Source organism: Balaenoptera musculus, chromosome 1 (assembly GCF_009873245.2).
Source record: "Balaenoptera musculus isolate JJ_BM4_2016_0621 chromosome 1, mBalMus1.pri.v3, whole genome shotgun sequence".
NCBI classification, from domain to species: domain Eukaryota; kingdom Metazoa; phylum Chordata; class Mammalia; order Artiodactyla; family Balaenopteridae; genus Balaenoptera; species Balaenoptera musculus.
Genome location: NC_045785.1, coordinates 117,202,382 through 117,346,560, shown reverse-complemented (window position 1 = coordinate 117,346,560; position 144,179 = coordinate 117,202,382). Strand labels below are relative to the sequence as shown.

The window sequence follows — 144,179 nt, the reverse complement described above, 5'->3', positions numbered from 1 at the left end:
TTCATTGCATCTCTATTTACAATAGCCAGGACATGGAAGCAACCCAAGTGTCCATCAACAGATTAATGGATAAAGAAGATGTGCACATATATACAATGGAATATTACTCAGCCATAAAAGGAAACGAAGTTGAGTTATTTGTAGTGAGGTGGATGGACCTAGAGTCTGTCATACAGAGTGAAGTATGTCAGAAAGAGAAAAACAAATATCGTATGCTAACACACATATATGGAATCTAAAAAAAAAAAAATTGTTCTGAAGAACCTACAGGCAGGACAGGAATAAAGACGCAGACGTAGAGAATGGACTTGAGGGCACGGGGGTGGGAAGGGTAAGCTGGGACCAAGTGAGAGAGTGGCATGGACCTATATACACTACAAAATGTAAAATAGATAGCTAGTGGGAAGCAACCACATAGCACAGGGAGATCAGCTCAGTGTTTTGTGACCACCTAGAAGTTTGGGATAGGGAAGTTGGGAAAGAGATACAAGAAGGAGGACTTATGGGGATATATGTATATGTATAGCTGATTCACTTTGTTATAAAGCAGAAACTAACACACCATTGTAAAGCAATTATACCCCAATAAAGATGTTAAAAAAATTTTTTTTAATAAATAAATAAATTAAATACAACAGAAAATAATCCAAATGACTTCCAGCTTCACGTGACCTGGGAAATCTTCAGTATTAAACTAATATGTGGTATTAAATTTTGATTAAGTTTATTAATTAATACAGACATGTCTTTAGAGTCATCAACATTAAGTATAATAGTTTTTTACTGTACCTAGGTATCCTGAAAGTCAATAAGTTCATATTATATTTATTACAAAATTTGTCAGCAAGAAAATTATCTTGATATGATGATATTGTCATAACTAATGAAAAAGAGATAAATGGTAAAGATGTCTTACGTGAAATGTTTAGAAATAATTATGTTTTAGTTTTTCTAGATTCTTAGTAACTTGAAACTTTAAGGTTTTGCTGAGTTAACTTCAATGATAAAAATTCATTGAAAGTCTAGGTCATTTTAATTAAGATAAAATGCTAGAACATTGTTTGCCAGACAAGTCTTTTTATTAAGAGAAAAAAACTAAAGATATTTGGGTTTATTAGGTACATGTCTTGTACCACATTAAAAGTTATGCTATAGAAATGTGTGCTTTTAGAGGTTATGGTATATGTTGTTAAGTTCTTTGCTATTCAGGAATTACTGGTATGACATACAGTTCACAATTGCTTGTTTCTTGATTTTCATTTGAGATTAAGGTTTTTAAGGGTTAAAAATGGTAATATATGTAATTCAAGCTACTAAAAATGACAAAGGAAGCATTTCAGTGTGTAAAGAATGGAGGATATAGGTTGTCAGTGATAGAAAATATGAAGACTAGAAATACATTTGTTGGAGAAAAAAGGAGAATAATTTTTTCTTAGAGTTGGTTATTTCTGGATGGAAAAATGGGACAATATGGATTCAGAAAACTATGAAAAATTTGTAGAAAAGAACCTTGAAAAAAGAATTTTGTACGTGGTCAGGATTGATTAAGATTTTAGTGAATTTAATTAGTTAAATGAATTTTGTTATTAACAGTAAACTAATTTAAGGCTGGAATCTGGTTCTCTCTCTCTGTTAAGAACAAAGTTTTCTTAGAATGCTGCTTTTGATAACAGGCTAAATCTCTTTCTCTAGCTAACTTTAGGATGCTTTACAGGGCCCCTGAAGCATCTCAGAAAAATATTAAACTAACTAGGATTATTTGGTAGATTGGATTACAGGGGAAGCATTGTCAAATAAAAGGTAACGTTAAGCCTTCTTATGTTATGTCTATATAAGTATATATTATAGGTGTTCCAGAAGTTATATGAAGTTCCTGGAAATCACATATGCCCTAGCATAAAATGTTATCTGTCCTCAAAACTGAGTTTCACTCTAAAGGGACTGAACCCGAGTATTAAGGAAATGCCCTAGCTGACTTTCATGTAAAGGCAACAACAACAGAATCTGTAAAGATTATGGCACCTATAGATAAAGTCCATTCTACTTCTACAAAAAATTAACCCCTCATGTCAGACTTTTGCCATCCTGATATCCTTGTGTCATGGCAACAGTCTGCTCCTAAATCAGAGAAATTAAGATAGGTAAACAATAGTTGTGAATTAAATAATCAGGGCTATGGGAAACCTAATACAGCCAATTGGCTCTTCCTGGCTCCCTGGAAAACCCCATTTTTCTATTTGGTGGGTTAAAGCCTTCCCTTGATGCAATGCTGATGCTCTCACAGTAAAAAAAAGAAATGGTTAAAAATGTATTTTCTACTTGGGGTATACTTTCTACAGTCTCCAGTGATCAAGGCACCCACTTCACTGGACAAAACATACAAGCCTTAAAAAAATCCCACAAACTTGTTGAAATTATCACTGTCACTATCATTCTCAATCATCAGGCAAGGTCAACAAAACTAATGGAAAAGTGGACTCAAACAGAACAAAAATTAATTACATGGGACTGAATGAACTGAAAAATATATTATAATTTTTATGATTTTTTGTCTGACATATTACTGGCTTTCAATCTTTGTTTTTCAGATGTAAGGGAACCTTTCGCCTTAAGCTGATTATGATTTATAACAATTTGGTAAATTATACCTTATAAATTGAAATATTTATCTTTTCTCTCTACCTGATCCCTCCAGAAATTAGAAACTCTCTGGTTCCCAGAAGCCTTATCAGATGAATAAGGAAGGCCACCTCTTAACAAGTTCAAGAATCTCAAGGGAGTTCCCTGGTGACCTAGTGTTTAAGATTCAGTGCTGTCACTGCTATGGCATATGTGTGTGTGTGTGTGTGTGTGTGTGGTGTGTGTGTGCATGTAAAATCTCAAGCTATTTTGGGGACCTTGAGAAGAGAAGAATTCACCCAAGTCTATAGATATTGCAGGCAGAATCTGTGACAACCCTTGGTGTGGCTTTACTGGCCTTGAGATTCTTTTTAAAAGTTCAGTCTGAGTTTCCTTATGAAAGTTTAAGCACAGCCAATTTTTTAAAAGCCTATGTGATCAATTAATCAGACTTATTTTACGAACAAATTAATCTTAATTTGGTTATATTTGGTAAAAATGAGGGTAAATTTAGAGAGAAAAAGATTGTGTTTTGTTATATATTAAATTCTAGTTTTGTTCATTGACATAGTATTTACTGTCTAAAACTCATTTCCCAAATAGCTCTTCGTTGCTATGTTACATTATTGTAAAACTTAATTGAGTTATTAAGAAGATATTCTAAGCTTGTTTCTGATCACTGTAATCTATTTTTGGATGAAGATCAGATGCCCCATGATCTATAACCAGGGAATTATGCATACCGGAAAAAAGCATCATTTAAAGGACTATCTCCAACCTAGATGAAAGACTACTTATCAGGTATTCTTAAGTACGTGATGAACAAAGAAACTGAAGTGGATTAACTCAAATTCATATTTCTTACTTAAGAAAGGCCTCTGCATTGGACTGGTCTATAGAAAGGACTGCTGACCCCAAACAATATTAATACCAGAATGAGAAAAAGACAACAGCAGTGGTAGGCAGTTGAACCAGACTGGACCTGTAAGACCTATCATACAAATCTAATGGAACTATTTACCAAATGTTTGTCTCCCTATCAACATTGAAAGTTACTGTTTTACTTTTAACCACACTGCTGCCCTCAGTGTTTAGGATAGGAACACAATTCTCTAATGGAGCTTTCACAGAGTATAACTACTCATGATGTGTAAAACTGCTGGCTTAAACCTATTGCTGAAAGAACATGTACAATGCTTATGTGACAATTGATTTTTGTGACAATTATTGATAAAATGTATAGCCTATAAAATGTTTCCCCATTAACATACCTCTGAACCTGTTCACAATATCTGATTAGTTTTCCCCAATGTGGATACCTAGGCAAATATAAAGGAGGCCTAGCACCTAGGGACATGATCTAACCCTGGGGCAGGCAGCTGAACCACCCCAGCATCAAGAGACAGATATTCTGATTATCAATACTTTCTATTGAAAGATTTGCAATCAAAAGTTGAAAATAATGAAAGAAATTTTTACATATTGAGGTACGTGGAGGTCATTCTGGCTTTAGGCTAACCAAAACAGCCTGTTTGTGGGCTATTAAACATGCATTGTATATCTGCTTTAGCCATTAAGGAAAAATACATTTAAAAAATCAGAATGGAATAACTGTGGTTCAGACATCCAAAATGGAGATAGGTGGCCTTTGTGGACCTGGGTTCAGACACATTCCTATATTACTGAGAACTTGTTTTCTAAACTTTATTAGACTTAAGGACATCACCAGCTGTTCTCAAAACAATATCTGCTAACAGCTGCCAACTGCAACCTTATGGTTTCAAGGTCTTGTAACTATGAAACATTTTCCCACTTTAGAAATAGTATTGGCAAATTAGACAGCTCAAACTATAGCCTCCCAGCAAAAGGCACTTGTTTCTTCAGTCAGAATAATATTAGCTAATAAAATTGTTTTAAATTATATTTTGGCCAAAAAAAAGGGAGACATGTATAGTGGCCAATAGTTACTGTTACGTATAATTAGTACCCCTGGAAAAGTTAAAACCCAAATATAGAACAATTCAAAAATCTACTTGATTACTGAATGTATGTAAAGAGGAAACGCTCTAAAACTTATTTTCCTGGTTGCCATCTAAAGTAGGAGGACTCTTTTGAAAAATGCTATAAGGGTGTAGTTTGATCATTATCCTCATTGTAATATGTCTACTAATATTCAAATGTTTGTCCAGGTGCTATAACAAAACAATCAAAGATGGAAGTACTGTTTTCATAATACAAAATATTGATGCTGAGCTTGGAACTAGAGACTATTTCCAATTCTGTGTCCATTTCCCAAATTAGGCAGGACTATGCCCCATTTCAGCAGGAAGTAGCCAGAGTGGTCATCACCCCAATTCCCTCAAAGAGTTGGGGAAACTTGAAACAGAAATGGAAACTAAAACTGAGTTCCTCTGCCAAGTTTATGATTAACCTCTCAATCCAAAACTTCATTCCCTTTCTTGTTCTGCATCTGTTCTCTCTCAAGACTGAGGAGTATCCAAGGAAATGGGGGAATTGAAACTGAGCAGGTCTCTATGGGGTCTTTCCTGAACATACCACCCACCATGTCCTCTGCCTGCCTTTTGTCTGTAGAAAAACTTGAGTCAAAGAATAAATTTAATCAGAGAAGTGAGAAAATGAAGAAAGAAAGGAAAACAGTTTGGTTTAGTAACCTAGGATAAAGAGAAAGTCCCAAATATTTCCAGACAGAGAAATTAAAGAACAAGAATAAAAACAGCATACTTTTGTATGCAAGTCTAAATGCTACTCACACATAAAAAAGAATAAAATTTTGCCATTTGCAACAACATGGATGAACCTGGAGGATACTGTGCTAAGTGAAATAAGACAGACAGAGAAAGATAAATACTGGATGTTATCATTTATATGTGGAATCTAAAAAATAAAACAAATGAATGAATATAACAAAACAAAAAAATTAACAGGCATAGAGAACAGACTGGTGTTTACCAGAGGGGAGAGGGAGGTGGGGAGAGGTGGGATGGGGTGCAGATTGAGAAATACAAATGTGTAAAACAGATAGGCTACAGGGATGTATTGTACAGCACGGGGAAATATAGTCATTATTTTATGGTGACTTTCAATGGAGTATAATCTATAAAAATGTTGAGTTGCTATGATATATGCCTGAAACTAGTATGATGTTGTAAATCAACTATACTTCAACTTAAAAATAGATTAAAATAAATATTTCCAAAAAGAGGGGCAAGTTATGGAACTCAAGATATACTGGTGAGCAAAGAAAACAGTAATAGTAAATTCCCAAACTGCTGAGCATAAAATTTCTAACATAAGTATTACTAGGAGAGGATTCATAAAACAGGAAATGATTTTTTAAAGTAATAAAGGAATACAATTTCAGCTTATTTCAATGAAATGAAGAGATTGAGAGAAATAAATGCTAATATTTCATCTTGCTGGGAGTTAAGGATATCAACACTAATTAATTCTCATTACTGATAGAAAAATATAGATTTGTATGTTTCTTAAAATGTTATGTGTAACCACTAATAGAACAGATTAGTTTCAAAAGTTAGCTCAGTCTGTTAAGGCATTATGACACATTGGTGAAAGAACTTGGCAGTAGAAAAACTGACTTCTGGCTAACCAGTTTGTGGATATGAGGCTAGATAGCTCCACCAGATAGAAATTAGAAGAAACCACTGCAGTGAGCAGGACAAGAGACACCGTCATGAGACTGTTAACTGGCCAAGTTAATTAGAATGAAAAGAAACATAACCATCCTTCTGACAAATTTTACTTGTATTCTAAGCAATTTTTTAATATAGGAATGTAAATGCTATGTTGTTAGGTGCCTAATGTTTTATGATCACTATATCTTTTAAGTATATTGCATATACTTTTTATCATCATGCATTTTCTCATTCAAACAACATACTACAATGTGCTTATTGCACAAAGTTCATATTAAAAAGGAAATTTAGAAATTATGTTGGAGGCTTGGTGACACCCAGAGTCTTGACAATTTAATGTAAATTTGAGGACTTGGAACTAGATGGTGCACAAGATGATGCACAATCTACCATTTTCCAAGGAGAGGTGGAACTAATTATTTAAAATGTCTAATAGTAATATTGAGAGTATGACATTTGGGGGTATTCAGTCAAATCTGCACACTTAAGACAAAAATTGAAAATAGTGTAAATTGAGTTTCAGGTACCCAAGTTGCTCTCTACTCAAGGGAACAGATGTAGGAGACTTCAAAAGTTCTTTGCTTAAATGTGTGAATACATTAAATGTGATCATTAATTTCTAAATAATTAATAAATGTGATCATTAATTTCTAAATAATTTCTCCAACATAATTTCTTAATTTCCTTTTTAATATGAGCTTTGTGCAATAAGCACATTGTAGTATGTTGTTTGAATGAGAAAATGCATGATGATAAAAAGTATATGCAATATACTTAAAAGATATAGTGATCATTAAATGTGTGAATACATTAAATGTGTGTATACATTTCATGTATACACAATGAAACATTACTACATTCAAGATAATGAACAGATCCATTACTGCCAAAAGTTTTTTTGTAACCACTAATCTGCTTTCTATCCCTATAGATAAGTCTCATTTTCTAAAAATTTTTTATAACTGGAATTCAGAGTATGTTTTATGTTTGACTTCTTTCACTTGGCATAATTACGCTGATTCATCTATGTAGTCATGTTTCATGTGTATTAATGGTTCATTCCTTTTTACTGCTGAGTAGTATTGTATTCAATGACTATAACACAATTTATTTATTCATTCACCTGTTGAGAAACATTGGGGTTGTTTCCAGTTTTTGGCTATTACAAATAAAGTTGTACTGAACATTCATGTACAAGACTCTGTACAGACAAATGCTTTCATTTTCTTCAATAAATACCTAGAAGTGGAATAGCTGAATTTTATGGTAGGTGTAGTTTAACTTTTTAAGAAATTGTCACTGTTTTCTAAGTGGTTGAATATTGTATTAAGTCCATTCAGGCTGCTATAACAAAATGTCATAAACTAGGCAGCTTATAAACAACAGAAACTTATTTCTCACAGTTTTGGAGGCTGGCAAGTCCAAGATTAAGGAGCCAACAGACTCGGTGTCTGGTGGGGGCAAAATTCCTGATTCATAGATGGCTGTCTTTTTGCTGTGTTCTCACATAGTAGAAGGGTGGAGGAAGCTCTCTGGGACCTCTTTTTTTTTTTTTTTTAGGTTTTTATTTTTTAATTGAGATATAATTGACATATAACATTATATTAGTTTTTTTGTTAATAGGTCCTTATTGGAGTATAATTGCTTCACAATACTGTGTTAGTTTCTGTTGCACAACACAGCAAATCAGCCATATGCATACATATGTCCCCATAACCCCTCCCTCTTGAAACTTCCTTCCATCCTCCCTATCCCACCCCTCTAGGTCATCGCAAAGCACCAAGCTGATTTCCTTGTGCCAGGCTGCTGCTTCCCACCAGCCAACTATTTTACATTCTGTAGTGTATATATGTCGATGCTTTTATCACTTTGCCCCAGCTTCGCCCTCCCACCCCATGTCCTCAAGTCCATTTTCTATGTCTACCTCTTTATTCCCACCCTGCAACTAGGTTCATCAGAACCGTTTTTTTTTTTTAGATTCCATATATATGTGTTAGTATACGGTATTTGTTTTTCTCTTTCTGACTTACTTCACTCTGAATGACAGTCTCTAGGTCCATCCACCTCACTATAAATAACTCAATTTTGCTTCTTCTTATGGCTGAGTAATATCCCATTGTATATATGTGCCACATCTTCTTTAGCCATTCATCTGTCTATGGACATTTAGGTTGATTCCATGTCCTGGCCACTGTAAATACTGCTGCAATGAACATTGTGGTACATGTCTCTTTTTGAATTATGGTTTTCTCAGGTTATATGCCCAGTAGTGGGATTACTGGGTCATATGGTAGTTCTATTTTTAGTTTTTTAAGGAACCTCCATACTGTTCTCCATAGTGGTTGTATCAATTTACACTCCCACCAACAGTGCAAGAGGATTCCCTTTTCATCACACACTTTCCAGCATTTATTGTTTCTAGATTTTTTGATAATGGCCATTCTGACTGGCGTGAGGTGATACCTCATTGTAGTTTTGATTTGCATTTCTCTAATAATTAGTGACGTTGAGCATCTTCTCATGTGCCTCTTGGCCATCTGTATGTCTTACTTGGTGAAATGTCTATTTAGGTCTTCGCACATTTTTAACTGGATTGTTTTGTTTTTTTAATATTGAGCTCCATGAGCTCAATAAATTTTGAGCTTTGTAAACTTTGGAGATTAATCCTTTGTCTGTTGTTTCATTTGCAAATATTTTAATATTAATCCTTTGTCTGTTGTTTCATTTGCAAATATTTTCTCCCATTCTAGGGCTGTCTTTTCGTCTTGTTTATGGTTTCCTTGTGCAAAGGCTTTTAAGTTTAATTAAGTCCCATTTGTTTATTTTTGTTTTTATTCTGTTACTCTAGGAGATGGGTCAAAAAAGGTCTTGCTGTGATTTATGTCAAAGAGTGTTTTCCTCTAAGAGTTTTATAGTGTCTGGTCTTACATCTAAGTCTTTAATCCATTTGGAGTTTATTTTTGTGTATGGTGTTAGGTAGTGTTCTAATTTCATTCTTTTACATGTAGCTGTCCAGTTTTCTAAGCACCACTTATTGAAGAGGCTGTCCTTTCTCCACTGTATGTTCTGGCCTCCTTTGTTGTAAATTATGTGTCCATATGTGCATGGGTTTATCTCTGGGCATTCTATCTTGTACCACTGATCTATATTTCTGTTTTTGTGCCAGTACCATACTGTCTTGATTACTGTAGCTTTGTGGTATAGTTTGAAGTCAGGGAGCCTGATACATCCAACTCCGTTTTTCTTTCTCAAGTCTGCTTTGGCTATTCGGGGTCTTTTGTGTTTCCATATGAATTGTAAAATTATTTGTTCTAATTCTGTGACAAATGCCATTGGTAGTTTGATAGGGATTGCATTGAATCTGTAGATTGCTTTAGGTGGTATAGTCATTTTCACAATATTGATTTTTCCAAACCAAGAACATGGTATATTTCTCCATCTGTTTATGTCATCTTTGGTTTCTTTCACCAGTGTTTTATAGTTTTCTGAGTACAAGTCTTTCTCCTCCTTAGGCAGGTTTATTCCTAGATAGTTTATTCTTTTTGTTGCAGTGGTAAATGGGATTGTTTCCTTAATTTCTCTTTCTGATTTTTCGTTGTTGGTGTATTGGAATGCCAGAGATTTCTGTGCATTAATTTTGTATCCTGCAACCTTACCAAATTCACTGATTAGCTCTAGTAGTTTTCTGGTGGCATCTTTAGGATTTTCTATGTATAGTATCATGTATCAGCAAACAGTGACAGTTTTACTTCTTCTTTTCCAATTTGTATTCCTTTTCTTTTCCTTCTCTGATTGCTGTGGCTAGGACTTCCAAAATTATGTTTAATACGAGTGGTGAGGGTGGACATCCTTGTCTTGTTCCTGATCTTAGTGGAAACGCTTTTAATTTTTCACCATTGAGTACGATGCTTGCTGTGGGTTTGTCACATATGGCCTTTAGTATGTTGATGTAGGTTCCCTCTATGACCATTTTCTGGAGAGTTTTTATGATAAATGGGTGTTGAATTTTGTCAAAAGCTTTTTCTTCATCTGCTGAGATGATCATATGGTCTTTATTCCTTAATTTGTTCATGTGGTGCATCACAGTGATTGATTTTCGTATACTGAAGAATCCTTCCATCCCTGGGATAAATCCCACTTGCTCATGGTGTATGATCCTTTTAATGTGCTGTTGGATTCTGTTTGCTAGTATTTCGTTCAGGATTTTGCATCTATGTTCATCAGTGATATTGGTCTGCAGTTTTGTTTTTCTGTGACATCTTTGTCTGGTTTTGGTATCATGGTGATGGTGGCCTGTAAAATGAGTTTGGGAGTGTTCCTCCCTCTGCTATGTTTTGGAAGACTTTGAGAAGGATAGGTGTTAGTTCTTCTCTAAATGTTGGATACAATTCACCTGTGAAGCCATCTGGTCCTGGATTTTTGTTAGTTGGAAGATTTTTAACTACGGTTTGAATTTCATTACTTATGATAGGTCTTTTTATATTTTCTAATTCTTCCTGGTTCAGTCTTGGAAAGTTGTACCTTTCCAAGCATTTGTCCATTTCTTCGTGGTTGTCCATTTTATTGGCATATAGTTGCTTGTAGAAGTCTCTTACAATCCTTTGTATTTCTCTGGTGTCAGTTGTGATTTCTCCTTTTTCATTTCTAATTTTATTGATTTGCATCCTCTCCTTTTTTCTCCATGAGTCTGGCTAAGGGTTTATCACTTTTGTTTATCTTTTCAAAGAACAAGCTTTTAGTTTTATTGATCTTTGCTATTGTTTTCTTTGTTTCTATTTCATTTATTTCTGCTCTGATTTTTATGATTTCTTTACTTCTACTGACTTTGGGTTTTCTTTGTTACTCTTTCTCTAGTTGTTTTAAGTGTAGGGTTAGATTGTTTATTTGAGATTTTTCTTGTTTCTTGAGTTGAGACTGTATTGCTATAAACTTCCCTCTTAGAACTGCTTTTGCTGTGCCCCATAGGTTTTGGGTCATCGTGTTTTCATTGTCATTTGTTTCTATGTATTTTTTATTTCTTCTTTGATTTCTTCAGTGATCTCTTAGTTATTTAGTAGTGCACTGTTTAGACTCCATGTATTTAGGTTTTTTACAGTTTTTTTCCTCTAATTGATTTCCAATCTCATAGGGTTGTGGTCAGAAAAGATGCTTGATACAATTTCAATTTTCTTAAATTTACTGAGGCTTGATTTGTGAACCAAGATGTGATCTATCCTGGAGAATGTTCCATGTGTACTTGAGAAGAATTGTATTCTGCCACTTTTGAGTGGAATGCTCTATAAATATCAATTACATCTCTCTGGTCTATTGTGTCATTTAAAGCTTGTGTTTCCTTATTTATTTTATGTTTGGATGATCTGTCCATTGGTGTATGTGGGGTTTTAAATTACCATACTATTATTGTGGATTTCTCCTTTCATGGTTGTTAGAATTTGCCTTATGTATTGAGGTGTTCCTATGTTGGGTGCATAAACATTTATAATTGTTATATCTTCTTCTTGGATTGATCCCTTGATCATTATGTAGTGTCCTTCCTTATTTCTTGTAACAGTCTATTTTAAAGTCTATTTTGTCTGATATGAGTATTGCTACTCCAACTTTCTTTTGATTTACATTTGCATGGAATATCTTTTTCCATCCCTTCACTTTTAGTCTGTATGTGTCCCTAGGTTTAAAGTGGATCTCTTGTAGAAAGCATATATATGGGCCTTGTTTTTGTATCTATTCAGCCAGGCTGTGTCTTTTGGTTGGGGCATTTAAACCACTTACATTCAAGGTTATTATTGATATGTATATTACTATTATCATTTTCTTAATTGTTTTGGGTTTGTTTTTGTGGGTCTTTTTCTTTTCTTGTGTTTCCCACTTAGAGAAGTTTCTTTAGCATTTGTTTTAAAGCTGGTTTGGTGGTGCTGAATTCTCTTAGCTTTTGTTTGTCTGAAAAGCTTTTGACTTCTCCATCGAATCTGAATGAGATCCTTGCTGGGTAGAGTCATCTTGGTTGTAAGTTTTTTCTCTTTCATCACTTTAAATATATCCTGCCACTCCCTTCTTGCTTGCAGAGTTTCTGCTGAAAAATCAGCTGATAACCTTATGGGGATTCCTTTGCAGTTATTTTTTGTTTTTCCCTTGCTGCTTTTAATATTTTTTCTTTGAATTTAATTTTTGCTATTTGATTAATATGTGTCTTGGTGTGTTTTTCCTAGGGTTTATCCTGTGTGGGACTCTCTGTGCTTCCTGGGCTTGATTAACTATTTCCTTTCCCAAGTTAGGGAAGTTTTCAACTATAATCTCTGCAAATATTTTCTTAGACCCTTTCTTTTTCTCTTCTTCTTCTGGGACCCCTACAATTAGAATGTTGGTGTGTTTAGTGTTGTCCCAGAGGTCTCTGACATTGTCTTCAATTCTTTTCATTCTTTTTTCTTTATTCTGTCCCTTGGCAGTTATTTCCACCATTTTGTCTTTCAGCTCACTTATTTGTTTTTCTGTGTCAGTTATTCTGTTATTGATTCCTTATAGTGTATTTTTCATTTCAGTTGTTGTGTTGTTCATCTCTGTTTGTTTGTTCTTTTGTTCTTCTAGATCTTTGTTAAACATTTCTTGTATTTTCTCAATCCATGCCTCCATTCTATTTCCGAGATTCTGGATCATCTTTACTATCATTACTCTGAATTCTTTTTCAGGTAGATTGCCTATTTCCTCTTCATTTATTTGGTCTTGTAGGTTTTTACCTTGCTTCTTCATCTGTGATATATTTTTTGCTGTCTCTTTTTTTTTTTTTTTTTTTTTGAGTGGGATTGTTTTCTTGTCTTACTGGTTGTTTGGCCTGAGGCTTCCAAAACTGGGGTTTGTAAGCTATTGGGTAGAGCTGGGTCTTGGTGCTGAGATGAGGAACTCCGTGAGACCTCACTCCAATGAATAGTCCCTGGAGTCTGAGGTTCTCTATTAGTCTAGTGGTTCGGACTCAGAGCTCCCACCGCAGGAGCTTTGGCTGGACCCTGGGCTCGTGAACCAAGATCCTGCAAGCTTCCTGAGGTGGCAAAAAAAAAAAAAAAGTAAAAAATAAAATTAGACTAGGAAACTAACAGACATGTTAGGAAGAATATAAAAATAAAAATATAGATGAATCGACAACTGGATGGTACATCAGTACCACAATAGTTAAAAAGAGGAGGAGGGAAAGAAAGAAAAAAAAAGGGGGGAGGGACGGAAAGGCCTTGGCTGTGTGGGGCGGGGCCAATGCTCAGGACCCACAGGGCTGGAAAAGACCCTGGGGGCTGTGGGGGGGTGGGGCTTAGGCTCAAGGAACAGAAGAGACCCTGGTGTGACCCCACCCCTGGTGTCAGAGGGCAGGGGACCTCACCTGGGAGCTCAGCAGGTTTCCTGTGCTCTAGTGGGTGGGACAAATGCCCTCCTCTCCTCTCCTGCTCCTCTGGTCTGGGAGGGACCCTCCCGCCTGCCTCTCCTGATCTCCCTGGCCTCCCTCCTATGCCCCCAAGGACCCACGCAGTCCAAAGGGTACTTTGGAGGGCAGGGGGCTGGCCTGGGAGCTCAGCAGGCTCCCCAGCCCAAGTGGGCCAGGCAATCACCCTCCACTCCTTTCCCACTCTTCTTGGAGAGTCCCTCCCACCTGCCTCTCCTGATCTCCCTGGCCTCAAGGGCACCAATCCTGTCTGGCCTCCACTTCTCCTCCCCCCTCAGTCACCCTACATCCTACCAGTTCACTTTTGGGTTCCTTCCATCTCTTTGGGCATCAGAGCCTCCCACCAGTGGCTGGCAGGTGCCCTAGTTGTAGGGAGATGCTAACTCCACATCTTCCCACACCATCATCTTGACTCTGCCTCTCTGAGACCTCTTTTATAAGGGCACTAATTCCTTTTATGAGGGCTCCAGCCTCATGATCAAATCATTTTCCATGGCCCCCACCTCCTAATACTGTCACATTGGGGGTTAGGTTTCAACATATGAATTTTAGGGGGCACAAACATTCAGTTTATAGCAACCATTTAACATACATACACACCAGAAGTGTATAAAAGTTCTAGTTCCTCCATATCCTTGCCAACATTTGGTATGGTGAGTGTATTAGTCAAGGTTCTCCAGAGAAACAGAATCAATAGAATATATACATATATAACTAGAATGAGACTTATTATAATGAATTGATTCATATGATTATGGAAGCTGTAAAGTCCCACAGTCTGCTGTCTGCAAGCTGGAGAACCAGGAAAGCTGGTGGTGTAAATCCCAGTCTGAGCCTGAAGGCCTGAGAACCAAGAACACTGATGGTGTAAATCCCAGTCCGAGGGCAAAAGACGAATGTCTTAGCTCAAGCAGTCAAGCAGAGAGAGCCAGTTCAACCTTCCTCTACCTTTTTGTTCTATTCAGACCCTCAACAGATTGGGTCATGCCCACTAACAATGGGGAGAGCAATCTACGTTACTCAGTCCACCAATTCAAATGTTAATATCTTCCAGAAACACCCTCACAATACACTCAGAGATAATGTGTAACCAGATATCTGGGCATCCCATGGTGCAGTCAAGTTGACACATAAAGTTAAACATCACAGTGAGTCTTTTTAATTTTAAAGGATGTTTAAATGTATCTCATTGTAGTTTTAATTCAATTTCCCTAATTAATGAAGTTGATCATCTTTTCATTTGCTTAGTTGCCAGCCTTATACCTTCTTCAATGAAGTGTCTATTTAAACTTTTGTCCATTTATTTTATTGGGTTGTTTGGTTTTTCCTATTATTTCGTTTTGAGATCGCTGTATTTTCTGGATATAAGTCCTTTGAGAGATACATAGTTTGCAAAAAATTTCTCTCTGTTTGTGGCTTTTCTTTTCATTCTCTTAACAGTGTCTTTTGAAAAGCAGAAGTTCTTAATTTTGGTGAGGTTGGATTTGTCAATTTATTCTTCTGTGGATCGTGATTTTGGTGGTGTGTCTAAGAAATCTTCATCTGCCACAAAATTACAAATATTTGACAAATATTTTCTTTTATGTTTTCTTCTAGAAGTTTTATAATTTTAAGTTTTACCTTTAGGTCATGGTCTATTTTGAGTGGATTTTAAAAATATGGTACAATGTATGAATCAAAGTTATTTTTCTATTTTTTCCTTTCCTTTCTCTCTCTCTCTTTTTTTATTTTTGGCTGCGTTGGGTCTTCATTGCTGCACGCAGGCTTTCTCTAATTGCTGCGAGTGGGAGCTACTCTTCATTGCAGTGCACAGGCTTCTCACTGCGGTAGCTTCTCTTGCATCAGAGCATGGGCTCTAGGTGCACGGGCTTCAGTAGTTGCAGCACATGGGCCCTAGAGCATGCAGGCTTCAGTAGTTGTGGTGCATGGGCTCAGAAGTTGTGGCACACGGGCTCAATAGTTGTGGTTTGTGAGCTCTAGAGTGCAGTCTCGGTAGTTGTGGTGCACAGGCTTAGTTGCTCCATAGCATGTGAAATCCCCTTGGACCAGGGATTGAACCCATTTCCCCTGCACTGGCAGGCAGATTCTTAACCACTGCACCACCAGGGAAGTCCCTCTTTTCTTTTCTTTCTTTCTATTTCTTTTTCTTCCTTCCTTTCTTTATCTTCTTTTTCATATGGCTATTCAATTATTCTAAAATCATTTGTGGGAAAGACTGTCCTTTATGCATTTCATTTCTTCTGTGCTTTCATCAAAATCCATTTGTCCATATATGTGTGAGTCTGTTTCTGGACTCTCTATTCTATTCCATTGATCTGTTTGTCTATCTTTAAACCAATACTACACTATTCAACTCTAAATTCATAATTATTATTGGTAGCTCTCCAATTTTGATTTTCTTTTTCATAGTTGTTTTGCCTATTTAGGTTTTTTGCATTTCCATTTTAGAATCAGCTTGTAAATTTCTGTTAAAAATCCTGCTGGTTATAAATAACTATACAACTACAAATTAGACAACTTAGAAGAAATGAATAAATTCCTAGAAACATACAACATACAATGTACATACATACATACACATTCTTTCTTCATCATGAAGAAATAGAAAGTCTGAACAGACAAATAGTGAATAAGGAGATTGAATTAGTAATCAACAATCTCCCAACACATAAAACCCCAGGACCAGATGACTTCACTGGTGAACTCTTCCAAGCATTAAAAGAAGAATTAATATCAATCCTCAATCTCTTCCAAAAAATAGAAGAAGAGAGAATACTTCCAAACTCATTTTACAAAGTCAGTATTACCCTGATACCAAAACCAGACAAGGACACTACAAGAAAAGAAAATTACAGACCAATATCCCTGATGAACATAGATGCAAAATTCCTCAACAAAATTTTAGAAAACGAATTCAACAATACATTAAAAAGATCATACACCATGACCAGGTGGGATTTATCCCTGGAATTCAAGGATGGCTTAACATCTGCAAATCACTCAGTGTGATACATCACATTAATAGAGTGAAAAGTAAAAATAATATGATCATTTCAGTAGATGAAAAAATATTTGGAAAAATTATCATTAATTCATGATAAAAATTCTCTAAATAATGGGTATAGAGGGAATGTACCTTAACATTATAGAGGCCATATATGACAAGCCCACAGCTACTGTCATACTCAACAGTAAAAACATAAGTTCCTCTAAAATCAGGAACAAGACAAGAATGTCCACTCTCACCACTTTTATTCAACATAGTACTAGAAAACTTAATACTAGCCAGAGTATTTAGACAAGAAAAAGAAATAAAGGCATTCCAATTGAAAAGGAAAAAATAAAGTTCTCTCTGTTTGCAGATGACATAATATATGTAGAAAACCCTAAAGGCTTCACCAAAAAACTCTTAGAAGTAATAAGCAAATTCAGTAAAGATGCAGGGTACAAAACTAATATACAAAAATCATTTGCACTTATATACACTAATAAACTATCAGAAAGAGAAATTAAGAAAACAATCTCATTTACAATTGAATCAAAAAGAATAAAATATCTAGGAATAAATTTAATGAAGGAGGTGAAATGTCTATACACAAAAACTATAAGACATTGATGAAAGAAAGTGAAGAAGACACAAATTAATGAAAATGTATTCCATGTCCATGAATTAGGAGAATGAATAGTTAAAATGCCCATACCATCCAAAGCAAACAATAGAGTCAATGCAATCCCTACGAAAATTCCAATGGCATTTTCACAGAAATAGAAAAAGCAATATAAAATTTATATGAAACCAAAAAACACCCAGAATAGCCAAAGCAATTCTGAGAAAGAAAAGCAAATCTGAAGCATTACAAGTCCTGTTTTCAAACTATATTGCAAAGCTATAGTAATCAAAACAGTCTGATATTGGCATAAAAACAGACACATAGATTAATAGAACAGAATAAAGAGCTTAGAAATAAACTTTATGGCCAATTACTTTGTAACAAAGGAGCCAAGAATGTGCAATGAAGGAAGGATAGTCTCTTCAATAAATTGTATTGGGAAAACTCGATACTCACATGCACAAAAATGAAACTGGACCCCTATTTTACACCATACACAAAAATCAACTCAAAATGGATTAAAATGTAAAACCTGAAACCATAAAACTCCTGGAAAGAAGCATAGGCAGTAAGCTCCTTGACAGCAGTCTTGGCAATGATTTCTTGGATTTGACACCAAGAGCAAAGGCAACAAAAGAAAAAAAATTAAAAAGTTGGACTCATCAAACTAAAAAGCTTCTGCACAGTGAAGGAAATCATCAACAAAATGCAAAGATAGCCTAAGGAATTCGAGAAAATATTTGCAAAACACATATATTGTAAGGGATTAGTATCGAAAACATGTAAAGAACTCATATGAGTCAATAGCAAAAAACCCCAAACAATCCAATTTAAAAATAGGCAGAGGTACTAACTAGACATTTATCCAAAAATGGCATACAAAAGGCAAACATGTACATGAAAATGTGCTCAACCATATCTTGTATTTTCACAGTAAGAACCTTTGCTGCAAGCAGTTTCATCACAGCAGTTTTGTTGCCCAACTAGTTAGCCATAAGGTAACTTTGCCATAAAAGAAAATAACAGAAACAAATCAGGGCTTCCCTGGTGGTGCAGTGGTTGAGAATCTGTCTGCTAATGCAGGGGACACGGGTTCGAGCCCTGGTCTGGGAAGACCCCACACGCCACGGAGCAATTGGTCCCGTGAGCCACAACTACTGAGCCTGCGCTTCTGGAGCCTGTGCTCCGCAACAAGAGAGGCCACAATAGTGAGAGGCCTGTGCACCACGATGAAGAGTGGCCCCCGCTTGCCGCAACTGGAGAAAACCCTTGCACAGAAATGAAGACCCAACACAGCCAAAAATAAATAAATAAATAAATAAATTTAAAACAAACAAACAAACAAACAAAAAACCGCAAATGAGTTAAAAAAAAAAATCAAAGACGGACATAAAAAGGACATAATGAAACATGAAAAATTAATAACAAAACATTTAAAAGATTTTATTGTGAAACAAATGAACCTGTCTATGAAACAGAAACAGACTCACAGACATAGAGAACAGACTTGTGGTTGCCAAAGGGGAGGGGGAGTGGGAGAGGGCTGAACTGGGAGTTCAGGGTTAGCAAATGCAAACTATTATATGTAGAATGGATTAAAAAAAAAAGGTCCTGCTGTATAGCACAGGGAGCTATATTCAATATCCTGAGGTAAACCACATGGAAAAGAATACAAAAATGAATTATATATATATATTTATATAAAATCATATATATATATATAAAATTTTTCTGTACAGCAGAAATTAACACAACATTGTAAATCAACTACACTTCAATTAAAAATATTTTATTGTGGAAAATAAAAATACAAAAATATTTGAAAACATTTTAAATATGTGTAGATTCATAATTGTAGCTGTATTCAGGTATATCTTAAAGAGAAGGATGATACTTCCTTTCTCAAGGTCAGTCATTAAGGATTCAGGATCTAATGTTGGATGTTTAAGTTGTTTATAATATAAGAAAGTCTGCTGTAAATCTCTTCAGATTTCCCTAGAAGTAAAATGAACAGATAAGGAATGCTGTTATCTCTTATCAATGCATATAACCTATACAACTGGTAGGACACATCTGGACTACATTTAAATGTTCCATCGCATGCCCAGTCCTCATATTTCACCAAATCATCTAAGCCAGATTCTGTGCCAAATGCAAAATTCTACATCACATTATCCACTATCAAGTAGAAAAAAATTCCACTATTTTCAAGAAACTTATACTCATCAGGAATCTTGTAATTTGGCAGGGGTAGGGAAAGTTTGATTCTTCTGTCGTCTCCAACATCTAATATTGCTTGATACATTTGGTAAAGATGAGATTAGAGAACAAGTGGTTGTATCTAAATCAGGTAAAGAATTGATAATTAATGCTCTTGAAGACTGTTGTGAATTACTAACCATCTCTTTCATATTTGCTATAGCTTGGTAAACTTTTGGTTTTGATGGAGGGAGGGATGACTGTGCTCACCAAAGGATTTTTCAATTTTAGTTTTTTCCACAGGTTTTCTCAGGATAGTATAGTAATCATCACAGTGATTATGAAGAACTAGGCTATAGTAGGGTCTACATGTTTGTAATTATTACTTGTTTAATATAATTACAGCATTTTATTATATGTATTTAGAGAAATTTATATACTAAATAAAACAAGGGTCTTACAATGTTCAAAAACAAAAAAACCTACTGGGATTTTGAGTGGGATTTTGTTGGATCTATAGATCAATCTGGGGAGAACTAACATCTTAACAATATTGAATCTTCCAACACATCAATAGGCATTCCTTCCCACTTACTGCTAGTTTCCAGTGTCTTTTGTCAGATTTATCCTTAAGCTTTCATCAAATTTATCTGTAAATATTTCATATTTTTGATCCCCTCTCTACTTCAGTTTGAATAGTTTTTATTGTCTTGACATTCACTGACCCTTTCTTCTGCAGTGCTTATTCTGATATTAAGTCCATCTAATTAAATTTTGTTTCATATATCATATTTTTACACTTTAGAATTTCCAGTTGGTTCTTCGTTGGGATTTTGATTTCTCTCCGGAAACAGGCCATCTTTTCAAAGTTTCAACACATTTTCCTGTAAATTCTTCAAAATATTTACAGCAGTTGTTTTAAAGTCTTTACCTGCTATTTCTCAAACCTGCTCATCTGTGGTTTATTTCTATTGATTTAGCTTTCTTCTGATTATGAATCACATTTTCTTGCTTCTGAACAATTCTCATAATTTTTATTGTATTCAAATAGTTGTATAAAAGAATAATATATTGTTAAGTATAATGCTTTTTTTTTGGTTTTACTTTATTTATTTCCCTAGGAATGCAATCCCTTCCCCCTGCCTGGCATTTTGAGTGAGAAGGTGATCATTAATATTCTCCTTAGAATTAAATTGAGCTGGGATAGTGTCATAGCTTTAATTAGATTGAGTTCACTTACAATTAGCCTAACCCCCAACCTCCTTCACCACCACTGCCTTTCAGATCTTATTAATATTTGAAGTGGGAAGGGGTTGGGCTGTAGTTTCATTATTTTTGGTTCACTTTTATATTAAAACTCCAACTACATGTGTCATACAATCTGCCTCTGTTTTCCAGATCCTTCTCAGTGCCACTTTCTCAGCAAAATTCTGGAGGGCATGGGAAATGTTGGACAAAAAGAATTTGTTTTTGCACTGGAGGCTTTTCCAGATTCCAGCTTGTCCTGCCAGCCCACAGAATCACCTAAGTTTTATCTAATTTGCCTGTCTTCTCAAAGTTTCTGTCTGTGGCAGACTCTCTCTTCTATTGGTCTGTACCCCAGACCGTCCTCCTGCCCCAGATCTCAAGCTATTTGGCTCTTTGCTCATCTACAAAGGGCACATCAAGAGAAGAAGTCTCAAAAGCTAGTATCTTCTTGATAAAAAAAAAAATACACTATTGTGTGGCAGGTTAAGGCTGAAAGACAGAGATAAGACACTGGTTCAAGCTTAAGAGAATATAAGTCCTTGAATAAGATACCAATATAGGAGTTCTTGTCTATGGCCATACCACCCTGAATGTGCCCTATCTCATCCAATAAAGGAGTTCTAAAGACATACACATGAGACCAAACAAGAGTTTTAAATGCAAGAGAAGAAGAAACATTTTTTCAGAGAATGAAGAAGGGAAAAAGAGGATACAAAGTCAGGTTTCCAGCAGCTCTTGGCAACTTCATAGTCTTTCTTCCTCCTCTGTACAACTAATACAAGATAGATGTGTTTTTGCAAATGTATTAATTATATATTTCAGGAAGATATGCTTGCTAAAACTGTGACAGTAGTATGGTTTTATCTTGTGAAAGGAAATAATAAAGTTAGGAAATTTTATTTTTATTTTAATCCTTCTTTGGTCTCAGCTTCCCAGTTCACTATATCTACATAAAGGCACTCAACTATTCAATATTGAATAAGTATATATGGAGAATTATGAGCAGGATTGTTCTATGAATGACTCCAGTTGCTCAGGACCCCTGGAAATGAGCTAGCTGGCTGAGGGAAAGGTTGCATAAAATCTTACTTCCCCAGGTCTCAGGACCTATCTCCCCAGTTTTCCTAGCACTCCCCAAAACAGCTGGGTCCAAGTTCAAACTGCTTGGCATCTGGTCCCAAATATTTACTCACATTACCACTCTCCAACACACCCCACACAGACAAGGCCCTTGTTATACTTCTAACAGGGATTGGCTAGGAGCATAACTAGAGAAGTATCCTAGAAGTATACTAGAGAACAGTCCTGTGTTACATCTAGCTCAACCATAACATAATTATACAAATTATACATTATATACATTATTTATGTATATACATATATACGTTACAATGTATAATATAATTTATATATTTATATATAACTATATATTATCTGATAATATACATTATATTACTATTACATATAATATAATTATTATACAGTATAAATAATTTTACAGTTATATACAATTATACAATTATATAATAGAATTATACATAATTATTATTACATGCAACTATAATTATGTAATATTAACTGCTACCACTTATTAAGCTCCTATAGTGTTAACACATTCTTCCTATTCATAATCCCTACCACCTTTCTCCTAATAATGTTAACTTACTCTTCAGACCTGACTCAGCTTGGTTGTCGGTTCCTTCAGGAAGCCTTCCCTACACTGTCCTAGTCTGGGTTAGAAGTCCCCACTGCCCTCTCAGTTCCCGTTATTTTCTCTTCAGCAACACTTATTGCACTATATTGCCTGTTAATATTGATCTCCCCAACAAGGATATGAGCTCCATGAAAGGAGGGTGATCAATTGCTTTGTTGCTCTTTATATTGCCAGTGCCCAGAAGAGTGTCTGGCACATAGTAGGCATTCAATAAATATTTGTTGAAGAAATAATTAATTATACAATAGACAAAAAAAAAAAAAAAAACTAGCATGTCCTTCATCAGCTAACTCACTTCCTTTCTTCAATGTGTTCTATAAAAAGGGGCATGAAAACAGAAGTGAGACTGATTCTCTGCAGGAAGAGAGCCATACTTTTGCACAGAAGTTTATACTCTGGAAGAAGATGGCTCTTCACCACCTATGGATCTTGCTCCTTTGCCTACAAACCTGTGAGTTCTGACCCTTGCTGATCCCCTCCTAATTTTCTGTTGTTTTAGAAATTTCCCTTAAGGAAGACATTGAAATGCCCTTTTGATCTGCTTTAACAGAAACACACTGGGTCTCAAAAAGGATCCAACTGACTGGGGAGAGACCTAAGATCCAAACCTAACTGTTTTTCAGCTTTAGAGTTTATATTTCTGAATTTTATTTGTATTCAGTCTCTAAAGATCTGAGACAAACCCTTCTACTCAGAAGAGTCAGCACATGGTATACCTGCCCAGAAAACCAACAGAGGAATAGATAATCCAAAACCTTCAAAAACTTAAAAGCAATTTGTTTTTGGTGTTAGAATGTGTTATATAGATTTTAACAGAGATAGACCCTTCTCAATTATTTCATTGCTCCAGCAGATTAGAGAGATGCATGACTATAATTATCATTGTAAAAACTTCATCTCTATAAGCCCCCTTTATTTTCAAAGCAAATTCAGAGCTATTACTCTGCTTCTGTCCTCCAAAAACCCTAAAATAAATGGAGAAGAGATTATTATCCCTGTTTTACAAATAAGTTAGTCCTCAAAAAAGAAACAGAGACATTGAACTGAAAATTCTGTTTTTCTTACTTATGGCTTAACAGTAAAGTATAAAGGTCAAATGAATATTGGTTGTTGTTAGTACAAAGAAAACTATGTAACATTAACATAGTTCTAGGAGTGTTTTGTCATTGCATATATTATCTCATTGAATCCTAACAATTGCCTTATTTACGTAAAAACTGACTATATTTGGCATTTCTAAATCTACTTATAGTGTCTCTTACCAGCTTTGGAAATGCACTAGCAAATTCCTGGCATGGGTTAGAACACAGAGAATCTAGTGGGTTAGGATTTCTTGAAAAGGTAGAATCCATGCACCTTGGTCTCTCTGGTTCTTTAACCATTTAAAGCTGTGGCTCATTTAATGTGAGCTTCATAGAGATTGTATCCACTGGGCAGGCCAAGTTTTTAGAGCCTATGTTAGTCATCCTGACATACAAGTAAAAAATGCAAGTAGATGGGGAAAAAAGTTGGATAGAACCTAAGTGTAAATCTAGGGATGTCCCCAATCTTCCAAAGAAGGGCTGGACAGGGTGGTACTTGATACCACTTAACTTGGAAAGCATTTTACAATTTTTATGCCCACATTCTTATGTGATACCTACTAAAATCATTTAAATAAGCAAGATAGATATTATTAATTCCATTATGCAAAAAAAGTGTAATCTAAGATTCAAGTCAAACAATTCACCTGAAATTTCACAACCTGAAATTGGCAGAGCTGGAAATGGACGTTTGTTCTGTTAACCCCAGGGCTATAGTTCTTTCTGCTCCACACTTTTCTGACCTCTTCACTCATTCAGTTTCTGCGTCCTTGATACTCTTCAAAGGGCAATACATGCTATGATGAAAGGCAGCTCTAAGATACACTTGCCTCATCTACTGAAACTGAAATCGAAGTTGTCAAATCAGCTAGCAGTGAATCATTCATCCATTAGCGTTAGGACTTTGGGAAAGTTATATAAACTCCACCTGTTGTCGGGAAGGGGAATATTTCCCCTCTTCCCCCTCTTGAGTGCCTGTGGCTGGACTAATAATAAAATTGACACAAGACAGATTATAGGAGAAAAGACACAAATTTTAATTTGTGCACACAGAAGTCTCTTAGAAATTAGACCTAACAAGTGGCCAACACAAACAGCTTTTATACTTTTTAGACAAAGAAAAAATAAACTTGTGAAGAATCAACAGGACAAAGAAACTTAGGCTTTGGGTGCTCAATCAGTGAAGAATGTAAACAGAGTTTGGGCTTGGAGTAGTAAATTAAAGTAACAAGGTTTGTTTATACAAGCTTCTTGCCCCAAATTCCCTGTCTCTGGCGATAAGGATGTCCTTGTACCTCCAGATATAGGGAGTGCACCTTTCACATGGGATATTTATTTTCTGCTTTCAGGGGGACAGAGAAGAGTCAGAGTTTCCCTCTTGCATTGGCTGCTTCTTAAGGAACTTCAATTCAAAATAATCAACATAGGGAGTTCCCTGGTGGCCTAATGGTTAGAATTCCGGGCTTTCACTGCCATGGCCCAGGTTCAGTCCCTGGTAGGGGAACTGAGATCCCTGCAAGTGGCACAGCCAAAAAGGAATAATAATAATCAATATGCCATTGTGGCATATTTGGGAGCAGCCCATCCTGGGCCCCAAAAATGTTATTTAGACTTCAAAATGGGAGAACTATTAGTACAATAGGATTGTTTTGAGAACCAAAATGATAATCCATGTACAACACTTGGCACAGTATCTGAATGTAGTAGGTGCTTAACAAATATTAGCTAATGCTGTTGTTTTTCACACTTGCTTTTCACATGGTTTGAGGAGGAGCCAGTGCTTTCTTGCACTGAGATCCTGGGTGAGACTCCTCTGTTTAGGATGATCCAAGGAACATGAGCAGATGAAAAGATGGTGGGAATTTGAGCTTAGGTGTGGGCTTTTGGGGTTCCATAAGAGAAAACCAGGGATGAAATATTCATTTTGTCAGGGATCCATAAATGAGAGATGGGGACTTGTTTTTATAGCAGTAAAACTAAAAGTACTTTCAGGTACAATTTGCCTTTGCTGAATGGATCTCTTTACCTTTTAAAGTTTATTCCACCAACATTTCCTGAGTCAAAAATATACCTGAAATCCCTCCTGCTGCTATTCCTGACAAAGTTGGTCCCTTATATTTAGCACTGGGCTTAGACATCAACACTGACTTTACTTACTTCCCTGGAATTCAGAGCAGTGGAAGCAGCTGAAATGCAGTGGGAAAAGGGGGTTGGAAATCCCATTTTCCCTTGAAATCACTGAAATAAGAGGAGTCTGAATGTGCAAAGCTCATGACCATTCCATGTTGGAAAAGTTTTCTCTAAGAACCAAGACTCACAGTCTTATGCTCTGTAATCTCAGCTTCCTCATCGTGACCTGTGAACACTGTGACTCTGACTGTCCCTCCAAGTATTCTACTAGCCACCTACCCTTTGGGGTAGAAAACAAGAATCTACCACTTTTGCTTCATGCCCCTCTATGAGTTCTTTCTCATACTCCTTTAATTCTTCCTTTTCTCCACACCTTTCTCACTTCTCTTTCTTCAGCCCCTCCACTTGCTCCCTTCTCCTCTCTCCTGTCAATAATAGTAATAATTAACCATTTATGAAGCAATCATTACATGTCTGGCATTACTCTAAGTAGCGTACGTTTGTTACTTTGTCTAATCCTCACAACACCTTATGAGATGGATACTATTAATATCCCAATTTACAGATGAAGACATTGACACAGAAAATCAGAAGTCATTTAACCAAAAAGTGGGGGATGTATGATTTGAACTCCAGTGTCTTTAGGCTTAATCACTGAGCAGTGCTGCCTTCACCCACTTTGATGCTGAAGTAGAATTGTCCCTGAGATTGATGGTTATCCCACTTTGGGATTTATCATGAATGGTGATTTATTCCCAACAAGAAAGGATTATTCAGCAGAGGCTGGGCCTATCTCTATACCTACCTACAGAGGAGGATGGGGGTTAGAGGCCAGGCCTTTGCCAATAACAGAGGTTTAGGCAGGCCAGCAAGGCAGAATATCCAAGGAAATGACCATATCCAGACATGGTTCAGGTATCATTCACATGAACATGGTTATGTGTTGACTTGAATTTGCTTTTTCACAACAAACAAGGGTCCAGTATCAACAAGGTCTTGATGCCTTATTGAACGTAGAGCACAGTCATGGTGTGTTCCAGCAGGTGATACTTAAAAGTACAAGAGAAGTGAATGGGCCCCTCTGGATATCTGTTCCTGGATAAGTAGGCCCCAAACATCATGCTGGGGGTTAGAGACAGGACTTCATGCCTGGAGAAGGGTCTTGGCAAGAGTCAACTTGCCACTAGTCCCAAGTCCTAATAAAGAGGGGCCTTCAAGATAAAGACAAAGCCTCTGTTCTAGAAAGCGATTTGAGCAGACTACTACCATAGACACTCAGAAAGGGCTTAAAAGCAAAAGCCCAAACTAACACACCATTGTAAAGCAATTATACCCCAATAAAGTTTTTAAAAATAAAAACTACTATGTATACAACAGACAAGCAAAAGGGTGTATTGTATAGCACAGGGAAATATAGCCATTATTTTCTAATAATTTTAAATGGAGTATAATCGATAAAAATATTGAAAAAATAAATAAAGCAAATCATTGTAAAGATTCAATGATACAGAGCTTAGCACAAATGTCTGGCACAGAGTAAGTGCTCAATAAATATTGGCTATTGTTCAAAAAAAAAAAAAAAGCAAAAGCCCAGTTATAGACAAGAAAAAATATATTAAGTATGGGGAAAACTAGGTGTCAGGACATTAGCTTAACAATCCAGTCTCCAAGTAGAGGCTCGAAGCTGCATCCTTGTGACAACACGGGACTCCAGTAGAGGGAGTAGTGACCCACCACACCAACCCAATCCACAAAGCAGCCCTAGAGATCAATACGGTGACCCACAAAGCAGCCAGAGTGCCTTCACAACAGGACCCCAAAAGTCAGTGCTAGGCCACTTGGGCTACTCAAGTATTTCCTAAATCAAACCTTTCTTCTCTTGAACCTAAGAGAAGGATGAATCTGTAAGTTTGGGGGTATCTAAACTCATCTATGTGGAAGTTGGAAAAGAAGGAGTTGTGAACAATCAATTGGGGGGCTGATGTTAGTAGAGGTATGTACCCGCATTTCCTTTGTTATACTCGACTTTTGATTATATGCTTATAGTGCCGAGTAGTGATAAAACAATGGGTGGCCAGGACCCCATCTCTGTTTTGAGAATCTGTGTGTGTGTGTGTGTGTGTGTGTGTGTGTGTGTGTGTGTTTTGCAGAAGTGGATTCAAGTCAACCCAAATGTCAATAAAGATAATATAAAGTAAAAAAAAAAAAATCCAGCAGAAAATAACATACTATTGATGGGGGTGGTAGGTTCCTTTTTTTTAAAACCTCATAACCAAGGACTTTCCATCCTCATGCAGAATGACACAAAACTTCTGGCTGCTAACACTTTGTTTCCTCTTTGCTACTTCCCTTCACTCAGAGTAACTGCTTACAACCACCTCTTTTCTGGGTGCCATTGGGTGGTGCTATGTCTGGCCACCCTTCCAGGCCTGCAATATTCAAGGAGACAGTGAATGGGAGAAGAGGAGGGGAAGGTTAGCTGGAGTCAAAAAAAGGACAAGAAATACTGACTTGAAGAATCCTAAAGAAGTGAGGGGGTTTGGGTCACTATTAAGCAAAAATCTACCCTTTCTTATTTCCACTCCCATGAATAGCTTCATGTTGGCCTTCTCTAACATCTCCCCAATACTGCAGCTCTTCTTTTGGAACACATAAGAGTTGTCTGGGGGTATTATCTTAATCTCTGTAATAGTACTTTCGTTTTACATAACAAACGCACATGGTGCCTAGTATATGCCAGGTACTTTTCCAATAGGTTTACAAATATTAACTTTAACTCTCATAACGCTTCTATGAAGTAAGTGCTGCTATTAGTCTATTGGCTTCATTTAGAAGCTGATAAAACTGAGACACAGAGAGGTGATTAAATTTCTCAAGGTCTCATGGCTAGAACCTGGCAGAAGTAGGATTCAAGCTCAGGCAGTCTGGATCTTCATCACTAAGTCATGGTGCCTGACACGGGGGCAGAAAGAGGGTGCTCCTCATGGCAAGACTCCCTTTGGGGTCTCTAGATTCTTCTCTGTTGATATATACACCTGAGAGCACTCTAGTGTCATTTTTTTTTAATTGTATTTTATTTTTTTATACAGCAGGTTCTTATTAGTCAGCAATTTTTTTTTTTTTTTAATTGTTGAATGGTTGCTGGAACCAATTTTATTGACCTTGATCTTTTTTTTTTTTTTTTTTTTTTTACAAGACATAAATAGACTGACACCAAGCATTGTACATGGATGACCACAACATAAGCAACAATGATTGCAATTACCAAACATGAAACACACTCATACTATGTCATAATATTGACATTCAGTCCAGTAATCCTCCACTGTAACAGCTCCTTTACTTTGCAGTGAAAATTGATTTGTATATTCTTTGCCTCTGAGTCCTTGTGGGATTTTTTTTTTTTTTAATTCAGACAGAAAGTCACAAAAATTATACTCATCCTCATCAGTTCACTCAGTCCCATGTAATTAATTTTTTTTTTCATCTTGATCTTTTGTTAGCACTTTTATGAGTTCATCAGTTTTTCATTAGAGTTCTGAAAATGCTTATTCATTCAGTTCAGCAGTACAGTCAGTTACCAGAAACCTGTACTTGTCAGAGTCTTTTCCATGAATTTCTTGAAGATGAAACCCTTTTATAGGAACATATTTGCAAAATCATCAGAGTACACCCAGAACTGTCTGTAAATGACAAAAGACTTAAAAATGACCACGGTTAATGATTTGATGAAAGTTCATAATAATGCAGTTGACAAGAAAATTAGTTATTTCTGAGATATACATTTTAAAGTAATAACTAGGATTATTACTTATAACATTATACCAGAACATATAAGATTTTTAGAAATTTCATGTAATGTCTGAAACATTTATATTAACATATTTCCATACATATTTCCATACAAATACAAATATAAGATTTTTAGAAATTTCATGTAATGTCTGAAACATTTATATTAACATATTTCCATACATATTTCCATACAAATACAAATATAAGATTTTTAGAAATTTCATGTAATGCCTGAAACATTTATATTAACATATTTCCATACAAATAACCCAATGAAAGTTTAGTATTAGTTGTTTTGTTTGTTTTTTTATACTGCAGGTTCTTATTAGGCATCAGTTTTATACACATCAGTGTATACATGTCAATCCCAATCGCCCAATTCAGCACACCACCATCCCCACACCCCCGCAGCTTTCCCCCCTTGGTGTCCATACGTTTGTTCTCTACATCTGTGTCTCAACTTCTGCCCTGCGAACCGGTTCATCTGCACCATTTTTCTAGGTTCCATATACATGCATTAATATACGATATTTGTTTTTCTCTTTCTGACTTATTTCACTCTGTATGACAGTCTCTAGATCCATCCACGTCTCAACAAATGACTCAATTGCGTTCCTTTTTATGGCTGAGTAATATTCCATTGTATATATGTACCACATCTTCTTTATCCATGCATTTGTCGATGGGCATTTAGGTTGCTTCCATGACCTGGCTATTGTAAATAGTGCTGCAATGAACATTGGGGTGCATGTGTCTTTTTGAATTATGGTTTTCTCAGGGTACATGCTCAGTACTGGGATTGCTGGGTCATATGGTAATTCTATTTTTAGTTCTTTAAGGAAACTCCATACTGTTCTCCATAGTGTCTGTATCAATCTACATTCCCACCAACAGTGCAAGAGAGTTCCCTTTTCTCCACACCCTCTCCAGCATTTGTTGTTTGTAGATTTTCTGATGATGCCCATTCTAACAGGAGTGAGGTGATACCTCATTGTAGTTTTGATTTGCCTTTCTCTAATAATTAGTGATGTTGAGCAGTTTTTCATGTGCTTCTTGGCCATCTGTATCTCTTCTTTGGAGAAATGACTATTTAGGTCTTCTGCCTATTTTTGTTTTTGTTTTGTTTTGTTTTGTTTGTTTGTTAATTTTTATTTATTTATTTATTTGTGGCTGTGTTGGGTCTTCGTTTCTGTGTGAGGGCTTTCCCTAGTTGTGGCAAGTGGGGGCCACTCTTCATCGCGGTGCACGGGCCTCTCATTATCACGGCCTCTCTTGTTGCGGAGGACAGGCTCCAGACGCGCAGGCTGAGTAATTGTGGCTCACGGGCCCAGTTGCTCCGTGGCATGTGGGATCTTCCCAGACCAGGTCTCGAACCCGTGTCCCCTGCATTGGCAGGCAGATTCTCAACGACTGCATCACCAGGGAAGCCCCTTCTGCCCATTTTTGGATTGGGTTGTTTGTTTCTTTAATATTGAGCTGCATGAGCTGTTTATATATTTTGGAGATTAATCCTTTGTCCATTGATTCGTTTGCAAATATTTTCTCCCATTCTGAGGGTTGTCTTTTCTTCTTGTTTATGGTTTCCTTTGCTGTGCAAAAACTTTTAATTTTCATTAGGTCCCATTTGTTTATTTTTGTTTTTATTTCCATTACTCTAGGAGGTGGATCCAAAAAATCTAGCTGTGATTTATGTCAAAGAGTGTTCTTTCTATGTTTTTCTCTAAGAGTTTTATAGTGTCTGGTCTTACATTTAGGTCTCTAATCCATTTTGAGTTTATTTTTGTGTATGGTGTTAGGGAGTATTCTAATTTCATTCTTTTACATGCAGCTGTCCAGTTTTCCCAGCACCACTTATTGAAGTGACTGTCCTTTCTCCATTGTATATCCTTGCCTCCTTTGTCATAGATTAGTTGACCATAGGTGTGTGGGTTTATCTCTGGGCTTTCTATCTTGTTCCATTGATCTATGTTTCTGTTTCTGTGAGAGTACCATATTGCCTTGATTACTGTAACTTTGTACTATAGTCTGAAGTCAGGGAATCTGATTCCCCCTGCTCCGTTTTTTTCCCTCAAGACTGCTTTGGCTATTCGGGGTCTTTTGTGTCTCCATACAAATTTTAAGATTTTTTGTTCTAGTTCTGTAAAAAATGCCATTGGTAATTTGATAGGGATTGCATTGAATCTGTAGGTTGCTTTGGGTAGTATAGTCATTTTCCCAATATTGATTCTTCCAATCCAAGAACATGGTATATCTCTCCATCTGTTGGTATCATCTTTAATTTCTTTCATCAGTGTCTTATAGTTTTCTGCACACAGGTCTTTTGTGTCCCTAGGTAGGTTTATTCCTAGGTATTTTATTCTTTTTGTTACAATGGTAAATGGGAGTGTTTCCGTAATTTCTCTTTCAGAATTTTCATCATTAGCGTATAGGAGTGCAAGAGTTCTAATTTCTCTTGTGGTCAGAAAAGATGCTAGATATGATTTCAATTTTCTTAAATTTACTGAGGCTTGATTTGTGACCCAAGATGTGATCTATCCTGGAGAATGTTCCACGCGCACTTGAGAAGAAAGTGTAATCTGCTGTTTTTGGATGGAATGTCCTATAAATATCAATTAAATCTCTCTGGTCTATTGTGTCATTTAAAACTTCTGTTTCCTTATTTATTTTCATTTTGGATGATCTGTCCATTGGTGCAAGTGAGGTGTTAAAATCCCCCACTATTATTGTGTTACTGTCGATTTCCTCTTTTATAGCTGTTAGCAGTTGCCTTATGTATTGAGGTGCTCCTATGTTGGGTGCATATATATTTATAATTGTTATATCTTCTTCTTGGATTGATCCCTTGATCATTATGTAGTGTCTTTCCTTGTCTCTTGTAACATTCTTTATTTTATAGTCTATTTTATCTGATATGAGTATTGCTACTCCAGCTTTCTTTTGATTTCCATTTGCATGGAATATCTTTTTCCATCCCCTCACTTTCAGTCTGTATGTGTCCCTAGGTCTGAAGTGGGTCTCTTGTAGACAGCATATATATGGGTCTTGTTTTTGTATCCATTCAGCAAACCTGTGTCTTTTGGTTGGAGCATTTAATGCATTCACATTTAAGGTAATTATCGATATGTATGTTCCTATAACCATTTTCTTAATCTTTTACATTTGTTTTTCTAGGTCCTTTTCTTCTCTTGTGTTTCCCACTTAGAGAACTTCCTTTAGCATTTGTTGTAGATGTGGTTTGGTGGTGCTGAATTCTCTTAGCTTTTGCTTGTCTGTAAAGCTTTTGACTTCTCCATCGAATCTGAACGAGATCCTTGCTGGGTAGAGTAATCTTGGTTGTAGGTTCTTCCCTTTCATCACTTTAAGTATATCATGCCACTCCCTTCTGGCTTGTAGAGTTTCTGCTGAGAAATCAGCTGTTAACCTTATGGGAGTTCCCTTGTATGTTATTTGTCATTTTTCCCTTGTTGTTTTCAATAATTTTTCTTTGTCTTTAATTTTTGCCAATTTGATTACTATGTGTCTCAGCGTGTTTCTCCTTGGGTTTACCCTGTATGGGACTCACTACGCTTCCTGGACTTGGGTGGCTATTTCCTTTCCCATGTTAGGGAAGTTTTCGACTATAATGTCTTCAAATATTTTCTCTTGTCCTTTCTCTCTCTCTTCTCCTTCTGGTACCCCTATAATGCAAATGTTGTTGCATTTAATGTTGTCCCAGAGGTCTCTTAGGCTGTCTTCATTTCTTTTCATTCTTTTTTTCTTTATTCTGTTCTGCAGCAGCCAATTCCACCATTCTGTCTTCCAGGTCACTTATCCGTTCTTCTGCCTCAGTTATTCTGCTATTGATTCCTTCTAGTGTAGTTTTCATTTCAGTTATTGTATTGTTCATCTCTGTTTGTTTGTTCTTTAATTTTTCTGGGTCTTTGTTAAACATTTCTTGCATCTTCTCGATCTTTGCCTCCATTCTTTTTCCGAGGTCCTGGATTATCTTCACTATCATTACTCTGAATTCTTTTTCTGGAAGGTTGCCTATCTCTACTTCATTTGGTTATTTTTCTGGGGTTTTATCTTGTTCCTTCATCTGGTACATAGCCTTCTGCCTTTTCATCTTGTCTATCTTCCTGTGAATGTTGTTTTTGTTCCACAGGCTGCAGGATTGTAGTTCTTCTTGTTTCTGCTGCCCGCCCTCTGGTGGATGAGGCTATCTAAGAGGATTGTGTAAGTTTCCTGATGGGAGGGACTGGTGGTGGGTAGAGCTGCCTAGTGTCATTTAATCTTCATAATTCCTCAAAGTGGTAGAGGAATTTTATTTCATTTACCAACTAGAATCCTGAAGTTTAGCAGGTAAGTGACTTAGTCATGGTCATTTAGCTAGTTGGCAACAGAGCCTTGACTAGAACATGTTTCTTGATCCCTAGTTCAGAACACTTTTACTAACCATGCTATGAAGCCTCAGTCTCTGGACCTATGCAATTTTTTTGTTGTTGTTAACAACATGAGAATATTGGAATGGAAAGAAGTTACAGTTAGCCAACTGCCCCTTCTTATTAATCAGTTTACACCATGGACCTTCCACACCAAGACCCAGAGACCAGTAGAGTTATCTCTTGCCCTCACTCTCTCTCTTGCTCTGAGTTTTCTACCTTGCTTTTTATTGCTAGAAAAAGAGTAACTGTGTCAGTAGCCCCAAAAGTATTTATTCTTTAACAAATATTTAATAATCATCCACTAATTGTTAGGGAAATACTAGTGACCAAAACAGACAAGGACTGCATGGCAATTATATTCTCATGAGGGTGCAAAGTGGGGAAGACAATAAGTAAATACGCACATACAATGCTTTAGTAGTCATAACTGCTATGAGGAAAAATAAAGTAAGGCAAGGCAATAGGGAGTGATGGGAAGGAGACTGTTACTTAAACATGATGATTAAGAAAGCTCTCTCTGATGAGATGACATTGGAGCAGAGTTTCACAGTAAGGGAGTGCTGGAAAGAGTGTAGAAAAGGAGGACAGCAAGTACAAAATCTCTAAGGCAACAGCAGTTGGTTTGAAGAATGAGGAAGTCAGTGTGGTTGGAGTGAGTAGGGGAGAGAAGGGTAGGAGATGAGGCAGGAGGGCAGGGGCCAGACCAGACAGGATCTAATAGACGGTGGCAAAGTATATGAAAGGAGACTAGGGAGCCCCTCAAAACCCCAAATGTACACTGTCTTTGTTTTTTTTTTATTTTTTTTAAACATCTTTATTGAAGTATAATTGCTTTACAATGGTGTGTTAGTCTCTGTATATAACAAAGTGAATCAGTTATACATATACATATGTTCCCATATCTCTTCCCTCTTGCATCTCCCTCCCTCCCACCCTCCCCATCCCACCCCTCTAGGTGGTCACAAAGCACCAAGCTGATCTCCCTGTGCTATGTGGCTGCTTCCCACTAGCTATCTATTTTACATTTGGTAGTGTATATATGTCCATGACACTCTCTCACCCTGTCACATCTCACCCCTCCCCCTCCCCATATCCTCAAGTCCATTCTCTAGTAGGTCTGTGTCTTTATTCCCATCTAGCCACTAGGTTCTTCATGGCCTTTTTTTTTTTTTCCTGTCTTTGTTTTTAATAGACTCTACGGAGAACTATGAGGTTTAAGCCTAAACATGCTCTTTGTTGTCATCAATATTTGATATTTCAAAATCTCTTTGGATTCCACCCAACACTTCTTAGTAAGTTTCCCTTGCTCAGCTATGAAGAATTTCCCTCTATTCAGTTAATGTTCTCCTGCCCCATCAATATTTCTAACCCAGGTGAAGTTTCTGATTCTTTATTTTTTCCAAACACATTTCTTATTCTCATATTCTCTATTGCCTTCTTCCAGTCAGTGAGTCAGTGATTTTTGGCAGCTACTTTATCATGAAATGTACATTTGTAAAGTCCACCCATTCACATGGGTTCATCCAGGGGAACAGGAGTTATCACCTAATACACGAAAGATATATTAGGCTGGAAAATGTGCCCAGCTTCCCTTCCAGGAGGGGAAATCCAGCTCCAGTGAATAGCCTGTCCACAGTGCTCTCTGTCTAAGCTGGTGTCATCCTGCCCCTCCGGTCCCCTCTACAACATAGCTACCTAGGGGTCACAGTGAACATATTTTCCCATCCAAGCCCACATCCCAGGGTTCCAGCCTTTTCTTGCCTTTGCTTCTCCTCTAGAAGTAATGCCTTTCTCCTATCCACCCCTGTTGTGGTCTGGCTATGGGAGTCAGGAAATCACAAACAGTGGGAAATGTTATAAATGTGCATCATCTCTTCTTCGTTAGGCTTCCAAGCCTGCTCAGCAGTACCTTCATCCGCTTAATCAATCTCTTGTTAACTCCCTGAGGTGTTCCCTGGAGCAGCATTTCCTCAAAATTTTTACATTCATCAAAATAATAATAGCAACTACCATTTTTATGTGCCAGGCATTGTGCTAAGTGCTCTATCTTTATAATTGCATTGAATAATTATCCACATTTTAAAGGTGAGGAACCTGAGGATCAGAGAATTTCAATAATTTTCTCAAGATAACATATGTAGGTTCAAATATACCTAGTTTCAAAATGTGTGTCCCTAACCTTTATACTTCCTAACTAGTCCCACTCTTGCCTCTTCTTATCTCCTACATTACTGAAGAGATGAAGGCCATCAACCATGACTGTCTACTATTTTATCTTCTCTACTCCAGAATGTCCACTACGTATTAAGCACCTTCTGTGTGCCCTCACAACAATTCCATGAGGCAGGCATTATTATATGCTATCTTGTAGTTATGTAATATAAGGGCCTCAGTAAATGTCAGGGATTGAACTTGAACACAGGTCCATCTGGCTCAAACCTATGTTGCCTCCACCTCACAAAGCAGCCTTTCTTCTATCACTACTCCCAACAAGACCTCAAAATACCCGTATGCTTTCACTCATCCTTTCCTTTTTTTCTTCCACTTCAGATGAAGGCATTACCCTCCTCTGATTGAAAACCTATACCTTTCTCTGCCCACCATTTCCATTCCATCTTTTGTTCCACACAAGCATTAGTGGCCTGTGTATCCTGCACTGTGCTAGGTGCTTGGGATTTGAAGGCAAGGTCCCTGGATTCAAGTGATTCACAGTGTCCAGAAACAAACACATGGATTCATGACTACCAGCCAGTGTGGCAAGTACTATCATAGAGAAACACCGAACTCCATGAGTAAGAGCATGTAACCTAGAGCAGACATGATCAGGGAAATCTCTATCTTCTCTCCCTCCCTACCACACTTCCCCCACCAATACCTTCTATTTTAAAACAAAATCAAATAAATTAATTTTGCTTGACCCTCTAGCTATTATTCTATCTTATAACATTTCTTTCACTATCAAGCTTTTCCACTTCTTTACCGCATATTCTATCCTCAATCCTCTGTACTCTGGCCTCCATATGAATCATCTTAACTTGCACTACATTCTCAAGGGCCATCAATAACCTCCTAATGGACAAATCTAGGGATCATTTTCAGTCTTTATCTTACTTGAAGACTCTGAATCATTACACATCAGTTACAGCTCCCTTCTTGAGATTTTTTGTCCTCCTGGATTTCATGATATTGTCCACTATTGGTGTCTCTCTTGCCACTCCTACCACTTGGTCTATTCAGTTTCTTTTGATAGTGTCTCTTTTAGAACTGTGAGCACTGTTCACAAGGCTCAGCCTTGGACTTCAGCCAACTCTTCCTGAGTGACCCTCTTCTTCAATCATCTCCTCTCCATAGATGATTCCTAAACACTTGAATTTCAGTTTGACGGCAAATGACAGAGACTCAAAAAAAAAAAAAAAAAAAAGAATTCCTTAAAGAAGAAAAAAGTTCATTTCTTGCTCATGTGAAATGTCTGGAGTTGGCAGTTCAGTTGGTAGAATAGTTCACAAGGTCATCACGAATCCACACTTTTTCAGTCTTCCTGCTCCACAGTTCTCAGTACTTGGCTTCCTCTTCTTGATCCAAAATGTCCAAGATCCAGTTGTCATGGAATTCCAGCCTGCAAGAGTCAAGGAAGAGATGAAGAAAACAAAGCATCCTCTTCTTAAAGACATAAAAGTTGATACAATACTTTCACTTTCATCCTATGGACCTGAACTTAGTCACATGACCAAACTGAGCTAGCAGAAGGCTGGGCAATATAGTCTTTTTTTTTTTTTTTTTTAACATCTTTATTGGAGTATAATTGCTTTACATTGATGTGTTAGTTTCTGCTTTATAACAAATTGAATCAGCTATACATATACATATATCACTATATCTCTTCCCTCTTGCATCTCCCACCCCTCTAGGTGGTCACAAAGCACCGAGCTGATCTCCCTGTGCTATGCGGCTGCTTCCCACTAGCTATCAGTTTTACATTTGTTAGTGTATATATGTCCATGCCACTCTCTCACTTTGTCCCAGCTTACCCTTACCCCTCCCCGTGTCCTCAAGTACATTCCCTAGTAGGTCTGCGTCTTTATTCCCTTCCTGCCCCTAGGTTCTTCATGACTTTTTTTTTTTTTAGATTCCATATATATGTGTTACTAAGAATGGAGATGAAAACAAATATTGGAAAACAACTAGCAGATTCTGTCACAGCCCCCCAAACAATACTTTGAATCCATTAACTTTTGTTATCTGCCATCCTTCCAACTCCTTATTTAGATGGTCCACCATCATCTCACATTCAATATTTCTGACACTATACTTGTCTTCTCCTTTTGACTTCTTTCAAGCATAAACTTAATCAATTTCCAGTAGCTATTAGTTTTCCACTGACATGAAGTAGACACTCAAAATATATTGTTGAATTCTGTGACATGCCTCCTTATTCCTTGCCTTTATTTGTGCTCTCTCTCAAATTCCGCCCTTCCTTTCCAGTCTCATTATCATCCCCCAATTCATGCCCAGATGGCTACAATAGCATATGAAATGGTTTCTTAAGCCCAGCTTCTCTTTCCTCTTATTCTTCCTATGTGTTATTACCATATTACTATGACCCTAAAATATCATTTAATCTTTATTCTCAAAAACTTTAATAGCTCTCCTCTGTCTGTGGTGTAGACTTCAAACTCAGGGCTGTCCCAAGTCTAAACAATTTATATCTACAGCCTTATTGCTCTCTACTCTGTTATGCAAATCTATACTTATTCAACCTATATCACACATTCTCCTGTTTCTAAACTTTTATTCAGAACCTGAAGACCCAAGACACCCATCCTTTCCCTTTCTATCCAATAAAATTCTATTCACTCTTCAAGGTCCTCCTCAAATTCTATTTCTTCCAAGAAGTTTTCTCTAACCACTGCAGATCAAAGTGATCTCTCCCTTCCTTGAAATCCTACTGCAATTATTGTCTCTACCATTTGCTTAAATTTACCATTTACCACTTCATATTGTAAAGGAGAGTTATGTGTGTCTGTGTGTGTGTCTTATTTCCCTAAGCATATATGAAATTTCTAAAAAAGACAGAGAACTTGTCTTGGTCATAGACTTGCATACTGCATTTCATAGTAAGTCCTTAAGACATACATTTTTGTGCCACAAATTCTCTCTGAAATTGAGTTTTCTTAAGGTCTCCTCCCACACTAATATAATGTTTGAGTCCCCTCAGCACCTAGAAAAATAAATATTAGGGTTGGTTGATATGGAAATTCTTTTTTTAAAAGACTGAAGTCTTTAAGAGAAGAATAAAGGCCACCAAGTGGAATGGTGCTGAAAACTCTATCCCTCTGTGCTTTACTTGAATTAGCCCTTAATAATGGCTCTTCATACATTCTTCAGTATGGCCCTGGTGTCATGAAGGCCATCATAGAGATGAACTAGGGAAGCCCTAAAGGGCATGTCCTAATTGTTAAGGTGAGGATGAGAATGAGAATCATTACCAACATTTATTTTGGCTTGATGGTTACCAGAGTTTCTACTCTTATGATTTTCTGATCACTAATTAGATAGGCAATTTTTATAGTTATTATTTCCATTCTGTGGATGAAAATACTGAGACTCAGAAAAGTCTTATGACTTTATTAAGTTTGCCCAGCTCATAAGTAGAAGTACTAGCACCTATGTCTTCAGCCTCCTTATCTTTCCGCTGCATGCTATGGTTTTGCAGCCGCCTCAGACCTCAGATGTAATGTCCAAAGGCGCATATTACGCTTGTGCAAGCCCTACACCTTTTCTCAGCAAGCCCAGGAATCTCACCCCCAGCACCACAGCACAAAATAGCAGCAGGGCTTCCGCTAGCTTAGCGTATCTGCCACCCCCACTGCCTTATCCTTTGATGCCCCAGCATCGCTTCCTGAATGACTTGCTGCAGAAGACAAGACATACTTCAAAAACAACACCACACACCAATCATTTTGTGACCACACAACTATGCTCCTATTAAGAAGGCCTCAGCCTTAGCAAACTTCCCACCACTTCCTTTGATGAGAGAATTATGAGTCTATGGAACCCACACCCTTTCCATCTTCTCACACTGAACCTGAATCCAAAGAGCAGAATGGAAATTAGGCACGAGGACCTGACTAAAAAAAAAAAGCCTTATGAGACGTGGGAGATCTGGCACCAGGACCAACCATATATTTTGTGGAACCCAGTAGAACATGAAAATATGGCGTCCCTTGTTCAAATAATATTAAGAAGTTCAAAGTGACATGGCAGCATTAAATCAAGTTCAGGTCTTTCTGAGCTCAAGGCTCTGTACGACTGCACAGGTCACATGTCCATGTCTGGGACATCCAAGAATTCAGGCTGGGACACTCTGAGTGCCCCTCTACCCGACCTTGTCAGCCCAGCAGAAGAGTTTTTCTGGGGAGAATTAATGTTCAAGGAATGGATTTTAATAAACTCTGACTCCTGTCACCGAAGGCAAGCTTAGTCTCTCCTGTTGCCCCAGTGGTTTGTTCCTTTTGCTTTTACCATTTAGTACTCATCATATTGCATTATTGTTCACTTGAATGCTCATGTGTCTTATTCTCTGGGCTGTGAGATCCTCAGGGCTGCCACCATGTTCTATTCATCCCTGAGTCCCTAACACAGCATCTGGCACTTAATTAGCACTTAATAAATGTTTGTAGATAGGGATCATTTGTGTCGCTCTTTCCCTCAGGGCCCTGTTACGTCTCATTCTGTACTTAGCCCACCCCAACTAAGTCACCAGTCCTTGCCTGGGATATTCCTCCTAAGGGAAAATCTTGGATGTTCTGAAAGGAAAGAGGTTTATATTAGCGGTCCCTGGCTCATTAAGGAGTTACTGTGTTGAAGAGTGGGGGTGGCCATAGTGAGACAGCACCATCAGGTTAAGAAATATCTTTGCTTTTCTGACACTTCAAAATGACTTGTATTCTCAATGACCTTTATTCTTGCCCTCTTTTCTTTTTTTAAGTAATTAATTTTATTTTTGGCTGTGTTGGGTCTTCATTGCTGTGCACGGGCTTTCTCTAGTTGTGGCGAGCAGGGGCTACACTTCGTTGTGGTGCGCAGGCTTCTCATTGTGGTGGCTTCTCTTTGTTGTGGAGCACGGGCTCTAGGAATGTGGGCTTCTGTAGTTGTGGTACATGGGCTCAGTAGTTGTGGCACACGGGCTTAGTTGCTCCATGGCATGTGGGATCTTCCCGGACCAGGGCTCGGACCTGTGTCCCCTGCATTGGCAGGCAGATTCCTAACCACTGTGCCACCAGGGAAGCCCTATTCTTGCCCTCTTTATGCCAAACCTGGATAAACTTTAGGGTCCATCTGAACTCACTTACATGGGAAAATTTTGTTCTGCTCTTTGGGGCTTACATGCAGCCAGTACTCATCAGAATGGCCCTGTTACTCTTTATGGCTGAAGCCCTACTTGATTGGTCAGGGACTGTACTTATTGGTTATTAAACATTTTGAATATCACACATTCTGCCTTAACACACTATTTCACACTATATAGCTCAGTGAGAATAACAAAGTGATGAAAGAATAGAAGGAAGAGGAGAAAAAACACCTTATAATTATATTGCCTTTCATTTTACAAACTATGTATTAAATCAATTTATCTTCATAAGGTAATGGAGGAGAAGAGAAAAAAATAAACATTTCATTTTTTTCCATGTTAGATTTTAAAAGCATTCATCCTTCAGCTTTTACCCAAAAGTATTCCTGGATTCCCAGAACAAATCAAGTCCCCTTCTTATTCTCTCTCAAAGTACCATAACACTTAATACCATTTGCACTTAGCCAATCAAACCTGTTCTCTTCCTTTAACTGTTAAGTTCCAGAGAGCAGGAACTATGCCTATTTTTACTCACCATTGAACCCCCATCTCCATACATCATGCTTTAAGGAGTAGATGCTCAACAAACTTTTGTATTATAATTAAATTAATAAATACCTGCCATAGTATCTGGAACAAAGCTGACCTTGAATAAATACATTCATTCATTCATAAAAGTATAAATGAATAAACAAACTTTGCTTACTTCAGAAGTTGCTCCAAAAGATCCTAGGCAACACATAAGTTAATTCCATTTATTATTTCATTCCACAAATATTTACTAAGCACCCACTATGTGTCAAGTACTCGTCTAAAGACGGGGATATAGCAATGAACAAAAAAGACCCCCCAAAATCACCAGCTTGGGGAATATTTACTCCAGAGCCTCTAAAGCACTCTCTGCCTATATCTTCTAGGAATAGAGGCATACATGTAGCTCTTTATTTGCACAGACCACAGTAGCCATCGTAGGCTCTTGTCCCAGCTCTTCGACCACTTGGCAATATGATCTTGGGAAAGAAAGAACATTTAATATCTCAGACCTCATGGAAGTTTATGGCCTTCATCTCTCAAATTCCATCTAGCTCTCAGAGTCTATACGTCTAGATAAATAAATTTTAATGAAATGGATCCCTTAAAATTCACTGGGAAACTTAGTTTTTGAAAGAGAATCTTTTAGAATATTTAGCCATCATATTAAATATATTTAAAGCAGAATGTCCCCCCACCAAAAAGAAGATATCATCAAGAAACTGGATGAGCTGCTCCTTGGGGAGATTCAAGACTGGGGAAACAGGGAATTCTAAAAGGTGCAATAGTCAAATGGTTATGATTTTCTATTTATGTCCTCAGGTCTGGAAGCAGCTGGAAGTGACACAGACATCTTCATGGTGAATGGGATTCTGGGAGAGTCAGTTACTTTCCCCTTATATATCCAGCAATCACAGAAAGTTATCAGCATTTCTTGGAATTCCAAAACATCTGTCGCTTTTGTAACACCAGGAAACTCAGGAGCAGCACCCACAATTTCCATAACCCACCAAAATTACCATGAACGAATAAATGTCTCAGGTCAGAACTATAACCTGGAGCTCAGAAATCTGAGGATGGAAGACTCAGGGATCTACAAAGCCGACATAAATGTAAAGACCTCTGAAATGATCACCACCACCACCAGGTGCTACAATCTTCAAGTCTATCGTAAGTTGTGGGAAGACAGAGGGCTTGTTTTTTTATTTTTACTTTGCAATTTGCTGTCTAAAGAACACTTTTATTTCTGACAGCTGGGTTCCCTAAATCTTTTTATACTTATAAATACTTACATAAATATATCAGTACATAAGAGGATGTGGCTTTGCTTGCTTTTAGCTATGTACTCTTCCTGTGGACCTTGTTTCTCTTTTCTATAAAATGTAAATAATCATACTATTTACTTCCCATAGTTATTGTGAAGATCAAGTAAGATAGTGTATGCAAAGTACTTTTTAAAAACCTTTTTATTTTGAAATAATTATAGATGCATAGAAAGGTGCAAAGAAATGTATAGGGAGGGCCTGTGTGCATTTCACCTCCACCTCTCCCAATGGTAACATCTTACATAACTAGAGGATAATATCAAAACCAGGAAATCGACATTGGTACAATCTGTAGAGCTTATTTATTGAATAGATTTCACCAGTTATATAGGCACTTATTTATGTGTATGTGTGTAGCTCTGTACAATTTATTCACATAAATAGCTTTATGTAAACACTACCATAATCAAGATACTTAACTGTACCGATGTCACAAGATTTCTTCATCCCTTTATAGTCACTCATTGCCACCCCTTTTCCCCTCCCAAACTCCTGGAAGATATTAATCCATTCTTCATATCTAAAATTATGTTACTTCACAAATGTTACATAGATAGAATCATGCAGTATGCAAGCTTTTGAGATTGGCTTTTTTCATTCAGCATAATTTCTTTGAGCCGTCCTAATTATTGCAAGTATCAATAGGTTATATATTTTTATTGTTGGATAGTATTTCATGGTACAGATGTACTACTTTGTTTAACCACTCACCTATTGAGGGATATATTAGTTGTTTCTAGTTTGGGTGTTATTACAAATAAAGCTGCTATGAATATTTGTGTACAAGTTTCTGCATGAAATAAGTTTTTGTTTCTTTAAGATAAATGTCCAAGAATGAAATCATATGGTAAATCCATTTTTCTTTCTTTAAATAGTTTATTGTGATAAAATATACATAACATTTAACATGTTATTCATTTTTAAGTGTAACATTCAGTGGCATTAAGTACGTTTACATTATTGTGCAATCATCACCACTCTTCAACTCCAGAAATTTTTTTCCTCTTTTAGATAGATTCTATTTTTTAGAGCAGTTCAAGGTTCATACAAAAGTTTAGTAAAAAGTACGGGAGTTCCCATATGCACCCTGCCACTTATGACATACATAGCCTCCTACATTATCTACATCCCCCACCAGAGTGATACATTTATTACAATTAATAATGTACATTGATACATCATTAGCAACCAAAGTCCACAGTTTACATTAGGTTTCACTCTTGGTGTTATACATTCTATGGGTAATGACAAATATATAATGACATTTATCCACCATGACAGTATCATTCAGAATAGTTTCACTGCCCTAAAATCCCTCTGTGTTCTGCTTATTCATCCCTCCCCCCAAGCCCTGGCAACCACTGATCTTACTGTCTCCATGGTTTTGTCTTTTTCAGAATGTCATGTAGTTGGAATCACACAGTATGTAACCCTTTCAGGTTGGCTTCTTCCACTTAGTAATATGCATTTAAGTTATCTTTGTATCTTTTCATGGCTTGATAGCTCTCTCCAGAACTTTTAAGAGTCATTTTTAGTGTTAAAAGGATTGCCAAATTATTTTGCATTCCCACCAAAAATGTACGAATGATCAGTATCTCCACATCCTCACAGCATTTAGTGTTGTCACTGTATTTTATTTTGGTCATTCTGATGAGTGAGTAGTATAGTTCATTTTGGTTTTTAATTTTAATTTCTCCAGTAGCTAATGCAAAATGTTTTTAAAAGGTAAAATATTAGTACTGTTATTATCACTAAAATTGCCGCAATTCACTAGGAGATGTGTGTGGTGTGTTACGCAATGTTACTCAAAGCGTGGTCTGTGTGCTGGCAGCGGCAGCATCACCTGGGAACTTATTGGAAATGCAAATTCTCAGGCCACAATCCTTACCATTGGTGGTGAAGCCCAGGAATCTGTGTTTTAACATTCTCTCTGGACTATTCTTGTGTGTGCTGAAGTTTGAGAAGTGCTAATCTAGAACTGCCCTGTCCAATATGGTAGTCAGTAGCTACATGTAGCTATTAAGTATATGAAATGTGGTGAGTACAAATTGAAATGTGCTCTAAGTGTAAAATACACACTAGATTTCAAAGTCTTAGCATCAATAAAGAAACCCATAAAATATCTCATTAATCAATTTATATTGGTTCCAGGTTAAGATAACATTTTGGATCTATTGAGTTAAATAAAATACATTATTACATCATCTGTTTATTTTCACTATTTTTATTATTATTATTATTATTTTAATTTTTAAAATTTATTTATTTATTTATTTTTGGCTGTGTTGGGTCTTCGTTTCTGTGCGAGGGCTTTCTCTAGTTGTGGCAAGCGGGGGCCACTCTTCATCGCGGTGCGCGGGTCTCTCACTATCGCGGCCTCTCTTGTTGCAGAGCACAGGCTCCAGACGCGCAGGCTCAGTAATTGTGGCTCACGGGCCCAGTTGCTCCGTGGCATGTGGGATCTTCCCAGACCAGGGCTCGAACCCGTGTCCCCTGCATTGGCAGGCAGATTCTCAACCACTGCGCCACCAGAGAAGCCCCTATTTTCACTATTTTTAATGTGGCTATTAGAACAATTTAAATTACATAAATGATTAACATTTTATTTCAGCACTAATTTCTAGCATAGAGAAATTTGAGCCATGTCTCAAGGAATTTACTGTCCATCTGCCCCACAGCAGGAAAACACAGAAATGCGACTAATAGATACAATTCAGGTATATAGTTAATCCACTGAAGTTCAAGCTCCATAAAGGCAGAGACTGGTATATGATACACTTCATGTCCCCAGCTCCTACCTTGCCGGGCACATAGTGGGTGCTGCAGAAGTATTTGTTGAATGGAAAAATGAATTAATCATAATAGTCCCAGGTCCTAATACAGTGCCTGGCAATTGTAAGTGCTCAATTAGTATAGCATAATTCAATCGGGTTGCATCTGGATAGGACGCATACTGTAAAGAACATTAATGTTAGAATTAGAACCCTTGCCAACTGTGTGACCTTGGGCAAGTTGTTTACCTTGTCTGGGCCTAAATTTCCTTATCTATAGAATGTAGACTGTAATAGATGGGATTAATTGAGATAGTGTTAGTTGAGCTCCTAGTACAGTGCAAGCCTTAAAGTAGATGCTCAATAACCAGCTGTTGTTATTAATTTTTTAACCCTTGTCCCCTTTTTAGATTCTAGTTAGGAAGAACTTCCTAGATGAAGAAGGCTCTGAACTGGGCATGAGCGACAGAGTCAAAGAACCGTACCCAAGTGTGGACACTTCAGAAAATATCTGACTCATTCAAGAACTAAGGCTGAGAAAATAAAGAGGGCATTCAATTTTATGATGTTTGTTTTCATCCCTTTATATGTTTAGTTTTACCCACTCAGTCTTTCGGGGGTGTTATACCATCTGCAATTAGGGCAGACTACTGTAAAATCTTAGAGAAAGCCCATACAACAAAATCTGCACTTTTTGGGTAGTTAGCTGAGAAGATAAAGAGAAAGAAACTGACATTTAATGAACACTATCTATTTGTATGGCATTCTACCACCTAATTTTTAAAAATACATAAAGATTATATATATTTAGGCAATATATGCACAAACAGAGCAAAAGATAATACAGTGAAATGCAACTCTTCCTTTTCAGAGGCAGTCACTATTGCCAGTTTATTTTGCTTCTTCAGTAGAAAATTAAAGTACATATAAGCATAGATAGATTGATGTTGGATAGATAGATAGATGATAGATCGATAGTAGAGTGGTCTTTATATATAATAGCTCATCTAATCCTCACAACCACCCTAGCTAGAGAAAATTGTTGTCCCCGTGTTATAATTGAGGAAACCAAAGCTCAGTGCAGCTGGATACCTTCTCCACCATTCCATAGTTAGAGAACAGTGGAGCCTGGATTCTGAACCTGGTCTCCAATGGCTTCTCCACACTTTGACTTGGGAGGATGAAGGCCTGTCAGCCACAACCCTGACCTTCTCTGCCCATCAGCTTTGTGTAGGTAACATCTGTGTTCCTGCAGAGAAAAATGAGATGGAATCCTATTCTTCACCACTATCCCCCACCTTGACACCCACAAAAAAAAAGTCTTTCTAAAAATAAGTGAACAACAAGCAGAGACTTAAACACTGTTGTAAATCAAGTTTCTACAGAAACACACACACACCATTTGGTTCCTTTTTCACTATACATATCTGTATCTATCACTGTTATAGCTAATCAAGGTCTTTACTCCAAACTTGTTTAGAAGTTCTTTGGCAAGTTATCACTAATTCTGATCTGGAATGGTTCCCTCTAAGAGACTCTTAGGACCAGAGTATCTGGTTAGGTTAGAATCAAAGACTTTACAGCTCTTAGTTCCCATGTTCTACTCCCTCACAGGTACAGACAAATGGTTCCTATATTTACAGTGCTGAATTTATTGCCTTTACAGACTCCACATTAATTAGAAAGTTATGTGCCAGTTCCTTCCTCTATTTCCTCCCTCACATGGCAATGGTGGGAGGAGCAAACCACATTGCAGCGATTTTGACAAGAATGAACTAAACTTATCAGCTCTGCAAGTGGTCCTTTTCTTATCTCCTGGTAAAAGGTTTTTCCTTTCCTTCTGCCAGCTCCAGATCTAGCTATTGCCTCAACTTATATATAACTGGTTTTTTGGTAACCCTTTACTACCTACAACTTTTATCATTTACTTTTTCATTGCTTTAGTAAAAACATTTTTTAAAATGAACTTTTTCTTTTTTCTTTTTGAACATCTTTATTGGAGTATAATTGCTTCACAATGGTGTGTTAGTTTCTGCTTTATAACAAAGTGAATCAGCTATACATATACATACATCCCCATATCTCCTCCCTCTTGTGGCTCTCTCCCACCTTCCCTATCCCACCCCTCTAGGTGGTCACAAAGCACCGAGCTGATCTCCCTGTGCTATGTGGCTGCTTCCCACTAGCTATCTATTTTACATTTGGTAGTGTATATATGTCCATGACACTCTCTCACTTCATCCCAAGCTTACCCTTCCCCCTCCCTGTATCCTCAAGTCCATTCTCTACGTCTGAGCCTTTATTCCTTAAGAACCATTTATTTATTATTTATTTTTAAAATTCCATATATATGTGTTAGCATACGGTATTTGTTTTTCTCTTTCTGGCTTACTTCACTCTGTATGACAGACTCTAACTCCATCCACCTCACTACAGATAACTCAATTTCGTTTCTTTTTATGGCTGAGTAATAGTCCATTGTATATATGTGTCACATCTTCTTTATCCATTCATCTGTCAGTGGACACTTAGGTTGCTTCCATGTCCTGGCTATTGCAAATAGAGCTGCAATGAACATTGCGGTACCTGACTTTTTGGAATTTTGGTTTTCTCAGGGAATATGCTCAGTAGTGGGATTGCTGGGTTGTATGGTAGTCCTATTTTTAGTTTTTTGAGGAACCTCCATAATGTTCTCCATAGTGGCTGTATGAATTTACATTCCCACCAACAGTGCAAGAGTGTTCCCTTTTCTCCACACCCTCTCCAGCATTTACTGTTTGTAGATTTTTTTGATGATGGCCATTCTGACTGGAGTGAGGTGATACCTCATTGTAGTTTTGATTTGCATTCCTCTAATGATTAGTGATGTTGAGCATTCTTTCATGGGTTTGTTGGTGATCTGTATGTCTTCTTTGGAGAAATGTCTATTTAGGTCTTCTACCCATTTTTGGATTGGGTTGTTTGTTATTTTGATATTGAGTTGCATGAGCTGCTTATAAATTTTGGAGGTTAATCCTTTGTCAGTTGCTTCATTTGCAAATGTTTTCTCCCATTCTGAGTGTTCTCTTTTCGTCTTAATAGTTTCCTTTGCTGTTCAAAATCTTTTAAGTTTCATTAGGTCCCAATAGTTTATTTTTGTTTTTATTTCCATTTCTCTAGGAGGTGGGTCAGAAGGACCTTGCTGTGATTTATGTCATAGAGTGTTCTGCCTATGTTTTCCTCTAAAGTTTTATAATGTCTCTCCTTACATTTAGATCTTTAATCTATTTTGAGTTTATTTTTGTGTACGGTGTTAGGGAGTGTTCTAATTTCATTCTTTTACATGTAGCTGCCCAGTTTTCCCAGCACCACTTATTGAAGAGGCTGTCTTTTCTCTATTGTATATTCTTGCCTCCTTTGTCAAAGATAAGGTGACCATATGTGCGTGGGTTTATCTCTGGGCTTGCTATCCTGTTCCACTCATCTATATTTCTGTTTCTGTGTGAGTACCATACTGTCTTAATTACTGTAGCTTTGTAGTATAGTCTGAAGTCTGGGAGCCTGATTCTTCCAGGTCCGTTTTTCTTTTCTGAAGATTGCTTTGGCTATTTGGGTCTTTTGTGTTTCAGTACAAATTGTGAAATTTTTTTTTCTAGTTCTGTGAAAAATGCCATAGGTAATTTGATAGGGATTGCATTGAATCTGTAGATTGCTTTGGGTAGTATAGTCATTTTCACAATGTTGATTCTTCTAATCCAAGAACATGGTATATCTCTCCATCTGTTTGTATCATCTTTAATTTCTTTCATCAGTGTCTTATAGTTTTCTGCATACAGGTCTTTTGTCTCCTTAGGTAGGTTTATTCCTAGGTATTTTATTGTTATTTTTGCAATGGTAAATGTGAGCGTTTCCTTAATTTCTCTTTCAGATTTTTCATCATTAGTGTATAGGAATGCAAGAGATTTCTGTGCATTAATTTTGTATCCTGCCACTTTACCAAATTCATTGATTAGCTCTAGCAGTTTTCTGGTGGCATCTTTAGGATTCTCTATGTATAGTGTCATGTCATCTGCAAACAGTGACAGCTTTACTCTTCTTTTCCAATTTAGATTTCTTTTATTTCTTTTTCTTCTCTGATTGCTGTGGCTAAAACTTCCAAAACTATGTTAAATAATAGTGGTGAGAGTGGACAACCTTGTCTTGTTCCCACTCTTAGAGGAAACGGTTTCAGTTTTCCACCATTGAGAACTATGTTGGCTGTGGGTTTGTCATATATGGCCTTTATTATGTTGAGGTAAGTTCCCTCCATGCCTACTTTCTGGAGGGTTTTTATCATAAATGGGTGTTGAATTTTGTCAGAAGCTTTTTCTATATCTATTGAAATGATCATATGGTTTTTCTCCTTCTATTTGTTAATATGGTTTATCACATTGATTGATTTGCATATACTGAAGAATTCTTGCATTCCTGGGATAAATCCCACTTGATCATGGTGTATGATCCTTTTAATGTGCTGTTGGATTCTGTTTGCTAGTATTTTGTTGAGGATTTTTGCGTCTGTGTTCATCAGTGATATTGGCCTGTAGTTTTCTTTCTTTGTGACATCATTGTCTGGTTTTGGTATCAGGGTGATGATGGCCTTGTAAAAGGAGTTCAGCAGTGTTCCTTCTTCTGCTATATTTTGGAAGAGTTTGAGAAGGATAGGTGTTAGCTCTTCTCTAAATGTTTGATAGAAGTGGCCTGTGAAGCCATCTGGTCCTGGGCTTTTGTTTGTTGCAAGATTTTTAATCACAGTTTCAATTTCAGTGCTTGTGATTCGTTTGTTTATATTTTCTACTTCTTCTTGGATCAGTCTCGGAAGGTTGTGCTTTTCTAAGAATTTGTCCCTTTCTACCAGGTTGTCCATTTTATTGGCATATAGTTGCTTGTAGTAATCTCTAATGATCCTTTGTATTTCTGCTGTGTCAGTTATTACTTCTTTTTCATTTCTAATTCTATTGATTTGAGTCTTCCCCCTTTTTTTCTTGATGAGTCTGGCTAATGGTTTATCAATTTTGTTTATCTTCTCAAAGGACCAGCTTTTAGTTTTATTGATCTTTGCTATTGTTTCCCTCATTTCTTTTTCATTTATTTCTGATCTGATCTTTATGATTTCTTTCCTTCTGCTAACTTTGAAGTTTTTTTTTGTTCTTCTTTCTCTAATTGCTGTAGGTGTAAGGTTAGGTTGTTTATTTGAGATGTTTCTTGTTTCTTGAGGTAGGATTGTATTGCTATAAACTTCCCTCTTAAAATTGCTTTTGCTGCATCCCATATGTTTTGGGTTATCGTGTTTTCATTGTCATTTGTTTCTAAGTATTTTTTGATTTCCTCTTTGATTTCTTCAGTGATCTCTTGGTTATTAAGTAGTGTATTGTTTAGCCTCCATGTGTTTGTATTTTTTACAGATTGTTTCTTGTAATTGATATCTAGTCTCATAGTGTTGTGGTCAGAAAAGACACTTGATATGATTTCAATTTTCTTAAATTTACCAAGGCTTGATTTGTGACCCAAGATATGGTCTATCCTGGAGGATGTTCCCTGAGCACTTGAGAAGAAAGTGTACTCTGCTGTTTTGGGATGGCGTGTCCTATAAATATCAATTAAGTCCATCTTGTTTAATGTATCATTTAAAACTCGTATTTCCTTTTTTATTTTCATTTTGGATGATCGGTCCATTGATGAAAGTGGGGTGTTAAAGTCCCCTCCTATGACTGTGTTACTGTTGATTTCCCCTTTTATGGCTGTTAGCAGTTGCCTTATATATTGAGGTGTACCTATGTTGGGTGCATAAATATTTACAATTGTTATATCTTCTTCTTGGATTGATCCCTTGATCATTATGTAGTGTCCTTCTTTGTCTCTTGTAATAGTCTTTGTTTTAAAGTCTATTTTGTCTGATATGAGAATTGCTACTCCAGCTTTCTTTTGATATCCATTTGCATGGAATATCTTTCCATCCCCTCACTTTCAATGTGTATGTGTCCCTATGTCTGAAGTGGGTCTCTTGTAGACAGCATATATAAGGGTCTTGTTTTTGTATCCATTCAGCCAGTCTATGTCTTTTGATTGGAGCATTGAATCCATTTACATTTAAGGTAATTATCCATATGTATGTTCCTGTTACCAGTTTCTTAATTGTTTTGGGTTTGTTATGGTAGGTCTTTTCCTTCTCTTGTGTTTCCTGCCTAATGAAGTTCCTTTAGCATTTGTTGTAAAGCTGGTTCAGTGGTGCTGAATTCTCTTAGCTTTTGCCTATCTGTATAGCTTTAAATTTCTCTGTTGAATGTGAATGAGATCCTTGCTGGGTAGAGTAATCTTGGTTGTAGGTCTTTCCCTTTCATTACTTTAAATATGTCCTGCCACTCCCTTCTGGCTCCCAGAGTTTCTGCTGAAAGATCAGCTGTTAACCTTGTGGAGATTCCCTTGTATGTTATTTGTTGTTTTTCCCTTGTTGCTTGCAATATTTTTTTCTTTGTATTTAATTTTTCATAGTTTAATTAATATGTGTCGTGGCATGTTTCTCCTTGGATTTAACATGTATGGGACTCTCTGTGCTTCCTGGACTTGATTGACTATTTCCTTTCCTGTATTAGGGAACTTTTCAACTATAAGCTCTTCAAATATTTTCTCAGTCCCTTTCTTTTTCTATTCTTCTTCTGGGACCCCTATAATTCGCATGTTGGTGCATTTAATGTTGTCCCAGAGGTCTCTGAGACTGTCCTCAAGTCTTTTCTTTCTTTTTTCTTTATTCTGCTTTACAGTAGTTATTTCCACTATTTTACCTTCCAGGTCACTTATCCATTCTTCTGCCTCAGTTATTCTGCTATTGATTCCTTCTAGAGAATTTTAAATTTCATTTATTGTGTTGTTCAACATTGTTTGTTTGCCTCAGTTATTCTGCCTCAGTTATTCTTCTGCCTCAGTTATTCTGCTATTGATTCCTTCCAGAGAATTTTAAATTTCATTTATTGTGTTGTTCAACATTGTTTGTTTGCTCTTTAGTTCTTCTAGGTCCTTGTTAAACGTTTCTTGTATTTTCTCCATTCTTTTTCCAAGATTTTGGATCATCTTTACTATCATAATTCTGAATTCTTTTTCAGGTAGACTTCCTATTTCCTCTTCATTTGTTTGGTCTGGTGGGTTTTTACCTTGCTCTTTCATCTGCTGTGTGTTTCTCTGTCTTCTCATTTTGCTTCACTTACTTTGTTTGGGGTCTCCTTTTCATAGGCTGCAGGTTCATAGTTCCCATTGTTTATAGTGTCTGTTCCCAGTGGCTAAGGTTGGTTCAGTGGGTTGTGTAGGCTTCCTGGTGGAGGGGACTAGTGCCTGTGTTCTGGTTGATGAGGCTGGATCTTGTCTTTCTGGTGAGCACAACCGCACCTGGAGGTGTGTTTTTGGGTGCCTGTGACCTTATTATGATTTTAGGCAGTCTCTCTTCTAATGGGTGGGGTTGTGTTCCTGTCTTGGTAGTTGTTTGGCATAGGGTGTCCAGCACTGTAGCTTGCTCGCTGTTAAGTGGAGCTGGGTCTTAGCATTGAGATGGAGATCTCTGGGAGAGCCTTCGCCGTTTGATACTATGTGGAGCCGGGAGGTCTCTGGTGGACCAATGTCCTGAACTCAGCTCTCCCACCTCAGAGGCACAGACCTGACACCCAGCTGGAGCACCAAGACACTGTCAGCCACACGGCTCAGAAAAAAAGGGAGAAAAAAAAGGAAGAACGAAATAAAATAAAATAAAATAAAGTTATTAAAATAAAAAATAATTATTAACAATAGAAAAAACTTAAAAAGTAATAAAAAAAAGAAAGAAAGAAGAGAGCAACCAAACCAAAAAACAAATCCACCAATGATAACAAGCACTAAAATCTATACTAAAAAAAAAAAGAAAGAAAGAAACCAGACAGACAGAACCCTAGGACAAAGCTCTACAGACAAAATCACACCAAGAAACATACACATACACACTCACAAAAAGAGGAAAAGGAAAAAAATACATATATCTTTTGGGAAGTCTGAGGTCTTCTGCCAACGTTCAGTAGGTAGGTGTTCTGTAGGAGGTTTTCCACATGTAGATGTATTTCTGATGTATTTGTGGGGAGGAAGGTGACCTCCACATCTTAATCCTCCTCCATCTTGAAGGTCTCCCCACTTTCAGTGGTTTTTGTTGAGCATTTATATCCTTAGCCAACATATGGTTGCAACTGATGAAGGAGTCAACATGAGGAGTGGATAAATGCAACCAACATATATATTGGTTGATATTTTCATTTAAGTTCAGTAATAAGAAAAAAGTGATTCAACAAAGACATATATATTGGAACTTCACTTGTTCATCAATGATGTGAGCAACTTCTTTGCTGAACTGGATAGTGGTTTTCAAATACTGGAAGAACATTTCCGATTTTTTGTGTGCTATTCACAATATAATGGCTACAGACAGGATGCATTGTTACTTTAAGCTGCTTCAGTACCCTCTCCTCCACTGTTTTCTTAAGTCTAGTGTGACAATCAAGAAAGCAATAAATCAAGCCCTAGTTTGCAGCTTATGCCAATTTCTTTGGTGTAAATACTCCCACTTTGGCTGATTTTAAGATCTGCAGAGTTGGGAAGATTTGTATTGATACATCATTACAAGGGATAGATACAATAGATGTAAATAACCTCTAGAGCATAGATTATAGTAAATTGTCCAAAAAAATTAGAAAGTAATGTTTTGAATATTATTAGCTTTGTTTTTAATATAATTTATTTCATTGTAAGTTTTTAACGTCCATCATGAAAATTTCTGAAAATTTAACAGTTGGCTCCCACAAGCTGGTATAGACCAGCTCCAGCTTACCACTGGCTCATGTGTTTTCTCCTCATAGGTCGGCTTGGGAAGCCAAAAATTACTCAGAGTTTAATGACATCTGTGAATAGCACCTGCAATGTCACACTGACATGCTCTGTGGAGAAAGAAGAAAAGAATGTGACATACAGTTGGAGTCCACTGGGGGAAGAAGGCAATGTCCTTCGAATCTTCCAGACCCCTGACAACCAAGAGCTGACTTACACGTGTACAGCATGGAACCCTGTCAGCAACAATTCTGACTCCATCTCTGCCCAGCAGCTCTGTGCAGGTAACCATCTCTGTCCATCTCTCTTGGAGTCTCAGAAATGACTCTAGCCTGCTGCAAGGTCTGAATCGGCCCTAGTTCTCCAGGGGAAGGTGCCTCCCTTATGCCAGGGCTGGACCCAGGGGAATTCTCTTTCCAAGAAGCCCTGGAAAAGAATCCAAAGCCTTCTGGGTGATGCCGGGCATTTCAGGGTGTTCTGAGGCAGCCCCCGCTCAGCTCCCCAATTCAGTTTCTGATCTTGACCTTTAATAGCAGGAAGTACAGTTTCCCTCAGCGCTTTGGCACTCCCCTGGAGGACACTCAATATGGATAGTGCCCCTGAATGTGGACAAGCTTGCCCAGCCAATATGGCCTATTTCCTGAGAGTCAAGTCTCACCGCATCTTCTATTTCCAGACATCGCAATGGGCCTTCATACTCGCCACACTGGGCTTCTGAGTGGGCTGGCTGTGCTCTCTCTGATTCTAATCATTCTACCTTCAGTGATTTTGTTCCTTTTGCACAAAAGAGGACAAGGTAGGATTTTCTCAGAAGTTAAAATGTGGAAATGCACCTTCCTTCTTCCTTCTTCCTGGGACTGAAGTCATTTATCCAAGATGGGGTGGAAATGTCCTTTGTTCCAGGGAATTAGCCTTCCTAAAATCCCCAGCTCCCCACTTTACCATCTCCCAGAAAGATGGTCCCAAGGACTATATAACATTACCCTGAATGGTCTTCAAAATATGTTACTGGGATCACCAAGATGTGGTGGGCCCAGAACTTGGGTTCGAGTTTAGCACTGCCATTAACAAGCTGTGCTTCATAAGATACATGTCTTTACCTCTCTGACTCAGTGTTCTCACATGTGAAATGAGGTTTGGACTAGGTATCCAAGGTCACTTCCAATTCCATCAAAACTGTGACCTTTGAAATGTCATTGAGGGACATGTACTAATTTTATATTCCATGGTTGTCACTAGATCCCTTTGGGTCCCTCTGGATCATTCTGTAATTGTAACCATTCTCAATTCAGAAAACCTGATCTTGGGCCCTAGGGGATCATTGTACCCTCCTATTGCTCCTAACTCCGTGTCCACCCAAAATCTTGCTTTCCCACCAATCATAATAACAAGCCTGTATGTAGCGAGGCTCTACATCTGATTCCATGTTCCTGACTCTCCTTTGTGTCTGATTCCTCAGGTTCCTACTTGAAGACCTTCAGTAAGAACCCTGGTAAGTTCTCAGCCACGAGTTTCCCTGGATGATGGAAGAGATGCATTCACAGCAGAGTAGTTAAGCCTAAGCTTGTACTTTGTAGGCAGTCTGGGGTGAAGGTGCCAGCTTGACCATTTATCAACTACCAGTTATTTTATCACTGTCGCAGTTTCCTCAGTTGTAAAATATGCATAAAAATAGGATGTGCTGCAGATACTTATTAAACAGATTTAATGAATTACACATATAAAAGACTTGGCCAGTGCCTGGTACCTCGTAAGTACTCAGTTAGTGTTAGATACTGTACTTACAATCGACCAACCTGGGCTTGGTACAGAAGGAGGCATTCTGGAGGAAAAGAGTTTGTGACACGAACTGTAACTCAAATGGCCTCATGATGGGGAGAAATCACACAACCTGCTCAGGCCATAGGTGATGTTCAGGGCTCCTCAAAGAGGCATCTGCCTCCAATCCCTCACAGCTTCATGGGAAGGAATAAGGGCTATTTTTTCATCTGCAAATGAGATAAGAGAGAGCACTGGGTCCGGCTCACTCACCAGGTCTGAGGCAGGGGCCGGGACAGGCCTAAACTCTGAAACACTGGATCCCTGTAATATTGCTCAGCTCAGACTTGTTGTCTGCGGTTATGTTGGTGCCCTGGAATATGAAGGCCCCGAATTCTGGCTATCTCTTTTCAACTTGACCCTCAAATGTTCCATGTTAGGAGCAAAGAAAAGCAGTACACTGGGAGGAATGCCCATGAATTCTTAAAAGTAGGGACTTATCTCTCTTGTCTGCTGCTCCATGACCTCATACATAGCTTAGCATGTGGAGAGAGCTTAACAAATCTTTGACTCTGTGAATCAGTCAAGTAACAAATATTTGTGGAGCATCTACTACAGGTCTAACATTGAGGTGGTAAAAGAAAGGTATGCACCAGAAGAGGCCAACACAGTGTATAACTAGAGAGAATCATTCTAGTCGAAAAATTAAGACCCTCAAGTGAAAAGAAAACTAGCCATGCAAGACAGTGGATGCTAAGTGCCAGAGACACAAAGTAAGGCCCTGGGTGGAAAAGCTACTTTCAGTGCCCACACAGGGATTGGGGAGAATCTCTTTATCTTAATGTGGACTTTGGAACAGAAAAGAATTCCCACTGAGCTCTGGGTGAAACCTGAGCCAGGTGTCTCCCATACCACATGCCATCCCTAGAAAAGGGAAAGACAGTCAAGGGTCCAAGCATCCATCTCAAGAGGATGGGAGTCATTTAACCTATTGGGGTTTTATTTCTTCATCTGAAAAAGAGAACATTAAAATAGATCACCTCGAAAAATTCATCCACATTTCACATACTGTGGTTCTATGTTTGTTTGTGACACAGATGCTGCCTCAAAAAAAACAATATACACATACATCACAGTTCCAAGAGACACCCAGACAGCAGAGCCCAGGATCTATGATGAAATCCCCCAGTCCAAGGTGAGGTGATGCTACTCGTGGGTCTCCAACACACCACCCCCCCTGGGACAGGGAGTCATGGGCAGCAGCCACAGCCAAGAGCCAGGCAGGGTCCAACCAGGGAATACCAGGTCAGGGAAATGATGCCATGAGTCTTTCTATGAGGACAATAATGTGACCAAGTGTCACCCCATGACAGCCTCCTGGGGTTGAAGCCTCATGCTTCCACATGAGGGCCTGGCTCCAGGTTAGATGAGAGTCATGACTAAGAGCAAAGCACCTTCTATAGGGGACCCACAACAGGGGAGTTCCTGATGTGAGGTGAGAGCTGTTATGTGGCCACTGACAGGTGAACAAGTTGCTAAGGGGGTTTCAAGGGCACAGAACTGAGAGAGGTCCCCTTGAACTTGACTTCTTGGTCTGGCTGCAGCAACAGCTTGCTTTCCTCAGGCTGATTCACTCTGTCCCACAGCCTCCCCTCTCGCCTGCCTTTTATCTGCCTGTCCCTCCCTCACCTCCACCCTGAACCAGACTTCTACATGGTATTGCCTTTCTCTGTGCCCCCACCAGCCTGCTCTCCTAAAGTCTCCAAGGAGTGAAAGGGAAACAGGTCTGCCCGGTCAATCCAGCCTTATGCTTGGACTGATAGGTCAGCTGGGTCCATAGAGCCCATGGAAAGCTAAAATTCTGACTAAGCAAGACTCAGACTGACCCCTCCTCTTGGCTCCTGAAGATTTTGCCCAATGGCTGCCAACTGTCCCATGCTCACCCCCTCCTGAACCTGATCCTCTCCAAAGCCGGATGGAACCAGAGCTGAAGCTGGAGAGGAGGCCACCTAGTGAAAGTGCAACCAGGGAGGGCTGACGGGCAGAAGCAGAAGTAAGAAGGGGGACTCATAAGATTTTGCCTGGGCTCCCTCACTGAGGGAAGATGGGTGTTTTACAGGTGCTCCCCACCAAGGAGGAGCCAGTGAACACGATTTATTCCATAGTGCAGTACTCTGATAAGGTAAAGACTTTCTGATTTTTATCCCTGTTGTCCTGTCTATTCCAACCTTTCTGCTGTACCTTGTCCATCCAACCAGGAGTCAGCTGGTTCCCTTGGGACTCTATGCTTCTCAGGATTAATTTCTGAGGCCCTTGGTCTCATTCCACACATGCACACAGCCCTACTCCCCAGGTCCATGACCATCCACAAGCTGGCCTCCATGATGCTGATCCCACACTTTATATGCAGAGGCCCCTAGGCCTCTGAACTACAGTGTGGAAACTCCAGCCTCTATAACATCCAAGGCCATTGCTAGCTCACAGTGTGGAAATTAGAAAGCAGGTGTCCCCCACTTTCCCCCTACCCTGGGCAGACACAGGCCCACACCAAGTGCACAGTAGAACACAGGTGCAAGTAGAACACAGGCTGAACCCCAGTTCCCATTTGCTCCCTTAGCAGACCCTCACAGTGTGCAACATGCCCAACCATTTGTAGAGCTCTAGTGACACTCACATTCCCTGTGCCTCAATGTCCTTCTCTCAATTATGCAAAGAGAGAAGGTAAGTCCTGATCTTTGACAGGTCTTTCAGTTTGGGGAATCTGGTGAGGGGTTGATACTGTCTGAGGGTCCTCATTTCTGCTACAATAAGGACAGCTCTGGGGTATCTGGGTGAATCAAATATTTTGGAAGTGTTTCTGTTTAATAGCTGAGCTAATAAGTAGGAAGCTTATCGTGAAAGATAAATTTGAACCCGAAAGTCTCGGGGGAAAGGGATAATAATGATAACAAATGAAGAGTGGGAAGAAATATCAGGATACCAAAATGGAATGCAAGTGAATCCATGAATAAGAATTAAGAGCTGATTCTATGAGGCATCTATGAGTTGGCCAAGTAGGAAGGTCGTAAGGGAGCTCAATGCACAGGTCAGTTTGAATGTAAAGATCAGCCAAGTGTCCTGGAGAACAAGATAAAAGGACCTTGACTTCCTCAGTGATCAGGAGATGAAAGGAGGGAGAAGGAAAAGAAGGAGGTGAGTGAGGAAAGAGGAGGAGGAGGGAAAAGGAAGGAGAAGCAGGAAGTGGGAAGCAAGGTGTCCGCATGTTTGAACCAGGATTGGAAGGAGAGAGGGAGGAAACAGAGAAGAAAATACAACTGGAAAAGACTAGATTTGAGGGATTAATCAGGGACTCTTGGATTGAGACATCTCAAAGTAAACCCTCTAGACAAGTTGGATGACAATTATTAATTTGGTTAATATGTAATGTAAAACCTAGGACTCTGTGAGCCAATGGGAGGGTTGTCTGCAGTATTCTAAGTAACTAAAGCATATGACACCAGTGGAGGTGACTCACCAGTACATATAGACCAAGGTGCAGTTACTGGGGTACAGAAGGAATGAAGGCTGAACTAGGAACATGGAATGTGGGTAACTTGAGCCTGGATATCGCCTCAAGCCTATAATCAAAATCAATGCAAATATCCACATTCTCTACTGCTGCTTTTTTCTAAGCTAAGAAGTTGATTACCCAAGGGCTTCCAAATTGGGTGGCTGGAACAGAGGTGAGGGACTCAGCAAAGGTCAAGGCCCTGCTTCCCCAGTTTACCCCAGAACCAGGGAAATCTAAGGCATCTGTCTGTACCATTTGCATGACTCTCGAGGGCTCCTTGTGGGACTGGAATTCCCTACCAGCACCTTTCAGTCAACATGTCCTCCTTCTCCCTTTTGTGCAGATAGGGAAAACCAACACTCAGGACAGCAAACCTCCTGGGACTTCAAGCTATGAAATCGTGATCTAGGCTCCCAGATGGAATTCTCCCCATGGAAACTGAGCTACAACCATACCTACTGGCAGATGCTCCAGACCTAGACTTGCTCTTCCCAGATCTTACCTGGAGATTGCAAATCACCAGATCCCAACACGTAAGCAAAGAAGCAAACACTCTGTTGCTGGGCATAGCTCTTGCCTAGATAAGCAAATGGATGCATGCCCTTCCTGAAATCGCTCCCTTCCTGATGGATGACAAGGCAGGTCCTTTGGCACAGTGCTTCCCACCCTTCTTCACATCGCAGCACATGGAGAAAATATTTTTATGGTCTAATGGGATAAACAGTCAAGATTGCTCATGGCTGGAGGCTGTGTATGACCAGAGGTGATGACTCTTCCCAGCAACCCCATATGTGAAGGATCCACATTTTGCACACCTGTAATCTGCCATGACACACCACTTAGGAGCCTCTGCTCACACTCAATATATGGGAGGAGCCCTGGTGCATGGCTTCCCCAAATCCACACAGCACCTTGGGCAGATTAGCCCCTCACCTGAGTACATGACTTGGCATGTAGAGTGTGGACTGCATGTCAGCCTCTGTTTGTCCCTTTGCCTGGGAAATTTTATTCAGGGTACACCTGGCTGGACCAGCCCAACCCTATATGACTGTGTGGCATGGGAAGCCATCAGAGTTGTGGCTCTCAGCTGTGCAGACACAGTCTCCCAATAGAGTGTTGGAAAATGCTCTTTCTGTAGGAACTAGACTGCTGGGGTATTTTTCTTCAGACTCCACTTCAGAAACCTCATAATATATTTTTTTCTGGCCACGTTTTCCTTCTATATCACTCTGTGATTGTTAATTTTATGTGTCAACTTGATTGGACCATGGGGTGCCCAGATATCTGGTTAAACATTATTCAGGCTGTGAGTGTGAGGGATGAGATAAACATTTGAATTGGTAGACTGAGTAAAGCAGATTAATCTTCCCCTCCAGTGTGGGTGGGCATCACCAAATCCACTGAAAACCTGAATAGAACAAAAAGGCAGAGTAAGGGATAATCCATTCTCTCTCTCTGCCTGTCTTTGAAATGGGACATCAGTCTTCTCCTGCCTTAGGACTTGCACATGGACTGGAACATCCACGATCAGCTGTCCTGGTTCTCAGGCCTTCGGACTCAGACCAGAACTAAACCATCACCTCTCAAGTTTGCTGATTACAGATCTTGAAATTTTTCAATCTCCATAACCACATGAGTCAATTCCTTTATAGCTATTTCCTGTTGGTTCTGTTTCTCTGCAGAACCAGGCTAATACACACTCCAAACAGCCTCATCAAGAAGAAGAAGCCATATCCAGTAACCCCATTCTCTAAAAGGAATTGCTCAGCTATGTTTCTGGCACTTTAGGGGAACCCAACCATCAAAACAATAGACCTTGAAGGAAGCAGTCATTCTCTAGAGGGAACTTGGTAGATGACAGTATAGATGATGAAATTGGGTTCACCTCAGTTCCTAAGGCTCAGCCCAGAAAGCCGTGGAGTTCAAGCTGATGTTAATGGCCCTCCCCCTTCCCCTGACAGCACTGAGGAGGAATCACCTATGGCTGAGCAGAACATTGAAGTAAGCATTTGAAAAATTGTTTCCCTTTTGTGTTAGCAAACATAACCAGCTAAATTCTAATCCCCCATGAACAATCCCAGGCTGGATAGCAGAAATAAACTGCATTTAGGCAGAATGAAGTTGTTAGTCCCCATTAATGGGTCCATAGAACCACCTAGTCCTGACTCTCATTAGCACTGTGTTGGGGGTTGCAAGGTCTCCAAAGTGTAAGATGAGCATGATGTCTGCCCTGGTCTAACTACAGCACAAACACTACAGTTAAATTCTGAACTACATGCTACAGGGAGTGGCATGAGCTAGCACAGTCAGAAAAGATCTTATGGAGGAAGTGCAGCTGAAGCTGGACCTCGAAGGATGGATGGGATTTGGCAGAGAATGAAGAAGACAGAAGACATCCAAGTGAGGAAGGCATGAAAGAAAGAAAAGGACTGGATCTGTGTCATGTATTTGGGGTACCTCCCCAGATATACCACGCATGTTCACAGTCCCTTGCCTGTGTGTGGCACAGTGCTCAGATGGAATGTATGCCCCCATCCCCTGTCCATTTACACATCCTTCAATACCCAGCTCAAATGTCACCTCGTCTATGAAGCTTTCCCTGATATCACTAGTCAAATTAACTATGGTTCTTTTTGCACTCCTTCCCCCACCCCTTTGGTCTTTCTGTCATTAAAACTCATTTCATTCTACCTTACAGTATAGATTATTATTTGTTTCCCTCTATATTGTCCATTACTTAAAGGCAAGGCCCGTGACTTCATGATCATGAAGAGGTGATCATGAGAGGTAATAGCTTTATTCATCTCTGCATCTACCGCCAACCAGCATGATGCCTTGTACCTTGTTTGTGAGCTATAAATGCTGCTGAATAGAATTGAAAGTGACCAGCCAGCTTGCAAAGAAGATACATATTGAAAATACTGATGGATAGGAGCCAATAAGCACAGTGGAATCAAATCGTGGCAAGCATTACATATCAAGAGGCAGATATCAGAGGCTATTCCTAGTATAAGGACACTTTGGAGGGAGAAGATTTTCAGAGTTAGACAGACCAGCTAAGACATCAAGTGATGCAATGAACCAGGTGTGAAGAGGTGAAAGGCAGTCACCCTAGGGAAGGGTATGAAGGAAGAAATAAAAAGATGTGGTCCTAAAGGATGAAGAAATTCCAAAGTCACACTGAACAGGCTGTTTCTTCTAAAATAAAAGTACTCCTTTATGTGAATTGAGGGATTGCTCCTGAATATCTTCATTCTGTAACTGCTGCCCCTGCCTCTCTCTGGTGTGCTTACTCAGTCACATTCTTAGTATCCTAACACCCCAGTGGAAAGGTGGGGTGGGAGAGAAAGAAAAGAAAGAAAGAAAGAAAGAGAGAGAGAAAGGAAGAAAGAAAGAAAGGAAGGAAGGAAGGAAGGAAGGAAGGAAGGAAGGAAGGAAGGAAGGAAGGAAGGAAGGAAGGGGGAAGGAAGGGGAAAGGAAGGGGGAGAAAGGAAGGAAGGAAGGAAGAGGGAGAAAGGAAAGAAGAAAGGAAAGAACCAGAGATAAGTGTTCCTTAAGTCTTCCAGGAGAACGAACCTGGGATGGAACCAGTGCACAGGAATTCTTCAAGTGGGCTTTGGGACTCAGGACCACCGTGTTTGATTCTTTCCTATGAATCTTCCGATTTATGAAGACATAAGCTACTCACCCCATTCCTAAGGGCTCAGTTCTCAGATAATCCTTCTGTAAAATGAATGTGATCTTATTTTCCCCTTCACATATTTCCATACAAGCTAGATTATGAACAACAGGTCTATAAAATCAAAGTATTCTTTCAATGGAAGAGGATCTTGTATCAGACAAAGATGTGCTAGTTTAAAAATGTGCATTGAGGGCTTCCCTGGTGGCGCAGTGGTTGAGAATCTGCCTGCCAATGCAGGGGACACGGGTTCGAGCCCTGGTCTGGGAAAATCCCACATGCCGCAGAGCAACTAGGCCTGTGAGCCACAACTACTGAGCCTGCGCGTCTGGAGCTCGTGCTCCGCAACAAGAGAGGCCGCGACAGTGAGAGGCCCGCGCACCGCGATGAAGAGTGGTCCCCGCTTGCTGCAATTAGAGAAAGCCCTTGCACAGAAACGAAGACCCAACACAGCCAAAAATAAATATAAATAAATAAATAAATAAATAATTTTTTAAAAATGTGCGTTGAAATTGAAATTGAAATCTGAGGGGCAGGGCCCTCTAGTGGAAAGCACCGGTAAGACAGGACACTCCCTCGCAAGTCAGCGTGAGCTTTACCAGGGAACTGAGAGAATAAGAAGTTGCAGTTAATGCCTTTCAGAAAAAGAAAGTGAAGCTGATTTAAAATTAGATTTTTTTTAAAGCTATAGAACATTATGAACTGCACAGCCCACAAGAGAAGAGCTGGATTGGGCCACCTATGGAAAGTGGGCATAGGAAGGAGCCTGGCTGGTCCAGGCTATGTAAACAGAGAGCACTTCTCATGGTTACTCCTGGAGAAAAGAAATGACCGGGCTATATTCTCTTCAAGATCCATTACTTTCCTTCTATTTGAATTTTCCCTGAATTTCCCTTGATTTGTAAAATTTTCTCGCCTGTAATTAGTGACAGCCCCTATTGGCTGTAAAATGAAGCTTAAGGACACAATAGGAAAAAGTGTAATGAGTGGTCACAAATGTGGACTCTGATGCTAGAGTACCTGGGTCTAAATCCTGGTTTCTTAGATATGTGACCTTGGGCAAGTTATTTTAACCTCTCTGTACCTCAGTTTTCCCATCTGTAAAATAGGGATAATACTGGCTCCTACCCTGTAGGGTTGATGTGGGATTAAATGAGGTGTTCCATGCCTGCACACAGTAAAGCCCTGGATCATTATATTAGCTGTTCTTATAGGCCTGAAACCATCATAAGATGCTAAACCAAAATTATGAAATAAGGTTCTTGCAACAGAAATGTATCTGATATTGTGCTAAACTAACATGGTATATCAAACTTTTAACTCTCAATCCTCAACTCAATATCTGCTCCTATTATTTCACTTATTACACTACATCCTAGTTACCTGATAACATACCTGTCTCCTCAACTAGTGAGAGCACAGGGGCTATGTCTGAATAATAGTGACGAAATAAAGAGCTATTTGAGGGCAGGGAGCCTGTAATAGTTAATTGAGGGCTTACTTTGTACACCAACTGCTACACTAGATGCTGTAAAATAGAAATTAACTCTTCTAGTTTACATTAAGGCTGAGGGAGTAAATACCTTAGCAAAGCCAGTAAGCTTGGGAAGACAGGATTTGAACTCAGGACTTCTTGTCATCAAGGGCTAAGTACTTGCACTCTACCATGCTGCCTTCCTTTACCTGCTCTGGATTCCCAACACATGGCACTTTGCTTCAAGTATAGCACACACCTGGCACCTTGCTTGACACATAATAGGTGGCCCACAAGTATTTATTGAATGAATATGTACATATAATAATATTTTAAAGACAATAACTGCAGCTCCACGTCAACATGTTCATATATTAATTCCATTGTTCTCTGGATAACCACCCAACTTTCCTTTTGGAAACAGCCATTAAAGAAACTTGGATAGAAGCCCTCTCTGCATTTTGGACAGAGCTAGTTTCCTAGCAAACAAGGAATCCAGGTCTTAAGCATTTCTGATGAGTTGTTACAAAATGAGAAGAACACAGTGTAAATTTCCACTATTGATACCACAAGAAAAACAGGAACAGAAGAGGTAAGAACTGGGGAGTTGTGCTATACTATTTCATGGTTAAGAAACAGCTACGCACCTTGAGATTTTAACGATCCTCCATCCAAGTGTGAGGAGCCCTTGACGGTTTTTCATATTAAAGTGTTAATACATTTTGACAAAGACCCATTAGTAAAAGTCCTGAAGTTCTGATTTGAGGAAGCAAAGTAATGACTAGTACGTTCTCTAGAGGCTTGTAGACTTTGAGAAATTTATTTAGAGAATGCATAAGAGAACTACCTTCTCTTTGGATGATAATTATTATCGTCGCTCTTGCTGGCTGCTTTTGCCCAGGCAGTTTTGAACAGCCCTCCACAAGCCTCTGGGTTCAGCTGCATCAACTCTGGGACCTGAAAGTGGCCATATCTTTGCAAGTGGGAAATAGAGATTTTTTTCTTATGAGGTCTTATCATAGGCAAATAATTACATAAATTATCTGTCAGGGAATTTTAAAAAACGCACATAATCTCAATCACTAATTTATAATCTATATTTCCAACTGCTTATGGGTCATTTCTGCATGGATGTCAGAAGTCACCTTAAATTCAGTGTGCCCAAAATTGAACTCACAGGTCTTTCCTTGACCTCCCCAACTTGCTTTCTGTCTGTTTCTACTGTGCTAGTTAGTGGCCCACCAAATCACAATAGCTGACACTTACTGAGTGCTTACTATGTACCATTCCCGCCCTGATGTTTTATATGTATTCACCCATTTAAAGCCCATAAAAAACATTAAAACTTATCTACCCCCAAAGTAGATGCAATCATCCTCCATTTTGCAAGTTAAGAAACTGAGTCACAGAAAGGCTAAGTAACTCAGACAAACAAATATTTAAACCAGGAATCAATTCCTAGTCTTCCAACTCCAGGGGCTGTGTCCTGAACTGCTATTCTTCACTGCTTCACCAATCAGCAGCTACCCAAAGCAGAGAAATCTTTTATCCTCGAGTCTTCTTTCTTTCTTCCCATCACCTCACCTCCCCCCTATATCTAATCAGCTATTAGGTCCTGTCAATTCCAACTCCTCTATATGGCTCCTCTCAACCATGTCTCCTCAATCTAATTCTCAAACACACCCTCCCTCTCTATCCCAGTCTCTCAGTTCATTCCTTTATCATTTATTACCTGGGCTGCTATCACATAAAGAGCAATCTTTCTAAAACACGGAAGTTATCACTTCATTTTCCTGTGGGACCAGACTCCTTAGCAATCTGACCCATCAGATTTTCCAGGCCCCTCACCTGCCTCTTCTCTAGGCTCCAGCCACATAGAAATATCGTGAGTCCATGAACACACCAAATCCTTTTCCACTCCCATGCTTTTGCCCATGCTGCATCCCCCACCTGAAATGCCTTTCTCTCCATTCCATCTATGGCTCTTTCATATTTCAAGGATCAGACCAAGTATCCCCTCTTTGTGTAGCCTTCCAAAACCTCCCACTCAAAGCTAAATATATAGCTCCCTATTTACACTCCTACAGCATTTAGTACATAAGTGCATAATAGTAGCATTTATCATATTCTTTTATAATTATATAGCTGTGGCATTTTCTTAACTGTCTCCCCAACTGGTCAATAAGTTGTTTTGGCTCAGAAGAGTTTCTCCTTTTCTTTGTGTCCACAGTACCTAATAAACCTTGGATCCTCAAAAACTTGGATTAATTAATACAAGCATGAAGATTATGCTCACTAGTAGCAAATGCTGCTAAACCTATTTCAGAACTAGGTGCCATGTTTGTAACAGGGTATTTTATCCTTTCTACATGTTATCTTTTATTTCATGCATTTGTAAATTTCCATTACTAAAGTATTGTCCACACCTTGTAAGTAGCTAAGAAATGAGACTACAAGCTCCATTTCAGCAAGTAAACCCAAAAATATTTGATGATGCATCTATTCTGTTTGTGTCTTACTTTGCTTTTTCAAGAAAAGAAGAGATAAAATAAGTAGCTGAAACATCAAAGACTATCAACAATATGATAAAGGCTCTGAGCAGCTGAGAACTCAGACACTGAATAGACACAAAGTTACCATGGATTGAGTAGTCAGACAGAGAATGGGGAAAAGGAAGTCTGTTGTGAGAGAGATGACCAGGATCCTGAGAGAAGATGGAAAACCTAGAGATAGGGAGGACCAGGACCAGAAACAAGAAACCAGAGCACAGCAGAGGCATATGGCTAGAGGTAGAGCAGGGAGTTCTGCCTTGATCATCCTAGAAACAGAGAAATTGGACACTTAAATCATATGTTTTGGGGTCCATTTCCCTCCAGTACAAGAGCTTTGTCTTATTCATCTTTTCATTAAGAGCGCTCATCACAGAAGCCAATGCCTAGGAGAGCTTAATAAATATTTGCTGATTCACTTTGTTATAAAGCAGAAGCTAGCACACCATTGTAGAGCAATTATACTCCAATAAAGATGTTAATAAATAAATAAATAAATAAATAAATAAATAAATAAATAAATAAATAAATAAATAAATATTTGTTGAACTGAACTCGGATTGGGACCCAGACATCAAGAGTAGAATAGAGAAGAGAAATGGGAACACATTGTATATGTATAACTGATTCACTTTGTTATAAAGCAGAAGCTAACACACCATTGTAAGGCAATTATACTTCAATAAAGATGTTTAAAAAAAAGAGTAGAATAGAAGTCCTGGAAACCACTTTGAGTCTGTTTCTAGGGAATTTGAGAGTAAGATTGCATGGATTACCCACAGTGCCACTTGGAGAAAAGGGATAAAAGGACTAGGTTTTTCAATGACGAGACTAGGGTGTGGTTCCCTCAGAACTATGGGTGCAGGGCCTCAGGATGTTTTGTAAAACTTTGAAGAAATGACTTGCTAAGAGGTGGTATGTGAGATAGCAAACAGTACCTTCTAGATCTGAAACCACTTCCTTTACTCTCTACTTATCAAAGAAACTTCAGATCCTCTGCTCTGAGCAACTCTTTGCAAATACGCTTGGGCTCCCAGCTCCCACAGTTACATCTCTTCATCCGTTTCTTGTTGGGCTGAAATGGAACCACTACCCAGAAGAATTTCAGAGCCACCTGTGTAGCAACTTTATAAACAGATACAGATAATCTTGAGAAGATTTTTTAAAATTTTTGGTGGTGTTTTTCTAGTGCCCTCTGAGGTTCTGGCACATTTCATTTAATTTAATCTACACATTAGCCTTAGGACCCTCCCTCTGTCTGAAATCTTTTACCACCCACTCCGTACCTTCACTACCTCTAATACACACTTCACTTAGTTAATGCCCAGTCATCCCTCAGGGCTCAGCTCAAATGTCCCTTCCTGAGGGAAGTCTTCCTGTTCTTCAAACCATGTCTGATGCCCATTTTTACTCTCATTATACTAGATCTCTTTCCACCACAGCAGTTTTCAAATTTTATCTTTAAATATTTCTCCTTGTGATTATCTGATCAATGTCTCTCTTTCCCCACTAGACTGTGAGCTCCATCGGGGCACAGATCACATCTGGTTTTGCTCATCATTTGTATCCACAATGTCTGATCCTGTGCAAGTTGCAGAGGAAGTCCTCAGTGTATAATATTTTGATTAACTAGTGAAGATGCAACAGTTTGTACAGCCTTTAACTGTCTTACCTTACCTGGAATGAGTAATTCTTTGGCACGTGTCTCAATGACAAAGCTATTTATTCCAAAGTATATTCCCTTAATAAGTTTCCAACCTTCAGATGGAAATGCAATAGACAAATGCTGGCTTTACTTCCTGTGTAGAAAACAGAGTTAAGAATTAGAAAACACAGAAAAGAGTTAACATTAACAATGTGGGCCTAAGACTGCTATCCTTTGAAAGGTGTGCTTACAAGGTTGGCCCTTGGCTGGTGTCTGGGAACTTGGATTTGGGGAGAGTTCTACCATTCCCTGATAAGAGGGAGTCACTGAACTTAAACTGTTTATACAAACAATTTGCTTTGTGCTGAACACCTTCTTTCCTTCTGGGATTCTGAAATTTTGTACATGCTAGGTAGACAGCGCCTGCATGACTACTGATAAAAACCCTGGAATCCTAGGCTCAGACAAACTTCTCTAGTAGAAAATATTTCACACTTGTTGTCATCACATGTCACTAGAGGAATTAAGCATATCCTGTGTGACTCCACTGGGAGAAGCCTCTTAGAAGCTTGTACCTTGATTTCTCCTGGACACCACTCTATATACCATCTCCTTTTACTGATTTTGCTTTGTATTTATTCACTGTAATAACTCACAGCCATGCGTATAACTATATGCTGAATCCTATAAGTCCTCGTAGTGAACCATTGAACGTGGAAGTGGTCTTGAAAATCCCTGACATACCTCCTTGAATGTTTTTATAATCCATCCAACTTTTCTTCTTTCATCCGGCAGTAGCTACAGCAGTCAAGCCACTATCATCTCTTACCTGGACAACAGCACTTTACCTCCTGAAGTCACACTTGCCCTGGTCCAATCCATTCTCTACACCACAGCCAGAGTGATCTTTCCAAAACACAAACATAACGCCATCTTGTGGCAGGGAGAACAAATGTATTGCTCTGGTATATAGATTTACATCCATAATAGTTCATAAGTTGAAAGGTTATAACTAGAAGAACTTCTTTAACCAGGGATAAAATGGAAAATATACTCAGTTATCTAATTCCCCAAGCGGCACCAAGCCTAGACCGTCTTATGAGCTAGCTCCACCACCTTCAATGAAAGGATAATTTCTATGTAATTTTAACTGTTCCAAAGTGTAAAAAATACTGGAAAATTTCAAAATTCATTGAGCACTATTAATATAGCACTGATTCCAAACTAGATTAGGATGATTCCCAAAATAGAAAAATATAGACCAGGGATCAGCAAACTACATCCTGTGGACAAATCCAGTCTTCCAAGTGTTTTTATATAGGTCGTGGGTTAAGAATAGTTTTTACAATTTTTAAAAGTTGGAAAAACTCAAAATAAGAATAATATTTGGTGACATGCAAAAATTATATGAAATTCAAATTTCAGTGTTAATAAATAAAATTTTGCTGGAACACTCCCAATACTCATTTATTTACATATTGACTGGGGCTGCTTTCATGCTACAACAGCAAAGTTGAATAGTTGCAGTGGAGACTGTACAGCCCCCAAAGTCTAAAAATATTCACTATCTTGACCTTTACGGAAAAAAATTTGTCAATTCCTGATATTGATCAGTCTCACTTATTAATATAAATGTTAAAAATCTTAATTCAAATTTTAGTAAATTGAACCAAGCAAGGAATTAAAAGGAAAAAATTGCAATCAAGTAGGGGTTCTCTCCAGAAGGCAGAAGTGATTTATCTTTAAGAAATCTTTTTTTTTTAAATTAATTAATTAATCTATTTATATATTTATTTATGGCTGTGTTGGGTCTTCGTTTCTGTGCGAGGGCTTTCTCTAGTTGCGGCGAGCGGGGGCCACTCCTCATCGCGGTGCACGGGCCTCTCACTATCGCGGCCTCTCTTGTTGCGGAGCACAGGCTCCAGACGCGCAGGCTCAGCAGCTGTGGCTCACGGGCCTAGTTGCTCCGCGGCATGTGGGATCCCCCCAGACCAGGGCCCGAACCCGTGTCCCCTGCACTGGCAGGCAGGCTCTCAACCACTGCGCCACCAGGGAAGCCCAAGAAATCTTTTTTAAAAAATTTTTATTGAAGTATAGTTGATTTACAATGTTGTGCCAATCTCATATAGACATTCTTTTTTTATATTCTTTTCCATTATGGTTTATCATAGGATACTGAATATAGTTCCCTGTGCTATATATTAGGACCTTGTTGTTTATCCATCTTAAACGTAACGGTTTTCATCTACCAACCCCAAACTCCCAGTCCATCTCTCTCCCTCCCCACTCCCCCTTGGCAACCACAAGTCTGTTCTCTATGGCTATGAGTCTGTTTCTGTTTTGTAGATAGGTTCATTTGTGCCATATTTTAGATTCCACATATAAGTGATATCATATGGTGTTTGTCTTTCTCTTTCTGACTTACTTCACTTAGGATAATAAGATCTAGATGCATCCATGTTGCTGTAAATGGCATTATTTTGTTCTTTTTTAGGGCTGAGTAGAATTCCATTGTATATATGTACCACATCTTCTTTATCCATTCATCTGTTGATGGACATTTAGGTTGTCTCCATGTTTTGGCTATTGTGAATAGTGCTGCTATGAACATAGGGGTGCATGTATCTTTTTTAATTATAGTTTTTTCCAGGTATATGCCCAGGAGTGGGATTGCTGGATCATTTGATAATTCTATTTTTAGTTTTCTGAGGAACCTCCATAATGTTTTCCATAGTGACTGTACCAACTTACATTCCCACCAACAGTGTAGGTGGGTTCCCTTTTCTCCACACCTTCTCTAGCATTTGTTATTTGTAGACTTTTTAATGACAGCCATTCTGACTGGTGTGAGGTGGTACCTCACTGTAGTTTTGATTTGCATTTCTTTAATAATTAGTGATGTTGAGCATCTTTTAATGTGCCTACTGGCCATCTGTGTGTCTTCTTTGGAGAAATGTCTATTAAGGTCTTCTGTCCATTTTTCGATTGGGTTGTTTGTTTTTTTGTTGTTGAGTTGTATGAGCTGTTTGTATATTTTGGAGATTATGCTCTTGTCCATGGTATCATTTGCAAATATTTTCTCCCATCTATTCCGTAGGTTGACTTTTGTTTTTTGTTTGGTTTTTTGTTTGTTTTTATGGTCTGCTGTGCAAAAGCTTGTAATTTTGGTTGGGTCCTATTTGTTTATTTTTACTTTTATTTCTACCGCCTTGGGAGACTGGCCTAAGAAAACATTGGTACAGGTTGTGTCAGAGAATGTTTTATGCCTATGCTTTTTCTAGGAGTTTTATGGTGTTATGTCTTATGTTTAAGTCTTTAAGCCATTTGAGTTTATTTTTGTGCATGGTGTGAAGGTGTGTTCTAACTTCATTGATTTACATGAAGCTGTCCAACTTTCCCAGCACCACTTGCTGAAGAAACTGTCTTTTCCCCATTTTATATTCTTGCCTCCTTTGTTGAAGATTAATTGACTGTAGGTGTGTGGGTTTATTTCTGGGCTCTCTGCTCTGTTCCATTGATCCATATGCCTGTTTTTGTACCAATATCACACTGTTTTGATTACTGTAGCTTTGCAGTATTGTCTGAAGTCTGGGAGAGTTATGCCTCCTGCTTTGTTTTTTTTTTTCCTCAGGATTGCTCTGTTAATTCTCGGTCTTTTATGGTTCCATATAAATTTTTGGATTATTTGTTCTAGTTCCATGAAAAAATGTCATGGGTAATTTGATAGGGATCACATTAAATCTGTAGATTGCTTTGGGTAGTATTGCCATTTTAACAATATTAATTCTTCCAATCCAAGAGCATGGGATATCTTTCCATTTCTTTGAGTCCTCTTTTATTTCCTTTATTAATGTTTTAGAGTACTCAGCATATAAATATTTCACCTCCTTGGTCAGGTTTACTCCAGGTATTTATCTTTCTTTGGTGCAATTTTAAAAAGTATCTTTTTTGCATTCCCTTTCTAATATTTCATTGTTAGTGTAAAGGAATGCAACTGATTTCTGAATGTTAATCTTCTACCCTCCTACTTTGCTGAATTCATTTATTAGATCTAGTAGTTTTTGCGTGGAGTCCCTAGGTTTTCTATATATAATATCATGTCATTTGTATATAGTGACAATTTTACCTCTTCCCTTCCAATTTGGATAACTTTTCTTTTCCAGTCTGATTGCTGTGACTGGGATTTCCAATACTATGTTGAAGAGAAGTGGTGAGAGTGGGCATCCTTGTCTTGTTCCAGATTTTAGCAGGAAGGCTTTCAACTTCTCACCATTGAGTATTATATTGGCTGTGGGTTTGTCATAAATGGCTTTTATTATCTTGAGATATGTTCCCTATATTCCCACTTTGGTAGGAGTTTTTTTCATGAATTGATGTTGAATTTTGTCAAATGCTTTTTCTGCATCTATTGAGATGATCATGTGGCTTTTGACTTTTATCTTGTTAATGTGGTGTATTACATTGATTGATTGATTTGCATATGTTGAACCATCCTTGTGAACCTGGGATGAATCCCACTTGGTCGTGGTATATGACCATTTTTATGTGTTGCTGGATTCGGTTTGCTAACATTTTGTTGAGAATTTTTACATCTATATTCATCAAAGATATTGACCTGTAATTTTCTTTTTCGGTGGTGTCTTTGTCTGGTTTTGGTATCAGGGTGATGGTGGCTTCATAGGATGTCTTTGGGAGTGTTCCCTCCTCTTCAGTCTTTTGGAAGAATTTGAGAAGAATCAGTGTAAGTTCTTTGTATGTTTGGTAGAATTCACTTGTGAAGCCATCTGATCCTGGACTTTTGTTTGTAGGAAGTTTTTTTATTACAGATTCTATTTCACTTCTAGTGATAGGTCTGTTCAAATTATCTATTTCTTCTTGATTCAGTTTTGCTGGGCTGTATGTTTCTAGGAAGTTGTCCATTTCTTCTAGGTTGTCAAATTTGTTGGCATATAATTGTTCATAGTATTCTCTCTTTTTTTTTAAATTCCTGTGGTATCAGTTGAGCTTTCTCCTTTTTCATTTCTTATTTTGTTTATTTGGGTTCTCTCTCTTTTCTTCTTGGTGAGCCTGGCCAGGGATTTGTTAATTTTGTTTTTGCTTTCAAAGAACCAACTCTTGGTTTTGTTGCTTTTTTCTATTTTTTTTTTTAAATCTCTATTTATTTATTTTCTCCCTGATCTTTATTATTTCCTTCCTTCTGCTGACTTTAGGTTTTGTTCTTCTTTTTCTAATTCTTTTAGGTGGTGAGTTAGGTTGTTTATTTGAGATTTTTCTTCCTTTTGATGAAAGTCTGTATCGCTATGAACATCCCTCTAAGAAACGTTTTTGCTGCATCCCATAGATTTTGTAGGTTATGTTTTCATTGTCATTTGTCTCAAGGTATTTTTTAATTTCCTTTGTGACTTCCTCATTGACCCATTGGTTTTTTAGTATCATGTTATTTAGTCTCCACATAATCATTTTTTTTCTCATTTCTTTTCCTGTGGTTGATTTCTAGTTTCATGCCATTGTGGTCAGAGAAGATGCTTGAAATAATTTCTATACTCTTAAATTTCTTAAAGTTAGTTTTGTGCCCTAGGATGTGGTCAATTCTAGAGAATGTTCCATGTGCACTTGAAAAGAATGTATATTCTGTGGTTTTTTTGGATGTAGTGCCCTGAAAATATCAATTAAGTCTAACTGTTCTATTGTATCATTTAGGACCTCTGTTGCCTCATTGGTTCTCTGTCTGGAAGATCTGTCCATTGATGTGAGTGGGGTGTTAACATCTCTTAGTATTTTTGTATTCCTATCAATTTCTCCATTTATGTCTGTTAGTATTTGTTTTATGTATTTGGGTCTTCCTATATTAGATGCATATATGTTGATGAGTGTAAAAGTCTCTTCTTGTATTGATTCTTTTATCATTATATAGTGTACTTCTTTATCTTTCTTTATAGCCTTTGCTTTAAAGACTATTTTGTCTGATATGAGTATTGCAACTCCCACTTCCTTGTCATGTCCATTTGCATGAAATAACTTTTTTTTTTTGGCTGCATTAGGTCTTCATTGCTGTATGTGGGCTTTCTCTAGTTGTGGCAAATGGAGGTTACTCTTTGTTGTGGTGTGCAGGCTTCTTATTGTGGTGGCTTCTCTTGTTGTGGAGCATGGGCTCTAGGCGTGCAGGCTTCAGTAGTTGTGGCACATGGGCCCTAGAGCACAGGCTCAGTAGTTGCAGTGCACGGGCTTAGTTGATCTGTGGCATGTGGGATCTTCCCAGAGCAGGGATCAAACCCATGTCCCCTTCATTGGTAGGCAGATTCTTAACTACTGCACCACCAGGGAAGTCCCTGCATGAAATATCTTTTTCCATCCCCTCACTTTCAATTTATGTGTGCCCTTTTCCCTAAAGTGGGTCTCTTGTAGGCAGCATAGTGTAAGCTCTTGTCTTTTATATCCAGCCTACCACTCTATCTCTTTTGATTGGAACATTCAGTCCATTGACATTTAAAGTAATTATTGATATATATGTATTTATTGCCATTTCAAACCTTGTTTTCCAGTTGATTCTTTATTTCTTCTTTGTTCCTTTCTTTTTTCTTTTTGTGGTTTGATGATTTCATTTTATTTTATACTTGTGTTCTCTTCTTTTAGGTTTTTGTGACTCTGTTGTAAGTTTTTTATTTGTGGTTACCCTGTTTTTCCAATATGTTAACCCCTTCCTCTATCTGCTTGCTTTAGACTGATAGTGATATAGAGTCAAACACATTCTAAAAAAAAGGGAAAAGAGGGCTTCCCTGGTGGCGCAGTGGTTAAGAATCTGCCTGCCAATGCAGGGGACATGGGTTCGAGCCCTGGTCCGGGAAGATCCCACATGCCACAGAGCAACTACGTCCGTGTGCCACAACTACTGAACCTGTGCTCTAGAGCCCGCAAGCCACAACTACTGAGCCTGCATGCCTAGAGTCCATGCTCCGCAACAAGAGAAGCCACCACAATGAGGAGCCTGCACACTGCAATGAAGAGTAGTCCCTGCTCGCTGCAACTAGAGAAAGCCTGCATGCAGCAACAAAGACCCAACACAGCCGAAAAAAGTAAAAATAAATAAAATAAATAAAATTTTTAAAATAAATTTAAAAAAAGAATCTGGATTTTCTTACTCTCCTTCCCCACACTTTATGATTTTGATGTCTCTTTTTACATCTTCATGTTTATCCTTTGGCTGTTCCTTGTGTTTACCATTGCTTTCACAAATAGGTTTTTTTTCTTTTTTAACTGTATACTGGGTAATTTAAGTGATTTACTTTCCAGTTGGATTTACTCCTTCTTATTTCTTCTTGCTTCTTTTCTATTTAGAGATGACCTTTCAATATTTCTTTTAGGATAGGTTTAGTATTGCTGTATTCTTTTAATTTTTGCTTTTCTGAGAAATTCTTTATTTCTCCACCTATTTTAAATGATAGTCTTGCTGGGTAGAGTATTCTAGGTGGCAGATTTTCCTCTTTCGAGACTTTGAATATATTTTGCAAAAGAAATCTTTTATTGCAAGGTTTTCTTTAAACACATTAAAGGGGAGGAAAAAAATAATCATCTGGAGAGATTCCAAAAAATGTATTTGATTAAATTCAACCCTGAATGACCAAAACAATCCTGAAAAGGAACAAAGTTAGAGGGCTCACACTTTCTGATTTCAAAACTTACTACAAAGCTACAGTAATCAAAACAGTGTGGCAGGGGTTTCCCTGGTGACTCAGTGGTTGAGAATCTGCCTGCCGATGCGGGGGACACGGGTTCAAGCCCTGGTCTGGGAAGATCCCACATGCCGTGGAGCAACTAGGCCTGTGAGCCACAACTACTGAGCCTGCATGTCTGGAGCCTGTGCTCCTCAACAAGAGAGGCCACGATAGTGAGAGGCCCATGCACCGCGATGAAGAGTGGCCCCCACTTGCCACAACTAGAGAAAGCCCTCACACAGAAACGAAGACCCAACACAGCCATAAATTAAAAAAAAAAAAAAATTTAATTAAAAAAAAAAAATAACAGTGTGGCAGGGGCATAAGACAGACACAGGGTGCTGTGGAATAAAACAGAGGAGACCAGATATAAACCCTCAAATATATGGCCAAATGATTTTTGACAAGGATGCCAAGAACATTCAATAGGGAAAGGACAGCCTTTTCAACAAATGGTACTGTGAAAATTAGATATCCTCATGCAAAAGAATGAAGGTGAACCTTGCATTAAATGATATAGAAAAATCAACTCAAATGTATCAAAGAGATAAATACAAAAACTAAGACTATAAAACTCTTAGAGGAAACACAGGGGAAATTCTTCATTACATTGGATTTAGCAACGATTTCTTGAATATGACACCAAAAGTATAGGCAACAGAAGAAAAAACAATTAAACCAGCCTTCATTAAAACGAAAAACTTTTGTGCATCAAACCATACTATCAGGAACTTCCCTGGTGGCACAGTGGTTAAGAATCTGCCTGCCACATATGGTCACCTTATCTTTGATAAAGGAGGCAAGAATATACAATGGAGAAAAGACAGCCTCTTCAATAAGTGGTGCTGGGAAAACCAGACAGTTACATGTAAAAGAATGAAATTAGAACACTCCCTAACACCATACACAAAAATAAACTCAAAATGGATTAAAGACCTAAATGTAAGGCCAGACACTATCAAACTCTTAGAGGAAAACGTAGGCAGAACACTCTATTACATAAACCACAGCAAGATCCTTTTTGACCCACCTCCTAGAGAAATGGAAATAAAAACACAAATAAACAAATGGGACCTAATGAAACTAAAAGCTTTTGCACAGCAAAGGAAACCATAAACAAGACCAAAAGACAACCCTCAGAATGGGAGAAAATATATGCAAATGAAGCAACTGACAAAGAATTAATCTCCAAAATATACAAGCAGCTCATGCAGCTCAATATCAAAAAAACAAACAACCCAATCCAAAAATGGGCAGAAGATCTAAGTAGACATTTCTCCAAAGAAGGTATACAGATTGCCAACAAACACGTGAAAGGATGCTCAACATCACTAATCATTAGAGAAATGCAAATCAAAACTACAATGTGGTATCACCTCACACCGGTCAGGATGGCTATCATCAAAAAATCTAGAAACAATAAATGCTGGAGAGGGTGTGGAGAAAAGGGAACACTCTTGCGCTCTTGGTGGGAATGTAAATTGATACAGCAACTATGGAGAACAGTATGGAGGTTCCTCAAAAAACTAAAAATAGAACTACCATATGACCCAGCAATCCTACTACTGGGCATATACCCTGAGAAAACCATAATTCAAAAAGACACATGCACCCCAATGTTCATTGCAGCTCTATTTACAATAGCCAGGTCATGGAAGCAACCTAAATGTCCATCGACGGATGAATGGATAATGAAGATGTGATACATATATACAATGGACTATTACTCAGCCATAAAAAGGAACAAAATTTGGTCATTTGTAGAGACGTGGATGGATCTAGAGACTGTCATACAGAGTGAAGTAAGTCAGAAAGAGAAGAATAAATATCGTATATTAACGCATATATGTGGAACCTAGAAAAATGGTACAGATGAACTGGTTTGCAGGGCAGAAATAGAGGCACAGATGTAGAGAACAAACATATGGACACCCAGGGGAGAAAGTGACAGGGGGGTGGGGGTGGGGGTGTGATTAATTGGGAGATTGGGATTGACATATATACACTAATATGTGTAAAATGAATAACTAAAAAGAACCTGCTGTATAAAAAAAATAAATTAAATAAAATTCAAAAATTCAGAAAAAAAGAACCCAGTAAATTTTAGGTTGCATAACCACAACACGTAATAGACAGTGAAAATTCCAATTCACAACACACACAAGATTTTTGCACTTCGCTCAGAAAAGAAGTAAATAGAGTAATAAAATAAAACTGGGACTCTTTGTATGTGGGAAGGAGGCCTTGCCACGCCTCTGAGAGGAAGAGAGCAATTTCGGTAAAAGCACTTTCAGTTTATGAGAGAATGCCAAGAACATTGACTGCCTTGAGGTCTCCAGCACCATTCTCCACTGCTAAGAGCATGATCTGGCTGTTCCAGTTTCTCACGCTTGTCTTCTGCCTTGGCCCAGGTAAATGCTGAAGTGGACCCATGTAGTCTTGAGTCACTCCTGGTTTTGTGCAGCTTGCTCAATCTAAATCACCTATTTATAGGTGTCTGTCTCTCTGCCAGGGGATCTGGTGGGGCTCACAGTGGTGCCTGATGAACTGCCATTGCCTCTCAACCTAAAAGCTTATGGCCTGAGATGGTTCAGAGTTAACAGCTTCAACTGTGTTTTCATTTAAGTGAATTATCTGCTGGGGCATGGGAAATGTGCTTTTATGAGACAAGACTGTTTGGGGTTTATGACCAGCATGTTGTGGAATAAAGAGACCTAAAGTTAAGAAAAGAAGCCTTCTTACCAAATTAGCTACTATCTTACTGTGGTATCACAGGTAGGTTACATGTTCTTCCTGAGCCTCACGATCTTCATTGGAAATATTGAAACTCTGTGGTTCAGCTTAGCCGAAATTTCTGAACCCAACTAAAACACGAGAAATAGTCCTCTCAGTTTTTGCTTACTGTGATAAAAAGCGTTCTCCAGCTTTCCTTTCCTTTGATGCAAGTCAGGGGCTATCTAGTCCAGCAGTACCTAATTTGGCAGACAGAAGGGAATTCTCTGATCCTGCCTGCCTCTCATTCCCTGCTGTCCATTCCGTGGAAAGCATGAAGGTTCATGTCAGGTTTGGAGAACCACAAGTGGTCAACTGGGGCCAAAGTATAGGATGGGGCAGAAGACGAAACAAGAAAGCTAGCCCAGAACTAGCCCAGGGTAGCAGATAAAAATAGTTAATATTCACTGAGGGTTCATACTGTTCCAGGAACTGGGTCAAATGCTGTACATACATCATATACAAAAGGCTTATGACAGTTCTATGAGTCTATACTATTATTACACCCTTTTTAAATAACTTGCCCAAATCTCATTAGCCAGTAGGTGGCAAGCTCTTGCAATATTTTTGAGGAACAGTGACAGCTGAATAAACACGGTAGCAGCACAAGAGAAAGAAGGACAGAAGCAAAAATCACCATAGATGTAGAATTAACTAGATTAACTGGCAATGGGAATTAGGGGGGAAGAGACTTCACTGTCATAAAATAAATATTCATTGAGCACCTACTGGATGCCTGGCACTGTTCTAGTTCCTGGGGATACACCATAAACAAAGGAGGCAAAAATTCCTGCTCTCGTGGAGTTAACTTTTTAACAGGGGAGACAAACTATAAACAAGATAAATAAGTGAAATAGTATATTTGATAGTGATAAATGATAAGAATGAAATAAATCAAGCAGGGAAAGGTGATATGAAATATTGGGGGGGGGGAGGTGAAATTTCAGAGTAGCCAAAGAAGGTTACAAAGTTGCGGGCATGAGGGAGCAGGCATGAAGAGAAGGTGATTTCAATTTTGGAGCTACTAATTTTAAGATGTTACTGTGATATCCATGAGAAGATTTCCTGAAAGCAGCTGGAAATTTAGGACTGGAGGTAGAGCTGAGGCTGGAAGCTTAGAAGTCACAGCATAGAAGTAATAAATGAAGTTAAGGAGAAAAGTGTAAGGAGGACAGAAACTTGGGAAATATGTATAAGATGCAGAAAGAGGGAGAATTCACTTACACATTCAAGAGCCACTCCCCAGCGTAGGAGCAGAGACCCATGTCTTTGCCTCCTTGCAAAACTGAACCCATCTCTAGAATTAAATATTCTGAATGTCCTCAGGTTAAAATTTCCCTGCTTCTCCTCATTCCCATCAATACTTCTCATAAGGGCCCTATGAAATATACACTATCCTCACTTTAAGGAAGAGGAAAGAAGGCATACAACACTTAACTAACTTGCTTGATGTCACGCTGTTATGGGGGAAGTGGGGATGGTGCAGAAAAGAAACATACTTGAATGTGTTTTGCAGGTGTTCTGAGGCCCAGGAGGAAAGCAGTGATTGCCAGGGTTAGAAATCAGGGAGCCTGGCTCCAGAGTCTCTGTTCATAACCCCTTTACTCTGCTAGTTAGTTTATACACAGTTATATATTCACATAAATGTATATATAATTATAAACTGTGATGCTAGGAAGAAAATAAGCAGGGTACTGATGCCGAAAACTTGGCTTCTGTACACTGGTGCTGAATTGAATCTCAGAGACAGAGTTTTGGGTGAAATTGAAAAGTATAGCTTTATTGCTTTGCCAGACAAGGGAGACACAGCGGGCTCCTGTCTTCAAAAACTGTGTGTCCCAACCTGGGAGAATTTGGTGAGGAGTTTTATAGCAACGGTTCAAGGTTGGGGTTGCTGATAAGATTAGGGTGTGTGCAGGACCTGCACTCCTTTAATTTGGTCTCAGGTAATCTGATGAGTTTCTATGGTTCCTTTAATCTGGCCTCAGGTGGTCTTCTTGAAGAGCTTCTCTGGTTCCTTTAATCTGGAATGAAGAATGCTGATATTTTCCATTTGTTGGGTTTTAGTTCTGTAGAGCAGCTCAAAGATATTGTTGTGTATCCCTTGAGGCAGAACCAGGACCCTGCCCCAAGGCTGCACTATTGTTTCTTGGCTGCTCCTCTCTCGTCTCTGCATCCCCTCTCTTCCCTGATTAGCAACTGTTCTAATCTGCCCTTCGGAACTCAGGGAAGGTCATGGAGGCTGGAGTCTATTCCCTACAAACAAGAAATGGGGACCATAAAGGCTTCCATGCCCAGGAGTCCCCACAGCGTCCTTCTTGGTTTCAGAACCATTGGAGAGAAAAACAAGAGGATCTGCTTTGGATGAGGTGATGTGGAATGGATTTTCTGGAAAAGTAGCATCTCCTCTGATATTTAAAGAGTATGAGGAGTCAAACGGGGAGGAGTCTAATGAAGAAGCATTCAAAGCAGTGGGAATTACATGTGCAAAGGCCCTGGTGCAGGGAAGAGTTTGGAGTGATTAAGGAAGGGGAAAAAACCACTGTGACAAGAGTATGGCACAAATAAAATCAATCTTGAAAACAAGCATGAAGGAAGATGACTCATGCCAGCCTACATTCTTTCAAGGGGCTGGACACCATAACCTTTTCCTTTGAAGAAATGTATCTGAAAAGATAAACCATGTTAAGAAATAATCCCAATTGGTATAACTGAAATCAGACATTATCATGCCCTGGAGAAAATGAATCTCATTTGCTTCTCCGTTTTATTCTTTATAGGTGGGAACTTACTTATCAAATGTTAATATGAATACAAAGTATTAGGGAATCTTATTATAATGCTGATTCTGGAATGGAGACTAAGATTCTGCATTTATAACAAGCTCCCAGGCAACCCCAATCCTGCTTCATGAACCATACTCATGAGACTTTAGTCACAGTGGAGTTGGAGGGATGGAGAAATAAGAACAAATTCTTCAAGTGTGTTTGCAAGAAGCCAATACATGTATTCTGATGCTGAAGAGAGAACAGTAGTAGGAAATATATGTACAGCCAATACACATGGGCCAACCAAATGATTCTGACGTTTTGAGTCAAAAACTTACAGGCTCTTCTGCTAAAAGATTGTAATCCAATGACTCCCCTTCCCCTGAGGAGCATTATCTACTTCTTACTAACCATCCACACCTTCAAATGTTTATTGTTGCTCACCATAGGCAGAGAGTTGTTTATATTTTGTCACTATCCTCAAGGACAACTGTGTCTTTCCACCTCTCAGAATCTGTGGTCTGTGCCCACTGGACTGCCAGCCTTCCACACCTCCCAGTTTTCAGCCTCCCACTACAGATCTAGCCTCAGTTGTGTCTCCGTGTGCACACAAAATTTTTGTCTTTCTTTTTTTTCATTAAGGTGAAATTCACAAAACAAAATAATAATATTAAAATGTACAATTCAGTGACATTTAGTAAATTCACAATGTTGGGCAATCACCACTTCTATTGCTCCAAAACACTTAGTCACCCCAAAAGAAAACCTTGTACCCATTAAACAATCACTTCTCATTTCTCCTTCCCCTTATCCCTCTTCAAACACCAATCCACTTTCTGGCTCAATGGGTTTACCTATTCTGAATATTTCATATAAATGAAATCATGCAACATGTGACTTTTTATGTCTGACTTCTTTCACTTAGTACAATGTTTTCAATGTTTATTCATATTGTATCGTGTATCAGTACTTTATTCCTTTTTATTGCTGAATAAGATTCCATTGTATGTGTGTACCATATTTATTTATCCACTCATCTACTGATGGACATTTGTGTTGTTTCCACCTTTTGGCTTTTGCAAATAGTTCTATTATGGAGACTTTTGTACAAGTATTGTTTTCAATTTTTCTGGGTATATACCCAGGAATGAAATTGCTGGATCATATGGTAATGTTGTACTTAATTTTTTGAGGGATCACTAAATAGTTTTTTCCACAGTGGCTGTACCAGTTTACAATCCCACCAGCAATGTATAAGCGTTCTAATTTCTCCACATCCTTACCAAAACTTATTTTCCAATTATTTACTATTATTATTGTTGTTATTATTATTAATCACCATCTTAGTACATGTAAAGTCTCTTGTGGTTTTGATTTGCATTTCCCTAACAACAAATGATATTGAGCATCTTTTCATGTGCTTATTGGCTGTTTGTATATTTTCTTTGGAGAAATGTCTATTCAAGTCCTTTGTCCCTTTTTGATTAGATTATTTGTCTTTTTTTTTTTTGAGCTATAAGAGCTCTTTAACTACTTTGAATACTAGACCCTTATCAGATATATGATTTATAAATATTTTCTCCTATTCTGTAAGTTTTCTTTTCATTACCTGATAATGTCCTTTGATGCACAAAAGTTTTTAATTTTGATGAAGTCTAATTTATCTATTTTTTCTTCTCCTGCTCACACTTTTGTTGTCATATCTAAGAATTCATTGCCAAATCCAAGATCATGTAAATTTACCCCTATGTTTTCTTCTAAGAGTTTCATAACTTTTTGCTTTCATATTTAGGTCATTGAAACATTTTGAGTTGATTTTTGTATAGGTGTGAGGTAGGTGTTCAACTTCATTCTTTTGTTTATAGACATCTGGTTGTCCCAGTACTATTTGTTGAAGCAACCATTCTTTCCCCATTGAACGATCTTGGCATTCTTGTCAAAAATTAATTGTCCATAAATGTATGGGTTTATTTATGGACTCTCAATTCAATTCCATATAGACATCTATATGTCTATCCTGATACCAGCAATACACTGGCATGTGATTAATGTAGCTGTGGAAATTTTTAAATTGGGAAGTGCGAGTTCTCCAATTTGTTTTTATTTTTCAATATAGTTTTGGCTAGTTGGGGTCCCTTACAATTCCATATGAATTTGAAGAATGGCTTTTCTATTTATGAAAAAAAAGTCACAAAAATCATTGGAATTTTGATAGAGATTGAATTGAATCTGTAACTTGCTTTGGGTAGTATTGCCAAATACATAATCTTAAGTCCTACAATCCATGAACATAGGATGTCTTTCCATTTATTTAGGTATTCTTTAATTTCTTTCAAAATGTTTCATAGTTTTCAGTGTATAAGTATTGAACCTCCTCGGCTAAATTATTCATAGATATTTAATTATTTTGGATGCTATTATATATGGAATTGTTCTCCTAATTTCCTTTTCAGATTGTTCATTGCTAGTGTTTAAAAATACAATATGTATTTGTAAAATACAAATTAAAAATATACAGTTGTAAATTTACAATTGTAAAACTATGTGTTGTAATTGTAAATTTTTGTAAATTGATCTTCTATGCTACAATTTTGCTTAATTCATTTATTAGTTCTGATAGTTTTTTTGTGGATTCTTTTTTTTTTTTTTTTTTTACTTTTTATTTTATATTGGAGTATAGCCGATTAACAGTGTTGTGATAGGTTCAGGTGCACAGCAAAGGGACTCAGTCAGCCATACATATACATGTAACCATTCTCACCCAAACTCCCCTCCCATCCAGGCTGCCACATAACATTGAGCAGAGTTCCCTGTGTAATACAGTAGGTCCTTGTTGGTTATCCATTTTAAATATAGCAGTGTGAACATGTCAATCCCAAACTCCCTGACTATCCTTTCCCCCGATCCTTCCCCCCTGTAACCATAAGTTCATTCTCTAAGTCTGTGAGTCTGTTTCTGTTTTGTAAATAAGTTCATTTGTATCATTTCTTTTTAGATTCTGCATATAAGGGATATCATACAATATTTTTCTTCCTCTGTCTGACTTATTTCACTCCATATGACAATCTCTAGGTCCATCCATTTTGCTGCAAATGGCATTATTTCATTCTTTTTAATGGCTGAGTAATATTCCATCATATATATATATACCACATCTTCTTTATCCATTGCTCTGTTGATGGACATTTAGGTTGCTTCCATGTCTTAGCTATTGTAAACAGTGCTGCAATGAACATTGGGGTGCATGTATCCTTTCAGACCATGTTTTTCTCTGGATATATGCCCAGGAGTGGGATTGCAGAGTCATATGGTAGCTGTATTTTTAGTTTTTTAAGGAACTTGCATGCTGTTCTCCACAGTGGCTGTACCAGTTTACATTCCCACCAACAGTGTAAGAGGGTCCCCTTCTCTACACACCCTCTCCAGCATTTATTGTTTGTGGATTTTTTGATGATAGCCATTTTGACTGGTGTGAGGTGATATCTCATTGTAGTTTTGATTTGCATTTCTCTAATAATTAGCGATGTTGAGCATCTTTTCATGTGCCTGTTGGCCATCTGTATGTCTTCTTTGGAGAAATGTCTATTTAAGTCTTCTGCCCATTTTTTAAATTGTGTTGTTTGTTTTGATGATATTAAGCCTCATGAGCTGTTTGTAAATTTTGGAAACTAACCCCTTGTTGGTCACATCATTTGTAAATATTTTCTCCCAATCTGTGGGTTGTCTTTTCGTTTTGTTTATGGTTCCCTTTGCTGTGCAAAATCTTTTAAGTTTAATTAGGTCCCATTCATTTATTTTTGTTTTTATTTCTATTATTCTGAGAGACAGATCAAAAAAGATATTGCTGCAATTTATGTCAGAGAGCGTTCTGCCTATGTTTTCCTCTAGGAATTTTATAGGTTAGGTCTTTAATCCATTTTGAGTTTATTTTTGTGTATGGTGTTAAAGAATGATCTGATTTCATTTTTGCACATGTAGCTGTCCAGTTTTCCCAGCACCATTTGTTGAAGAGACCATCTTTCCACCATTGTGTAGTCTTGCCTCCTTTGTCATAGATTAATTGACCATAGGTGTGTGGGTTTATTTCTGGGCTTTCCATCCTGTTCCATTGATATATATTTCTATTTTTGTGCCAGTACCATACTCTTTTGATGACTGTAGCTTTGTAGTATAGTCTGAAGTCAGGGAGCCTGATGCTTCCAGCTCCGTTTTTCTTTCTCAAGATTGCTTTGGATATTTGAGGTCTTTTGTGTTTCCATACAAATTAAGATTTTCTTTGTTCTAGTTCTGTGAAACGTGCCATTGGTAATTTGATAAGAATTGCATTGAATCTGTAGATTGCCTTGGGTAGTATTGTCATTTTAACAGTACTGATTCTTCCAATTCAAGAACATGGTATATCTTTCCACCTGTTTGTGTCATCTTTGATTTCTTTCATCAGTATCTTACAGTTTTCAAAGTACAGGTCTTTTCTCTCCTTAGGTAGGTATATTCCTAGGTATTTTATTCTTTTTCATGTGGTGGTAAATGGGATTGTTTCTTAAATTTCTCTCTCTGAATTTCATTGTTAGTATATAGAAATGCAACAGGTTTCTGTGTATTAATTTTACATTGTGCAAGTTTACGGAATTCATTGATTATCTCTAGTAGTTTTCTGGTAACATATTTACGATTCTCTATGTATAGTATCATGTCATCTGCAAACAGAGACAGTTTTACTTCTTCTTTGCCAATTTGGATTCGTTTTATTTCTTTTTCTTCTCTGATTGCCATGGCTAGGACTTCCAAAACTATGCTGAATGAAAGTGCTGAGAGTGGAAATCCTTGTCTTTTTCCTGATCTTAGAGGAAATGCTTTCAGCTTTTCACCATTGAGTATGATGTTAGCTATAGTTTTGTCATATATGGCCTTTATTATGTTGAGGTATGTTCCCTCTTTGCCTACTTTCTGGGGAGTTTTTATCATAAATGGGTGTTGAATTTTGTCAAAAGATTTTTCTGCATCTATTGAGATGATCACATGGTTTTTTTCTTCAATTTGTTGATGTGGTGTATCACACTGGTTGATTTGTGGATATTGAAAAATCCTTGCATTCCTGGGATAAATCCCACTTGATCATGGTATATGATCCTTTTAATGTACTGTTGGATTCAGATTGCTAGTATTTTATTGAGGATTTTTGAGTCTATGCTCATCAGTGATATTGGCCTGTAATTTTCCTTTTTCGTGGTATCTTTGTCTCGTGTCAGGGTGATGGTGGCCTCATAGAATGAGTTTGGGAATTTTCCTTCCTCTGCAATTTTTCGGAACAGTTTCAAAAGGATAAGTGTGAGCTCCTCCCTCAATGTTTGATAGAATTCGCCTGTGAAGCCATCAGGTCCTGGACTTTTGTTTTTTGGGAGTTTTTTAATCCCAGTTTCCATTTCAGTACTTGTGATTGGTCTGTTCATATTTTCTATTTCTTCCTGGTTCATTCTTGGGTGACTCTACCTTTCTAAGAATTTGTCCGTTTCTTCCAGGTTGTCCATTTTATTGGCATACAGTTGCTTGTAGTAGTCTCTCATGATCCTTTGTATTTCTGTGGTGTCATTTGTAACTCCTCCTTTTTCGTTTCCAATATTATTGATTTGAATCCTCTCCCTTTTCTTCTTGATGAGCCTGGCTAAATGTTTATCAATTTTGTTTACCTTTTCAAAGAACCAGCTTTTAGTTTCATTGATCTTTGCTACTGTTTTCCGTGTCTCTATTTGATTTATTTATGCTCTGATCTTTATGATTTCTTTCCTCCTAGTAACTTTGGGGTTTTTTTTGTTGTTATTCTTCTTCTTTCTCTAGTAACTTTAAGTGTAAGGTTAGGTTGTTCATTTGAGATTTTTATTGTTTCCTGAGGTAAGATTGTATTGCTATAAACTTCCGTCTTAGAACTGCTTTTGAGGCATCCCATAGGTTTTGAATCATTGTGCTTTCATTTTCATTTGTCTGTAGGTATTTTTTAATTTCCTTTTTATTTCTTTAATGATCCATTGGTTCTTTAGTAGCATATTTTTTAGCCTCCACATGTTTGTGTTTTTTATAGTTTTTTTCCTGTGGTTTATTTTTAATCTCATAACGTTGTGATCAGAAAAGATGCTTGATATGATTTCAATTTTCTTAAATTTACTGAGGCTTGCCTTGTGGCCCAGCATGTGGTCAATCCTGGAGAATGTTCCATGTACACTTGAGAAGAAGATGTATTCTGCTGCTTTTGGATGGAATGCTCTATAAATATAAATTAAGTCCATTTGGTCTAATGTGTCATTTAAGGCCTGTATTTCCTTATTGATTTTCTGTCCAGATGATCTGTCCATTAATGAAAGTGGGGTGTTAAAGTCCCCCATTATTATCATGTTACTGCTGATTTCTCCCTTTATGGCTGTTAGTACTTGCCTTATATATTGAGGTGCTCCTATGTTGGGTGCATATATATTTACAATTGTTATATCTTCTTCTTGGACTGATCCCTTGATCATTATGTAGTGTCCTTCTTTATCTCTTATAACAGTCTTTATTTTAAAGTCTATTTTGTCTGATATGAGTATTGCTACTCCAGCTTTATTTTGGTTTCCATTTGCATGGAATACCTTCTTCCATCCCCTCACTTTCAGTCTGTATGTGTCCCTAGGTCTGAGGTGGGTCCCTTGTAGACAGCATATATACAAGTCTTGTTTTTTTATCCACTCAACCAGTCTATGTCTTGTGGTTGGCACATTTAATCCATTTACATTTAAGATAATTATCAATATATGCATTCGTATTGCCATTTTCTTAGTTGTTTTGGGTTTGTTTTTGTTGGTCTTTTTTCTTCCCTTCCTCTTTTGTTCTTTTCTCTTGTGACTTGATGACTGTCTTTAGTGTTGTGTTTGGGTTGCTTTTTCTTTTGTGTGTGAGTATCTGTTTCAGTTTTTGGGTTTGCTGTTCCCATGAGGTTTTGATATATCAGTCTATATATGTGCAAGGTTTTTTTGTGGTTGTTGTTTTTGTTTGTTTGTTTGTTTGTTGTTTTTTTTTAAGTTGCTAGTCTCTTTCCTGCCTAGAGGAGTTTCTTTAACATTTGTGCAAGGCTGGTCTGGTGGTGCTGAATTCTCTTAGCTTTTGCTTGTCTGTAAAGGTTTTGACTTCTCCTTCAAATCTGAATGAGAGTCTTGCTGGGTAGAGTATTCTTGGTTGTAGGTTCTTCCCTTCCATCATTTTAAATATATCATGCCTGAGAGACATTCAAGATGGTGGAGGAGTAAGACGTGGAGATCACCTTCCTCCCCACAAATACATCAGAAATACATCTACATGTGGAACAACTCCTACAGAACACCTACTGAATGCTGGCAGAAGACCTAAGGCTTCCCAAAAGGCAAGAAACTCCCCACGTACCTGGGTAGGGCAAAAGAAAAAAGAAAAAAACAGAGATAAAAGAATAGGGAAGGGACCTGCACCTCTGGGAGGGAGCTGTGAAGGAGGAAAAGTTTCCACACACTAGGAAGCTCCTTCACTGGTGGAGATGGGGGATGGGCGGGGGGGGAAGCTTCAGAGCCATGGAGGAGAGTGCAGCAACAGGGGTGCAGAGGGCAAAGTGGAGAGATTCCCACACAGAGAATCGGTGCCGACCAGCACTCACCAGCCTGAGAGGCTTGTCTGCTCGCCAGCCGGGGTAGGTGGAGGCTGGGATCTGAGGCTTGGGCTTTGGAGGTCAGGTCCCAGGGAGAGGACTGGAGTTGGCTGCATGAACACAGTCTGAAGGGAGCTAGTGCTCCACAGCTAGTGGGGAAGGAGTCCGGGAAAAAGTCTGGACCTGACTAAGAGGCAAGAGACCATTGTTTAGGGATGCATGAGGAGAGGGGATTCACAGCACCGCCTAAATGAGCTCCAGAGACAGGTGCGAGCTATCAACACAGACACCAGAGACGGGCATGAGATGCTAAGGCTGCTGCTGCAGCCACCAAGAAGCCTGTGTGCAAGCAGGTCACTATCCGCACCTCCCCTCCTGGGCGTCTGTGCAGCCCGCCACGACCAGGGTCCCGTGATCCAGGGACAACTTCCCCAGGAGAACACACGGCACGCCTCAGGCTGTTGCAATGTCACCCCAGCCTCTGCCGCCACAGGCTCACCTGGCATTCCGTACCCCTCCCTCCCCCCAGCCTGGGTGAGCCAGAGCCCCCTAATCAGCTGCTACTGTAACCCCATCCTGTCTGAGCAAAGAACAGACGCCCTCAGGTGACCTACACGCAGAGGCGGGGCAAAATCCAAAGCTGAACCCCAGGAGCTGTGCAAACAAAGAAGAGAAAGGGAAATTTCTCCCAGCAGCCTCAGGAGCAGTGGATTATATCTCCACAGTCAACTTGATGTACCCTGCATCTGTAGAATACCTGAATAGACAACAAATCATCCCAAAATTGAGGCGGTGGATTTTGGGAGCAACTGTAGACTTGGGGTTTGCTTTCTGCATCTAATTTGTTCCTGGCTTTGTGTTTATCTTAGTTTAGTATTTAGAGTTTATTAGCATTGGAAGATTTGTTTATTGATTTGGTTGCTCTCTTCCTCCTTTTATATATAGATAGATAGATAGATGATAGATAGATAGATAGATTTTTTTCCTTTTTCTCCTTTTGTGAATGTGTATGTGTATGCTTCTTTGTGTAACTTCGTCTGTATAGTTTTGCTTTTACCATTTGTCCTAGGGTTCTGTCTGTCCGTTTTTTTGTTGTTTTTTTTTTTTAGTATAATTTTTAGCACTTGTTATCATTGGTGGATTTATTTTTTGGTTTGGTTGCTCTCTTCTTTGTTTCTTTTTTTATTATTTTTTTAATTTTAATAATTATTTTTAATAACTTGTATTTTATTATTTTTTTTCTTTCTTTCTTGTTTTTTGCCCTTTTCTTCTGAGCTGTGTGGCTGGCAGGGTCTTGGTGCTCCGGCTGTGTGTTAGGCCTGTGCCTCTGAGGTGGGAGAGCTGAGTTCAGGACATTGGTCCACCGGAGACCTCCCAGCTCCACGTAATATCAAACAGCAAAAGCTCTCCCAGAGATCTCCATCTCAACACTAAGACCCAGCTCCACTCAATGACGAGCAAGATACAGTGCTGGACACCCTATGCCAAACAACTACCAAGACAGGAACACAACCCCACCCATTAGCAGAGAGACTGCCTAAAATCATAATAAGGTCACAAGCACCCCAAAACACCCCACCGGACGTGATCGTGACCACCAGAAAGACAAGATCCAGCCTCATCCACCAGAACACAGGCACTAGTCCCCTCCACCAGGAAGCCTACACAACCCACTGAACCAACCTTAGCCACTGGACCACTGGGGGCAGACACCAAAAACAATGGGAACTACGAACTTGCAGCCTGTGAAAAGGAGACCCCAAACACAGTAAGTGAAGCAAAATGAGAAGACAGAGAAATACACAGCAGATGAAGGAGCAAGGTAAAAACCACCAAACCAAACAAATGAAGAGGAAATAGGAAGTCTACCTGAAAAAGAATTCAGAATAATGATAGTTCTTCTGCCTCAGTTATTCTGCTATTGATTCCTTCCAGTATAGTTTACACTTCAGTTGTTGTATTGTTCATCTCTGTTTGTTCTTTAGTTCTTCTTGGTCTTTGTTAAACATTTCTTGCATCTTCTCAATCTTTGCCTCCATTCTTTTTCCAAGATCCTTGATCATCTTCACTATCATTATTCTGAATTCTTTTTCTGGGAGGTTGCCTAGCTCCACTTCATTTTGTTGTTTTTCTGGGGTTTTATCTTGTTCCTTCATCTGGGACATAGTCCTCTGCCTTTTCATTTGGTCTATCTTTCTGTGACTATGGTTTTTGTTCTGCAGGCTGTAGGATTGTAGTCCTTCTTGCTTCTGCTGTTTGCCTTCTGATGGATAAGACTATCCAAGAGGCTTGTGCAAGCTTCCTGATAGGAGGGACTGGAGGTGGGTAGAACTGGGTCTTGCTCTGGTGAGCAGGGCCTGTGCTCAGTAAAACCTTAAACCACTTGTCTGCTGATGGGTGGGGCTGTGTTCCCTCCCTGTTAGTTGTTTGGCCTGAGGCGACCCAGCACTGGAGCCTACAGGCTATATGGCAGGGCTAGTGGCAGCCTGTGGGAGGGCTCACACCAGTGAGTACTTCCCAGAACTGCTGCTGCCAGTGACCTTGTCCCTGTGGTGAGCCACAGCTGCCCCCTGTCTCTGCAGGAGACCCTCCAACACTAGCAGGTAGGTTTGGTTCAGTCTCCTATGGGGTCACTGCTCCTTTAGCCAGATCCTCATGCACACAAAACTTTGTGTGTGACCTCCAAGAGTGGAGTCTCTGTTTCCCCCAGTGCTTTGGAGGTCCTTCAATCAAATCCCACTGACCTTCAAAGTCAGATTCCCTGGGGATTCCTAGTCCCATTGCCAGACCCCCAGGCTGGGAAGCCTGATATTGGGCTCAGAACCTTCTCTCCAGTGGGAGAACTTCTGTGGTATAATTGTTCTCCAGTTTGTGGATCGCCCACCTGGCAGGTATGGATTTGATTTTATCATGATTGTGCCCCTCCCACTGTCTCAGTGCAACTTCTCCTTTGTCTTTGGATGTGGGGTATTTTATTTTTGGTGGGTTCCAGCATCTTCCTGTCAATGTTGTTCAGCAGTTAGTTGTGATTTCGGTGCTCTCGCAAGAGGAGATGAGCGCATGTCCTTCTACTCTGCCATTTTGAACCAATCTATTTTTGTGGACTCTAGGATTTTCTATCTATAAGATCATGTCCTCTGTGAATAGGAATAGTTTCACTTCTTCCTTTCCAATTAAGATACCTTTTATTATTTTTCTTGTCTAATTGCTGTAACTAGAACTTCCAGTACAATGTTAAATAGAAGTGATGGAAGTAGGCATTGTTATCTTGTTCCTGGTCTTAGGTGAAAGGCTTTCAGTCTTTCATTCTTTATTATTTATTTATTTATTTATTTATTTATTTATTTATTTATTTTTGGCTGCATTGGGTCTTTGTTGCTGTGGGTGGGCTTTCTCTAGCTGCAGTGAGCTGGGGTTACTCTTCATTGCAGTAGGCAGGCTTCTCATTGCAGTGGCTTCTCTTGTTGTGGAACACGGGTTCTAGGCATGCAGGCTTCAGTAGTAGTGGCACATAGGCTCAGTAGTTGTGGTTCGCGGGCTCTAGAGCACAGGCTCAGTAGTTGTGGCGCACGGGCTTTGTTGTTCCACGGCATGTGGGATCTTCTGGGATCAGGGATCAAACCCATGTCCCCTGCATTGGCCGGTGGATTCTTAACCACTGCACCACCAGGGAAGTCCCTTTCATTTTTGAATAGAATGTTAGATGTGGGTTTCTCAAATGCCTTTTATCAAGGTGAGGAATTTCCCTTCTATTCTTAGATTCTTATGTGTGAAACAGTGTTGGATTTTGTTAAATGTTTTTTCTGTATTAATTGAGATGATAATGTGTCTTTTTTCTTTAATTCTATTAATGTAGTATATTGCATTGATTGATTTTCATATGTTGAATCACTCTTGCATTCCTGAAATAAATTCCAATTAGTCTTGGTGTATAATCTTTTTAATATGCAGCTGGATTCAGTTTGTTAATATTTTGTTGAGGGTTTTTACATCAATACTTATAAGGGATAGTGGTCCATAGTTTGTGCGTGCGTTCGTGTGTGTGTGTGTGTGTGTGTATGATATCTTTGGCTTTGGTAAAGGTAATGCCGGCCTCATAGGATGAATTAGAAAGTGTTTTCTCCTCTTCTTTTTGGGGGAGGTGTTTGAGAAGTATTGATGTTAATTATTCTTTAAATATTTGGTAGAATTCACCAGTGAAGCCATCTGGTCCTGGATTTTTCTTTGCCAGAAGGTTTTTGATTACTGATTCAATCTCTTTACTTGTTAAAGGTCCGCTTAGATTTTCTATTTCTTCTTAAGTCAGTCTTGGTAATCTGTTTGTGTATAGAAATTTGTCTATTTCATCTAGGCTATCTAATTTGTTGCCATACAGTTATTCATAATATTCTCTTATAATCATTTTTATTTCTATAAGGTCTGCAGTAATGTCCACTCTTTCATTTCTAATTTTAGTAATTTGAGCTTTCTCTATTTTTCTCTTAATTAATCTAGCTAAAAGTATGTCAATCTTCCTGATCTTTTCAAAGAACAAATTTTCCCTCTGAGCACTGTGATCGCTGCACCCTGTAAGTTTTGGTATGTTGTATTTTCATTTTCACTTGTCTTACTCAAGATCCTGCCTGATATATCTCTTCCCTTCTCTATTAAAGCTCTTGAGAAATCAGCCCCTACCCTCCTTCTGAACTTGTTTCATACTGAGCTGAAACAACCCACTGTATCTCTTTTTCCTATAGATAGGACTAAGCCAGTCCTAGGCCTAAGCCATTCCCCTAGGTTAGATATCCCAAAGTTTCTCTGACTTTTCTCTTTTTCAGAATCAGTTCAGCCTTACCTGCTTTTTTTTTTTTTTTAATTTTTGGCTGTGTTGGGTCTTCGCCGCTGCATGCGGGCTTCCTCTAGTTGCGGCGAGTGGGGGCTACTCTTTGTTGCAGTGCACGGGCTTCTCACTGCAGTGGCCTCTCTTGTTGCAGAGCATGGGATCTAAGCATGCAGGCTTCAGTAGTTGTGGCACATGGGTTTCAGTAGTTGTGGCTCACGGGCTCCAGAGCGCAGGCTCAGTAGTTGTGGTGCACGGGTCTAATTGCTCCAAGGCATGTGGGATCCTCCCGGACCAGGGATCGAACCCATGTCCCCTGCATTGGCAGGCAGACTCCTATCCACTGTGCCACCAGGGAAGACCCCTGCTTTCTTTATTCCTTTTCATTTCTCAAAAATACTCCATGTTTCTTAATACATTCAAAAAAAATCATTCAGATAATCATTCAAGACACTTTACATTCTAATCTCAACCTACTTAGTATTCCAAGTTCCCTGGGCCAGATTCTGGGGACATAAAGAGCTGACTGATACATTACTCATGTTTCCAGAGTGAGTGAAACGTAAACAAACATACCCCAAATTTCTGCTGACTGAACATCCACACCAGAGGATGGACCTCAGCACCACCCCCATGCTCCAAGTGGCTCCCAGTGACTTATAAGGGATGCTTCCCATAGGCCCCCAAAGCAGCCTTCTGTTAAGGTCATGAGGCATCCTCCCAATTCTTAGTCTCTTCTGGTTCTAGTCCCCCAAATCTGCTGCCCGCTGAACCACTTACAGAAGACCTCAATGCTCTGCAGAGGACATGGATATTCATGCCAAGGATGCTGACCCAGGACATTCCCAAAGCATCAGTGCTGATTCCAGGCAGATTAGAGAAAAAGGCCTTCTTGTGCCTTCTGGGCCACACCACATCATCTGGGCCCCAAAGCAGCTCTCCTTCAGTCCAAAGTCTTTCAGAGGAGCCTTTGAGCTTTTTCAGTAACTTCTTACCTTCACCTTCCTTAAGCACTGTGGCTCTTCTTTTTTTTCTTAGACTTACAGGGAATTCTTCTACCAACCCCTTCTCCTCCTTCTATAACTTCTCCTCTTCTCCCACCACAAACTCCTTTCTCTTCCCCTGTACCAATGCAAACCCCACAAATATAAGCAAAGGCAAACAGATATTTGAACTTATCCTTGAAGGATAAATAGGAACTCACCAGATGGGAAAATGTGAGCAAGGTATTTCAGGCAAAGGGAACAACAGAGCAAAGAAAGAGCTGGGCATTCTTGAAATAATCAAGCAATGGAGAACTTCTTGTTTTTATTCAAAACCATACTACAATGTTATCTTCTCTGCGAAGTGTTCCCTGACAACCCCCAACCCTTTCTGCCCCATCATTTTCGCTATTTGTGCTCCTATAGAGCATTTATCTCTATCAATTCAACATTTACTGAGCTCAAAATTGTGCTAAATGCTAGGAATACAGAGATAATAAGCATAATCCCTACCCTCAAGATTACAAAAAATAGAGGAAAAGAACATTTTAATTATATCTAAGAGAAAGAAACACTTGATATTGAGTGTGCAGGGTGCAATTAGTGGTATGAGGGCAATGCAGAAGCAAACCCTATCCTAGGTCAACGCCTAACTCACCACACCATAGCTACATGTTTACCTGTCAGACTCCTCTACCACACGGTGAGTCCAGAGGACGGATAATGTCTTATTCATTTCTATATTCAGTCTTCAGTCCAGAAACTGGTACATAAAAGGAATCTAATAAATATGGTCTGAATGCCATGATTTCTAAGGCTTTTACTCACTGAATTGGCATAGAGCTGAGCAAATAGTGCAATGAATGGCCTGTTAAATAAATGAATGATTTCAATCTATAAAAACAAAGGAAACTTAAAGGTCTGTGCTAGAGAAGGAAGAACATTTCCTGGAGAGTCCTTGGGCCACAGGGTATGCTGAGACCCCTTACAAAGAGAAACTTGTCCTAAACATCCTGGGCAGAGAACCTCCAAAACAAGGGATGGAGCTGTGCTCATTCACTCAGCAATATTCATTGGGTGCCTACTATGTGCCAAGCACTGTTCAAGAATGTCCATCACTGTGAACAAGACAGAAAAAATCCCTGCTTTCATGGAGCTTACATTCTTATAGAAGGGAAAAAGAACAAAAAAACAAATATGCAAATTACAAAGTATGGTAGAAAGTAAGTATTACAGAGAAAAACAAATTCAAAGGCAGTGAGTACACAGGAGTGAGGGCTTGTGGTGAGGAAAGTGTGGTCACAGAAGGCCTCCTTGAGAGGGAACGTTTGCATTAAAGACCTTATGGAGACAAAAGAGTGAGCCATGTGGACACCTGGGGGAAGAGCATTCTAGGCAGAGGGAATTACAAGTGTACAACTCTGGCCTGTTCAAGGAATAACCAGGCCAGTATAGTGTGAGCAAAGGGAACAAGGGGGGGAGTTATAGGAAATTAGGCTGAAAAGAGAAAAATGACCAGATCATTCTGGCCCTCATAGGCCATTGTAATTGCTTTGTTTTGTTTTTTCTTGTTGTTTTAACCTCTTTTACTGAAATATAGCATACAAAGAGAAAATTACAAATCCTAAGTGTCAGCTCAATGAATGATGATAAAATGAATAAATCTGTGTATCCAGACACAGGTTAAGAAATGGCACATTACCAGCAGCCCAGAAAACCCCCTCTATGCTCCCTCCTACATGTTATCCTTCCCTCCTCCTCAAAGGTAACCCTATCTTGACTTCTAAAAGAATAGATTTGTTTTGCCTGTTTTTTAACTTTAAATAAATGTAAGCATGCCACTGTATTCTATTTGTATTTATATTTTCTTTTTTCACTCACGATTTTGCTTGTGATATTCACCCATGTGATTCCAAGAGGGAAGAAGGGTCAAATGACAAACATCGGCATGTTAAAGTGCTGATGGGAAAGATGTAGTAAAGAGGGGGAATTTATGGCAGTGTTCATGTGACGGGCATGCATATGACAATTTGAGAAAAAGAGAGGAAATATGAGGTCACCCAGGAGCTGAGTGCAAAGATCCCAAGAGACATTTCCTCCCCTACTCAGATCCTCTCCTGAGAATTAAGAAGTCTTGAAAAGGTTGAGGTTGTGGTAATGGTTATTCATTGATTCACTCAAATATTTCCAGATCCTACTTTGTATCAGGCACAGTGCTGAGATATAAAGATAATTAAGGCATGGTCAGCTGGACAAACAAGTAAACAGAGAGCTAAAAATGGTATGATAAATGCTAGGAATTTGGCAAAGGATGGTAAAGAACATCTTCTTTAAGAATGATTGTGACTATTTCACCTTTTTTGCTTGAATATTAATGGCTCTGAGATAGGCTTATGAGAGTATAGTCATTATATGTTACTTTGAAGTTATATGTATTACTTTTATGCTTATCAGTTTTTATCTCCTCAACTACTAGACAATAATCTTTTGGGAGAAGAAAAGATATCTTCTGGTATCATGGAAAGAGCACAAAGTAGTTAGAGTCAAAGGAGTTGGGTCTGAATCTTGACTCTGTTATTCCTTAGCTAGGTAACCCTGGGAAAATTAGGTAACCACTCTGTGCCTCAGATCCTTGTCTATAAATGGAGATGGTAATATTCATCCTCACAGAATTGTTGTCAGCGTCCAATGAAATAATGTGTAAGAACTGTAAATTCCTATTATTAGTCCTCTAAATCTCACAAACCTACTATACTGAACACAGTAGGTATTTAATAAATGTCGAGCTTTGATTATATTTCATCAGCAAAGACTTGTGGGTTTTGAAGTCTGTGCCAGAGAGTTGATATAGTTGTCCCTCTCTATCTCATGCCCAGATAACTCAGAGGCTGGGGTCAGATAGTGTGGCCATGACCCAGGAGTGACCAGCTAGTGTGGGAGGTTAGACTGGCCAGGATCATCTGGACCAACTACTCATTAAACAAGAGTGCCAGACATTTTGCTGGGGTGGAGCCTCTGTGATTGCCCATTTCAACACTCCTCTTAACCCTTTCCTTTTTCATCATATTTCTGGGCTTCAGTATCAGAGAGCTCTAACTGACTGGAAGAGTATGGAGAAAGGGTGTGGGGAGCAGGGGGAGGGCAGGGAGAATTATAGCAGTTTCCTTTCTGTGTTCACAGGGAACACAGTTTCACAAACCAGCTCAACCCCATTGATTGTGAACGGGGTCGTGGGGGAGTCTGTAACACTTACCCTGAAGTCTCCTGTGGAAGAGAAGATCATGTCCATCACCTGGCTTCATGATGGAAAATCTATCATCTTCATAGAGCCAAATGAAGCACTAAACAGGGTGACTGACCCAAAGCGGAAAAATCGATTGAAGGTCACCAAGTCCTACTCCTTGCAGCTCAGCAACCTGACGATGGCAGACACAGGAACTTACAGCGCCCAGATAACCACACTGACCTCTTCACTGTTCACCAGTTATGATCTGAGGATCTTCAGTGAGTCAAATCATGGGGTTTAATTGTGTATGGACTGAAAAATGGTACATATTTCAATTCTATGTGACTGCAAGTGTGCACTATAGCTTAGTGGTAAAAAGCATGGCATTTGGAGCTAGACTGAGGTCCAGCAACAAAACAATTCAATGGCATTGCACAGCAGTTAGTGACAGAGCTAAGATTAGAACCTAAATCTTGTGACTCCTAGACCCTGTACTAGGCTCCATTACACTTGTTGAGACAAGTTTCTTCTGTCACTATTTAGGTGACCAAGCACAACTTCTTCTGCAACAACCACACTCCTGAGGCTGAATGCCAATGCCAATGCCTTCTCAGGGCCTTTTGGAGTACCTCTCCTTCAAAGGCACATACACAGAGAGATGTGTAAGCTGCACCAACATGTTTTACAATTGTGTAAAGGAATTTTAAGATATAAATTATATAGGTTTTTTTTAAAAAAAAAAAACACTGGTCAATTGTTCTGTATGTACTAGGCTAGGGATGGCAAAGATTTGATCTTATGGGCCAATATCACTTAATTGGGAGTAACTGCCTAGGATTCAGTGTTAAGAAAGATATCAGAGTCATGTTGTTTATTCACTGAGTCAACAATATTTGTTAACCAGGGATAATATACAAGACACTGTTTTAGACCCTTGAAATACATCAGTGAACAAAACAAAGATCCCTGCCCTCATGGAACTGACATTCTGGGTAGGGAATATGGGAGCAATAATAAACAGTACACATAATATATAAACAAATGACACAGTAAGCTGCGAGTGCTATGGAGAAAGAGAGATTAGAACAGAATAGGGAGCATCAGAAATGCCAGAGAGCAGTGGTCAATTTTAAATGGAGTGGTCATAATAGGCCTCTTTGAGAAGATGACGTTAGAGCCAAGACATATTGGAGGTAAAGAGTGAGCCATGCAGATATCTGGATGAAGAGCCATCCCGCACAAGCACTCCCTGTGTCTGGCAGCTCAAGGAATATAAAGAAGGTCAAACATCAAGGAGCAGAGTAAGAGAGAACAATAGGAAATGAGGTCAGTAAGGAAGTAGGGGGCCATATCTTCTAAGGCTATGAGAGCCATCCCAAGGACTTTGGCTTCTATTTTGGGGGAATAGACAACTATTGGAGGATTTTGCAGAGAAGTAATATAATTTAACTTACTTATTTAAAGGATCTCTTTGGACAAGGGTGGAAGCCACTGAACCAATTAGGAAGCCATTGCAACTATCTAAGCAAGAGGTAATACTGGCTTGGACCAGAGTGGGAGCAGTGGAGGTAGTGAGAAGTGGTTGGATTCTGGATATATTTTAGAGGTAAAGCCACCAGGATTTTGTGATGTGGGAGTATGAGAGGAAAAGATGAGTCAGGGATGACTCCAGGGCTTTTGGCTTGGATGACTGGAAGGATGCAGTTGTTGTCAACTAAGACGGGGAAAGTTGCAGATTGAGAAGGTTTTGGAGAGAAAAACAGGAGTCTTTTTGAACATGTTGAGTTGGAGATACACATTATAACCAGGTGGAAATGTCAAGTCAATAGTTATACATTCATCAATTGAAGAAAGATATCAAGATAGGTTTTTGAGGTCAGCAACAGACATTGGCTGAAGGAGATGTAATATTCATGCCAAATATTTGCCATTTCTGTGCTACATGCTATCTCATTTAATCCTCATAATTACCCAAGAAGCAAGTATTATTGCCCAGTTTTTTTTTAAACATCTTTATTGAAGTAAAATTGCTTTACAATGGTGTGTTAGTTTCTGCTTTATAACAAAGTGAATCAGTTATACATATACATATGTTCCCATATCTCTTCCCTCTTGCATCTCCCTCGCACCCTCCCTATCCCACCCCTCTAGGTGGTCACAAAGCACCGAGCTGATCTCCCTGTGCTATGCAGCTGCTTCCCACTAGCTATCTATTTTACATTTGGTAGTGTATATATGTCCATGACACTCTCTTACCCTGTCACATCTCACCCCTCCCCCTCCCCATATCCTCAAGTCCATTCTCTAGTAGGTCTGTGTCTTTTTTTTTTTTTTTTTTTTAATTTTATTTATCTATTTATTTATTTTATTTATGGCTGCCCTGGGTCCCCGCCTCCGCGCGAGGGCCCCCCCCAGCCGTGGCAAGCGGGGGCCACCCCCCACCGCGGCGCACGGGCCCCCCCACCGCCGCGGCCCCCCCCCGCCGCGGAGCACAGGCTCCAGACGCGCAGGCCCAGCAACTGCGGCCCACGGGCCCAGCCGCCCCGCGGCACGCGGGATCCCCCCAGACCAGGGCCCGAACCCGCGCCCCCCGCACCGGCAGGCAGACCCCCAACCACTGCGCCACCAGGGAAGCCCCTGTGTCTTTATTCCCATCTTGCCACTAGGTTCTTCATGACTTTTTTTTTCCTTAGATTCCATATATATGTGTTAGCATACTTTATTTGTTTTTCTCTTTCTGACTTATTTCACTCTGTATGACAGACTCTAACTCCATCCACCTCATTACAAATACCTCCATTTCATTTCTTTTTATGGCTGAGTAATATTCCATTGTATATATATGTGCCACATCTTCTTTATCCATTCATCTCTTGATGGACATTTAGGTTGCTTCCATGTCCTGGCTATTGTAAATAGAGCTGCAATGAACATTGTGGTACATGACTCTTTTTGAATTATGGTTTTCTCAGGGTATATGCCCAGTAGTGGGATTGCTGGGTCGTATGGTAGTTCTATTTTTAGTTTTTTAAGGAACCTCCATACTGTTCTCCATAGTGGCTGTATCAATTTACATTCCCACCAACAGTGCAAGAGTGTTCCCTTTTCTCCACACCCTCTCCAGCATTTATTGTTTCTAGATTTTTTGATGATGACCATTCTGACCGGTGTGAGATGATAACTCATTGTAGTTTTGATTTGCATTTCTCTAATGATTAATGATGTTGAGCATTCTTTCATGTGTCTGTTGGCAATTTGTATATCTTCTTTGGAGAAATGTCTATTTAGATCTTCTGCCCATTTTTGGATTGGGTTGTTTGTTTTTTTGTTATTGAGCTGCATGAGCTGCTTGTAAATTTTGGAGATTAATCCTTTGTCAGTTGCTTCATTTGCAAATATTTTCTCCCATTCTGAGGGTTGTCTTTTGGTCTTGTTTATGGTTTCCTTTGCTGTGCAAAAGCTTTGAAGTTTCATTAGGTCCCATTTGTTTATTTTTGTTTTTATTTCCATTTCTCTAGGAGCTGGGTCAAAAAGGATCTTGCTGTGATTTATGTCATAGAGTGTTCTGCCTATGTTTTCCTCTAAGAGTTTGATAGTGTCTGGCCTTACACTTAGGTCTTTAATCCATTTTGAGTTTATTTTTGTGTATGGTGTCAGGGAGTGTTCTAATTTCATACTTTTACATGTACCTGTCCAATTTTCCCAGCACCACTTATTGAAGAGGCTGTCTTTTCTCCACTGTATATTCTTGCCTCTTTTATCAAAGATAAGGTGACTATATGTGCATGGGTTTATCTCTGGGCTTTCTATCCTGTTCCATTGATCTATATTTCTGTTTTTGTGCCAGTACCAAACTGTCTTGATTACTGTAGCTTTGTAATATAGTCTGAAGTCAGGGAGCCTGATTCCTCCAGCTCCATTTTTCGTTCTCAAGATTGCTTTGGATATTCGGGGTCTTTTGTGTTTCCATACAAATTGTGAAATTTTTTGTTCTAGTTCTGTGAAAAATGCCAGTGGTAGTTTGATAGGGATTGCATTGAATCTGTAGATTGCTTTGGGTAGTAGAGTCATTTTCACAATGTTGATTCTTCCAATCCAAGAACATGGTATATCTCTCCATCTATTTGTATCATCTTTAATTTCTTTCATCAGTGTCCTATAATTTTCTGCATACAGGTCTTTTGTCTCCTTAGGTAGGTTAATTCCTAGATATTTTATTCTTTTTGTTGCAGTGGTAAACAGGAGTGTTTTCTTAATTTCACTTTCAGATTTTTCATCATTAGTATATAGGAATGCAAGAGATTTCTGTGCATTAATTTTGTATCCTGCTACTTTACCAAAGTCATTGATCAGCTCTAGTAGTTTTCTGGTAGCATCTTTAGGATTCTCTATGTATAGTATCATGTCATCTGCAAACAGTGACAGCTTTACTTCTTCTTTTCCGATTTGGATTCCTTTTATTTCTTTTTCTTCTCTGATTGCTGTAGCTAACACTTCCAAAACTATGTTGAATAATAGTGGTGAGAGTGGTATTGCCCAGTTTTATAGATGAGGAAACTTAGGCATGAAGAGACTAAAATTTGTCCATGTAGCCAGTAAATGACAAAGCCATGATTCTAACCTAGGTCTTCCTAACTCCAAATCCAACACTCTTGCCATGACATGAAAATTCTGTTATAGCAAGGTATTGTTCCACCACTCCTACTCAGCTAGGCTTAAAGCATTACTTAATCTCTTCTAATCAGACAGTTGGAGTCATTCTGTTTCTATTGGGTCACCTTTATTTCAACCCTTGGGCAGAGTCTAGGTCAGACGGCTTTTCTGTACTGCTTTCATGTTCCCATTGACTCACAGCCACTGACACCTTACTAGGTAATATTTTCTGGTCTCTGCTCTCAGATATTTCTGCAACATATGTAGTCTCAAATATATTGCACTTCTTTCTTCCCCAGAATTTCATGCTTCCTCTCTGTTTCTTCACTTCTTCCTTTCCTAATTCTTTAGTTCTCAACATTTCCCTTTCTGACTTGGTGACACTCTACATCAAGGTCTCTTTGTCATCATTTGAGCCAGCATCAGCTCCAGTGAGAACCAATATTCCCACAGATTTTTGGGAAATACAGTTCTCCAAGAGTGTTAAGCTTTTATCTTCCATCCCATCTAGGGAATTTTTACAATGGAGAAGTGTGCCTGGTCTTCTGGTTTCTGACCTGGTTAAGGTAGGGCTGGCCCTTAGCTTAGTCTCCAAATTATCTTTACATGAGGGGCAGTGAACAAGGGCTAGAAGGACCCCCAGGAATAAACTGGAGCTCCAAAAGTTAAAGTGATCAGCTCAAAATCACCCGACTAGTTGGCGACAACTCCAGTCTTTCCCTTCCCTCTCTCCCACTGCCTATTCTATCTCATACTGATGTCCCTTATAATTTGGTCACCCCAGACCTTGATGTCATCAACTAGGCAGTACATGCAGAGTTATTTACAGAGTACACAGCAGTGCCAGGTGGAATACAGAAACATCGAGGTGAGAGATATTTTTCACAGAGGGCTGAGCCAAGCCATTTGTCCTTAATACAGGCCTCTTCTCTGCACACAGGACGACTGAGGAACTTACAAGTTGTCCCTCACACCAAATGGTCTAAAAATAGGACCTGTGAGATCCACCTGACCTGCTCTGTGGAGAATCCAAATGATAACATCTTATTCAGGTGGCAGGTCTCAGGAAACACACTTCAAAGTGAAGCAAACCTCACTATCTCCTGGGACCCCAAGAGTTTCGATGAAGAGACCTACACCTGCGTAGCTGAGAATCCTGTCAGCAATTCATCCTTCTCTGTCTCTGTCCAGAGTCTTTGCAAAAGTAAGTCTGTCTCAGGTCTCTCTGAGAGCTTTGAGTGGCTGTGGGGTGTGGAGTGTCTCTCGTGCTCTTTATGATTCCTAAAACAGAGGCCCAGTAGGAGACAGCCAAGTGACACTGGGAAGGGACAGACATCCCCAGGGGCTCCATGCCTCTCACTCCCCCAGAGGTCTCTCCTTCCTCCCTCCCCCTCCACCAACCCTTTCTCCAGCCCACTCAGAGCCCAAGAGCAAAGTCCTTGGGAAGTCAGGATTGCTTCCTCCCACTGGCTCTACCAGGCTCCACCATGCCCTGTCTGCCTAAATGGACTCCCACTCCCAGAAAGCCTGCTCAGACCCCCAGAGCCTCTGGGTATAGATGAACCCACCCAACCCCCAAAGATGGTCTAGAAGAGATGCAGTAGAGGCTCTAAAAAACCACTCTGGGCCTCACTCGATGTGTCTCAAGTGCAACTTCTTTTTTTTTCTTTTTAGGTGTTACTAATGAAAAAAATGAACACCTGGATACCATGTGGATTGTAGTGGCAGTTCCTTCAATATGTATAGTCGTAGTCATCATCGTGTCGTTATTTGTTTGCAGGAAAAAAATAGGTTTCCTTTCTTCCTACTTACTGTCTCTTCTCCAAGGTTCCAGAGACTTAGCGTTTGGGACCTCCACAAGACTCTGTCTTGTAGAAGATAGATAAAGGGAGGGAGGATGAAAACCCTGGCTCAGCTGGTCCACTGGGACAACACCTGGGTTGTGAATACACATGTGCTAATCTCCTAGAAAAGTGTCTTACTGGAAAATGCAGGACCCAGTCTCAGGGCCTGCCTGCCCTTCCCTTTCGGGTCCCCTTCCACCACACTCTCTAGAGAGACACCTCTAGGGGTAGGGGGTGGAAGGCTTCTCTCACTATAGTCACAGATTTCAATTTCCCTGATTTTATTTTTCAGGTTTCTTTCAATTCTCTACTCCGCAAACCCAGTGTCCTGGTAAGCGTCCAGACTCTTAACTCCCAATCATAAAACAGATGGGAAGAACCAAGTGGAAAAGGAAAGGGGGGCGGTCAGAGGGCTGGATAATAAGAGAGGAGGGAGTCAGAATGTCATTACTCAGATGGACCAGATGGTGCAAGGGGTAAGACCTGGAACTGTGCAAGTTTGTCCCCTGTGCGACTTACAGGGTCCCTTACAAGAATGCAAACCGGTCACTCATGCAATTTCTTGGGGTAGGATTAGGGTCATTCCCCACTCTGCCAATGGAGAGATTAAGCGCCAGTGAAAGGACTCATGACATGTCCATTATCAACAGGAGGTGCAGGGTAAAGACAGAATTACAGCATCAAATGCCCAAAGACAAACTGCCTGACCCCATCACTCTCTTCAGCCGGGGTTTGGGCATTGAGTGGACACAGTCAAAAAAGAAAGTATGATATAGACACAGAAACACAGGCTCTGGACTCAGATTGGCATTGAGTCTCATTTCATGGGTGAGAGATACATGACTTCATGCGTGGAGGACCCAACATGAGGTTTGGAGTCAGAAGGCATGCATTCAAATTCTTGTCTGATCACTTCCTGTGTGAGTTTGCACCAAGTCTGTAAAACTTTCTGAGCCTCCAGTTCCTCATCTCTAGTATAATCAAACCCACTCTAAGGAGCTCTGAAAAGTTTAATAGTATTATATATGTGAAATAATCTGGCTCCATTATGCTCACCAGTGAGGTTCTCTAGCTCCTGTGTAGGCAGTGCTATTTGGTCCCAGAAGCTTCCCTTCCTGTGAAGCCAGAGGGAGACTCTGAGGCTTTAGGATAGCTCAAGACCATGTGCCCCTGAGGAGATGAGGTCAGAAATAGATCACATGGCTGAGAATGTTCTGGTTCAACCCAGAACTCCAAAGACTGTCAAAAATGAATGAACCCTAATGAAGGGCCATGCTTTGAACAACTGCCTCTCTGGGGTCAGAGAATGGCCTGGGGTAGACAAGGTCCTGGGAGAGCAAACCAGAGTCCTTCAGCTACTGACTGTGCTTTCCTGTGTTAACAGCAGAGACTGTGAGGAACTTAGAGTATGCTTCCTTCTCTCCAGGGAACACTGTGTATGCTCAGGTCACCCACTCAAACAGGGTGAGTACGTTCAGATTTATACTCCTTCATGGTCATTACTTTTACCATCATTATACATGACCTTGTCACCAAACTTTTCTAAATCCAAATGACATACACCATTAAGGAGAGGCAAAGGCAGCGACAAGAACTGCAGAGTTATGTGCAGGACCTTTCTATACCTCACTGCTCATACCTCAGTAGAATGTTGACTCTTACCCTGCTTTACATTGCTTAATCTAACTGCTTAATGCATCAGTAAGTCTTGTCCCTTCAGCTTAATTACAAGCTGCCTGGAAGTGAAAATTATGTCTTCCTCTCTCTTCTCCTACGTCTTAGCATGATGCTCAGTAAATACTTGCTGGATGGATCAGAGTTCATTTAAGTTTGAGAGCCCCCAGAAGACACGGTTCTGTATCAGGGGGCTTCTCATCCTGGATGTAGGGGAAATAGGGGAGCTCAGAAGAGTCTCTAAAGAGGGAAAGAGGGGCAAGAATTTGCAATCCCTCAACAGTAGAGGACACTAAAGGCATGAGCAGTCCTCAATCGTCCCCTGCCCTCTAGCAACATAACAGGATGGCCTTGGTCAGGCATCAGGAAATCCTCGCCATGCATCAGTAATTCCCCATCAACCTCAAAATAAAGCACCTGCAGGTGGTACATTTCTAAATAACACTAAACATCCTGGGAGGCCATTTTCCATGTCTTCTGAAAAATAAGCCAAGAGAGCCAGCATTCTTCAGTTGATGGAAACAATGGTCTGGCTAGAAATCTTGGATTCCACAAGCAAGTCTCCCTTCACAAAGCCCCTCACAGATGTTTGCAAAGTAGACTCTGAAGCTAGCAAACAATAAGAAGTGCTCTCATTTCAGATATTTCAATTGCCTTTCCAATTTCCTCTTGAAGACAAGATGAATTACTCTCAACAAAACAAGAAACTTTCCGGCAAGTTTGTTAACTTTTTCTTAGCAAAACATGGTACTTTGAAGAGTTTCAGAGGTTTTGATAACACCCCAAATATACCTTAATTAATTTAAAATGCCAAAAACTATGAGCATGGGGGACTTCTGTTACTGCCGGACTTTTTATTCCAAGCAGAGACATTCTTAAGACAAGATATTCCTGCTCTACCAGTTCCCCATGCTTGAGGAGAACCCCAATGACATGATGACCAGGCAAATAGAATCACAGGGGCAAAATGAAGCAGGCAATAACTCCAGTTATAGGTAGTAAAGATCTGAGACAAAAGATGTGATACAATAACCATCTGGTGTGTAGGTTAGTTCCTAAAAATGGAGGAAGGAGTGTAGAGCTGGATGCAGGACAAGAATGCTTTCTTTCCTTCACACCACCTGCCAACAAGGTCGCCCTTCTGTCTCTCTCTGGTTCTTGAGCCCACCGGTTTGCTGGAGTGTTGTGCTTCTGTTTGGGGCTCAGGCAAGGTGACTAATCCTTCACAGGTTTAAGAGCTAGTGGTGCTTTGTTTCCAGCTTCTCTTGCTAAACACTCCCTAGCCTTCCTCCTGAAGAACTTTGACATCATCCCTCTTTTGTCACACTGCCTTTCCCAAGAATATACAGTAAGTCCTTTACATACGAATGAGTTCCGTTCCGAGAGCGTGCTCGTAAGTCCAATTTGTTCTTAAGTCCAACAAAGGTAGCCTAGATACCCAACTAACACAATCAGCTATATAGTACTGTACTGTAATAAGTTTATAATACTTTTCACACAAATAATACATAAAAAACAAACAAAAAATAAAGAAAACATTTTTAATCTTACAGTACAGTACCTTGAAAAGTACAGTAATATGGTACAAGAGCTGGCATACAGGGGCTGGCATCGAGTGAACAGGCAAGAAGAGTTACTGACTGGCAGAGGAAGAGGACATGGGAGATGGCAGAGCTGAAGGATCTCCTGCAATAGGAGGTGGAGGGCAAGCTGCAATTTCACCCATGCCTGACGTTGATGGCACAGGTTCTGGTTCCTTGCTGCATTCAATTTCATCTATTCTCTTGAAAAAATGATCCTGTGATGTCTGGGTAGTAGCTTTTTTTTTTTCTCACCATAGATGACCCAGTAGCACTGGATCGCATTCTGAACGGCTGCTGCAACCTTCATGTACTGTTCTATATTTGGGTCCTGTGCCTCAAAAACTAACAGTGCCTCCTCAAATAAAGAAAATCCCCTTGCCATTTCCTGTATCATGAATCTCTTCAGTTCTTCAATTACTTCTTCTTCCTCTTGTCTCTCTTCTTTCTTTGAGCCTCCAATTCTATCACCTCTTCATTAGTAAGCTACACAAAGTAAGTACACAAAAGCTTGTGTACTTACTTTGTTGTCAAGTACACAACCACTTGACATGACAATGTACACCAGACACATGAACTAACTTACGTGATTGGACATGCAAACACATGTTCACATCTTTGAAATATCACAACTTGAAGTCTTATAGGTAGGGGACTTACTGTATCTGTGCATGAGTACATTTCTCTTTATGTGAGCCAAATTGGTATGATTGTGTTTTACAGGAAATGGAAATCCCAAAACCTGTGAAAAACAATGACTCCACCACAATTTACTCTGAAGTTCAATAGTCCCGAGAGGTAAGCCTATGATTGACACCTCTTTTTACATTCTTACCTCTCTTCTCAGACCTATGACTTTGCAAATATAGTAAAAGTAAAGGGGCCATTTTACAGATGCACAAATACCAGCAGGATACAGAAAGTCTCAGGACAGCTCCAAAACATATCCAAGAAGCTATCTTGTATTAGGATCACCACACATAACTGAGTTTTTAACCTACTTGTTTTTTAAATTTAATCCTGCTTATGCTGTCAATATCCTTTTCTGCCTGTTAGTGCTCTCCAAACCACCTCTATATCCATGAGGAGTGGCCTGATGCTCTAGTCCCTATTGACCTACTTTATTTTTCTCTTTTTTCCATTACAGAAAGCCCATCTATTCCAGGACAACTGCCCTTCACAATGTCATGTAAGTTGCTGAAAGTCTTCAAAGGAATTCAGAAACGACACATCTTCTCCTAATCCTATGAGAGAGAACAGAGCTTGGTTTCTGGCTGACAACAGAATTTGAATATCTAGGATTATCAGACTTGAATCTGCTTACCTAGGTCAAACATTTAAGGAATAACATCATCTCCAGCATATGACCCAAATAACAATTTCTAATCAGCTCCAAGTGAAAACATACATCAGATACCATGCTTGAAAAAATCCTCAACAAAATACTAGCAATCTGAATCCAACAATACATTAAAAGGATCATACACCATGATCAATATTAGTTGATCAATTTCAATATCTGCAAATCAATCGGTGTGATACACCACATCAACAAATTGAAGGATAAAAACCATATGATAAGGGGGTGGAGTCAAGATGGCGTACTAGGAGGATGCGGAATTCGCGTCTTCTCACAGCTAGGGCACCTACTGGGCACCGGTAGGGGACCACGAACATCTAAGGGGACAGGAGGAACCCCCAGCAACCAGGTAGGGTGTGGGAGGAGTGAAGGGGTAGAAGAAGTGGAGGTCAGAGGGGACTGGCGCCCCTGAGAGGGGTGGCTGGAGGAGGGGAAGGGATCCCACGCTTGAAGGGGGAAATTGGGGAACCACTGGGAGGGCAGAGGATCAACAGGGAGCGTGGCCAGGTTTCTCCTTCCCACTTGGGCCCCCAGAAACCTGCTGAGATCCTGGGCCTGATCCTCTGCCCACCTAGGGACCCTCCAGCCACACGGGTCTGAGGGAGAGGGAAGGAGGGAAGGGGGAGCAAAAGTAAAGACCAGACCTCCAGGACTGGTACCCCTGAGGGTTGGCTGGCGGAAGGGAGGAGTTCCTACACCTAGCAGGACCCACCCATGGTTAGGGGTCCAGTGGCTACAGGGGAGACCCTGGAGGTGACAGTGGGGGAGGGGTGCAAAAGAATGGAAGGGAATGTGGCCAGTGCTTTCCCTGTCCACTTAGGCACTGGAGAGCCTGTTGGGTTCCCTGGTCTAATCCTCTGCCCTTGGAGTCTCCCTCCTGCCCCGCAGAGCCCAAGCCCTGTTCCTACACCCCCACCCAGGGCTCTACCTCTACACTCAGAGACCCCTCTGAGACCCCCTCCAATGCGCTGGGCCTAAACACCATCCACACACCCTCACTCAGGACCCTATCTCCAAACTCCGGAACTCCACACTCCAGAGGCCCTCCTTTCTACGTGCTGCCTCTTCCCTCCCACGCAGGTCCTAAGCAGAGGCCCCGCCCCACGCTTGAACATCGCCCAGCCTAGGCCCCGCCCCCAGGACCTTTGCCAGCTATGTGGGTCCTGAGCCTAGGCCCCGGCCCACACGCAAACGTCATGCCCATACCTGCCTAGATCCTGCCCCACCCTAAACCCCACTCCTGCCTAAGTTCCACCACCACCTAAACTCCACCCCCATAGCCAAGGCTGTTTTTTTTTCTTTTTTCCTCTTTTAGATTGGTGTTCTGTTTTACCTTGTTGATTCATTGTTGTTGATTTTTATATTTTCATTTTTCCTAATAAATCTTTTATTTTTCTAATTTTATTTTATTCTTTATACTTTGTTATTGTTCTCTCCTTTTGGCTTGTTGCCCTCCACCACGCTTTTTTTTTTCTTTTTCTTTTTTTCTTTTTTCTGTTGTGGTTTTATTTTACCTTGTTGCAATTGTTTCAATTAAACTTTTATTTTCCCTAATATATTTTTTATCTTTCTAATTTTATTTTGGTTTTTAATCTTTGATATTGTACTGCTCCTTTTTATCTTTCTTTCTTTTTTTTTTTTTTTTTTTTTCACCATGTCATGAAGCTTATGGGATCTTGGTTCCAAGGCCAGAGGTCAGGCCTGAGCTCCTGTGGTGGGAGTTCCAAGACCAAATCGCTGGACTAACAGAGAATGTCAAATCCCAGGGAATATCAATAGGAGTGAGAAATTCTGGAGGTTCTTATCTCAGCACCAAGATCCGGCTCTATCCAACTGCCTGTAAAATCCAGTGCTGGACATCTCAGGCCATACAACCAGTAAGACAGGAACACAGCACCACCCTCCAAAAACAAAAGAAACAACAAAAAATTATGTTACAGATGAAGGAGCAAGGTAAAAAGCTATAAGACCACATAAATGAAGATGAAATAGACAACCTACCTGAAAAAAGAACTCAGAGTAATGATAGTAAACATAATCCAAAATCTCGGACACAGAATGGAGAAAATACAAGAAATATTTAACAAGGATCTAGAAGCAAACAAACAGTGATGAACAACACAATTACTAACATTAAAAATACTCTAGAAGGAATGAATAGCAGAATAACTGAGGCATAAGAACGGATGAGTGACCTGGAAGATAAAATGGTGGAATTAACTGCCAGGAAGCAAAATAAAGAAAAAAGAATGAAAAGAATTGAGGACAGTCTCAGAGAGCTCAGGGACAACATTAAATGCACCAACATTCGAATTATAGGGGTCCCAGAAAAAGAAGACAAAAAGAAAGGGTCTGAGAAAATATTTGAAGAGATTATAGTCAAAAACTTCCCCAATATGGGAAAGGAAATAGTCAATCAAATCCATACAGCAGAGAGCACCATACAGGATAAACCCAAAGGGAAACACACCAAGACACATATTAAGCAAACTATCAAAAATTAAATACAAAGAAAAAATATTAAAAACAGGAAGAGAAAATCAAAAAATAACATACACGGGAATTCCTGTAAGGTTAACAGCTGATTTTTCAGCAGAAATTCTTCAGGCCAGAAGGGAGGGGTAGGACATATTTAAAGTGATGAAAGGGAAAAACCTACAACCAAGATTACTCTACCCAGCAAGGATCTCATTCACATTCAATGGAGAAAATAAAACCTTTACAGATAAGCAAAATTTAAGAGAATTCAGCACCACCAAACCAGCTTTACAACAAATGCTAAAGGAACTTCTCTAGGCAGGAAACACAAGAGAAGGAAAAGACCTACAAAAACAAACCCAAAACTATTAAGAAAATGGTAATAGGAACATACATATCAATAATTACTTTAAATGTAAATGGATTAAATGCTCCAACAGACATAGACTGGATGAAGGGATACAAAAACAAGACCCATACATATGTTGTCTACAAGAGACCCACTTCAGACCTAGGGACACATACAGACTGAAAGTGAGGGGACGAAAAAGACATTGCAAGCAAATGGAAATCAAAAGAAAGCTGGAGTAGCAATTCTCATCGCAGACAAAATAGAATATTACAAGAGACAAAGAAGGACACTATATAATGATCAAGGGATCAATCCAAGAAGAAGATATAACAATTGTAAATATTTATGCACTCAACATAGGAGCACCTCAATACATAAGGCAAATGCTAACAGCCATAAAAGGGGAAATCGACAGTACAACAATCATAGTAGGGGACTTTAACACCCCACTTTCACCAATGGACAAATAAAACAAAATGAAAATAAATAAGGAAACAAAAGCTTTAAATGACACATTAAACAAGATGGACTTAACTGATATTTATAGGACATTCCATCCAAAAACAACACAATATATTTTCTTCTCAAGTGCTCATGGAACATTCTCCAGGATAGACCATATCTTGGGTCACATATCAAGCCTTGGTAACATTAAGAAAATTGATATCATATCATGTATCTTTTTCAACCACAGTGCTATGAGAAGATATCAATTACAGGGAAAAAACTGTAAAAAATACAAACACATGTAGGCTAAACAAAACACTACTAAATAACCAAGAGATTATTGGAGAAATCAAAACGGAAATCGAAAAATACCTAGAAACAAATGGCAATGAATACACGACCACCCAAAACCTATGGGATGTAGCAAAAGCAGTTCTACCAGGGAAGTTTATAGCAATACAAGCCTACCTCAAGAAACAAGAAACATCTCAAATAAACAACCTAACCTTACACCAAAAGCAATTAGAGAAAGAAGAACAAGAACAAACAAACAAACAAAAAAACCCAAAGTTAGCAGAAGGAAAGAAATCATAAAGATCAGATCAGAAATAAATGAAAAAGAAATGAAGGAAACAGTAGCAAAAATCAATAAAACTAAAAGCTGGTTCTTTGAGAAGATAAACAAAATTGATAAACCATTAGCCAGACTCATCAGAAGAAAAAGGAGAAGACTCAAATCAACAGAATTTGAAATGAAAAGGAGAAGTAACAACAAACACTGCAGAAACACAAAGCATCATGAGAGATTACTACAAGCAACTATATGTCAATAAAATGGACAACCTGGAAGAAATGGACAAATTCTTAGACATGCACAACCTTCCGAGGCTGAACCATGAAGAAATAGAAAATATGAACAGACCAATCACAAGCACTGAAATTGAAACTGTGATTAAAAATCTTCCAACAAACAAAAGCCCAGGACCAGATGGCTTCACAGACGAATTCTACCAAACATTTAGAGAAGAGCTAACACCTATCCTTCTCAAACTCTTCCAAAATATAGCAGAAGGAGGAACACTGCCGAACTCATTCTACAAGGCCACCATCACCCTGATACCAAAACCAAACAAATATGTCACAAAAAAGGAAAACTACTGGCCAATATCTCTGATAAACATAGCTGCAAAAATTCTCAACGAAATACTAGCAAACAGAATCCACCAGCACATTAAAATGATCATACACCATGATCAAGTGGGGTTTATCCCAGGGATGCAAGGATTCTTCAGTATATGCAAATCAATTAATGTGATACACCATATTAACAAATTGAAGGATAAAAACCATATGATAATCTCAGTAGATGCAGAAAAGGCTTTTGACAAAATTCAACACCCATTTATGGTAAAAACTGTCCAGAAAGTAGACATAGAGGGAAACTACCTCAACATAATAAAGGCCATATATGACAAACCCACAGCCAACATCTTTCTCAATGGTGAAAAACTGAAACCATTTCCACTAAGATCAGGAACAAGACAAGGTTGCCCACTCTCACCACTATTATTCAACATCGTTTTGGAAGTTTTATCCACAGCAATCAGAAAAGAAAAAGAAATCAAAGGAATCCAAATCGGAAATGAAGAAGTAAAGCGGTCACTGTTTGCAGATGACATGATACTATACATAGAGAATCCTAAATATGTTACCAGAAAATTACTAGAGCTAATCAATTAATTTGGTAGAGTAGCAGGGTAAGAATTAATGCACAGAAATCTCTTGCATTCCTATACACTAATGATGAAAAATCTGAAAGAGAAATAAAGGAAACACTCCCATTTACCATTGCAACAAAAAGAATAAAATACCTAGGAATAAAGCTACCTAAGGAGACAAAAGACCTGTATGCAGAAAACTATAAGACACTGATGAAAGAAATTAAAGATGATACAAACAGATGGAGAGATATACCATGTTCTTGGATTGGAAGAATCAATACTCTGAAAATGACTATACTACCTAAAGCAATCTATAGACTCAATGCAATCCCTATCAAACTACCAATGGCATTTTTCACAAAACTACTACAAAAAATTGCGCAATTTGTATGGAAACACGAGAGATCCCGAATAGCAAAAGCAATCTTGAGAAAGAAAAACGGAGCTGGAGGAATCAGGCCCCCGGATTTCAGACTACAAAGCTGCAGTAATCAAGACAATATGGTACTGGCACAAAAACAGAAATATAGATCAATGGAACAGGAAAGAAAGCCCAGAGATAAACCCACGCACATATGGTCACCTTATTTTTGATAAAGGAGGCAAGAATGTACAATGGAGAAAAGACAGCCTCTTTAATAAGTGGTGCTAGGAAAACTGGACAGCTACATGAAAAAGAATGAAATTAGAACACTCCCTAACACCATACACAAAAATAAACTCAAAATGGATTAAAGACCTAAATGTAAGGCCAGACACTATAAAACTCTTAGGGGAAAACATAGGCAGAACACTCTATGAAATAAATCACAGCAAGATCCTTTTGACCCTCCTCCTATAGAAATGGAAATAAAAACAAAAATAAACAAATGGGACCTAATGAAACTTAAAAGCTTTTGCACAGCAAAGGAAACCACAAAAATGATGAAAAGACAACCTTCACAATGGGAGAAAATATTTGCAAATGAAGCAAGTGACAAAGGATTACTCTCCAAAATATACAAGCAGCTCATGCAGCTCAATATTGAAAAAACAACCAAACCAATCTAAAAATGGGCAGAAGACCTAAATAGACATTCCTCCAAAGAAGATATACAGATTGCCAACAAACACATCAAAGGATGCTCAACATCATTAATCATTAGAGAAATGCAAATCAAATCTACAATGAGGTATAACCTCACAGCAGTCAGAATGGCCATCATCAAAAAATCTACAAACAATAAATGCTGGAGAGGGTGTGGAGAAAAGGGAACCCTCTTGCACTGTTGGTAGAAATGTAAACTGATATAGCCACTGTGGAGACCAGTATGGAGGTTCCTTAAAAAACTAAAAATAGAACTACCATATGACCCAGCAATCCCACTACTGGGCATATACCCTGAGAAAATCATAATTCAAAAAGAGTCATGTATATGGAAAGCTAATTCACTTTGTTATAAAGCAGAAATTAACACACCATTGTAAAGCAATTATACTCCAATAAAGATGTTTTAAAAAAATAAAATAAAATAAACAAAAAGAGTCACGTACCACAATGTTCACTGCGGCACTATTTACAATAGCCAGGACGTGGAAGTAACCTAAGTGTGCATCGACAGATGAATGGTTAAAGAAGATGTGGCACATATACACAATGGAATATTGCTCAGCAGTAAAAAGAAATGAAATTGAGTTATTTGTAGTGAGGTGGATGGACCTAGAGTCTGTCATACAGAGTGAAATAAGTCAGAAAGAGAAAAACAAATACCATATGCTAACACATATATAGGGAATCTAAAAAAAAAATCATGAAAAAAGAACCTAGGGGCAGGACAGGAATAAAGATGCAGACATAGAGTATGGACTTGAGGACACGTGGAGTGGGAAGGGTAAGCTGGGACGAAGTGAGAGAGTGGCATGCACTTATATATACTACCAAATGTAAAATAGATAGCTAGTAGGAAGCATCCTCATAGCACAGGGAGATCAGCTCCATGCTTTGTGACCACCTAGAGGGGTGGGATATGGAGGGTGGGAGGGAGACGCAAGAGGGAGGAGATATGGGGATGTATGTATATGTATAGCTGATTCATTTTGCTATACAGCAGAAACTAACACTCCATTTTAAAGCAATTATACTCCAATAAAGATGTTAAAAAAGAGAAAACATTCCACATATAAGTAAAAAAAAAAAATGAAATTAGATTATTCTTTAACACCATACACAAAAATAAACTCCAAATGGATTAAAGACCTAAATATAAGACCAGATACTATAAAACTCATAGCGGAAAACATAGGTAGAACCCTCTTTGACATAAATTGCAGCAATATCTTTTTCGATCTGTCTCCCAGGGTAATGGAAATAAAAACAAAAATAAACAAATGGGACCTAATTAAACTCAAAAGCTTTTGCACATCAAAGGGAACCATAAGCAAAACGAAGACAACCCACCCAATGGGAGAAAATATTTTCAAACAATGTGACAGACGAGATTAGTCTCCAAAATTTACAAACAGCTCATGCAGCTCAATATCAAAAAAACACAACCCAATCCAAAAATGGGCAGAAGACCTAAATAGACATTTCTCCAAAGAAGACATACAGATGGCCAACAGGCACATGAAAAGATGCTCAACATCGCTAATTATTAGAGAAATGTAAATCGAAAATACAGTGAGATGTCCCCTCACACCAGTCAGAATGGCCATCATCAAAAAATCCACAAATGGGCTTCCCTGGTGGCACAGTCATTAAGAATCCGCCTGCTAATGCAGGAGGTAAGGGTTCCAACCCTGGTCCAGGAAGATCCCACATGCCACGGAGCAACTAAGCCCATGAGCCACAACTACTGAAGCCCATGCACCTAGAGCCCATGCTCCTCAACAAGAGAAGCCACAGCAATAAGCCCACGCACCACAATGAAGAGTAGCCCCCACTTGCCGCAACTAGAGAAAAGCCCGCATGCAGCAACGAAGACCCAATGCAGACAAAAATAAATAAAATTAAATAAATAAATAAATAATTTTAAAAATATAAAAATAAAAAATAAAGTCTTTAAAAAAATATCCACAAACAATAAATACTGGAGAGGGTGTGGAGAAAAGGGAACCCTCCTGCACTGTTGGTGGGAATGTAAATTGATACAGCCACTATGGAGAACAGTAAGGAGGTTCCTTTAAAAACTAAAAATAGGGACTGCCCTGGTGGCACAGTGCTAAACAATCTGCCTGCCGATACAGGGGACACAGGTTCGAGCCCTGGTCTTTGAAGATCCTACATGTCACGGAGCAACTACTGAGCCTGTGCACCACAACTACTGAGCCTGTGCTCTAGAGCCCACAAGTCACAACTACTGAGCCTGCCTGCCACAACTACTGACGCTCATGCTCCCAGAGCCTGTGCTCCACAATGAAGAGTAACCCCTGCTCTCTGCAACTAGAGAAAGCCTGTGCACAACAATGAAGACACAACGCAGCCAAAAATAATCAATCAATCAATCAATCAATGTAAATAAATTTAAAAGATAAAAATACAGCAACAACTAAAAATAGAGCTACCATGTGATCCAACAATCCCACTCCTGGGCATATATCTGGAGAAAAACATGGTCTGAAAGGATACATGCACCGCAATGTTCATTGCAGCACTCTTTTCAATAACCAAGACATGGAAACAATGTAAATGTCCATCAGCAGATGAATGGATAAAGATGTGGTACATATATACAATGGAATATTACTCAGCCACTAAAAAGAATGAGATATGCCATTTGCAGCAACATGGATGGACCTGGAAATTATCATACTAAGTGAAGAAAGTCAGAGAGAGAAAGACAAATATCATATGAACTTGTTTATATGCGGAATCTAAAAAAATGATACAAAGGAACTTATTTACAAAGCAGAAACAGATTCACAGTCTTAGAGAATGAACTTATGGTTACCAGTGGGGAAGGGTAAAAAAAAAAATGTCTGGATATTGACTTTCTCTTTGGCAAATGGAGTTATGGTTGGCAGAGGGATTATAATTCAGAAGACAACCACTTCTCTCCTTTTAGAGAGCAGCGGGATTGTGACTCACTGGGAGGCAGTAGAGTTATATTGGTTATATGTGTTGTCTCTGGAGTTGAACAGGCCCATGCTCAAATCGTCATACATTATTTACTAGATATACCTCCTGGGACATGTTACCTAACCTCTTGGAGCTTTGGTCTCCTAGACTGAAAAAGGAGGCTAGCAGTACCTCAGCCCTGTTATTCAAAACAGGAACCTGAGTTATCGCTGGCTTCAGCTTCTCTATCACCAGGCCCTTTGGACTCTACCTCCAACTAGTGGACCTATCTACTTTTCTCAAAATCTTCAACCACCATCCTATATACAACCATCATCCTATCAACCTGGAATACTGCAATAAACTCTGAGCAACTCTCCCCAACATTTGCCCTTGGCTCCCTCCAATCCATTCTCCACGACACAACAAAAGTATTACTGTTAATATAAATCAGAGCCTTCACTTGTCTGCTTAAAATCCTGCAAGACTTCCCAATAACATAGTTTTGGATAGTCTGGCCCATCCCAGTCTCAGCTAGCATCACTCTCCCTCCACTGTCTCTATTTAGCCTCCTTGATCTTCTATCAGCTCCCCTATTAGAGGAAAGAGTACTCTATGTTAGAGTTATTTACATATGCCTCAAGGCCCTTCCTCTGCCTGCCTGGATCCTCGTTATTTTTAGGTGTCAGCTTACATATGTCACCTTCTAAGAGAGACCTTCCCAGGTCCCTCTATCTGAAGTAGATTTCCCTATTATTCAGTCACACCTTTCATGTCATTTATCATGTGTCATTAAATATTTATTTTTATTTGTTTAATGTCTGTTTTTCCTTCTATACCATAAGCTCTTCAGGAATAGGGACCATGACAATTTTGTTTATCACTGTATCCCTAACACCTAGCAGAGTATCTAGCACAATGTTCAATAAATATTTTTAATAAATAAATAAATAAAATATGTAATGGAGTTTTATGAGAATTAAGTAAAACAATGCACCCGAAACCCTTAGCATAATGGTTAGCACATAAAAGAACTCAATAAATGTCAGCCAGTCATCATTATTGTTGTGTTGCTGTTGTTGTTATTATTATTATTAAATTACATTCTCCTGCACTGACAGAATCTTCTTACATGCTTTCAGCACAATAAGAAAGGAAAAAGGATACATTGTCTGTGTATGCCACTTCCACATTATTTCCTACCTTTCCTCTGCTCAAATTTTCTAATTCCATTCTTTCACCTCATATGAGAAATAACCCTCCTTTTCCTCTGGGGTGAATTCTCTTTTAAAAAATAACAAAACTTTATTGAGGAATGATTGACATACAAAAAGCTGTACATACTTAATGCAAACAACTTACTGAGTTTGAAGATAAGTATACATTCATGAAACCATCATCATAATCAATACTGTAAACATATCCATCATATCCAAAAGTTTCCTCCACCTTCTTTATTTTTTTAATTTTTAATTTTTTGTGTGTGATAAGAACACATAACATAAAATCTACCCTCTTAAATTTTTAAGTGTACAGTACAATATTGTTAACTATAGACACTATGCTATGCAGTAGATCTCTGGGACTTATTCCTTTTGCATAACTGAAACTTTATATCCTTGACAAACACTGAACACTGTAGCTTAGCTTAGCCTACCTTAAATGTGCACAGGACAATTATGTTAGCCTACAGGTGGGAAAAATCATCTAACACAAAGCTTATTTTATAATAAAGTGTTGACTACCTCCTGTAAGTTATTGAATACTGTACTGAAAGTGAAAAACAGAATGGCTATATGGGTACAGAATGGTTGTAAGTGTATCAGTTATTAACTTCATGATCATGTGGCAGGGAGCTGTGGCTCACTGCCCTTCCCAGCATCACAAGAGAGTATCATACCACATATGGCTAACTGGGAAAAGATCAAAATTCAAAGTATGGCTTCTACTGAATGTATATCACTTTCACACCATTGTAAAGTCAAAAAATTGTAAGTTAAACCATCATGAGAGACAAACAGTAGGCAGCTTTCAAGTGAAAGACTTCACAGACTAATGGAGAGAGACACATGAAATGACAATTATAACGGAATGAGCCGTGTGGATGAAAGGCTCTTGGTGCTCCAGCCAGGCATCACAGTTGTGCCTCTGAGGTGGGAGAGCCAACTTCAGGACACTGGTCCACAAGAGACCTCCCAGCTGCACGTAATACCAAATGGCAAAAATCTCCCAGAGATCTCCATCTCAACACCAAGACCCAGCTTCACTCAATGACCAGCAAGCTACAGTGCTGGACACCCTATGCCAAACAACTAGCAAGACACAAACACAGCCCCATCCATTAGCAGAGAGGCTGCCTAAAATCATAATAAGGCCACAGACACCCCAAAACACACCACCAGATGTGGACCTGTCCACCAGAAAGACAAGATCCAGCCTCATCCACCAGAACACAGGCACCAGTCCCCTCCACCAGGAAGCCTATACAACCCACTGAACCAACCTTAGCCACGGGGGACAGATATCAAAAACAACAGGAACTACAAACCTGCAGCCTATGAAAAGGAGACCCCAAACACAGTGAGATAAGCAAAATGAGAAGACAGAAAAACACACAGCAGATGAAGCAGCAAGGTAAAAACACACCAGACCTAACAAATGAAGAGGAAATAGGCAGTCTACCTGAAAAAGAATTCAGAATAATGATAGTAAAGATGATCCAAAATCTTGGAAATAGAATAAACAAAATGCAAGAAACATTTAACAAGGACATAGAAGAACTAAAGAGGAATCAAGCAAAGATGAACAACACAATAAATGAAATTAAAAATACTCTAGAAGGGATCAATAGCAGAATAACTGAGGCAGAAGAATGGATAAGTGACGTGGAAGATAAAATAGTGGAAATACTACTGCAGAGCAGAATAAAGAAAAAAGAATGAAAAGAACTGAGGACAGTCTCAGAGACCTCTGGGACAACATTAAATGCACCAAAATTCGAATTAAAGGGTCCCAGAAGAAGAAGAGAAAAAGAAAGGGACTGAGAAAATATTTGAAGAGATTATAGTTGAAAACTTCCCTAATATGGGAAAGGAAATAGTTAATCAAGTCCAGGAAGTGCACAGAGTCCCATACAGGATAAATCCAAGGAGAAACCCACTAAGACACATAATAATCAAACTATCAAAAATTAAATATAAAGAAAACATATTAAAAGCAACAAGGGAAAAACAACAAATAACACACAAGGGAATCCCCATAAGGTTAACAGCTGATCTTTCAGCAGAAACTCTGCAAGCCAGAAGGGAGTGGCAGGACATATTTAAAGTGATGAAGGAGAAAAACCTACAACCAAGACTACTCTACCCAGCAAGGATCTCATTCAGCTTTGACAGAGAAATTAAAACATTTACAGACAAGCAAAAGCTAAGAGAATTTACTACCACCAAACCAGCTTTACAACAAATGCTAAAGGAACTTCTCTAGTCAAGAAACACAAGAGAAGGAAAACACCTACAATAACAAACCCAAAACATTTAAGAAAATGGGAATGGGAACATACATATCAATAATTACCTTAAATATAAATGGATTAAATGCTCCCACCAAAAGACACAGACTGACTGAATGGATACAAAAACAAGATCCATATATGCTGTCTACAAGAGACCCACTTCAGACCTAGGGACACATACAGACTGAAAGTAAGGGGATAGAAAAAGATATTCCATGCAAATGGAAATCAAAAGAAAGCTGGACTAGCAATTCTCATATCAGACAAAATAGACTTTAAAATAAAGACTATTAAAAGAGACAAAGAAGGACACTATATAATGATCAAGGGATAGATCCAAGAAGAAGATATAACAACTGTAAATATTTATGCACCCAGCATAGGAGCACCTCAATACATAAGGCAAATACTAAGAGCCATAAAAGGGGAAATCGACAGTAACACAATCATAGTAGGGGACTGTAACACCCCACTTTCACCAATGGACAGATCATCCAAAATGAAAATAAATAAGGAAACACAAGCTTTAAATGATACATTAAACAAGATGGACTTAATTGATATTTATAGGACATTCCACCCAAAAACAACAGAATACACATTTTTCTCAAGTGCTCATGGAACATTCTCCAAGATAGATCATATCTTGGGTCACAAATCAAGCCTTGGTAAATTTAAGAAAATTGAAAACGTATCAAGTATCTTTTCTGACCACAACGCTATGAGACTAGATATCAATTACAGGAAAAGATCTGTAAAAAATACAAACACATGGAGGCTAAACATTACACTACTTAATAACGAAGTGATCACTGAGGAAATCAAAGGGGAAATCAAAAAATACCTAGAAACAAATGGCAATGAAGACACGACGACTCAAAACCTATGGGATGCAGCAAAATCAGTTCTAAGAGAGAAGTTTATAGCAATACAAGCCTACCTCAAAAAACAGGAAACATCTCAAATAAACAACCTAACCTTGCACCTATAGCAATTAGAGAAAGAAGAACAAAAAAACCCTAAATTTAGCAGAGGAAAGAAATCATAAAGATCAGATCAGAAATAAATGAAAAAGAAATGAAGGAAACAATAGCAAAGATCAATAAAACTAAAAGCTGGTTCTTGAGAAGATAAACAAAATTGATAAACCATTAGCCAGACTCATCAAGAAAAAAAGACTCAAATCAATAGAATTAGAAATGAAAAAGGAGAAGTAACAACTGACACTGCAGAAATACAAAGGATCATGAGAGATTACTACAAGCAACATTATGCCAATAAAATGGACAACCTGGAAGAAATGGATAAATTCTTAAACATGCACAACCTTCCGAGACTGAACCAGGAAGAAATAGAAAATATGAACAGACCAATCACAAGCACTGAAATTGAAACTGTGATTAAAAATCTTCCAACAAACAAAAGCCCAGGACCAGACGGCTTCACAGGCGAATTCTATCAAACATTTAGAGAAGAGCTAACACCTATCCTTCTCAAATTCTTCCAAAATATTGCAGAGGGAGGAACACTCCCGAGCTCATTCTACAAGGCCACCATCACCCTGATACCAAAACCAGACAAAGATGTCACAAAGAAAGAAAACTACAGGCCAATAACACTGATGAACATAGATGCAAAAATCCTCAACAAAATACTAGCAAACAGAATCCAACAGCACATTAAAAGGATCATACACCATGATCAAGTGGGGTTTATCCCAGGAATGCAAGGATTCTTCAATATACGCAAATCAGTCAACGTGATACACCATATTAACAAATTGAAGGATAAAAACCATATGATCATATCAATAGATGCAGAGAAAGCTTTTGACAAAATTCAACACCCATTTATGATAAAAGCCCTGCAGAAAGTAGCCATAGAGGGAACGTTCCTCAATATAATAAAGGCCATATATGACAAACCCACAGCCAACATCGTCCTCAATGGTGAAAAACTGAAACCATTTCCACTAAGATCAGGAACAAAACAAGGTTGTCCATTCTCACCACTATTATTCAACATAGTTTTGGAAGTTTTATCCACAGCAATCAGAAAAGAAAAAGAAATCAAAGGAATCCAAATCGGAAATGAAGAAGTAAAGCTGTCACTGTTTGCAGATGACATGATACTATACAAAGAGAATCCTAAAGATGCTACCAGAAAACTCCTAGAGCTAATCAATGAATTTGGTAAAGTAGCAGGATACAAAATTAATACACAGAAATCTCTTGCATTCCTATATACTAATGATGAAAAATCTGAAAGTGAAATTAAGAAAACACTCCTATTTACCACTGTAACAAAAAGAATAAAATATTTAGGAATAAACCTACCTAAGGAGACAAAAGACCTGTATGCCGAAAATTATAAGACACTGATGAAAGAAATTTAAGATGATACAAACAGATGGAGAGATATACCATGTTCTTGGGTTGGAAGAATCAACATTGTGAAAATGACTCTACTACCCAAAGCAATCTACAGATTCAATGCAATCCCTATCAAACTACCACTGGCATTTTTCACAGAACTAGAACAAAAAATTTCACAATTTGTATGGAAACACAAAAGACCCCGAATATCCAAAGCAATCTTGAGAACGAAAAATGGAGCTGGAGGAATCAGGCTCCCTGACTTCAGACTATACTACAAAGCTACAGTAATCAAGAGAGTATGGTACTGGCACAAAAACAGAAATATAGATCAATGGAACAGGATAGAAAGCCCAGAGATAAACCCACACATATATGGTCATGTTATCTTTAATAAAGGAAGCAAGCATATACAGTGGAGAAAAGAGAGCCTCTTCAATATGTGGTGCTGGGAAAACTGGGCAGGTACATATAAAAGTATGAAATTAGGACACTCCCTAACACCATACAGAAAAATAAACTCAAAATGGATTAAAGACCTAAATGTAAGGCCAGACACTATCAAACTCTTAGAGGAAAACATAGGCAGAACACTCTATGACATAAATCACAGCAAGATCCTTTTTGACCCAGCTCCTAGAGAAATGGAAATAAAAACAAAAATAAACAAATGGGACCTAATGAAACTTCAAAGCTTTTGCACAGCAAAGGAAACCATAAACAAGACCAAAAGACAACCCTCAGAATGGGAGAAAATATTTGCAAATGAAGCAACTGACAAAGGATTAATCTCCAAAATTTACAAGCAGCTCATGCAGCTCAATAACAAAAAAACAAACAACCCAATCCAAAAATGGGCAGAAGACCTAAATAGACATTTCTCCAAAGAAAATATACAGATTGTCAACAAACATGTGAAAGAATGCTCAACATCATTAATCATTAGAGAAATGCAAATCAAAACTACAATGAGATATCATCTCACACCAGTCAGAATGGCCATCATCAAAAAATCTAGAAACAATAAATGCTGGAGAGGGTGTGGAGAAAAGGGAACACTCTTGCACTGTTGGTGGGAATGTAAATTGATACAGCCACTATGGAGAACAGTATGGAGGTTCCTTAAAAAACTAAAATTACAACTACCATATGACCCAGCAATCCCACTACTGGGCATATACCCTGAGAAAACCATAATTCAAAAAGAGTCATGTACCAAAATGTTCATTGCAGCTCTATTTACAATAGTCAGGACATGGAAGCAACCTAAGTGTGCATCATCGGATGAATGGGTAAAGAAGATGTGGCACATATATACAATGGAATATTACTCAGCCATAAAAAGAAAAGAAATTGAGTTATTTGTAGTGAGGTGGATGGAGTTAGAGTCTATCATACAGAGTGAAGTAAGTCAGAAAGAGAAAAACAAATACAGTATGCTAACACATATATATGGACTCTAAGGAAAAAAAAAAAAGGTCATGAAGAACCTAGTGGCAAGACGGGAATAAAGACACAGACCTACTAGAGAATGGACTTGAGGATATGGGGAGGGGGAAGGGTAAGATGTGACAAAGTGAGAGAGTGGCATGGACATATATACACTACCAAACGTAAAATAGGTAGCCAGTGGGAAGCAACCGCATAGCACAGGGAGATCAGGTGAGTAACCAAAGAGCTTATAGTAAAAATTAAGCTTACATTTCACTATAGACCAGGTAATAAATTATAGACTTCTTGATTCTTATGTTTCCTTGAACCTTTTAAACTTCCTTCATATTTATTATCAATGACACACTCTCTTCCTTTGGCGTCTATGACACCAGATTCCCCTAGCTTTCCCCCTTCCCTAGTTGCTTCTCAGTCTTCTTCTGAATCTCTTTCTCCTCTGTAGGACCAGTAAGGACTGGAGATAAGGCTCAGACATGAGCCCCTTTTACTTCTCCATCTACGTGTTCTTATTATATGATGTCAACAATTCCCATTGTCTTAATACAATTTATATGCTAATGGTTCCCAAATTTATATCTTTAGCCCTGGCCTCCTGGCTTACCTCACAGACTGCCTACTTGGAATCTCCACTATATGTCTAATTCACATATCAAACTTAAGATGTCAAAAAGAAGAAAAAAAAGAAAACTCTGGATTTCCTCTCCAAGTCTTTTCTTCTACTACTCTTTCTCATAAGAGTAAATGGTACCACTGCTGTAGGACACTCTCAGTCAGAGGTCCTTTGTAGGCCTGAAGACCACCCAACTCTCACCATGTAATTAATTACTTTTTCCTTTCTTGTGGGAAACAAGAGGAATTAACCAACTGTAACTAATCTATTGCTCTGTAGGTAAACACATGAAGACCTGGATGCCCCATTCCCAAAAGATAAATTATGCATTTTGCCATCAGGGAAGAAAATATGCAATGTTTACAAAATTTCTACCCAGAAAAAACATTTCTTTGTCCAGAAAGTAAGCTTGTTCTTTAATAGAATGGAGGAAACTACATCACCGTTAAACTGCTTTGATTGAGGTAAGATGATTGTGATTCGCTGTCCTGGGAAGGTAATAAAAGAGAAGAGAAGTCCTTTTCCCTTTTAAGCAGGCCCCAGTCACACCAACTGGCAGTCCCAAACCTTTGGCATGACCTCCAAGACCCCTACTACATCGTCACTCCTTCTTTCACAGTATCCCAGCCACACTGGCCTTCATTCAGCTCCTAGAATTATCCAAACTCTCTTGCTTCTGTGCCTTTACATATTCAGTTTCCTCTGCAATGCCTTCTAGACACACACACACACCACACACACACACACACACCTATAGAGGCAGGCTGGCTAATTCTTATTTAGTCTTCAGGACATAGCTTCTACATCATTTCTCCAGAGAAGTCTTCTTTGACATATTTATCCTTATCCCTAGTTAAGTCAGCTACTCCTGTTATATTGTCTCATAGCTCCCTGTATTTCTTTATAAAAATTGTAATTTTATAAGCATTTATGTAATTTTATGTTTGATATATCTGTATATCTAGACATATATCTCCACTGGCCTCGAAATTCCAAGAGGATAGAAAATTCCCCAGAACCTCACAAGGTACCTAGTTCATCAAAGTAGACACTCAGTAAATACTTGTTGAATGAATGGATGAACAATAGATAGAAAGTCAATGAGGGGGTTCCTTCAAACGGAGGGACAGCTCTTCAATGGAGTCACACCAGGATGACAAAACCCAAACTTTCTCAACACAATGGCCTGATCTGCCTCTGAAATCTCAAATTTGCAATTACCCTTATTCCTCTTCCTTACACTTCGCCTATGCTCACTGGTGTTTCCTCTCTCCTTCATGCATTTTAAGTCATCCATGTCCTTAGTCCTTAACTAAATATCTTTCATTCCCTTTCCACAGATCAATAAAGTCAACATTAACACTCTGTGTGCCCTCTTCCTTAGTTTTCCACTTTCCTGGGTCAGTATCCAGTCCAAAGGATTCTCTATCCTCCATCTCGATTTCCCAGTGACTACACTTAACCTGCAAAGTCCGTAGGAGAAAATCAGTGAAGCATGCAACACACCACAGATCCATTCAATTTCTCTTTGGGTCTTTGCTCCATTCAATGATACTTTTACTCTCCTAGCCATTCCAAACTCTCACCTTTCACATATTCTCAATAATATCCTCCATATCATCTATTAAGGCTGCTCTTTAGAACCACTTGAGGAGTTTTTAAAACTACAGTGCCCAGAAATACTGATTTAATTGGTCTAAGCTGGGACTCAGGCATCAGTATAGTTTTTTAACTTTTGGGTGATTCTAATCTACTTAATAGGAGAAACATTCACTTTTGCATGTAGATTTCATGGGGTGGTCTTCAAGAAAAAATTAACCTTCTCAGTGAGGTTATGAGTTTATCTTCAGGTACTATAGGAGAAAACTGATAGCATCCTTGTGGATGTGAGAAACCAAACTGGAATTGAAAAAGCTACAATCTTTTCCCCATTCCTACCTATAGGGTATTGCCCTTCCTTCTACTTCCCTCAGAGCCAACAGATAAGGATGGATGAGAAAATAGTCCAAATTCAGTGAGTGCCTGAGGAAAGGGGGCCCAGGACTCCATGATGGAAGTGTTTTAGGGGTGGGGAGTGACCCGTAAGAATTAAGGAAAGAGGAAAATATTCCCTTGTCATACTTCCTTAAGTTCTAAACCAGAAATCACAAACTGGGAATTCCCTGACAGTCCAGTGGTTAGGACTCTGCACTCTCACTGCCAAGAGCCTGGGTTCAATCCCTGGTCGGGGAACTAAGATTCCGCAAGCCACGGGGCCACCGAAAAAAAAAAAATCACAAACTGGCAGCTGCAGATCAGGATCCTATCTACAGATGTTCACCCCCACTGTGCTTTTTTATAAATGAGAAATCGGGACAATTCACTTGAAGATCCTGATTTTTTTTTAATGTTTTCCAGATATCTGACCACAGTGGAACCACATTTCTACAGGGCAACAACTATCTGGTGCTGAGTAGCATTCATCCTATTCTAAATGGAGTTTGCACTCTACACTTCATCCCTGGCCTGCCCTGCCTACTTCATTCATTTATTATACCTTCCTGATACCTATAAATGTTTAAGTTTCCAACTGCTAGCCTAAGCCGTGAAGCTTTGCCCCACCTCATGCTGGTCAAAGGAGCAAATTAGCCAGACCTAAAATAACAATGCCTGATCCCCCTTGCCCACTACCCAATCCACCCTCAAAACAACACTTGGACCCTGTGTGGCTTTAGAACATTCACCTGAAGCTTTCAGTAAAGAACCACTTAACCTCTCCCTCAGGGTCCAGTGTATATGTTGCTATAGGAAGATTGCTGCTGATGGATGCAGAACTGAGAGACGGGAACCCTGTTCCAGAATCACTAGGGAGACATTTCATCCTGAATTTCAAAGTGATGAGAAGAATAGGCTGAGAAGTGACTTCTCAACTAGAGAGGAAGGGAGTATGACCTCCTGACTTTCTTCTTCCCAGAGGTGAGCAAAAGACACTTCCTGTGTGAAGGAAGGACGGGGGCATTATAACTGACCTTTTACTACCAGGCCTCTAGAATGAATGGCTCATGTCCAAAGCTTTCACTTCCTCACATCTAGCCCCACCACTCTTCTGAAACTGCAGTCTTAAAAGGTACAAATGTCCAGACACAGGGGTCTTTACTCTGTATTCTCGTTCTTGTTGCAGCATTTGACATTACAGAATCCTCCCTACCCTTAAGTTTCCCCCTTTTCAGCTCTCATTAAGTTGCACCATCCTAGTCTTCTTCTCATCTTTCTGGCTCTTCCTTACCTCTTCTTAACTTGGCTTCTCCTACAATTCCTGTTCCATAAACAGACTTGTCTCCCTAGACTCTGCTGACTGGACATCTCCTGAATGTCCCATAATCACCTTAAATTCTACTTTTCTCTCTCCCTTCATTCATTTCTATAGATTGAATATGATTAATGCTTCTAGTGACCCAAGGAAAGGAGAATATCTCTATCAAAGTCCCCCTCAGGGTCTGATGAAAATCCAAATCATAGAGTGAATTCATGACAATTGCAGGTAAAGGGAAAAGAAACTTTATATCAAACTTCGTAGAACAGATGTTTTCAAAGGAGGAAGGGTACAGGAAAAGAGCCTACTTATGATAGTAGATAGAATATGTGTTTGAAAGAGCATAGTCAAAATTGTAATTTTATATTTAGAAAACAAAAAAGTACCTCTTCAACAGCTAATACTACAAATAAATTTTTTTATTAAATAGTTGTTATTTATTTATTCATTCAGTAAACATTAAACTACTCACTGTGTGCCAGGTGCTAAGTATGAAACTTTAACAAGATAAACACAGCCTTGGTCCTCAGGAACCATGGGAATAAAAGACAATAAGCAAATATATAATAGATCCAACTAGGTAAACACAAATAAACATATGATTACAGTCTGTGATAAGTGCTTTGAAGGAGGCCTTCAGAGATATTGACAGCATCTTTGAACATGCCAAGCACGTATACCTCAGGGTCTTTACAATTGCTGCGCTCTGTGGAGATCTCTTCCCCGAGGTCCTTGTGTGGCTAGCTTCTTTTCATCATTCATATCTACACTAAAACCTCATCTTCTCAAAGAGGCTTTCCCTGATTTTCCTACCTAAAATTGCTCCCAGCCTCCCCACCACCATTTATTCTGTTCTGTTATCTTTTATTTTCTCATAGGACGGATCACTATTGGAAAATACATTATTTATTTCCATACAGGTTTCTTGATTGGCTCCCCCACTAGACTCTAAGTTCAATGAAGGTATGGATTTTGTCTCTTTTCTTCGCTATATTCCTATCACTCTGAATAGTGCCTGATACAAAATAGGTACTCTAAATATTCGGTAAATCAATGAAGGAACAATAAGAAAATAATAGGGAAAATCCTACTTAGGTAAGGTGATCAAGGAAGGTTTCTCTGAGGTAGTGACTTTTTCATTTTTGTTTTTGTTTTTTAATTTGCAAATATCAAAATGCAACAAAAACTTCTTATCTGGTGTGGATACACACACACACACACACACACACACAAAATAGAAGAATTCTCAACCTAGAATATGCCTGCTTTGGGGAGGACCCATGCTTCATAACTGACACGTCAGTGTAATGAGTTGACTTTCAACATCCATTCCATCTTCCTTCTATGCGCCTCCCTGTGCTATAGAAACAGAGCATCTGATAAACTATATTTTCTAGACTTCCATGAGACTAGGGCAATGCCTTTTGTAGGGTTTTTTTTTTCACCAAATTTTTGTTATACAGATACAGGTTTGAAGGAGTCAAAGAGTTGGATTTAATCAGTGTTGACAATTCAGAAATAGAATTCATAGCAGAGAAATGGAATTCACGACTTGACTACATTTGGGAGATGAGGAAGATGAATTGGACTATGATGAGTCAAATATATCTTAGTGATTAAAATTCAAAAATGAAGAGATGGAAGTTTGGAGAAGAAGATAATTAATTCAGTCTTGAATGAATTTAAGCTGTCTGAAGCACATCCAAATGCTATTCAGTGGGCAATCAGAAATACAGGACTAGAGCAAGGGAGCATAGTTGTGGCTGGAGCTAGAGATTTGAGAGCCACATGCATTTGGGCGGCAGCTAAAACCATGAGATTGGTGAGATCACCCAGGAAGTATGCGTATAGTGAGGAGAGAAAAGGACATATAGGGAGCTGTGGGTAACGCCACTGAGAAGGAGAACCTAAGAGATGATAACAAATGGTATTGACAGAGAGGTAGGAGAACCAACAGATCTCAAGGTCAAACAATTTCAAGAAAAGAGAAAATCAAGAAAGTGGAAGTGATGACAAATTCTGCAGAAAACTTAAGATAAAATTTTTGGTAAGTAGGAGGTCATGCATGACCATAAGATGAGCAATTTTGCTTTGAATCTCATTTTTTTTAGAGTATAACATCACTACTCCTGTTACAGTCATCTGCCCCCCATTCCCTGAAGAGTTTAGCTTCTGGCTAACTTATATTCTTCAACACTACTAATTTCATAATTCTATCCAAGTAGATGGTCCTTGCATCAGCCTAGTTTTTCAGATTCTTGACTTCCTCTCCTCCAATGAACTTGTCCTCCACTCCTTTCATTCCTTTAACCTTTCAGGTGCATCATCCTAGTATACTCCTCTGTCTTTCCAGCCCCTCCTTACCTCTCCTTGTCTTGCTTTCTCTTATGACTCCTGTCCCATAAAAAGACTTGTCTCCCTAGATTCTGCTGACTGGATACCTCCTATAGTCATGCACTATTACCAACAGCTACAATTCTTTTATAACTTAATTCCAAGCACCCCACTCTCTCTAATCACCACCTTCTATTTTTCCATTTCATTCCCTCTTTTACCCCAACCCTGACAATCCTTTAACCTCCATCCCCTGATCTACAGTCCATTGATCCAACCACTTTTCACTATCCTTCATGTCCCTCATGTCATCACTTTGCTCCCTACCCAGTTTAAATTCCATGTTCAGTTATCATCATCACTCCCTCCCTTACACTCTCAACTCCCTTGTTCTGTTTTGGGTTGTACGTGCCTAGCCAAAGGAAAAAGAAAATCAATACTGATTAAATCCAATTATTGGGCTCTTTCATAATTGAATTTGCACAACTAAAGGTAGCTGGAGTAAGGCATACAACCATACTATGATTAGTCTTACTTAAGTTTATGATCCCTGACTTCAATCCTGCCAGGCAATTGTATCTTATTTCCCTAGTCCATTCTTTCACTCTCCTAAACAACTAGAATATGAGGGCAGGGATTAGGGGCCACCAATCCTCCAATTCTTCTTCACTCATGCTCTCACTCTCATTTTCCTTATTGAGAAAAATAGAAAACAGAAGATTATTTCCATTTGTTACCACTATAACATCTATCTACTTACCTACATCTGTATCATATTCTATCTTCTCTCCTGTTACTAAGATGAATTTAACTGTGTCAGGCAAGGGACAGTTCTTCTCCTTATGCACTAGAACACATCTCCTCTCATCTACTCAAGGACATTGCTCCAGAATTCTCCCCTTTCTCTTTCTGCTTTAACAAATTCCCTTTCTACTGGATCTTTCCCATCAGATTACAAACATGTTATTATACAATCTAATAAACAAAACAAAACTCTCTTTATCCTCCTTTTCTCTCTAGCTACTACTCCTTTTTACAGTGAAATTTCTATTTTTCTCGACCCTTTGAAACACTCAGTTCTCAACTTACTTGACCTATCAGCCACATTTGGTGGTCAATCCCTCCTTTCTTCTAGAGACATTTCTTCAATCATCTTCCAGGATATCACACTCTCTTGATTTTCCTCCCACCTACTGGCTACTCCTTAGTCTCCTTTGCTGGTTTTCTTATCTTCCCTGCCTTTTAACACTAGATTACTCCAAAACTCAGTTCTTAGAACATTTACCTTTTCTATTTATTCTCATTCCAGTGATGATCTCATCTACTGTCATAAGTTTAAATGCCATCTACAGAAAGATAACTCCCAAATTAATATCTCTAATCCACTTAAGCACTAAACTCCATCCTTTATCCAGATGCTTCAAGACTTCTACACTTGAATGTCTAATAGATATCTCATATTTAATTGGTTCAAACCTGATCTCCTAATCTTCCCCCAACCTGCTTTCCCACAGTGTTCCCCATCTCAGTAAACTGTGAATCCATCCTTCCAGTTACTCAGGACAAATGTCTTTGAATCCTTCTTATATCTCAGACTCCACATCCAATCTGTCATCATATGTTATTAGTTCTCCCTTTAAAATAGATCCATAATCAGCTACTTCACCACTACTACCCTGGTCCAGATCACCAACAACTGTCATCTAAATTACAGCAATACCTTCCTTATCAGTTAGCCCAGGTTCCTATTTTGCTCTTTTCAATCTATTCTCTATACAGAATGGTCCTTTAAAATCATCAGTCAGGACACATCACTCCTGTGCTCAAACCCCTCCCTTGACTTTTCATCTCGCTCCCAGCAGAAAGAAGTTAAGGTCATTAAAATGGCCTATAAGGGCTTATATGACTTGACCTTCCCCCATCCATTACTTCTCTGATCTTATTTTCTCTTAATTTTCCCCTCACTCTCTCAGTCATTCTTTGAACATGCCAAGCACACTCCCACCTCAGGGCCTTTACACCTGCTATTTCCACTCTCTGGAATGATATTCTTCCAGATATTTACATGGTTCACTCCCTCATCTCCTTCTGGTCTTTGATCAATTGTCACTTTCTTAGGTTTGAACAAAAGAGCATGGTTGAAGCTGGAGATATAGATTTAGGAACCATTTGCGTCTGGGTGACAACTGAAGTTATAGTATTGGTAAGGTCACCCAAGGAGTGTGTATATAGTGAAAAGAGAAGATGATTACCTACCAAGCCCTAAGTAACACGGTTGAGGAGGAGACTCCCATTTGAAGAAGAAAAAGGAATCGAAAGAGAGTTTAGAAAAACCAGAAAATCCTAGTGTCACAAAAATTCAAGGAAAGGGATATTTGCAAGAAATAGGATATGTGTAAATAAATTCTGCAGTAAACTTACATAATATATGAGTCTGATAAGTAGGAAGTCATCAGGGACCTTAGCAAAGACAGCTCACTGACATGGTAATGTTGAAGCTGGTAAACAATGAGTTGAGAAATGGCTGGAAGGTATGAAAGTAGAGACTGAAATTGGATATTACTATTTTTTTGATATTTGTTTATTTATTTAGCTGCACTGGGTCTTAGTTGTGGAATGCAGGATCTTCGTTGCCATGTGTAGGATCTTCATTGCGGCGTGCAGGAATTTTAGTTGCGGCATGTGGGATCTAGTTCCCTAACCAGGGATGGAACACAGGCCCCCTGCATTGGGACTGCAGAGTCTTAACCACTAGACCACCAGGGAAGTCCTGGCTATTACTATTTTGAGAAGTTTCGTCCACTAGAGAAAGAGAAGATTTAGATGTTAGCTAGGGAGTGGATGCAGGTAAATGAGAAGGAAGGTTTTTGTTCTCATCTCTCAGCTCTACTTGTCTCTGCTTGACTTCATTCTATCCCAAATCTCTCCAAGTATATATGGCAGGACAATCTCCGGCAGCTCGACTTTTATATATTCTTTAGAGCCCATGACCCCATAGGGTAACCCTGACCGTTTCTCTCATTGTATACATATCAATCCCTAACAAAGATTGCTTGGACAGCCTGAGTCAAGTGCCCACACCTATGGTGAGGTGGTTAGAACACATGATCAACAGCCCTACCAATACCATGTGGAAGGGAAGAAGAGCAGTTCCCAAAAGATATAGGATTCAGCATACAGAAAAGCAATAGGTCAACTATGGTAGAAAATCAAAGTGAGGCCATAGAGAAGATAAGTAAATTGAGAAAAAATGAGTCAGTCATTGGACTAGAGATATTGAAGAGGCTTGTAATTTGTGCAGAGACATGACACAAAAGCTAGAAGGATTAAAAGTTGTGGTCAAAAGGTAAGATATAGAAGTTTAATATTTCAGACAGGTGGAACAGTTCTAGATGGCAATTGGCAAGATCTATTTTGTGGATATAGAAGAGGGTGGTAAAAATAAAGATCTGAATCAAGAAGATTAAAGTACTAGATCAAGATTATCAGGGATAGATTTAAGGCCTTAAACTAGCAAAACAGTAAACTAGGAAAACCATTTATGGTAACTGAATTAGTTATCTAACAAAAATCTGTGAGCACACATTAAAACATGTAAAGGACACAAGGAAGTAATTCATTATAAGTTAAAGTCTGCATATAAAAAAGGAAAGTTAAAATTAGAGCCCTCAAGCACGTAAAATGACAGGTTGACAATGTGAACTAGAATTTAAATTATTAATACTTAAAATTATTAAAGACATAAAGTAAAACAAAAAGCAAATTTAATTTAATTTTAATTTTAATTTAAAATTAAAATTTAAAGCAAATTTAATTTTAATTTAAAATTAAATTTTATAAAATTTAATTTCTAGAAATGAAGCATATAATCACTGAAACTGAAAGCTCAATAGATATTCCAACTTAAAAAAGAAGGAAATCCCGTTACATGCTTCAACATGGATGAACCTTGAAGACATTATGCTGAGTGAAATAAGCCAGACACAAAAGAACAATTACTGTGTGATTCCACTTACAAGAGGTATCTAGAGTCATCAAAATCATGGAGACAGAAAGTAGAATGATGGTTGCCAGGGGTCGGAGAGGGGAAAATTGGGAGTTGTACAATGGGTATAGTTTCAGATTTGCAAGATTAAAAAATTCTAGAGATCTGTTATACAACAATGTGAATATAGTTAACACTACTGAACTGTAACTTAAAGACAGTTGAGGATAAATTTTATGTGTCTTTTACCACAATTTAAAATTTTTTTTAAATTTTAATTCAATAGATATTTCCACCAAGATGAAATGGATATTTTTTTTCTATTCTTCCCACTAAATACAATGAAAAACCCTAGACATTATATGTAAAACAAACATAAGAAGATTCTGAAAAGTGAACAGAAGAAGACAGGCTAGGGAACTCAGGACCCAAAGAATGACTCAGTGGTGAGTTCCCTGTGTTTTGTTTTTGCTTCATATATCTCAAGCTTGGAGCTGAAGAAGTCAGCAACCCAGAAAAACCAGTGGGCATAGACAACTTATACCTGGGAATCATCAACATATAAGTAATATTTCAAGGCATGAGTCTAAATAAGGTCACCTAGAGAGTGAGTATAGATTGAAAAGAGAAGAGGCAAAGTCAGATAGATTGCTGCCTCTGGAAGAGGAAGATACAACAAAGGAGTCTGACAAGGAGTGGTGATAGAGGTGAGAGAGAAGCCACTGTTATGTGCCAGGCCCCATACTAATATTGTATACAAACTACCTCATTTAATCCTCACAACAACTCTATGATTTAGCCACTGTTATTATTTCTGTTTTATAGATGAAGAAATTGAAGCTTAGAAGTTTAATAACTTACCCAAGTTCCCACAAGAGAGAGAGGTAGAGCTAGGACTAAAATCCAAGACTAAAAGCAAATTCCACACTTTGAATCAATACACCACAGAAAGAAATGGGTTTCAAAAGCCTAATGTGATGACAGCCAGTTTACAGTATAGTCTGGATAAAGAGCCGAGAAAACCAGAAACCATTACAGTTGGAGAGCTGTGGAATAACTTGGGTGTTAAATGATAAGTGTTAACCAGGAGAATAAAACTGGAGGGACAGCAACATCACCAAGGAAACATTGACAGAACTTTAAAACTGACTGCACATGGGAAATAGTTATTCAAAGATGAATCCTAAGCCTCACACTTGATGATTGTGATACAAAAATAGAAACTTGAGAGTGTAGAGATGTCAGCTTGGGAGATGAGCTGGAAAACACTCCTGTGTTTCTCCTTTACTCTCATAACACTACCACACTCACTACATTTCTGACACCAAGTATGTGGTGTCAAGCAAGCAATTCTCCATACCAGCTGGCTGTCCTACAATTCAATTCAGTTCTGAGGCTATCTACCTGGAGTTAGCGTCAGATCCCACAGGTTAAGGTTTCAGTCCCACGAAACTCTACACTCCAACCTCCCACTTCAGATGCCAATCACAAGTCCTCAATTGCTATCTACACTTCTGCCCAATCGGCTATAAATCTGGGTTCCCACAACTCCTTCCTTGGGTTCAATAATTTGCTAAAATTGTTCTCAGAACCCAGAAAACACTTACTTATATTTATTCATTATAAAAGGATATGATAAAGGATACAGATGAACATGAAGATGGAAGAGATGCATAGGGCAAGGTATGGGGAAAGGGGCATGGAGTGTCCATGCTCTCACTAGGAATGCCCCCTTTCCAGTACCTCCATGTGTTCAGCAACCCAGAAGTTCTCCAAACCCCAATACTTTGGGGATTTTTATGGAGTCTTCATCACGTACAGATGATATATCATCAATTCAATCTCCAGCCCTCTCTTCTCCCTGGAGGATGGGAGATGCAGCTGAAATTTCCAAGCTTCTAATCATGTCCTGGTCTTTCTTGTGACCAGCCCCCATCCTGAACTATCCAGGATCCCACCAAGAGTCTTCAGAACAAAAGACACTTCTGTCACCTGAATTTCCTGAATTCCAAGGTATTTAGTTGCTGTGTCAGAAACTGGGATCAAAGACCAAATATTAGAACAAAAGATGCTCCTAGTGCCCTTAAGACTGAGGAAATTACCAGGGTTTTAGGAGCTCTGTGCCAGGAACTGGGGGAAGAGACCAATATATATTTTTTGTTATTTCATAGGAAAATTTATGAGTTTGGTTGTCAGTAAATTGAGAATGAGATGAAAGCAGAACATCAGATGAAAAAGTGTAGCCAGAGGCATAATTTAGACTTCTTGCTATTATTCAACAACTATGACAAATTAGGAAAGTGGTTACAGATTTTTTTTAAAACTCAAATGTAGGGACTTCCCTGGCAGTCCAGTGGTTAAGACTCTGTTCTTCCACTGCAGGGGCCATGAGTTTGATGCCTGGTCAGGAAACTAAGATCCCACATGCCACACAGTGCAGCAAAAAATAAATTAATTTAAAATAAAAATTTTTTAAAATCAAACGTAAAAATTATATACTAAATCTGCATTTAACCAGGATGCTTAAGGAACAAAGCGATTTGTATTAATGTATTTTTTTCAGGTAACTGAAGTTTACCCTTTCAAGCAACTTCTTTATATTGTAAACATTTTTTATGGAAATCTGTCTAGAATAATTAATTAGCACCCTCCTTCTTAAATAGATGATAGTAACTATTATTTTACCATTTCTTGATTAATCATGTGTGTTATTATAACTATTAATTACTGTACTCTATTTCCTAAAATCTCCTACTATGTCAGGAGAACAATAGTTACTTCCTTTGTCATAGAACCTGTCTCTTATAACCCAGTACCTTCTAACCTGATGTTTCATTTTTGCTGTGGTCAGAGAAATACAGTGCCACTGATTCTATATGAATTAAGATTCAGTGGACTCTGAAATATGACCCAAGGACCCCTCCTACAAAGCTGTAGACAAAGGCATGGTGGCAGCCATTTTAGCAGCCCAGCAGCCCAGCTCTTCTTTATATACTGTTTCTCCTGGTCAGGTAATCTGAACATCTAAAGTTTCCAGAAGTCTGGGGCAATTTTTATAATAATTTTGCTGACACAACTTTTGAAACTTGCTTTTAGTACTGTCAAATGAGAAAACTAAAATGATTAGGTAACCAGTTTGATGAATTTTATTCAAGGGAAATCAGTCTATGGATTGGGAGAGTACAGTTCCTCACAAGTAGTGGAGCATTCTTCCCATGGGATTTTGGGCAAGAGCGAGTTTTATAGGACATTAGAAGAGGCAACACGGAAACAGAACATGATTGGCTAGGAGGTTGGGAATTTCCTTATAAGGCTAGCAGGTCCTAGTTTCTAGGGTAAGGTGAGCTAGGCAAAGTTGAGTTGGAGGATTGTGACTGGTGGATGTTAGGTTCCTTGACAGGTGTTTCCCATAAGTGCAGGCTGACTTAGGCTTAGATTTGTGATGTGGAACAGGCCACTGGGGCAGCCTCCATTTTGTGAGTCCCGTTATGTAAATTAACTTTATTAGCATTCAATACATTTTGCCATGCCATCCCTATTGTCAAGACAAAAGTGGAAATGGAAAAATGACCCCTATTAATTACAAAAACTCTTCATTTATCTAATATCCAAAGGAAATAATCAAGCCTTATTTCTTTGTGTCATTCTTATTCATTTAAACCTTTTTTTTAAATTAAATTATTTATTTATTTATTTATTTTTGGGTGTGTTGGGTCTTCGTTTCTGTGTGAGGGCTTTCTCTAGTTGCAGCGAGCTGGGGCCACTCTTCATCGCGGTGCGCGGGCCTCTCACTGTCACGGCCTCTCTTGTTGCGGAGCACAGGCTCCAGACGCACAGGCTCAGTAGTTGTGGCTCACAGGCCTAGTTGCTCCGCGGCATGTGTGATCTTCCCAGACCAGGGCTCGAACCCGTGTCCCCTGCATTGGCAGGCAGATTCTCAACCACTGCACCACCAGGGAAGCCCTAAACCATTTTTAAAATAAAGTATTGCTTAAATATTTAAACCAAATGGTTTTCTTTTTATTGTTTTGTTTTGTTTCATTTTTGTTTTTGTTTTTTTTTTGGCTGTGTTGGGTCTTCGTTGCTGCACACGGGCTTCTTCTAGTTGTGGTGAGCAGGGGCTACTCTCTGTTGTGGTGCACGGGCTTCTCGTTGCAGTGGCTTCTCTTGTTGCAGGGCATGGGCTCTAGACACGTGGGCTTCAGTAGTTGCAGCACTCAGGCCCTAGAGCGCACAGGCTTCAGTAGCTGTGGCACGTGGGCACAGTACTTGCAGCTCACGGGCTCTAGAGTGCAGGCTCAGTAGATGTGGCACACGGGCTTATTTGCTCCGTGACATGTAGGATCCTCCCAGACCAGGGATCAAACCCGCGTCCCCTGCATTGGCAGGCAGACTCTCAACCACTGCACCACCAGGGAAGTCCAAGCCAAATGTTTTTAATTCTTCTAGACTTCTAGGGTCACCCTTTCCTTTAACACCCAGACAAAGCACCTCAAGCCCCATCCCACACTCAGAAATTCCTGTTCCAGGGGATTGCTGTATGGGTGGGAAGGAAACAGTGCTTATACTCACCTGGTAACCTCACTCCAGATTGCTACACCTATAGAGTTTCCATTTCCTATTGTCCTTTCACCTTCTACAGCTGTGTTCTCGCCATACTATTTCATCACTAGTGTTGACTGAAAAAAAATACATGTCAGAGCTTTGAGTTGAATTTTATTCAGGGTCTTACTGAGGACTATAGCCAGGGAAACAGCTTCTCAGGTAGCTCTGGCTAACTGCTCTGAAGAGGTAGGAGGACCAGCCTATATATATATATATATATATATATATATATATATATATATACATATATATATATATACACACACATCTCAGTAAAAGGTAACTGCTAGTCACAAGGAACAGGTATCTCTGTTAATGATCTAAGTGCTTTTTAAAATATATATGTGGGAAAACACAAGAATTTGGGCTCATTAAAATTCTTCCTGGGATATCTAACTAACTAAGGGGCTTGTTTTTCCAAAGCACAGAGTGACTTATGCTGTTTTTCATCCGGAATTCCTTTCAGGGCATACTGTCAGTCAGCAACTGCAGTGGCTAATGACTTAATCCTCACAGACAGCCCAAGGATGGTGGGCAACATTCTTTGTTTTAAATTTGCATGGACCCTGACCCTGAAAGTACCACCAAACACTAGTCTGTGTGTCTATCACCCTTTCACTTGTTCAAATAACTTTCTAGGCCCAAGATGGAGCTCTGCCTGCCCCAGATGCTATGTCATCAAACCAAAACTTTGACAACTTTCATGTCCTAGTAAATGCTCTTGTCAGGAAGCAAGAAATTTTCCTTGTAGGTTCTTCTGGCTGACCCAAGAATTAAATTGACATGAGACAGATGAACAGGAGAAAATAAAACAAAAGTTTAATAGCATGTACAACTGAGAGAGATCCCGGAAAACTGAGTGACTTAACCAAAATGGTTAAAAAACCCTCACCTTAAATATCATCTTCAGCTAAAGACAAAAGAGGATGTTGGGTGTAGTGGTTTGGGACTTCAAAGGGGAGGAAGGCAATTCACATGGATATTGAAAAGCAAATGTTTGGTAAACAAATGCTTGCTGGACCACCTGAGACAATAGTTCACAGAGTGGACTCTTATCAATAGGCCCTGCTGAGTTTCCCCACCACCCCTAGCCCATATTCTTTGCAGATTATCTCTGGTGACAGCCCTATTCCAGGAACAGTCTATCTAAATTCTTTTAGGCAATTAGGGGGAAGGTCAATGTTTCTTCCTGAGTCTTTTAGGACTTGATTGTTTCCAGCTCAAAATAATCCTCATGCCAAAGAGACCTTTTGGGGTGGCAAGTTTTGCTCACCTACACTCTGCTTGACCAGAAACCCGGTATATCCAGTCGGCACAATCCCTAACAACCAGCCAACTCTGGGCTCTACACTTACTTGCTTTTGCCTAGTCTTTACCCTGTAAAAGCTGCTGCCAAAAAGAATCTGAATATATATATATATATATATTCACATATATATACATCTATATATATAACATATTATATACATATATATATATACATATATTATACATATATATACATATTATAATAACTGAATCACTTTGCTGTACACCTGAAACTACACACAACATTGTAAATCAATGATACTTCAAGAAAAAAAGAAAAGAAAGAAAAAAAAAAAAGAAAGAAAAATCTCCTGCCCTCCGCCCCATTTGCAGTTCTCCAAATGGAGACATTCCACTCATAAAATGGTAGGTAAAGATTGTTTGTATTACCTAAATTGTCTTCTTCAATCATTATTTAACACACTTAAATATTTGAGGAAAAAGACTGGAATAAAAAACAAATTAAAGGGCTTCCCTGGTGGCGCAGTGGTTGAGAATCTGCCTGCCAATGCAGGGGACACAGGTTCGAGCCCTGGTCTGGGAAGATCCCACATGCCGTGGAGCAACTGGGCCCGTGAGCCACAACTACTGAGCCTGTGCGTCTGGAGCCTGTGCTCTGCAACAAGAGAGACCACGATAGTGAGAGGCCCGCACACAGTGATGAAGAGTGGTCCCCACTTGCCGCAACTAGAGGAAGCCCTCGCACAGAAACGAAGACCCAACACAGCCAAAATAAATAAATAAATAATAATTTAAAAAAAAAAAAAGTTAAGATCATTAAGAGAAGGCCATTCTTATAAAATAAAAAAAAAAATTAAGATTGAGTTATTTAAATCACTGTCCTCAAAGTCCATTGGTCATCTCTGCACAGAGAGTTTCTCATTGGTTATCACTTTGTTGTTGTTGTTCTGGCACGTACCCTTCCTGAGAGACCATTCTCATTCTCTTTCTCCTCTTAAAATTTCAGGCCCCCAAAGCTAGTGGTATGCCATAGCTGCATACAGGTACACATAAGTCCATTGCTAAAATTTCAGGAATTTCACAAGCCTGTTGTTAAACACAGCCATTATTAAAAACTAAATTATATAAGCTTACATTTGAATAAATTATATTTTTAAAAGATAGTAAGTATTCACTTCCTAATTATTTTACTACACTTTAGTATTCGACGCTCTTGAGACTATTTACATCTATTGTACCTGTTGAGTGGAAATATTGTATAATGGTACACA

General features: G+C 38.9%; 2 protein-coding genes across 4 annotated transcripts; both read left to right on the top strand.

The window, feature by feature from the left end:
- The first annotated feature begins 22,863 nt into the window (after nucleotides 1-22,863).
- CD84 (CD84 molecule) lies at nucleotides 22,864-61,452 on the top strand. 2 transcript variants are annotated; one of them, XM_036865348.1, is made up of 8 exons: nucleotides 22,864-22,939; nucleotides 42,624-42,971; nucleotides 54,783-55,034; nucleotides 55,427-55,546; nucleotides 56,210-56,242; nucleotides 57,606-57,703; nucleotides 58,628-58,690; nucleotides 60,402-61,452. In XM_036865348.1, exons 1-8 carry the CDS (start codon nucleotides 22,894-22,896, stop codon nucleotides 60,465-60,467), a joined length of 1,026 nt encoding a protein of 341 aa, XP_036721243.1. In that variant the 5' UTR covers nucleotides 22,864-22,893; the 3' UTR covers nucleotides 60,468-61,452. The 2 variants fall into 2 exon arrangements, with proteins under 2 accessions (XP_036721243.1, XP_036721248.1); XM_036865353.1 differs by lacking the exon at nucleotides 55,427-55,546.
- A 17,970-nt stretch (nucleotides 61,453-79,422) lies between these two features.
- SLAMF6 (SLAM family member 6) lies at nucleotides 79,423-110,570 on the top strand. Of its 2 annotated transcripts, XM_036868643.1 has the most exons (8): nucleotides 79,423-79,528; nucleotides 99,282-99,605; nucleotides 104,921-105,184; nucleotides 105,655-105,720; nucleotides 106,117-106,155; nucleotides 107,209-107,288; nucleotides 109,802-109,876; nucleotides 110,226-110,570. In XM_036868643.1, exons 1-7 carry the CDS (start codon nucleotides 79,423-79,425, stop codon nucleotides 109,865-109,867), a joined length of 945 nt encoding a protein of 314 aa, XP_036724538.1. In that variant the 3' UTR covers nucleotides 109,868-109,876; nucleotides 110,226-110,570. The 2 variants fall into 2 exon arrangements, with proteins under 2 accessions (XP_036724538.1, XP_036724529.1); XM_036868634.1 differs by lacking the exon at nucleotides 105,655-105,720 and having other exon boundaries at nucleotides 79,445-79,528.
- Nucleotides 110,571-144,179: the final 33,609 nt, after the last annotated feature.

Coding starts and splice junctions, on each gene's coding strand:
- CD84 (XM_036865348.1), top strand. CDS start 22,894: ATGGCTCTTCACCACCTATGGATCTTGCTCCTTTGCCTACAAACCT. Junction 22,940..42,623: donor GCTCCTTTGCCTACAAACCT/GTGAGTTCTGAC, acceptor TTATGTCCTCAG/GTCTGGAAGCAGCTGGAAGT. Junction 42,972..54,782: donor CTACAATCTTCAAGTCTATC/GTAAGTTGTGGG, acceptor TTCTCCTCATAG/GTCGGCTTGGGAAGCCAAAA.
- SLAMF6 (XM_036868643.1), top strand. CDS start 79,423: ATGCCAAGAACATTGACTGCCTTGAGGTCTCCAGCACCATTCTCCACT. Junction 79,529..99,281: donor TGTCTTCTGCCTTGGCCCAG/GTAAATGCTGAA, acceptor CTGTGTTCACAG/GGAACACAGTTTCACAAACC. Junction 105,721..106,116: donor AGTGGCAGTTCCTTCAATAT/GTATAGTCGTAG, acceptor TTTATTTTTCAG/GTTTCTTTCAATTCTCTACT.